This window comes from Trachurus japonicus, chromosome 12 (assembly GCF_045865225.1).
Source record: "Trachurus japonicus isolate A0001 chromosome 12, Traja_1.0".
NCBI lineage: Eukaryota > Metazoa > Chordata > Actinopteri > Carangiformes > Carangidae > Trachurus > Trachurus japonicus.
Window position 1 is genome coordinate 18,262,694 of NC_140918.1, and position 143,228 is coordinate 18,405,921.

The 143,228-nt window shown below is 41.7% G+C and overlaps 9 protein-coding genes across 10 annotated transcripts in view; 5 read left to right on the plus strand and 4 right to left on the minus strand.

Moving 5' to 3' along the window:
- The first annotated feature begins 3,738 nt into the window (after positions 1–3,738).
- slc5a1 (solute carrier family 5 member 1) lies at positions 3,739–10,418 on the plus strand. The gene is made up of 15 exons (XM_085793688.1): positions 3,739–3,937; positions 4,519–4,590; positions 4,898–5,002; positions 5,266–5,325; positions 5,531–5,635; positions 5,759–5,864; positions 6,362–6,442; positions 6,542–6,750; positions 7,745–7,880; positions 8,022–8,129; positions 8,238–8,388; positions 8,484–8,652; positions 9,392–9,607; positions 9,739–9,838; positions 9,942–10,418. The coding sequence occupies exons 1-15, from the start codon at positions 3,800–3,802 to the stop codon at positions 10,154–10,156; spliced, it is 1,971 nt and encodes a 656-aa protein (XP_085649814.1). The 5' UTR covers positions 3,739–3,799; the 3' UTR covers positions 10,157–10,418.
- A 5,235-nt stretch (positions 10,419–15,653) lies between these two features.
- Positions 15,654–23,772, plus strand: rnf208 (ring finger protein 208). Of its 2 annotated transcripts, none has more exons than XM_085793690.1 (2): positions 15,654–16,440; positions 21,525–23,772. In XM_085793690.1, the coding sequence occupies exon 2, from the start codon at positions 22,601–22,603 to the stop codon at positions 23,375–23,377; it is 777 nt and encodes a 258-aa protein (XP_085649816.1). In that variant the 5' UTR covers positions 15,654–16,440; positions 21,525–22,600; the 3' UTR covers positions 23,378–23,772. The 2 variants fall into 2 exon arrangements, with proteins under 2 accessions (XP_085649816.1, XP_085649817.1); XM_085793691.1 differs by having other exon boundaries at positions 15,737–16,424.
- Positions 23,773–24,040: 268 nt separating this feature from the next.
- LOC146977437 (uncharacterized) lies at positions 24,041–28,608 on the minus strand. The gene is made up of 6 exons (XM_085793689.1): positions 27,750–28,608; positions 25,698–25,859; positions 25,309–25,504; positions 25,081–25,166; positions 24,812–24,909; positions 24,041–24,510 (listed from the first exon to the last, which is right to left on the minus strand). Exons 1-6 carry the CDS (start codon positions 28,506–28,508, stop codon positions 24,423–24,425), a joined length of 1,389 nt encoding a protein of 462 aa, XP_085649815.1. The 5' UTR covers positions 28,509–28,608; the 3' UTR covers positions 24,041–24,422.
- A 1,435-nt stretch (positions 28,609–30,043) lies between these two features.
- On the plus strand, positions 30,044–33,135 carry cimip2b (ciliary microtubule inner protein 2B). The gene is made up of 6 exons (XM_085793694.1): positions 30,044–30,123; positions 30,566–30,780; positions 31,549–31,703; positions 32,048–32,174; positions 32,683–32,895; positions 33,003–33,135. The coding sequence occupies exons 1-6, from the start codon at positions 30,059–30,061 to the stop codon at positions 33,095–33,097; spliced, it is 870 nt and encodes a 289-aa protein (XP_085649820.1). The 5' UTR covers positions 30,044–30,058; the 3' UTR covers positions 33,098–33,135.
- A 136-nt stretch (positions 33,136–33,271) lies between these two features.
- Positions 33,272–45,555, minus strand: LOC146977439 (AP-4 complex accessory subunit RUSC2). The gene is made up of 10 exons (XM_085793692.1): positions 45,266–45,555; positions 40,627–42,022; positions 39,461–39,755; positions 38,285–39,316; positions 37,194–37,270; positions 36,848–37,022; positions 36,582–36,687; positions 36,435–36,481; positions 35,087–35,759; positions 33,272–34,927 (listed from the first exon to the last, which is right to left on the minus strand). Exons 2-10 carry the CDS (start codon positions 41,965–41,967, stop codon positions 34,816–34,818), a joined length of 3,858 nt encoding a protein of 1,285 aa, XP_085649818.1. The 5' UTR covers positions 41,968–42,022; positions 45,266–45,555; the 3' UTR covers positions 33,272–34,815.
- A 1,351-nt stretch (positions 45,556–46,906) lies between these two features.
- LOC146977440 (liver-expressed antimicrobial peptide 2-like) lies at positions 46,907–48,063 on the minus strand. The gene is made up of 3 exons (XM_085793693.1): positions 47,982–48,063; positions 47,747–47,886; positions 46,907–47,430 (listed from the first exon to the last, which is right to left on the minus strand). The coding sequence occupies exons 1-3, from the start codon at positions 48,045–48,047 to the stop codon at positions 47,397–47,399; spliced, it is 240 nt and encodes a 79-aa protein (XP_085649819.1). The 5' UTR covers positions 48,048–48,063; the 3' UTR covers positions 46,907–47,396.
- Positions 48,064–52,542: 4,479 nt separating this feature from the next.
- On the minus strand, positions 52,543–66,489 carry scarb2c (scavenger receptor class B, member 2c). The gene is made up of 12 exons (XM_085793695.1): positions 66,307–66,489; positions 65,202–65,359; positions 63,473–63,617; positions 62,668–62,859; positions 62,341–62,432; positions 61,403–61,522; positions 60,119–60,297; positions 59,844–59,962; positions 57,395–57,468; positions 56,804–56,855; positions 54,059–54,211; positions 52,543–53,889 (listed from the first exon to the last, which is right to left on the minus strand). The coding sequence occupies exons 1-12, from the start codon at positions 66,427–66,429 to the stop codon at positions 53,851–53,853; spliced, it is 1,446 nt and encodes a 481-aa protein (XP_085649821.1). The 5' UTR covers positions 66,430–66,489; the 3' UTR covers positions 52,543–53,850.
- Positions 66,490–69,695: 3,206 nt separating this feature from the next.
- On the plus strand, positions 69,696–107,215 carry rai14 (retinoic acid induced 14). The gene is made up of 21 exons (XM_085793696.1): positions 69,696–69,971; positions 71,360–71,441; positions 91,822–91,952; positions 93,716–93,804; positions 94,063–94,127; positions 95,102–95,159; positions 95,688–95,758; positions 98,717–98,823; positions 98,942–99,126; positions 99,586–99,611; positions 99,987–100,073; positions 100,545–100,634; positions 101,059–101,196; positions 101,713–101,814; positions 102,430–103,155; positions 103,310–103,800; positions 104,100–104,268; positions 104,367–104,534; positions 104,703–104,861; positions 104,984–105,049; positions 105,300–107,215. The coding sequence occupies exons 2-21, from the start codon at positions 71,406–71,408 to the stop codon at positions 105,384–105,386; spliced, it is 3,051 nt and encodes a 1,016-aa protein (XP_085649822.1). The 5' UTR covers positions 69,696–69,971; positions 71,360–71,405; the 3' UTR covers positions 105,387–107,215.
- Positions 107,216–137,548: 30,333 nt separating this feature from the next.
- Positions 137,549–143,228, plus strand: part of fgf10a (fibroblast growth factor 10a) — an 18,035-nt gene continuing 12,355 nt past the window's right edge. The window contains exon 1 of the mRNA XM_085793697.1: positions 137,549–139,014. Coding sequence (XP_085649823.1) covers positions 138,552–139,014 — 463 coding nt within the window. The 5' untranslated portion in view covers positions 137,549–138,551. The remainder of the gene's footprint in view (positions 139,015–143,228) is intronic.

The window sequence follows — 143,228 nt, forward strand, 5'->3', positions numbered from 1 at the left end:
GTATGGGGAAATTGACTTCTGCAAGATATCAATTTCTTGCACTAATCAGCAGTGTTTGTTTGTGGTCTTGCTGCCCTGGGATGTGATCGGCTTTGTGGCACTTTAACAGTCTCCTGCCAGGTTTATACTCAGATTTCAGTCTTGGAGATCACAGGAGTAAACTGGGCCACATAAAGTCAGACGTGTCTGAGAAAATGTTGGTTTGTCTGGAGCCGTTAGAGAAGGCCGAAGCCTCCTCTTGGGTTTAAAATCAGCACTGAAATCAGCGGGTGTGACCAAGCCTTAATCCCCACAGAGCACTGGCCTCATTCCAGTGATTGATTTTCATTCAAGTGAATATTGATTGTCCCCATTTAGAGATTTCAAGCAGCCATTTGTAACAGTACCAGTCTGATAACTCCCTCATCTCACTCTCTTACATGTCCTCCTCTCTGCACCATCCAGGCTGTTGTATTTCACTACAACACTGTGGTGGTAGAAGTTTCCTTTATTCACACATGGAATAATAAAACAACACAGACAAAAATGCTTTGACTGCTTTTTCATTCTCTGTCATTTGTGTTTTTAAATAAAAAGCAAAAGAGGTGTTTGCGCTCTTGCTCACTGTCCATGTCCTGTTTTTAAATAAATAAATAATAATTATACAATCAAGATGGCAGAGAAAACAGATTGCATACAGTGCAGACTCAGACTCTTTAATGCGTCATCTGGTCTGATGTTGACTGTCCTGGACCAGTTCTGGAGTGGTTACAAATCCTTTTCAGCAATTTCTAGACTCACTATGAAATGTAGACTTGCTTTGAAACATCATCAGCTACAATCTATACACGTATTATAAAGCTTTTTTCCCTTGTTGTTCAAGAAAGGTTCTGCAGAAGTGTTTTGTTAGTCCAATAATTCACGTACAGAATTCCTCATTGTGTTGTCTGAGGCTTTGGGTGGCATGCTTTGGTCATCAGGGTTCAGTTAGCCCAAATTTCAGCATGATAAAGCCAGACACCTGCGCAAGATGCCAGTAATGTCCATACAGTATTTCATGTAAAATATTAGTTTGGATTAATATTAGATATAGCCTACATCCAGCCACAAATTCAGAGAAATACATCCATGATTAGGATTTTAAAATTCAAAACTCAAGTTTGCATCTACCTCCTTTGTAAATCCAATCACAACCATGGAATTTCCTCATGTTTAATATGGCTTCACCTTCTACATCATTGTTCATATTACCACTAACCTTCTTCTCCAGTTTCTCATCTGTTTCATCTTATGCACTCTCTCAACAGCTTCAGCAGGGACGGAGCACAATAACCTTGGACGTGGATGTCAGCATTGTAATGACAGATAAAGATCCAAGCATAATTCACAGGGTCAAAGCTGTCTGGTAGCACTGTGGGGGCATAGGTGGGGAGAAATTATGTTTGGTGGATGGCTGCTCAAGGCCATTAAATAGCAAGACTCATTTGCACTAATTTTAATCCTTTAAATAAACAAAACTTAATCACTCTCTTAATTACAGTTTGTTATAATTAGGGTGTCTGAAGCATTGAGGCAATTTTTGCCTTGCTTGTGTATAATCAGCTACTGGAGGTGTGTAATCTTAAAGGACCCCAATCTGTAATCATGCATCCAGTAAAAGGAAATGTGGCCCCTCTTAGCAGACATTTGCTCTATCTATCATTATACATGCTTTAAAACCATGCACAAATAGACACTAAAATATCAATAGAGATAACTAAAAAACAGTTTGCTAAAAATAAGTGAAAATGTAAAGAGGGAGGCTGGATAGAAAATTTTCGCAATCAAAATTATTATTTTCTTTTCTCGCCAGTGCCAGGGGCCACACAAACTACTATGTTTCATTGGTGCTTATTTTGAAAAATGTTGTTAAAGTTCCTGCAAACCCACACAGGTGTCTTTACAGTCTCAGAATGATCAGACCGCTGGTCAGGTTAAAGCTGAGTTTGGGAATTTAGGGCCAACAGGAGAGTAAGAGAGCCGTTATATGAACACAGTCCTGAGAAGAGGCCTAATTATGCAACATTTATGAAAACACCACTGTGGCTGCACTGTGTAAAGCTTTTACCACTACTGGTTTGGTTTGTCTTTCAAAATAAGAGTGAAGAACATAACATATTCCCTCAAATGTCTGTGCCTCAAACTCGCCAGGCTCCGGGATTAGTTTCACTGTCCTATAGAGACCCCTACTGGCTGCCAATAGTACTTTCTTTACACTGACTAAACCATCATGTTCCTCTAGCCCCCAGGACAGGAATCACTAATGCCTTAGTGAAAGTAATATATATATATTTATATTATTCAGTCAGAGGGAAACCCTGTTACATTTATTTTTGGTATTGTCCAGTGCTTTATATGCATTCAACCTACCATCTTTCGCTTCAAGTTACTTTTGAATGCTTGGAAGGAAGTCTGTGGGATTAAAACCCAGAAAAAAGTTAAAACATACCATAACTTGAGATGGGAGAAATGAGGGCAATAAATAGAAACTAAATATGGATTTTTTGTTGTTGTTGTCGGTTAAAGCCTTTTGCTCAAACTTCAAACTGCCTTTTTAATTATTAACACACAAACACTCAAGTGTATGAAGGATGTTTAGTGTTCACTGAGGGTGGGGTGAAGTCAAAGATTTAGTGCTTTTTATTTGTCATAGACTTACAGTCAATGTGAAATTATTTCCTTGTTAGAAAGACTGCTTTAGTAGTCTGAGGCTCTGATTTGATGAAAAATCTTTTCTTTCTTTTTTTTTTACATGATTAATAATTGTATTTCACACCCCAATCATTTTGTGTCTGATCCCTGATTCCTCAATTTGTACACAAAAAATGGCCAAACCTCTTCTCTGACACTCAAAATATCATTGAGATTTCCTATCAACTATCGGTTATTCCTGTTTTACTGATTGACAGAGGTGTTGCAGTCAGTGTGAAGGGGCAGTGAGGGGTCAGATGAGGATTATTCAACAGTTTTTATGGGTTAACATACAGTCACCAGGTTGTATTTCTCTCAACTTTTAGTATGTTTTTATTTGAACTTGTATTATAAGTATTTCAAACTATTTATTGCACCCCACACTTTCTTTCTCTTTGTTACTGTTTTAGTGTATATGGTATGGACTGTGTATGTATGTATTGCATGTACAAGGCAACTGTTACGACGCCACTTGCCCAAGACAAATTTCCCCTTGTGGGACAAATAAAGCTCATTTGATTTGATTTTGATTTGGTTTTGGAACTCAGTTATGTTTTTAAAGTAGGATTTTAAAAAGTGTATCTCTTCTATCTTCTTTCTATCTTTTGAATGCACAGGTAACAGTTTGGGCCACATTACTTCTCTGTCCTAGTGTGTTTGAACTGACCTGAACCGAGGGAGTTTATGTGTAGGCTCTTTGTTTTAATGGAACGCACATTTCTTCATCTGAGGTATTTCCTTGTAGGTTGATGATTAACATTATTTGCTAAAAGTTACACAGTTTTATAATTTTAATTGTCATACCCACTGTCATGTAGCAGCAAGGTTAATTGAATCTTAATACACTGACAACCATACACAAGGTCAGGTGATTTATTAGGTAAACTATCTCTCTTTCCTTCACAAGCCCACCCTCCCCCCATACACACACACACACACACACACACACACACACACACACACACACACACACACACACACACACACACACACAGGTAGTACATAAGTGTCTGTGTGAGCAGGTGCGTCAGTCAAAGAGGAGTGACTCCAGCAGCTTGTGCTCCTGTTCTCTGGTCACTTTCAGAGCAAAATGTCTGGAACATACTTTAAATTCTCATCTATACCGAGCGATAGAAGAAACAACAATGCCACCGTGGCCCTCAATAATCCGGCAGATATCTCTGTCATTGTGATTTACTTTGTGGTCGTCCTGGCTGTTGGAGTATGGGTGAGTTGTCCAGTATTTCAGATGACCATTCTTTACATGGTTCTTGCCTGTGAATAGTTAACTTGTCACCAGCTTTATAGATGTGAGAGTTTAACTGTTATTTTAGTTAAGTCTATGAAATCAAAAGACTCCACAATAGGACATGTTCTACTATTTGTACATGTTGAAGAAATAAGACACATTTCACTTTACTGTAAGCTATAAAGTCCTTGTTTTTAACACCTCTACAGCAGCACATTATAAACTGGGAGTGGATTGATATTGTGCAATCACAGCATCTTACTCAGGAACTTTGTCTTACAATTGTTTTATAGCAGACCTGAGGAATTTTTACACTTTGTAATGCATGTGTTTTCTTACTGTAACTTTCATCCATTTTTGGCAGCAGTGCTGCTTTGATATTTTAAATTGTGTTCATACAGTAACTCTGTTCTTTCACTCTTTGCATTTTTGTTGCAGCAGTTGCATATCACATAAAATGTAGTCATTAACAAATATGATGAGTGTTGCCATAGTATGATACCATTTGGCAGTTTTTTCCACTGATGCATTCTCTAAAATGTTAATTTCTCCTGCTGCAGGCTATGGTTCGTACCAACCGATCCACTGTCGGTGGCTTCTTTCTGGCAGGGAGGAGTATGGTGTGGTGGCCGGTGGGTAGAGTCACTACCATAATTGTTGAGATTAAGTTCCTAATAATTCCAGTCTACAGTAATCATACAGCAGAGATACGTATGTGCTAATTATGTGACGCAATGTTATTATCAGGTTTTATTAGGGTAATTCAGTCTGTAAACATCACATTGCACACTGAATACATCATGTACCATTACGTACAGTCAGCTGGTATGTTTTTTCATCCATCTGGTGCTTTTCTTGTTATCAAATGCCTTCCAGAAAAAAAAAGAGAATATAGGAAATGATGCACACTTCTGACAGATTTAACTCTGCACTTCACAGATCGGAGCATCACTCTTTGCCAGCAACATTGGCAGTGGCCACTTTGTAGGAATCGCCGGGACGGCTGCAGCTTCAGGGATAGCCATCGGAGGATTTGAATGGAATGTGAGTTCACAGTGTCTGATGTGCCAATTAAACCATTATCGCTTCTTACACAAATGTATTTCTAACCTCTGACACAGATATTATCAGTTATTTCTGTCAGGTGATGTGATAAGTCTGTAGATTATGCAAGTTTAAACCTGCAAAGGACCGAAGGGGCCAGAATGACAACAGAAGTCGACTTTATCTTTATAGCACTTTGAATGGAAAGTGACATTGATTATTTATTGTCTGTGTCCTTGAATGTATGTGTGTGTGTCTTTCAGGCTCTTATCGTGGTTGTCATTCTGGGATGGCTGTTTGTGCCCATCTACATCAAAGCCGGGGTACACAAAACACATACACCACAAGTTGGATATAAACATAGTTTTCTTTACAAATTCATCTATTCTCACTGTTCAAATGTGCATCCATTACTATTGTGATCTTTTTTTCTTCACTTGATGATTTGAACATTGAGAAAAAAAAGTCTTGTGGGTGGTCACAACAACAGCAGCAGCATTTAAACTCTTGACTTGTGGATGTGTGCAGGTGGTCACCATGCCCGAGTACCTGAAGAAGAGGTTTGGGGGAAGTCGTATTCGCATCTATCTCTCTGTGCTGTCCCTATTCCTGTATGTTTTCACAAAGATCTCAGTAAGTCACTGTGACACCACCACGCATTGGCCCTCAGCCAGATAGTATTTCTATGTCAACACTCTGTCTGTATTGGATGTTATTGATTGAAATGGTGTGTTTTTTCCTCTCCTCTCCACTCAGGCAGACATGTTCTCTGGCGCCATTTTTATCAACCAGGCTCTGGGGCTGAATATCTATGTCGCTGTTGTCGCACTACTAATGATTACCGCGTTGTACACCGTCACAGGTTTGTCCACTCAGGATGCACTCACTTCTTTTACCACTGAACTAATAGATAGACATTTTTACTCAAGTAAAGCCGGAAGATGGAGAGTCTTATCTCCTTTATGAATGGGATTATGACCAAGGGTAAAGGTAATATGTAGCCATACTCAGAGAGGTGGACACACATGCACGCTCTCTCCCCTCAGCCACTTTATCTGCTGTGTGTTATTGTGGTTAATTACCCATGGACTGCGATAAGCGGGAACTTGCCTTCTGTTGCTGTTCTGTAATAATGCATCCACACCTGAACTTTATAGCTTCACGGGATGAGCATGAAGCAGCAACTTGCATAACACCACTTAACACTGACTATATTGGCGAGATGAATTGGATCATATACAAATATTTCTTGATTTTATTTTCTGCAATAACTTGAGTTATGTGGTCTACACATTAGTGGCAATAAAATGATTCTGAAGATGCTTTTATAGATTGACAACATCTCATATTATGTTCCAGGTGGACTGGCTGCAGTGATCTACACAGACACCTTACAGACCATTATCATGGTTGTTGGATCTTTCATCCTTATGGGCTTTTGTAAGGTGTTTTTTTATATAACTCTTTTATGACAGGGCATCCATGTTCTCTAGAGTAAAAATCACTGCTAGTTAATCTAACCTGTACACAACTCTTCAGCTTTCCATAGGGTGGGCGGCTGGGAACGCTTCCAGGAGCGCTACATGGTGGCCATCCCTTCCATCACGGGTAACATCAGCGCAAGCTGCTACGAGCCTCGGGCAGACTCCTTCCATATTTTCAGAAATGCAATCACAGGAGACCTGCCGTGGCCTGGCCTGGTGTTTGGACTCACCATTCAGGCCTTGTGGTACTGGTGCACTGATCAGGTCAGTATAAACAACAACTGACATAATGCATCCCCTGTCTGTTTACCCTTCACAAGTGAATATCTAACTCCAACCCTACCTATAACCTAAACCTAAATCTAACCCTAAACAACATTTAAAGAGGCTATTTGTATGGTTTCTTGCCAGTAGTGGCTGGTGGTGATTGTCACTTGACTGGCTTCAGCCATTATTGAGTTTATGGGACAATAGGTTTTAATGCCTCCTCTGAGCAGTGCTACATCTTCACATTAAATTGCAGACAAGAGAAAGTCACTATCAGAAAGTGACAAAACAGGCCAAGGGCTAGCTGGTAAGATGCTATAGAGAGAAGAGCTAGCATTGCTGTCCACCACTGGTTTTTAGACAAATTAACCCTGATGCTGAACTTGCAACGTTTCTTCTAGATTGGTAATTAAACAGTAATTAATGCCAACACTGGGTATGTAGCAATAGCAAAACCTGCAAACAAGCATTTTTTGATCCCTATGAAAACATCTGACCCCACAAGTATACTGTAGGCTCCCACTCTGCAGACCCCATGAAAACAAGCCCACACATACACATAGTACACACACAGAGACTCATTAAACTGTTTCCCGCGCATTTGTACACACATTAAGCACCTTTATCTCTCTTGTTTTTGCCTGACAGCACTCTAGTGGTCAGAGTTAGCCTGCTGTTAGTTAGACCTTAATGCACTTCCAGAGACTGAGATAAGATCAAGAGACAGACTGATGCTGGACCTCAATGAAGAGTTAATCTTAACATCCAGCACACACATAAAGACATTATAATCACCTTTATCCCTGCTCCGTTAACAGAATCATCATCATATCATTAAGCACGTCTGATAGCTGCCTCTCGTTTCAGTGTTATTTTTTACTCTGCAGATTTTTTTTGTGTTGAACTTGAAACAGAGACAATCCACTTCAACCAGTTTTTACATCCATTTACCAATGATTGTATCACAGCTCTTTTTTTTTTCCAACTATAGGTGATTGTCCAGCGCTGCCTCTCAGCCAAGAGTCTATCTCACGTTAAGGCAGGTTGTATCCTATGTGGCTACCTGAAGCTGCTGCCTATGTTCCTCATGGTTTTCCCCGGGATGATCAGCAGAATCCTTTATGCTGGTAAATTGTTGGTTGTTGTTTTTTTAAAGCTCATCATTGAGTTTATAGGCTGAAGGCCCTACTGCAGCTCATACATATCTTGCTGCATAGATCATTTGAATACTGCTGAATATCCCACTGATCTTATTCATGTTATTCTAGATGAGGTTGCCTGTGTGGACCCAGTTGAATGTAACATACACTGCGGGGCTAGTGTGGGCTGCACCAACATTGCTTATCCAAAGCTGGTAGTGGATCTAATGCCCAATGGTAGGTGGCTAACAACCTTTGTCTGATGTTATTAAAATGCTAAGTCTTGTCTTTTTCTTCAAGTTGTGGTCTTATTCGTTTTTTAATCTTTCATTCTGTGTATCTCAGGTCTACGAGGACTTATGCTGTCTGTGATGCTGGCCTCTCTGATGAGCTCACTTACGTCCATCTTCAACAGTGCCAGTACTCTCTTTACAATGGACATCTACACTAAGATTCGCCGCACTGCCAGTGAGAGGGAACTCATGATTGCTGGCAGGTAATAATACATTTGAGGTTGAGTTCAATTAAGTTTCAAATTGATGTTGAGATTCCTAACAGCTAACATTTCCACATGTGTTTGACTGTGTACAGAGTGTTTATCTTGGCCCTGATTGGTGTGAGCATTGCATGGATCCCTGTGGTGCAGTCAGCCCAGAGCGGTCAGCTCTTCGACTACATCCAGTCCATCACCAGCTACCTTGCACCACCCGTTGCAGCTGTCTTCATGCTCGCCATCTTCTGCAAACGTGTCAATGAGCCTGTAAGTTACCAATTCAATCATATCTAAGTGGTGCTTTGAGCCACTGATTATTAGTATGTTCACAACAGAGAGTCCTGCAGGAATGAGGCTTAAAAATCCAGAACTTCGTTGGCATTTTAGCATTGTCTTAAAGTCTTTGGTTTTTTGAGGGCCTTTAGTTTGATGCTGTGTGGATGAAAAAGGTCACACATTTTTGCCATTTTATTCTATGACATGAAATATGTCAAGTAAACCTCAAAAAAAGGTTGGTTGCTAATAATAAAAAAAAAGCTTACTGAGAGGTTGTCAAGTACATCTTCGTTATAAAAAACTGATCTACTTGCCAGTCTGTTTTGACAGACTCATGTCTGTGTTTGTAGTTTTGCAAACTCCTTCTGAATATGTACAAAGATAGGCTTTTATAAAAGAGGCAAGGACACATGTAAACTAAATCAAACTGCAAGTAGAAAGTTTAGTGGTTAGCGGAGTACTGGTTGGAAGAAAGATTGCCACTACACTGGTGGTGATGCTGAAGTCATGTGACCATGATTTTCTTCATTTATAGGCTTGCATTAGCTTTTCACTTCTGTATTGTATTATTATTGTATTCATACAAAAAAAAAATCATATAATAAGTGTCTATTTGTGAAAATTATCATGCTGAACAAAAATGTGAAAGTATCCTTTTTTTGTCATGGCTTTTTGTAGAGGTAATCACTTTAATGTGAATGTTTCTGTCTGGACTTCTTTCTTTCCTCAGGGTGCATTTTATGGCCTCATGATTGGCCTGTTAATCGGCCTGTCCAGGATGATAGCTGAATTTGCTTACGGGACAGGAAGCTGTGTCAGCCCCAGCAACTGTCCCACCATCATATGTGGAGTCCACTACCTCTACTTCGCCATCATCCTGTTTGTTGTCTCCTGTATCATCATCGTGTCTGTTTCTCTCATGACCAAACCCATCGCTGACAAGCATGTACGTGACTGTTGTGAGATAAGGCTGGATCAATCATTTATATTTCCCCAAACCATTCACTGGAAGAAACTGTACTACGACAAATGTAATAAATATGTAGTCATAACTCACGTGTTGTGTTGTTTGTCTAGTTGTATCGGCTTTGCTGGAGCCTGAGGGACAGGACGGAGGAGAGGGAGGACCTCGAGAAGGATGACTGGGTGGAGAACAACGATCAAATGGACATAGACGGTAATCAGCTGACTTTACACTGATGAATACATTTGAGTATGTACAGTACACTCACATGCACACAAGCAGATTCTCCTCATCATTTCTGTCTCTTCTATCACAGAACCAGAAGAGGAGCCCGGCCTGTGCAAGAAGGCAGTGATGTGCTTCTGTGGCCTGGAGCAGAAAAAAGGTCCCAAACTGAGTCCAGAGGAGGAGGAGGAGCTGAAGAAGAAGCTCACAGACACCAGCGAGGTGCCTCTTTGGAGGAACGTTGTCAACGCCAATGCGCTCATCCTGCTGTGTGTGGCTGTTTTCTGCCATGGCTATTTCGGTTGAAGAACTTTCGACTTGCTCCAGTTGCTCTTGGACACTAATTTATACTCAAATGACAGGATTTTACATGAATTTAATTTATAACCAAACAACCTGGACAGGAGTCACCTCCTGTTAAAATTTAAGATTTACAAAGACAGACTTACTGTCTGTCCTGTATGTATGTTGTGTATTGCTACTGAACTCCCCCAGAACATAAAATATATGTTCATGTTTATATATTTTTAAGTATGAGCCTGCCAAAAACTGAAAATATTATATAATTTTTGAAATAATCTATAACCGTTAACCCGTCCATGTAGCTACACAACTGTGAGTTTTCTTCCTTGTCTTCATGTGCAAGAGTACGGGAGAGGGCAAGGGTGGCTATGCAAAACAGTTCATTAGTGATGCTGCAGGATGACTCACGCTTGTCTTCACCTTCACCAGGCTGCACGTAGTCAGGGGAAGCTTGCTGCCTTTAATCATGAAAAAAAGAGAGATCATGTGATACATTAAATTATCTGTAAGATTTAAAAATTCCTGATGATTGCTATATTTTCTACCTCATTCTGCCTGAGCCTTGTTTTGTCATGATGTTTGCGTTCAAAGTCCACACAAGCTGTGACTTGCACCTCGTTGTATTTTGTTTTAGGTGTTAATGAATAAAAACATCTCAGGATAAAAAGGGCTCAGTCATTGTCTGATTCTTAACTTCCCTCTGGTGGCTCGCTGCTGTCCCTGGTTTGCTGTTTATTTTACAAAAAATCAGATTTCTGGTTAAAAAAAATCTGATTTTATTGAGGTAAACTCTCTCACTTCCTCATGGATGAAGTAACGCTGCCCTCAACTAAAGGGTAGGTTGCAAGTCTATGACAAGGACAACAACTTCACACACTCACATTCACACCTATGGAAACTTGAGAGTCATCAATTAACCTAATGTGAATGTTGTTGGGACTGTGGGAGGAAGCCGGAGAACCTGGAGAAACTCACACAGGCAAAGGTAAAACATGTAACCTCACTTGAAAGTGACTTCACATAAAAGCTGATGCCAAATGTAAATAAAAGTAAAACTATTTTATGTGCCGAGTAAATAAATGCTGAATGCAAAACACACATAGTCACTTTTAAATTTACCGTAGGACTCATGACGTCTTTCCCATAACGATACATTTATTGTCTCTTATCACTAACCCTGTGGTTAATGTGTGATTGAATAGCACCAATGTAGCCTTGAATACAAGCACAGCTGTTGAATGATTTATGATTTCTGCCTTGGACTTATACACGTTTTCTTCTTTGCAGTTTCAGTACTTTATATCCCTCATATGACCAGCAGTAGCTGAGCCATTCTGTGACTAAAGGGAAAGTACCACAGTCAGAGGTCGGCATACAGTCTTGTTCTCCACAGTCAGTTTTGGTTTTTCAGCTGTCATCTATCAGCAACCCTTCATCCTCTGTGATGAAAACAAAGACACAAGAGTTTGTGAAAGTCTAATCTGAAATATTCCAAACAACTATGTAAACATACGATTCTTTATTTAGAATATGCCTTTCCATCTGATGTTAGATTTTTTAAAATACATTTACATTTTGACATTTACAAACAATCCAACACGTATACGCCTGAAGATTCATCACAGTGTGTGTCTACTCTAAATTCAAATAATTATGATAATGATGATTGCATATAACATAGCAATGTGTTTTTTAGGCCATAATCAAATATTCTAAAGGATAAGTGCTCAAAACTCACATAAGTGTTGTGTTAGATTTTATGAAACCAGCACGGATATGCGGTATTGTGTGAACCCCTACAAGCAGTGAGAAACAGAGCATCATCTATCAAAATAAAAGCACTCTGACAACCATGATTACAAAACAAAAGCCCCACCTGAATCTTGAAAATCCTGTAAAAACACCGGGATGCAAAACAAGGTAAGATGGCCTCCTGTTGGCACAAGAGGGTCATTACAAAAGGACAAGTAGCAACATAGACATTAAATAGTTTACCACCTTTTTACTGTATTTGGTTGGTCTGTCTTTACCACACTGATTTCATAAGCAGAATATAAAGTGGCTGAAATTAATTCAATTCAATTCAATTCAATTAGCTTTATTGGCATGAACAGAAACCCATTGTTGCCAAAGCACTGCATCATGAAATTATTTCTCTCTTTATACACATTAATGAATCATGACTGTAATGGCTGTTACAGTGTCATGATGATAGCCTATAATAATCCAACAATATAATAAATTACAATAAACCAAGTCATTATGAGTACTTTACTTACTGTAGTGCTTAATGCTAATACCTGTGTACTTTTACTCAAATAGCATCTAAATATTTCAAGTACTTCAACACTGCAGCTGCAGTGGAAATGGGCCTTGTTGAAAGACGCGTGCCTCAAGGTATGTAGGGCTACAATTACTAGGTCTTCAGGTCCTCATAGCCACCTTTGGACTGCACTGCAGCTCCTCAGACAACTGGGGAAACAACCAGCACACTGCAAAGACCGTGACTTTCGCGTAAACCTTTTATGGCTATGGCCAGTGTCCTAAACACACATTTTTGTAATGTTTTGGTTCACTGGCATTTGAAAAAAAAATGTTCATAATTACAATGTGCAAGGTCTTGGGACTATTTTTAAACGAACAAACAGTTTTGTGCTGCTGCAATTGCTGTTCTCAACTCTTACAGTAGCTGCACATCACTATTTTACAGTAATACCTTTTTCAAAACTGTAAGATTAGGCCTAGTATAGACACAGACGGCAAGCAATGAAACGTCACTTCCGGTTAGGGCCGTGGGGGAAAACAAACCGTGTCCCCCATACACACTCATGCAAAAACGCGGCATTTTAAACCTTTGTCAAAGGCTTTTTCGCCGTCCTGTCTTAGTTTTAATCACATGTATATGCTGACAGAGAGCTATATTTTTAGAAACTCATCACGATCTGGGTCGATTGTTGTCCGTACATTTAAAAATATTAGGTATTTCACAGTCAGTCATATTTGTCTTCCCCCACGGATCTGACGCTCTCTTAGTCGCCGCCGGCCGGCTCTAGACACTCGTAGACACTGCCTGAGTTATTGTGTATTATTTTGCACCGCAAATAAATTCAAAAACCACAACCTGAACTTTTATATCGGAACTTCGCTCATCTTCTCCAAACGTGTAACGCTCTGACCGGAAGTGAAGGTTGCCGACCCTGCTGACTCGGTGTAGGCTATGGCTGTGAAAACTTTATATTTTAAGATGTACGGACAGCAATCGACCCAGATCGTGATGAGTTTTCTAATATATAGCTCTTTGTCAGCACATACATGTGATTAAAACTAAGACAGGACGGCGAACAAGCGTTTGACAAAGGTTTAAAATGCCGCCTTTTTGCATGAGTGTGTATGGGGAAAACGGTTTGTTTTCCCCCACAGGCCTAACCGGAAGTGACGTTTCCTTGCTTGCCGTCTGTGTCTCAATTGATTGATTTCACATTTTAAAAAGTAAGGACTTTTGTTGTATTTTATTTTTTTCATTTGTAATTTGGTTTTGCAGAACAAACAAAACAAAGTAGCCTAAAACAGAAAACTAAGCCAGTCAAACATTTAACCTTTACCCTTCAATAGGCTATAAATCATACAACCAGCCAGGGTTTTACACTTTTCTAATTAACAAACACAAAAGTAATCATTGACATCACTTGCAGCTGTGTTTAAACAACTCCATTTCCACGTTGCAGCTTAGTGTGTTACACATATGAAAACGAACGAGACGGTTTATCGAGACAAACTGGACCTAGACGTCCAGTCCTGACCCCTGACCCCCCAGGCACGAGGCCAGGTGAGTCATTAAACTTTGACCTTACCTTGAGGTCCATTTCTCCTCCAAACATCTTATAAAACGGAACTTGAGATAAACCTCCGCCAAACTCCAGGTGAGACTGTAAAGCTGAATATTTAAATCATTCATGCTGGGGTTAGCATCCGCAATGTAGCTGCGCAACGTTTAAGCTAACTGTGTAACACCTTTACATGAATATTGAATTAGATTTAGACCATACGTGAATGTAGTTGTACGCTGTAATGAAAGACGTTTAATTACTTTACGTAGCTTATTTACGTTTATTAGGGCGTTAAATGCAATTAGGCTACTGCAATCACATTCATGTTTGCTACTGCTTGTTAATGCTTAAGAGGGGACTAAATTAATTTTTGTTGCTGTAATTTCTTATTCATTTTTACTGAGAAAGCATACTGTAATACATTACTAAGAACAACAACGATGGTTATTAATATTTAATGATGTGGTACATGACATGAACATCCATTTACCTAGAAACAGGCTGCTGGGGGAAAAATACATGACAGCTAAAAGCCACAGTTTGAGGAACATGGGTTGCACCAGTGATGTACCAAGCACAACTTCTCCATCACAACTTCTGAGAAGAGTAAGTACTTGAAACTGAAATGTTCAGTATTAGCTACTGCTACAGCATCTTACTGTAAAGCTGCCAGGGCTCTATAACATACAATGTTTTCTGTCATAAACTGTGCAAACTTTGTCCAATTGGCTTTCATCACATAATGCATTAGATGTCCATATTATGTAAGCAAACCCTCCTAGACTAACTGGAAAAAAAACAAACCACATCATTTTTTTCCCACTTTGATGTGAGGATTATTTATCGGTCAGCATGGAGGCTCGAGCAGATACAAAATCTTATTAAAATCCTAGTTATGCAACATCACTGTATAGTGATGTGGTGGGAGCTTATGATGCTGCCCTCATGTCACTGGGTGGTTTTATAGAGTCAAGGAGGAATGAATGCTGCTGTATTTTGTTGACATTTTTTGCTTTGAGGCTGTGCTTGTAGGAATCCGTGTCTGCACTTGACAAACATGAATGAGATGTTTGCGGTCAGTGCTGAGGATGATGGGTCTGTTTGTGCAGAGTTTCCCGTCAGCGTCCTAATAGAGGATTAATTTGTGAGTGAATTTATGATTTATTTTCCCCTCTCAGATGTGCTGCACAGTGTAGATTAGAGCTGTTTGCTCCAGCTTCCTGTATTTCCTGTGTGTCTGGCTGTTGTACTTAACGGTGTGTGCGTGTGAGTTTGTGTGTTAATATTGTATAGTATAAGTGTGATTCATGGCTCTCCGTGCAAAGCTTTCAAATCTCCGTGGCCTGTTTGTATGTTTGTGTACAAATGTCTGAGTGGAGAGTGTGTGTGTGTGTGTGTGTGTGTGTCTGTGTGTATATGCATATGTGTGTTTTAGACAAGGGGGTGGGGTGGGTAGCATTGTTAACGTTCCTCATTGGCTGAAATATTTTCTCTGGCAACTAGAAAACGTGATCCTGCCTGCAGAGGCACTGCAGTGTGTGCTGCAACGAGAAAGAGTGGACGAGAGAGGGAGTGTGCGTATGTGAGAGAGAGAGAGAGAGAGAGAGAGAGAGAGGGAGGGAGGGAGGAGGGGATGGGCAGGCAAAACAAGCCTCATGCATAAGGAGGGTGCCAGAAGCACAGAGACAGAGAGGGAGAGTGTGTGCGTGGGCGTGTGCATGTATGTGTGAAAACAGTGCGCATGTGTGACTGTGAGGCGCACTGACTGAAGCAGACAGGAGGAGAAAGAGGAGTAATGAACGGCAGCTGAGTCGAGAGGTAACAGCAGAAGAGAGGGAACGAAGGAGAAGAGAGGTTTACCTGAAGAGACCAGTAGAAAGAGAGAGGGATAGGAGGGGAAAAAGGGAAGGAAGAGAAAGGGACGTGCACGCTGAGGAACACAGCAGCACAGACACTCAGGTCACTACACATAATAAGCTGAATAATTTGAGAGGCTTAGGAAGAGAGAGAGAGAGAGAGAGGAACAGAGGGATGGAGAAAGAGATACCAGAGGGAGACGCTCAGCCACAGCTCGTCAGAGAAGGAGCAAGGGTGGGAGAGTGAAGGACAAAGGTACCAGAGGGAAGAGGAGGAGAGGAAACGACGGATGCGGAGCACAACGAAAGCAGCCCGAGACATGACGCATCCACCTCGCAGCGGCTTCCTCCATCTTACATCTCCTCCATCTTTTTCCTCCCCTCCTCGCTGCCGCCGCTGCTTGTCGTTCATCCTGCCAGAGTCATATGGACAGGAGCGAGCATCCTCCCACTGCTGAGGCATCGCCTGAACAAAGAGACTGAGCGGCTTCGGTTCGTCTTCGCAAGAGCAACATCCACAACGTCAACATCGGCCAAAGCTGGTGGAGGGAACGAGGAGGACCTGGAGAAAGGACTGGAATGAGACAAGTGCGTAACCAGACAGGTGAGGAGGGTCGGTGTGTGATGGTGTCCTGTGTGTTTATCTTCATCTTCTGCACCTGTGCGATCTGTATGTTCCAGATGTGCGATGCTGGGCTCCTCTGTGTAGCTTCTCTTCTTTTCTTTTTTTAATCTCCTGTTGTAGAAGAACACAATAGACAGCAGTGGTCTTTGCCTTTTGCTTTGTTACACTGAGCTTGGATTTACATGGTTGTTGCATCATGGTCGTCCATTTTGCAAACGTACACACACACACACATGAATGGATGCATGAATGGAAACAAATGTGCACACACACCTACACACCTGCTTATCTGCACAGACCACAATGCTGTTTGAGTTTGGGTGGGAGATGGTTATCTTGTGGGTACGGTGTCTTCAGCGGATGTGACATTTGACAGACCTCTGCACAGAAAGACAGGCAGACTGTGGGTGCAGTGGGTGGAGGGGTGGGGGTTATAGGGGACAGGGCAAGAACGGCCTGTTCTGTAGTTGTCAGCAGCACTAAGGCATCTCTCTATATTGGCCATACATTGGCGCTGCAGTGAGAGTGCTGGGCACACCATGCTGCGATTGCATAACTGCTGCTCCTGAGCTGCACCCCTCCCACATGCGAGGCAGCGAGCTAGAGCCGCTCCATCTCACACGGCCCAAACATTTCGGCCACCTCACCTCTGTCTCATTGATGAATCCCATCTCTCTCGGGCTCGCACGACATCAACAGTGCAGTCCACCTTCAACCCTGTGCTGAGACAGTCTCCTTTAAAGAAAAATCAATCCTCTTAATCACTCAAACCACTGTTGTTATTGAAGAGCTGGGCATTTGCTGAAGCTTTCCCTCATAAATCTTGTATGAGGTCTGTGTCAGGCAGAGCGGTGCTGGTTATTGCTTTTATTTTTCTGCCTGTGTGCAGCTCTGCCATGTTGCTGTGGGAGCTACATAGACGAGAACAAAGAGCACTTGGCTGTAATGAATTGCGAAGCAAAATGGCCGATGTCTGCCATGAATGACAGCGGGAAGAATTATTAAAAACCTCCCCCACATACTCAGCGAGCACTTCATGCCCATGCAAAATTTACAAACATCAGACTGCAATTATACAGTAGCTCTCGTGCCAAGTGATAACAGTGTGATAGATGGATTGACTGTAAATGTGTAGTTATCCTGTAGAGCCAGACATCAGATGTGGACCTGAATTATTGGAAAACAACAAACCTCAAGATGTGTTACATCAGCCTGACACCAACCCACTGCATGTCTTGTGCACGAGATTCAAAAAATGATGGTGTACAAATCTCCATTGAGAAAAAATATGATGTAAAAAGAAAACATTGGCATTTTAATCTGTAAACATATGAACGCAACACATGAGAAACATAAAAACAACCGAGACACCTAGCTCTGTCGGTTATCTGCATGCATGCAACACCCCACCATTTTCAATTCAAAAAGAAAAAGTGCCACAGTAGCACATCATCCTCCTGCTTTTCAATTATTCACAATAATTCACTGAATCCCTGCGAGCACCATGTTTCGCAGAGAGGAGCGGCGGCCGGCAAGCATACACTAAATCTGGGGATTTGTCCCCAGATCAAGCAAAGGTCATAATATGTTATGCAATCAGAATACGATATAATATCCCGCACAGGTCTGAGTTAGACATGTGACGATGCCTTTTTTTTACCAGCTGAGGCATGAATGTGGATACACATCTCAACATAGCTGGCATACCTGACGTACTGCTGGTATGTGGTGTAGGGGCAAGAAGACCCCAGACTCTGTTTTCTGTCTGCCCATAACGATAGATAGATAGATAGATAGATAGATAGATAGATAGATAGATAGATAGATAGATAGATAGATAGATAGATAGATAGATAGATAGATAGATAGATAGATAGATAGATAGATAGATAGATAGATAGATAGATAGATAGATAGACGGATAGACAGACAGATTATCATTGAGGGAAAAGAGAGAGAGACCGGTAGTGAGACAGAGCCTATGTGCAGGGTCTGTATGACTCATTCAGAACATGGTGCCCTTCTCCTCCCCTGGTGTGTGTGTGTGTGTGTGTGTGTGTGTGTGTGTGTGTGTGTGTGTGTGTGTGTGTGTGTAAGCGATGGAGGAACATAGTGGGAGTGTGAGGGGATAGGAATGTTCTAGTCATGTCCTCCTCGGGTCAGGTGTGTGTTTCTATCGGTCCAATCAGTCAAGAAGTAAACCGCGTGTTCACATTTAAAGATACTCCTTTTTGTGGCGCCTATCTTTTTGTTATCTGTTTGTTTGTGCGTCCAGCGGAATGTAAAGGGTGGTGCCGCGTTCGAGATGGGGAGATCACTGAAGGCGAGAATGTTCTCAGATACGTGTGTGTGACTTTATACTGTGTGTTTAATGGTATGAGGAATGTGCTGCTGAGACAGACTCCTCTGACATCCCTGTGGTCAGCTCTCCTCTTCCTCCTTTTGCTTGTGATGACAAGGTCAAATGCCTGCCATAATTTCATTAGTGTGATAATTCCTCTGCAGGGAAAGCATCCAGAGATATGTACACACACAGACACACACTCACGTACTATGTCAAGACTGTGGGAGAGCTGCAGGAGTTTACACTGTGTTAATATGGTGGCTGGGCCAGAGATGAGCTCCTTACATAACCGGAGAGGGCTCTGTCGATTAGGAGGAGGCTGCGCCAAAGCGGGCCCATCAGCAGGCAGCCTGCATCAGTTATCAGCCCTTTTCATAGCACTGTCACCAAATTAGAGGGTAATTTTAGCTGCTTCATCTCCCCCAGGCTCGAAGGCTCCTCATGCAGTCTGGTTGCTTTATCAACTCGACCCCTGCCACTATCAGACAGAAGTGTTTTCACAAGCTGTTTGTGTCCACAAAATGCGTCTGGGCATTTAAGGTCTGGGAGAAGCAGAGCTGATAATTTCTATTTCCTAAAAGTTTGACCAATAGCAAACCTGGCTTTTTAAGGCCCATACCTACATCAGTGTTTGAGAGTTTGAAAATAAATCATAATTATGTATAGGCTGAAGTTGAACATATTTTTATGGTTTTTATGTATTAATAATAAGAAGTATTTTAGTTAATATCATAGTTGGGCCATTTCTGAATTAGCTCAATAGATCTTTTGCGTTTCTCCTTGCAATTTGTGTTATCAATTTGCGAGAATTTAAGGAGGTTAGAGTTTTAGGTGGAGATTACAAATAGGTGAAACATGATGTTTCATTTTTGTAGTTAACATCATGGCCTCATATTGTGAGTACAAGGGTATGAGAAAAAAAACACAGGCTATTTTGGGAGAAGTATTGCAGCACTGCAGAGATGGAGACACATTTGGCGAGATTGTGAGTAATTCTGGTGAACAGGTCTGTGGTGTTTCAGCGCGGCGCGTACAAATACGTCAACATATTCATCGAGAAAAAAAATACGGGGGAGAAACAAATGTCGGCCGGAGCACCTGCTGTGGCTCACTGCATCACGTGAAAGTAATGGGCTGAACCACTTCCGTCTGTTAGGTACATCTCTCTCATTCGGTGTGAATCTTCAGCAGAGGTCGGAGGCAGGAAACCACAGAGAGGTGCATAGATAAACAAACCATAAATAGAAACCAGGACCAGTGCTGCGTTCCCTCTCCTCTTTTCTCTCTCTCTCTTTCTTGCCATGTAGGTCACCTCCTCTTCTCTGTGTTTTTTTTTTCCTCTAATGAATCATCACTGTTGACAGCCGTGCAGAGAATGAAAAGATGTGTCATCCTCCCTCTTCTGTTATTTGGCTGCAAAAAAAAAAAGGGAAAAAAAGCCTCCATTCGTACACTTGTTCTTTTTCACAAACCCACACACAGAATGACACAAAGCTTTCGTGCAGATTGTAACCTGTTCCCACTCATGTCAGGGTCTGGTTGACGCAAACCACAAGACGACTGAGTGTTGACAAGAAGCAGGAACCATGACGAGCGGCAACGCAACATGTGTCACAATCACCTGCTCTGAAAAGACAGCGCGGCAGGCTGTAGCTTCCTATTGTTCATTAGTTATACTCACTCTTCCTTTGCAGTTTATAATCAATCTTGGCTGCAGCGCACTCATTTATATAACAAATTCATGTATATGTGTAGCCCAACACAGAACATGACTAATAACTGCCACAATACTGAACTGAACTGATCTGTGCGCTGATATTTGACATAAATTTGACTACTAATAATGATAATAATTGTAACATCAAAAAGATCTTATGAGATATTGCATTTACCCAGAGGCCATGTTGTTCGTCACACACATACTATCTACAGTAATGTCACCCAGTACAGTTCTGCCATAGCTTATCTTATGATGTTCAGCTTTTGATGACATTGTTGAAAAGGATTTTAAAAAGTTTATATATTTATGTTTATATTGCATTGGACTATAATGATTCTCAAAATAAGGTAAAGTAATAAAATAATAAGTGTCAAATAAATCTGAAGATTATAGACGGCAAGATGGCAGAGCTGCAACAATTCCTTCATTCACCGTTGCACAGAAAAGGGACAGCAATTTTTAATAGCCAAGAGAGAGGCCTGCTCTCTGTGCTCTCCCCCGAAAAGAGGCGACACGATAATTATCTCTCCGTTTAAGGAAATACACTCATGACCACAAGGCCAAGATGCAAAAGGAAGTGGGACAAATCTTTTTTTTCACTCAAGTGAACCATCCGAAAATCGTTTCTCATCAGATAAAGTGCAAAAGAAGCTGATCCCCATACAGATACATCTGAGTGAACACTGCTGGGGTTATTTTTTTATTTCCCCAAGATAAATTAGAAAAAATCAATGTGAAATCATTTTCTAAAGCGTGTCTGAGCTTTAATCGTCTTGTTACAGCAGCGTAATATCTCACAGCTTGTGTTATTTAGTGTGCGTGTGTTCAGCACAATGAAAACTGCTTCCTCCTGCATATCTTCATAAAGATAAAACCCTTCACATGTGTACGGCATATGAAATGCACGGCATTTAATAAATGTCACTAAACCTGAAAAACAGTTTTGTTTATCAGACGAGAAATTCATGCATACATATCCTTGTTTTGCTCTTTTCACAGGTTGACGGACCAAAGGGATCAAGTTGTGAGACTGTCTCACTGAAAAAAGGAGACCAGCACCGAGGCATCGTTCAGACAGTTATCTCCTCTGCTGCTGGGTGGACTGTTTGAAAGTCCAAAACACACCCTTCACTCCCACCTTTGAGGAATTGGAGCTTGAAGGAGTCATTCCAACAACAGCTATCTGAAGCAAGACACCTCCCAAAAAAAGACCTCCTCCTCCTCTTCCTTATCAACAAGCCACTGAGAGGGTCACACAGGGTCACCTGACCACACTGGGCCAACAGCAGAAAGAAAGAGGTTATTCTTTCTTTCTTTCTCACGCATTCAAGCCGAGGTGAAACACACCCGTAGCCAAAAACAGGAAGTTAAGCTGGCGTTTAAGCGAGACACACATGTGAGGGCCAGTTTGAGAAGGCAAGAGTTTCCCTTGGCAGGCCACAGGATACAGTTTAAGACAATACCTCTTGGACCTTTCTGAACTGCCTCTACTCACCCCACCCCCACTCACCCCTTGGGCTCCTCCACACTCTGTGAATGCAAAAAAACCCACTAACTGTACTGTATGTATATATGTGAGCATCTGTGTGCATATGAGATTATTTATTGGTTTTCACTGAGTGAGAACATATCTTTGTGCTAAAGTACTAACTGTCCTTGTGTGTGAATATACGTTTCTGTACACAGCCATCAGAGACAGCACAGGAACATCAGCCTAAGTGATTTAAAACAACAAAAAACTACCTTTAAGTAGTCAACACTGGTCACATACTGTAAGCTGGACTGTTAAATCATCTGCACATATCAGCTGTGACAGAACAAGAGCTACAGATTGTGGTGCTCTGGCTGAGCTCCTCTGTCTGTCTTCCCCTCATAAAGACTCAGGCTGACAGCAGTGCACACCAGGGGGGATCTCTGAGGGAAACATGGAGGCAACCATCCGTCCCCACGTCCCCTCGAATGGCTGACTTCAAAGCAGGAGCACAGTCTTTTCCCCCTTGCACAGAACCAAGCAGGGACTTCCAGCGCTGATCAGAGCCACAGCCCCTCTCTCTCCCGCCTCCACAAACGTGCGAATGTCCTGCCTCAGGCGTCAGCCCGTCACCATCCCCATGGACACCGTCAAGATCATCCAGTCGGAGAAGTTCCCCAGAGAGTGCCCAGTGCCCGTCACCCAGCCGCGCTATGCCCCGCCCCCCAGAGTGGCGTGGGACGGCGGAGGCGAAGGCGAGATTATTGTCAACCAGGCCTGCAGCGACCTGACCCTGGAAATAGCGGGGTCGCCCCGGGCGATGGTGTCCGCCCCGGCCCCCGTGACGCGCAGGGAGCAGAGCTTCCTGGCGCAGCGCAAAACCAGTGCCAACGAAATCTGCTACCACCAGTTCCACTACAAGATGGAAGACGTCATCGTCAACCAGTACGTGCTGCGCTCCTCCTCCACCTCGTCCTCCACCTCGTCCTCCTCCTCCTCGGGACCCGTCATGCCCTGCGAGCCCCTGGACTGCCCCACCTGCGGCCACACCTACAACTTCGCCGGCAAGCGCCCTCGCATCCTCTCCTGCCTGCACTCGGTGTGTGAGGAGTGCCTGCAGATCCTCTACGAGTCCTGTCCCAAGTACAAGTTCATCTCCTGCCCCACGTGCCGGCGCGAGACAGTGCTGTTCACTGACTATGGCCTGGCTGCTCTGGCCATCAACACCAGCATCCTGAGCCGCTTGCCCTCCGACCCCAACGGGCCCGTGCAGTGGGGCGGGGACGCCGACCGCAGCTGCTACCAGACTGTGCGCCAATACTGCCAGTCAGCCTGCACCTGCCAGATCGCCAACCCCTTGTCCTCCTGTGGCATCATGTAGACAAGGGGGGGCAGACTGCAGGCATGACTCGACGCTGCCCCCCACCCCGCCCCGCCCCGCCCCACCCCCATCGGCCCCCCCAACACCACCACTCTCTTCGTCTATAAGCTCTACCCTCTCTGCCAACTCCTTCTCACACACATACAGATAATAAATTTCTCCACAGATGTTATCTCTATATATTTAATAGCACAGATGGATGCTGTGTGGGACTTATGGATGCTGGTGGTTCAGTAAATAGTAAATAAATGTATTTTATGTATGGACTGGAATCCTATTCACCCTCTCTCGTTTGGTTGGACGTGTTTGTCATTGACATCTCTTTACATGGGAATGCCAGGGGAGGTCTATCCCCCCAACCTAGGTGAATAAAGATTAAATAATGATAAAAGTAACTCTGTGTGGCCTGTGCTTGTTATCTGTCAAGCTACAGAGCAATTACACCTGCAGAATACTGCTTTTTATTTTTTTATTTATTAGTAGTAGAAAACAGAATCCCTTAATTTTTTATATATGGTGGTAGTTAATGGTTTGGAGAATGAATGATTATTTATTGAGGTATTTTCTAATACATTGCACAGTTTAGATGGATTTAAATGGTTTTCATATATTATATGATTCTGGCTTTAATGCTTCACAAATTGATATTTTCAGACACAAAACTGGCAGTAGTTGTATTTTATTGACATTTATAGTGCAGTGTGCTGAAGAGTGCATACTAGTATTATTTTCCAATCTGCAATTTTGACAGGTGATAAAATATTTTTCTTATGAAGCTTTGTTCTCCGCTGAATTATGAATGACATGACACATAATGAAACTACATACTGTACTTACTTCCACATGGCAGTTTTTACAGAAAATTACCCCATTTATCAGTATAAATAATGAAGGCAAGTATATAAAAGGTAATAAATAAACATGGCTACATTGCTACAGCGCATTGGCCGAAAAGGAAGTAAGTTTGAAAGCAGCGACAGTGCTCGAACATTTAAAGAGAAGTCCAAGAAAATGTCCAAATATCATGACATACACTGGGGTCCGTTCATAAAGCCACAGTCTTCCTCCTCCTCCTGAACAGCTGGCTGAGCCGACGCCGGGCCGAGGTTTTCTCAGATGACTGCATCTCTTGGCTGTGCAGATAAAAAATTCATCAGACATAGCTAAGGCAAGACTGTGTGGGAAACTGGGGGCAGTGTGTTAGCAAAGTTTCATGAAAAAAGGACAAAATGTTCAAGGGGAACAGATGCACAGACTGAAAATGAACTCCCAGCAGTGCCTCTGCATCTATTGTGCATTAGCTGTGGAGCACTGCATCGCTGTGGCTGGCTGCCATGTTGGAGCAGCACACACATTTCCTCAGAGCATCATGCATCATATGAGATTAATAATGCTGTCCCCTTAAAGGTTACTGGTATAAATACAACATCTTACCAGTTTGTATCTCTCGGAAGAGTCGCGCCTCGTCTCAAAGACACGATTTTTAACTTCCAGTTCTTGAGAGATTTATTCCTCTCCCCCTGTTTTGTCTCCTGAAAACACATATTGAACTATTTGTGAACCAGAATGATGGAAGATTTTGAGAAAAGGTTTAATAAAAAAATCTTATAACAATATAAATGACAGTATTTGAATTCTTTAGGTGGTGTTTTGGTTGTGTTGTTTACCCAGATACTAATCATGTGTTGTGTAATCCGTTGTACCTCTTTTTCATGCTCTTCCTCTTCATCCTTCTCCAGAAGTTCATCTGTATTCAGAGGCTGCCCTCTATAGTCTAACTTCATATTTCCTGCACCAAACACAAAATATTATGAACACATGGTTTATTTTCTTCTCCTCTGTGGTGGTTCAATTCCTAGCATATCTTAATTATACAAAATACATCATTATAAAAAGTTAAAGTGAAAATGGATAGAAATCAAATGACTTACTTAAATGCAGCATTGCAAGATTTGTGTCTGAAGCTGATCTCCGCCTAAAATGTCTGTGAGTGTTCAGCCTATGTGTCTGTTGTTGTTGCTGTTGTTCACTGGAGCTTTGTTCTGCATTTTCTACATTTTCAAGTCTTTGACATGAGGCAAGGTCCTGCTCCGCCACTTCAGAGTCACCTGGACAGGTGTTCAGAGCCTGAAAGAGTCAAGTGACGAGACGGAAAATATTGTCATGGTTCGATTCACATTACAAACCCTCAGGTGGCAAGAAGACATCCTGTCATCGTCCGCTTGACAAGACCACGTCATGTTTGTAAACCCAGCACAGTGTGAAAACTGTGACAGCTTCTTAATTGCTTTACAAAGATGTGATACATGACTGTCTTCACCTGGCTCACTGGCGTGTCTTGATGTTCCCGCTGGGTATCCTCCTCTGTCTGTAACGCACGGTTGTGCATCTGTTGTCTGGCAATTTCCTCCAGCATTTGGCACACCTGCTCCAGGTAGTCCAACCCTGGGCTCAGGCCTGTCGTCTCCTCCTCACCAAACACCTGCACACACCATCAATAAAGTGTTACCTTTTATTTAAAAAAAATAAATATATATATATATCATATTAACAGACACAACACATCACCATCTACTGGATTCATTTTGAGCAAAGATTCATGGTCATCAGAGGATGTACGAATACTAGCAACTTAACAACTTTGGTGATCACCTGTGTTTCTTCTAATGCAACGATGAGGTTGACAGTTTTATTGAAATGTGCCAGCAACCATTAGAAATCTGGTACGCACACATGTAGGGCCAATACTCAGTGTGCTTTCAGTGTCTTACAGGCTACAGCACCATCACCAGGTCAAGTTTTCAATTCATTCAGTACTTTGGAATCTGATCAATTCCCATTAGCTTCAGTATTACTATGCTAATTAGTTGATATCATGCCAACCTGCTGAGCTAACATGGAGAATTTGCCAAACATCAACATGTTGACGTTGTCATTGTGAGCATATTAGCATGCTGAAGTTAGCAGCTCAAAGCACTGCCATATCTCAGTACAGTTTCAAAGAGCTGCTAGCATAGCTTCTTGTAGCTATGCAAATGATTTTCTTAGTGAGGCCTAATTTATCAATTTATTGTTTTGTTTTGTTTTGTTTTGTTTTTCTTTTTTTCCCTTTTATTTCATGTTAATTTTGTTTGTTTTGTTTCAGAGCAGGACTTGCTGTCCTCAAAATTCAAAAGTCCAACTTTCTACATAGCCACAACAAAGAAAAGTTTTAAATTAAACACATTTTAAAAGCTGAAAAGGGAAAACCAGTATTGATTAGTTTCTCTTACAAATCAGTTACAGTTACAACATTACTTGCATCAAATTATGCTGAGAATAGATCTTGCAGAGGAGAATTTCAGGACGAGGATTAGAATAGATTATGATATTAAGGACACAGCGCTCTATTGCATTTCTGAACCCTCTGAGTTATCCTTTTTCATGAACCTTGAAATCACAAATTGTTCAGTCAGAATATCTCAGCTTGTCTGGGTACTTATCTCTTATTACTTTTGATATATACAGAGCTGAAAGAAGGAAGTACCATTCAGGGATCACATGTGGGTTGGTATAGTATATAGTGTCAGCTACTTGACCTGTCAGTAATGCAGTCTTTTAACCCTGGCCTTGGCACATGAAGAATTAACTGCCTACACACCCACGGACTAAGAAACAAACAGTTGCAACACAATTGCAATTAATTCCGTGTCATCATTTTTGCATTGTCAGTAGGAACTGGTTTTCACACTGAGCTCACCCACTTATGATGGATATACAGAGGAATGTTTCCAGTGTTTCTTTACATATTTGCTTCTATCGGATTCAGACAAAAGATTGTCCGGTGTGTGGTTACCACCAATGTCTGTCACATTTATCTAGAAAACGCTACCGACTGCTCAACTACCCCCGCATGTCTCCATCCATTCCTCTCGTGCCTGCAGGCCGAAAGTCACCTGGGCAGACTGGTTTATGATCCTTTCGCACCACAAACGGACTCACACGGTAGTTTGCAAGCATCAAAGAAAGCATGAATGAGTAATGGCATGCCTGTCCTACTTAAAACTGGAAAGCAACTTAGCAACTGAATGTGTGTCGCAACCTTTTAACTATGGTAAAAGTAGAGGCATTGTCACACCTTTGGCACTTTTATCCATGTTTCTCAACTGTTACTTTGCAGGACCAGACACGTTAAAGTGAAACTCATTATGTAATTCTGAAACTGGTGGGAAACAAATGGGAAAATTTCCATAGTCTCATTGGGAACAGGATACAGACACTGTAGCTACAACATGTTTGTATCTCTGGCTCACAAAGAAACTGAATACTAAATTATTTGAGATTTGAACACAGCTTGTTACTTAGTTTGTTTTTTACATAAAGAGCATCTCACCTCCAATCTGTTCTTGTCATAATTCAGAGACATTGGCCGTCTGCACATTTTTGACATCTGCCTGATGGGTACTGAAGGGTAGGCTGTCCTTGGACTGAAACTCTGTGACCTTTGACCTCTTACTAAGTCCGTTGTGTGCCGTTGCCGCAGAAAAGATGCTTGAGGCTGTCGCCTGAGCCCATCCTCCACTGTAAGGGGCTCTGGGTCGTCCCTTTGAAGTTTAGAATAAGTCCTCTGTAGTGCTTGCTCCACTTTTAAGTGGACGGTGGTGGGCCTCCCCTGAGGTCTCCTGGGACAGAGTCGTGGGGACGAAGAGGAGGAAGAGGAAGGAACAGGAGAGGAGAGGACAGGAGACTGTGACGTTGAAGTTTGAGCGAGTCTGTCAACTTCTTCTCCTTCTGGTACAAATGCATCTATTTCTGCATTATCCGCCGAGACAGAGAAGGATGTGGCGTGGAAAGACGTATCAGAGCTGGCCGTCTCCACTCCAGAGTCCACCGACTCTGATCGCAGGTTTGTCTCCATGTCAGAGGAAGGTGTAGGTGAGTCTTCTTCATTATTTCCAAGCGAGTGTGAGTCAGAATACAGGCTTCCCTCAGTCATCCAAGCCTCCATTAGGTTCCCAAAACTCCTGTAGAGATTCATTTCCAGAGGTGTCTGTCCCCCACACCTGAGCGACTGAACTGCAGTGGTAACATGAAGACAGCGGTTGAGACAACCTACGCTGTCATTAGCTGAGGTGAGCTGGTGATGTAGCATTCAAAACATCCCCTGTGATCCGCCTCTGTTCCTTCACCCCGCCTCTCCCTCTCATCTGTCCTGTCACAGCACAGAGCTGCATGTTGATACCCGCTCCTTCCTGTAGTTAAATACTTGCGGGGGGGAAAAAGGCTGTGATTCATCTACAGCATTATTTGGACGTTTGATTTGTCCTCACACCTGTAAGAAACCTGAGACATAACAAGGACAAGTTGTGACATGGGTGCACAGATTTATTCAAGGATACTCTGCAGATACATTTCCCAGACACAGAGGTGCTGTAAAAAGGTAGCTGCTGGCTGACAAGAGCTGCAACACCACGTCGGTGGACTAAAACTCACTGCTATGAGCCGTGTGTGTGTGTGTCTGAGAGCGGTAACACAATATGTTAAAATTCTTCAGTGGATATAGAACATTAAGGTATGTGTGTGTGTGAGGAGGGGATCTACGAGAAGGGGTGGAAACAGTAAACGCTGTTTCGTCATTTCAACAAACCAAGATTAGAGATCTGAGACAGAAGGAATGTGTGTGCAGGAATGGATTCCTGTCTGCTTGATATGATCTACATTCCCCAGGTGGACAGTGACAGCACAGGTCGTCTGATCAAACACACAAGCCCCATTCTCAGTCCTGGAAACAAAAAACAATAGCATGTTCAACTGAGTCCGTGCACAGCTTGTTATTGTCTCCACCATGAACATGAATATTCACAGACGAGTGGAAAAATACTGTTCACCACACACTCATAGGCCTACACACACTTAAATCCATACAGTGTCCATCTCTTTCACGTCTTTGGGTTTATTTAAATTAAAAATGTCACTTGATATACTTGACTTTTGTCCTTTATACTGTACATATACAGGCCTAAATTAGTCCTTGTGTCCTCCTACTCATACAGTCTATGGTGTCATGACTTGCAACAACCTCAGAACGTCACTAGAGGTCGTTTTTGAGCATTTCTCAAGGATATCGATCTATCTACACCCATCTACTGTATACGAAACATGTTCCAATAATTATAATATTTAGAACAACAACAATAATACTTTTGTAAAAAAAAAAAAAAAAAAGAGGTGAATGATGATTTTGATATCTGCACTGTGACATTTACCCCCTGATTATAATTACAGTAATACAGTATTAGGCTATATAGGAGGAGGTGTGTTGGTACTGTGTAAAGGGCAGTTAATATGTTATGTAGCTGTGTAGCCGTATGTAACCTACCAATAGTGATAACAGCACTTACAAACAACAAGAACTAAATAACTACTGTTACGATAATAGAGACGATAATAATAAGACGTTTTTTTTATGTGTCAAATTGTCAAAATGGTCAAATATCGTGTAATTTCCACGCTCTCTCTAATTTAAAGTCTCACTGTTGTATTACTAAAAAAAAAAATTTAAAAACCAATTATTTTTGTCCTTGAACGTCAGTGTAGTGACAGCGCGTGAGTGTGTATCGCTATGTTTGTGTTTGATTCTCTGTAGCAACCGCAGCGAGCAGCGCGACGCGGCCACCTGCAGCAGTCCACAGCCGGAGCAGTATGGAGAAGTACGGCCCGAAACTGAGCAGAGCCCTGCTGACACCTGATCCTCACTATATACCGGGGTAAGGGTCCCATTATCTCACATGCACAGACATTAGAACAAAAACATACAGGCCTACACACACAACAACTAACTGACTCAACTAATTGTGCAGGGTGCGCTGTGTCTCCATGGATCACCTGCTGAGATAGGCTAACAAATCATAAGAGATGCAATATCAACAAGATGTAACATGGTGTTAAAGTGGCCTTAAAGTTTATTTTTTTTATTGTTTTCCTGTATTACTGCTGTAACTCATGGCTACAGTAAGGTGTTCCTGTTATTTTGTCCGTGCAGTTAAACAGTTACATCAGCCTACAGTTACTACAGCAAAGGGAAAGTAACACAAAACAAGTCTTAGCCTACTGTAGGTCATTGGAGAATACAATCTGAAATCTTTTGAAATGACATATAAACTAATCTCCCACCAAGACTGTACAACAGTGTAGATGCTTGTTTTTCAGGTATGCAGGGTACTGCCCTCAGCTGAAGTTTACAATGGGGAGGACCTATGGCCAACTCACATCTGAGCTGCTGAGTAGTCCTGACGTGAAATGCTCCAGCCGCCTGCCCCTCCAAATAGGTCACGTCCCCTTCACTGACACAGACAACACAGCTCTCCTGTCACTGAGAAGCACCCCCGACAGTAACGTGAAGAAGATGATACCAGGATACACAGGCAGGTATCACACACTAGCACGAGGGAGGTCAACAAAGTAACTGAACACCTCCTGAAATTTTATTTTAAATTAGGATAAAACTCCACTGCGAAAATTGGCAACATTTTAATTCACAAGGTGTTAATTAGTTCTGATGTGAAAGAACTAAATGCTAATTAGCAGCATGTGTCACTTCCAAATGAAGTCTGGCAATGAGCCTTTAAAATGGGAGTTTTCACAGCAACATGAAAACAAATCATCTGCATCCAACTGCTAAATTAATGACTATAAGCAAGCAGGTAAATGGGACAGAGTTGGAAATCAAGACAATATCCACAGAACAGCTGCATAAAAAGACTCTGATATACAATGATAACACTTAGGAGTAGCCAGTGGTGATTTCAAAGTGTAACATTGTAGATTTACTGTATTTGGTCTAAAAATGACACATGATGCAAACATATTTACTCTATTTACTTTGTGCCAAAGAAAATAGCCTGGTCAATTTCAAAATTGTTCACAGAAATATAGAGTAACAGGGACTGTCTTTATGGAAAGATGTTGTGGATAACTTTTTTTTAAAATGCCCCTTTTTTGGTGCTGTGAGAAACACACACAAACACACACAAAAAATCAAATTCAGTTCTGTTGCATTGGGGTAAAACATAAATCACAGAGACTAATTATATGAAAACCAGAGCAAATCCACATGAAACCATCTTTACGGCTCTAGACGCCACTATAGTTCAGATGAAACGTCCCTTTAATGTTGCTTCTTGTTGTTTTAGGGTTCATCCCAAGACGTAGAAACTACTTCTCCTGCAGCTACTCTGAAACATGTCGTAAAGCCCTGACTGAATTTTACCAGGAAGGGCGTGCGCAGACTCGACAGCAGTCTACAAACCTGCCAGTTATTGCCAACTACGCCTGTCAACAGCCTGAAGTAATCTCCCTATACACACCATACTGTACACACATACCACGGCTTTTGTGCGGTCTCTGTAGCTGACATGTCACCTCAGAGTAACTTCACTCTTGTTTAATTATCCATGGTGAGGTCCATTGTCAGTTCACTGTAATGTAATCCAATTTAAAACAAAGCCTGAAAGACAGGAACAGGACAGCTCCATACAACAACCAAACACAGATTCATCAGTAATATATAAACGCTTACATTATTCATTTAGATGAAATCTGTGTAATTGTGTGCTTATTTGTGTTGCTGCTTCCCTATAATTAGGATTAGTTTATCATCTCTGATCTGTACTCTGTCATCTTCTGGCCCAGAGACCAACCTCCTCCCTGAAAGCCATCACCAACAATGTGGTCACCTACGAACCATTGAAGCCCTTCATCCCACCTGGAAAACCATATTACATGGAAGATGATAACCCACAGAAGCACTTTATCTCAGGTATGAGGCAAAGACCCTAACCCTAACCCTTACAGCTGGTACCCACAGCATGCAGCTGTTTAACCACACAACATCAAATGTTTTAAATGTCGAAGCAAACTCGTTATAAAACAGACGGAACAACATTAGCTATAATTTACAGTCATGTTTCTGGCTACAACCTGACTCACATAAATCCACATTTGATTCCCTTTTAGCTCTTTTGTCTTGGTCATTAGGAAATATTTGGCTCTATAGCTGCTATAAGTGCAACAATGTCCACTGGTTACAAGTTTTGCTTTGTATTATTTAATGCCAGGTGGAAAAAGATGCAGTGGTTGTAATTTATCACAGGAAAACATGAGATTGTTGCCCAATTTAGCTGTGCAGGGTATAAAGCCAAAACAATGAGCTAAAGGAGGGTAAAAACAGTGGATTTCAGTTTTCTATATAATATATACTTTTGCATAGAGATGCTAAAGAGTTGACAATGTGCTCCCGTGAGTGAAAGAGTGATGTCTTTCTGCAGGATTTACAGGACATGTGCCAAAATCCCGTAACTTAATCGGTAAAGGTTATCCCATGACCACCAACCAGGCACTGATCCTGTTTGGAAAGCAGCAGAGGAGTGAGCCCGTTGTTCAAGAGGTCCCAGGGAGGAAGAACAGCACAACACCCTCTATGCCCTCTATCTACCCACCAGACAGGGGCATCATGCCGTCATTCACAGGACACATCCCAGGTCTGTGTCAGATCTTAGGAACACATCACACCCAAGAAAAGGATGATCATAAAAGTTACTTAACTGGACAAAACATAAAGCATTGCTAACTCTACACCACCCCACAGGATACCAGTTCATGTATGGACATACCCGCGGCCAACTTACCCAGAATGCACTGGAAAAGAGTGGCATCAAGAGGAGCCGTGGAGAAAAGTCATAAAACAGTCACACACATCAATAAAAGGATCATTATCGGCATGATGAGTCAAATCTAATAACTTATCAGGAAGTCCTCACATTACCATGACAACAATCAGTGCTGGACGTGAAGTAATATGTGTACATGTTTCGTATGTGTACATGTACACTGCTGGAGTACAGAGAGAAGACAGGAAAATATGTTACGTCTTTATTGACAGAGTTTGATTGTCACTGGGCATCAGAGGAAGCATTCAGAGGCTGGGGAGGAAATAATGCTGGATTATTATAATTTCACAGACTTCACATTATTGTAGTACATTAAAAATCCCTCCATTTGACACAATGAGAGAAAACATTTTCTATTCTTTCCTCCTGCTTATCAAACTACCAGTCTATCAAAATATACCGTACACACATTTAAATACCTGAAACGGCCACAAGATGGCTTATACTGTATTTGTGCAACTCAACAAACTTCACTGGAAGACATACTACTGAGTATACCAAACATTTCCACACGTTTAAACTCCCAGTACAGGAAAAACTTCCAGAAGCTTACAGTACCCCTATATCTATAAAAACACTGAAAGAAGGAAGAGATCTAATAAAGACTGGAGCACCTATAGCACTGTTATTAAGTAACTCATGCACCTACGGTAAATCCATGCTGGGAAGTTTCTCAAAAAAGGCAAGTTACTGGAAATAAAAACAGTATTGACAATGCACTACAAGAGGCTGGTGTGTGTGGCATATTTGGCACTAGTAACAGTGTATTGCTTAACTTTTTTTCACCTATCAATGAGATGAAGGATGGGGCAATAAAGAAACATGACAGTAACGTATGAGAAATTGATAATTTTGCACCACATGAATGTCCAACAGTCTACAGCAGGTCAATATTCACATTTTATGATTGATATTCGCCAACAAGAACTAGAAAGGAGAGTTAACAGAAGCCCCTACTTACTGTACAGTTATTCAAGAGTGCAAATGCAACAAAAGGGGCACTGGCCGTCATTCATCAAGCTTTTTTCCTGGATGAAGCTCATAATCTGCCATGGAAATAATTCAACTGGTAACACACAATAGCACAAATGAAGAAAAAAAGGACATTGGTAAAAGCAACTGAGAGACCGTTTAAGACCAGGAGCCAGCTGCACCAAAGTAAACAGAGTTTATAATGAAGGCTTAGTGTAAATGAAGGCGAGATTTACACATTGCTAAATTAAAATCGGTTGCACCACGCAGGTAATACAAGTTTGGTGGCCTGAAATTTGATCAAGTGTTTATTTAATAATTATGTGGTTAATGCTAAATAATCATTTCAAAATAATAAGATGTGCAGTATCAGATATTCTGAAAAAAGACCTTTGCAGTGTATTTAATTGGCAATATATCTGTTTCTTGCATTTGATTAAAGTTGTTTCTTAAATCAGATGATATTCTTGCTTTAATGGTGCAACATAGGCAGTGATCTAGTTTGAAACAAGGTAAGAACTTAAGGACGCTCAAACTCAGTAATGGGTTTATTAATAGCTATAGTGCAACACTAAGCTTGATGAATCCAGGCCACTGCCAAAACCCTTCACCTTGTTTTTTTTCTGTGCTTTTTGATCAGCCCTGCAGTGTGATCGAGCACTGTGTATTATCATGCAGGTAGTTTATTTTTTTTAAATAATCATTATTATTACAGTAAATGGGCTCCTCTCTGTCCTCCACCCACAGAGGGCGTAGTTTTCAGCAGTCTTTCTTTCTGTCAGTCTGTGCTCCTACAAGCTTCATTGACTTTATGGACTGAGCCAGGAGTCCAAGGTGCGACTTATCCAAATGAAGCCACTGTGATGGTCGGCTGAAACCAGTCACAAAGAGATATTGGTCATTAGTGCAGAGTTATGTTGCTCATATTTCATCAATTTACATCACGATTAGAAGATAAAGCAGCAAATTAAGGAGAAACTGAGTTTGTGTGTGTGTGTGTGTGTTTTCAGTGCATGTGACTGGTTCTTACCTTCTGGTTTGTGCTGCGGTGTGACTCTGAGAGACTGTCTCTGCTTTGGTGGAAGTATCGGCTGCTCCAAATAGTTTGGCCCAGCGTAGCCCACCCTGACCAGGACTATCCACCTGGACACAAGTAGGAGTACCATTGTCTTTATCTCTCCTCCTCTCTCCTTGTCTGCTGTCCATACTTACTGGAGACCAAGTGTCTGCAAAATTCTGGCTACAGTCCTCCCCTTCAACCACACCATCCATAAGGTCGGGATCTTGTGGCCACCACTCTGGAATAGGAGCTAACAATGGACTCCTGTTCACCTGCCTCCCTCCACTTGGCTGCTTGATGCATCTTGAATTCAGAGGACTGAGTGTCTCTTGGTAATGTAAACCTATCTGCTGTGAAATCTTAGTTTGTGGGCTGATGTGGCTGCTGTCCACCTTTCTGTCGGCTTGCAACAGAGGCCAGCTTGTCACCAGGAGGCCTGAGCACGGCGGAGGCGGAGAGACGCGCTGGTCCTCGGGACAAAGCTGCCTGTCTCGTAACAGTCGAGGCTCCAGGAGCAGGTTGAGGTCAAAGGGCAACACAGAGAGCGGCTGCAACAGAAGCAGCAGCTCCTGAAACAAGGGCTGACACCGACCCAGTGACATCGAAAGGAAGCCCCAGGAATGGTAGTATGTTGTTACCACATCTGTGAAGGCAGTAAAGGATATCAACACACAAAGGTCCAAATATAGTATGTAATAATTAGGTTTGATAAGAAAATTAAAAAGATTCTCATTTAGGAAGTATTCAAAAAGGTTTAAAGACATTACTACACTACTACAATGGGTACATGTGTTTATATGGTTCAGTATTTATGTTCAGACAACTGATAATATTGTTCCTTGTTGTTAGTTTGCTAGCAGCTATAAGTTAATATCAGCATGCTATGTGCTATATACAGCATATACACATATAGGATATCAAATAAACATGTTGATTTCATAATGTCATTTAGAATTAGCAGCATGCTAACGTTTAGCAGGTTTCCACTCAACACTAAGTGCATAAACCAGATTCCACCACAGTACTAACTTATTAATCGCCCATGCGCAGCTGCTATGTAACAGTGCTTAATTTCACATACTGTAACAACTCAGTAAAAATAATCCCCCAAAGTCCAAACATAAAAAATAAAATGATACCCCGATAATAATGAATAATATAGTATTGTTAATTATTATTTATATAACATTATTATTATTGCATACATTTTTTAAATCAGATTATTATGCGTATGTGTGTATATTTCAGTGTGGACCAGCACTACCTCACCAGAGCCCATTATTAGTGTGGTAAAAATAAATTAAACTTGTGTACTCACCTTTTTGGCTCTGAAGGTGACTGAGCCAGAACTCCAAAGCTCTTAAGCTGCAAAAGCAAATAATCATCAGCAGATTCAGGTTTTTGAGTGCATTAACAGCATTTAACACTGTTAGTATCATCAAGATAAGATGAGTGTGGTACATACTTAAGCAGGCCCATTAGGAAAGCTCTTAGTCTCATGCAGTGGCTGGTGAGCTGGGGACACTGTCTGATCTTTGTGACCAGGCTGTGGAGGACCCTGGTGGACGGGCCTGTGAGAGGACACACGGCAAAGAGAGTTCATCAAAAAGCTCATGACACACAGTATAATACAAACAACACTGTTTCAACACCCTTTAGTACTGGCTACTGCTAAAGTAAACTAAAGACAGCTGAATCACAGTCACTCATTCATCTTCTAGCTGCATGTACCGATCCTGGTGGAGACTTCCACCACTGTCCACGAGTGGTTGCGGCGCTGCCCGATGATGAGATCCAGTTTGTGGTCCCTCAGCCCGTCCTCTAAAATATTCTGGATCGTTGGACACAAATGTTCCAGGACCAGTCCGGCAATGGTGGGACTCCAAGAGCTGTTACCCAGACGCATCTGTGTGAAAGGAGGATAAATATAGACAATAAAGTATATTTCCTGCTGACACAGGTTATTTGACTCCAGGCCCAGAATGTAAGTAATATCAGTTTGGCACTTTTCCATTGTCACACACAAACACACACACACACACTGTAGCCCAAGGTGCTTCGCTTGGCCTGTTCGTACCTTTTCTTCAGGGTCTCTGCTGCTGCCAAAATGAGCCATGATCAGATCCACTGCTCTGCTGACAGACCGGAGCAAACCTACAGACAGTGGACAACAGTGGTTTGGACAAGATGAAGTTATAATGGTGCTTCGTGGAACTTTTATTTTCCAAGAAACTCTGCTAGAGTCTGCTGACCTGATTCCAGTCCAAATCAACTTGTTTCAAGAACCTCCTACACCAGTCAGTTTGTTGACTCAGGCGCAGCAAAATCATCCTTAGAATATTCTTAAAAACAAACTGATTTGTCTTGGAAAAGTGTTGAAATAATCTCATGTCTCCAGCTGAAGGACTCCATGATAAACAAAATTCACCTTTTTCAGATTTCCCTCGCTAACTAGGTCAATGCATACACATATGAGAGAGCGCCTTCAGGGCTCATCATACTGCAGGAATGCAAATGTGAACGGGAGCTGAAGATGAAAGAGTCAGTTTTCTATTTCAATGGTGACCCTCAATGAGTTGCTTCTCTCCCTGCCTTCCTCTTTTCCATCTCATCCTGGCTCGCCTCTGCAAATGTCACGGTAAATTCTTTATGCATGTTGACGCTGCCTGCAGTGCTGCACCACACTGACTCTTACTGCTGCTGCAAATACCTCCATCGATGATTAACCGCCACAAAAGGTTCACATTTATATAATTGCATTGGCACCAAGAGGCCCATATGGCAGCTTTAAAACAAAATGATTAGGCATGTTATAAATCATTAGCACTGTTACTACTGCATCACTCTCGCTCTCTTGCAGTCGCGCTCACATAGGCTACAGAGCAGAAGGCTCAGCCAATCCTGTGCCGGGAGAGTTAAAAATAGGTCATGTTTGAAAGGAAGCCCCTTCAGGGTATTGAAGGCACTGCTGCAGCACAGAGAGATTTTATTGCCACTCTCAGCGGCTCATCACTGAATAGACAATCCAATCAAGGAGGAATCCTTAAGCCATTACTGCTACTGAGTCACTTTTCACTCCATTCACATTCCCCTGTGTGTCATATACTGTGTTTCACACCATATTTCATACAGAAGGATCTAGTGTATCACTCATTAGTTGACCCTCACCTCTCCTCTGAAGATGGCTGATAGACAGGGACTCGTAAGATGTATCGGGGGAGAGGCAGAACTCTGTGGGCGGCCTGTCACTCAGGATCAGAGATTCACTGTGCTGACTCTGACTCTGCTTCCCACTGAGCCCAGCAGAGTCCTGCGTTTGCTGTGGATGCAGTCCAGACGCAGCCATGGACAGCAGGGAGCTCAGAGAGGAGAGAGGAGCCACCGAGGAGAGGGCGGCTGCAAAACTACCGTGAAAAAAGCCGGAGTCGGCAGCAGGTGTAGCTCTGTGTTGTGGCAATTTCTTTTCTGGTTGTGCGAACACGGGAGGGGATGAGGAGACCTGCAGGTTTGGGTGGTGTTTGTCAGCGGTTAGAGGTAAAGTGGGTGGTGTATGAGTGAATATTGAATGGTAGGAGGTGTGGCTCTGGGACGGATGGGTGGTTTCAGGTTCAGGGCTGCTGTGGCTCTGCACAGGGGTGAGGTTGATCAGGTCCTGGTAGGTGGGGATTTTAACAAGGTTCGATTGATTTGTGGCCGGAATTAGATTTAAAAAACTGTTCGTCTTGGTTATGCCTGAGTAGGGGCTTGTCTTATCCTGCAGCTGGACCAGTTTGGGCTTTGGGCTGCTGTGAGCTGGATCCAGGCTGTTTTTGGATGTACATGGACTCAGACTCAGTCCTTGGCCTCTGACCGACTGGCTCCATGTGTGTCTGCGGCTGAAGCACTCGGGGCTCGGCGTGCAGGTGGAGCAGGTATCAGAGCTTGAAGGACCTTCCAAGAAGATGGGGCACTGGACGCTCATGGGTGATGGCTGAAGATTAGGAAAGCACTGGCGGCTTTTGCCCTTGCCCTTGAATCCAGGCCGTACGCTAGTGGACTTGCTGCTCTTGTGATTTATGTACTGCTCCAGCAGACAGCCCAGGTGCTGGGCCTGGGACTGAGGTTTGTCAGCAGGCATCAGGACAAAGGGCTGAATGGGCAGTGAGGTCGGCCTCTGGGCCTTACTGTAGCGCACCACTGCACTTTCCAATGAACAGGCACCTGCAAGGCAAGAAGAGACAGAACAGATGTTAGATTACTTAACAAAACCTGTATCGTTTTTTCTGATGTTGTATCTTTGCATATTTTTTTCTCCTACTCATAAAATCTCACAGTAAAGAAAAGACCTCTTCGCTGTCGCCTTACCCTCCTCAGTAGCAGCAGTATTACAGTGCTCTTGGTCCAGAAGCACAGATGGCTGTGTGCACACAGCGCTTGTGTTTTGGCATTGGCTGCTATGTGGGCTATACTGGCTGGGGCACCGTGAACAAGGAGTGTGGGAGAGGTTCTGGATGCTGTCTGCATGTTTCTTCCTGCAGAGGGCTTTGTCAGTGGAGGTGGTGGCAACCTGGTAATCATAGGTCTGAAACTGGGGGCTGTCAAAACCGGCGCTGCAGAGTGCTGAGGAGAACCTCTTCTCCTTTTGTTGATCCTCCGTCTCCTGACAGAGACAGAAAACATGAAGAAGTGCTTAATTTACACATCCACTTTCAAACACAAATCCCTTTGGATTTTTACTTTAAGTTACTGTTGAATGAATGAATGAATGCTTGATAGATGTATTATAAACCAGGTCGCCAATCATGATTTATCACTGTTCTAAAGTAATACAAATATTAAAAAAGAAACAACTAATTATGGTATAAACAGTACTTACTATGAAGACAAAACATGACTCATGCTGAATGAGGAAAAACACCTGATAAAGGAAGTTGCTTTAATAAATCAATTTAAAATGATCTATATTACCTAATTTATCAACTACTAATAACACGTTTAATTTATCAGAAAGTGGTGCTGAGATGAGTGGTGGTACTCAGGTCAGAATACAACACATGCCTTTCTAAATGTGTGTTGTTCAATTATGCCATGTTATACACTGCTGCCCATTAAGTTGGAATCATTTTGTTTTCAGACACATTCCTCGTTTTATTCCTATTCTAAAGGTTAGCTGTGGTTTAATTTTCACAGTGATATGTTTGGAAGAGATTGAGCAATAAAGTTTATAGAAGGTATACACTTTATCTATCACAATCATTTAATGAGAAGAGGTAAAAAATATATATTTTATTCCAATTTTATGGGCACCTGACCTGTGCATTTGGAATCAGTCATTGACCTGTACAAACCATGTACTGTATCTACATTTCTCAGATTATCCAATTGAGATTCAAATGGTTTATTTACATTAAAAAGTGAGGGAATTTGCCCAGTCCAAAGTTGAAACCTGATTCTACTTCACCCCTTGAATGATGTTTTTGCTTTCAAAGTTGATGTTTAGCAGACTGCGCTGTGTTTTATTAAATAATTACCTTCTTGACTTCTTTGTGTCCTTCTTTCTTCTGATGGTTGAAGAGCTCAGAGGGAGGGAAGGGGCTGATCCTGCTTGGACCCTCGGGGCAGCTGGTGAGACTGGACCAGGCCGGGCTCGGTGACTGAGAGGAGAGGTCACACGTCACCAGCTTGTAGTACTTCTGGTTGGTCCCGATGGCCAGCGTGGCCTGGCTCTGGAGGCAGGCGGCCAGGTCAGAGACCTCCAGAGAAGACAGACCCGGGGGCAGCGGCTCCAGGGAGTAAAGGTTACAGTTGGAGTCGAGGCCCTGAGGAGACCAGACGGGAGCAGAGGGCTTCACTCCAACCTCCTCTTTCGGGGGTGAATTAACCGTCATGTTGTCTTGCTGGAGGCCCTGGGTCGGAGTCTGGGGAACCGGCTGGAGGTTCAGGAACACGGATCCCTCACCGGACTGAGGCGGGTGGACCGCGGGGCTGCTGAGGTCGTGCGGCGTGGCGGGGTTGTTGCTCCTGTTATACATGGTGCAGAAGTTAACCAGGATGCCGTCGGAGCTGTTACAGGAGGAGTCGCTGACATACTCTGTGTGATTGTTGGACAGCAGCTCTGGGGAACATTTGTGCTGGCCGTGGATGCAGCGGGACATGTTATCCTTCAGTCTGTCTGAGTCCTGCTCTCCACAAGCCACCACCGTGATGCCAGATTTCACATGGAAGCACTTGCATTCAGTCTGCAGTGAGTCGAGCAGCTTGGGCTGGTTAGAGAGCCACTCTTGGTCGCTCTTAGCACCCAGCACCGTCCCTTCGTTGCCCCACTCGCTGTCCCTGTCTCCATTGGGCCTTGTGTAATTTCTAGCATCATTATTTAGAGGCCAATTAGAATTTCCGTGCAACACAAAAGATGAGTCCTCGTGGTATCTGTGCAGATTATCTCCCTCGCTGTCTTCATCTTCCTCCTCCTCATCTAGCTCTGTATTGGGAAGGAATGAGTTGCGTGAGCGCAGAACGCCTGCTCTCGCCCCAGAGTTGTCCTTCTTCGGATGGGAACTCGTCTCCTCTGGCGACGAGGTGGAGTCGTATCTCCCGCTGCTGTCGCTGTTCCCCTCCTCCTCCGTTCGGTCCTCATTGAGGCTGCTGTAGCTGCTGGAAAAATGTCTCCGTCCGCCGGTGAAGCAGTGCTCCCGGCTGAGCGACTTCTGCTCGGGGAGGGAGACAGCTCGGGTCAAGCCCACCGAGCACAGACGGCCGGGCCTCTTGGCCGAGCCGCACAGGGCCTGGACAGGAAGTTGCCATGTGGGTAGCTGCACCACAGGGAAGTGGCATGCTATCAGGGTGTCCCCTGAGAGACTGGACGCTCCGATCATACTCCTGGGTGAGGTGGGACCATGAAAGCTATCTCCATCTTCCTAAAATGAAATCCTGGAAGAACAGAATAGGAGAGAACCACTTTTAAGTGTCATTTGAAACCTGCTTTGAATGAAGTATCAGTGGTGCACAAACATGTTCACAACTAGGCCAGGGCATGCACACAGGGGTAGAATAGTAGATTATACTTGTAGAAAATAGAGAACACAGAACATTCAGTCTCTACTACCGCTGTGTATTCAAGTTTGGTTGTTGAAGGTGATGAAAAATGTATTGAGTTTGTTCCATGATAACATACTAATGAGAATTTAAAATGCAACGGGAAAGTTTTGTGGATCTTCAACAAACCTCCTGAGGCTCATCACACAGCATCAGCAGTGTAAAACTGTTCATTTTAGTTAGTAGGAAGAATTAGGCAACAGTAAAGGTATAAAGATGAGGATTTGAGAGGGGAGGTGGCTAATGTGAGTCAAAACATTGTGATTTTTGTGCAGATCACTGAAACATATTTTTTAATGCTGCGTGAAAATGTTTGTCTGTTTGTCTTGTGGTGTCTGAATATCAAGTGTTCATGTTGTTCTCCCTGTGAGTCTGCTCCTGGGTTTTTCTATTTTCCTTGTGTAGGTGTCAAAATGATCCGGTTGTTTCTGTAGCTGTAGAGCTAAAGCAGGCTCTTTTCCTCAGGGAACCAATTACAGACTTTTCTTGTTAGTGAAAAAAAAAGCATCTTTAGTTCTGGTGTAAGAGCATCCCAATAGAACAGAGGGAGATAGCACAACTGAGGGCTACTGCTGTCAGAGTCTGCTCCCTCACTTTAAACCACCGGTCCTCCAGTCTGAGTCCTACTGCGCTGTCTGCATCTGGCCCTCAGCACAGCCAACACTCCATAATTCAGTCAACCATTAAAAAACTACCCCCCCCCCCTCCTTTTCACTCTGCCTAGTCCAACCACGGTCTCACACAGTTACTCAGCTGCTCTGTAACTAGGGCAGCTGCACTGCAGAGAAGCTCCGCTGGCACTGCTCAGAGTAAATACATTTTCACATCAGTTTAGTTAAGTCAAAAGTCTTACTAAACTCATACGTATGGCTCCTGGTTCTTCACAAAATAATATATATATATATATATTTTTTTTAATACACACACGTAGCAGAATAATAATTATCACCATCCCTTCATGAATTATAAATATAAAGACTATTACCAAGTGAGACAGAAATTAGAAAGAATCTGGAAACTGCACATGAAATATTCAACCACTGGAGAGTTATGATGACATTCAGTCATAAGATGAAATCAACTATTCAAGTTACCCAGAATAATAAATGTTGCAATGATACGACCACCACCATTTACTGACATTTGCCTTCAACAGAAATGTGAACGTGTTGTGAATTTAAAAGTTGTCTGAAAATTATCTTCAAGAACTTTGTGGCCTTAAGTGTCACACTGATATCAGATAAACAGCAGTCAGTGGTGGTGTGTTAGTGTCTGGCCATAATGTGGTAAACAACCTACACAACATCTGCTGCAGATGAGCATGAAGCTGTAATCCTCTTTGTCATCACCATGCTACAATAACACCATCCATGGCACTGTAACAAATGGTAAACACATCAGTAACACATTCACAGCCAGTAAAATCATAAACATCATCCTTAAGAAACTGGGTTAATGACTATGGGACAGTGTCAACACAAAAACATTACAAATAAGAGGAAAATTAGTTTCAAAATGCAGCCAAATTAATTATTTAGACCAAAAAGAGGATCTCAAAAGCAGAATGTGCTATTTAAAGTGAGGAGAATACTCTCTTCTCTACACCCTCTTTTATCATTCAGGTTGCTGAGGTAACTATTTCATCTCCCTTAGCACAGTAGGGGTGATTATTAATTTCTTAGTTGCCAAAAAAAAATAGATTAAAAAAAAGTAGAGGACAATTTCAGCCAAAGTCAGAACAGCTATTGTTGATGTGATCAGTGTAAAAATAAAAGGATGTGGCCTGACATGAATAGATGAACCTTTTTTAGAGCCTGATTTCAAACCACAAAATGTATTTTAGCAGACTTTTTAAGCCTAAAATTAGCATTTTAGCAGACGGTCTGTTTATTTTTAGTCCTTCAGATGTTCAGCAGCAGAAGAACAGAATCCCACTCAGCTCCCATGTGAAGGTGTGATGGAGGATATTGGAAAATAAAGAAGAAAAAAGCTAATTCAAAGTGTATAGGTTTACCTATTATTGTGATTAAAGTCTAGTAATGTAATATGATACATGGGGTGCACTGAACCTAAATTCTTTGTGTCATTGCTTGTATTCAAGAGCTCACCAGTTAAATATCAAAGGGAAACTATAGGCCTGTCTGACTGACTCGTTGTCTGCAGAGGACTAACAATGTCACTGGAAGGCGGATACGACTGCTGGATGTCTCCTCAACTTGCAGCCCAAACATCTCTGGTCAACAGGTTTGTCCTCTGGATAGTGGAGCACACTGAGGCGACGGTGGTGGTGGTGGTGGTGGTTAACTGGACTGTTTGACTGTCAGGTCAAAGTCAGCCATCTCACATGAAGGATGAGACTGTGGCTCTGTGAACGAGAAGAGTCTGAGGCCTCACTGTTGTTGTTACTGTTGTCGTCGTTGGAGACAGACTCAGGTCATGATGCTGCTTGTTATCGGCCGTGTCTCTACAACGACACGGCACCGTTACAGCGAATACTGATGAGAGGAAAAGTTTCAGTAAGAACTCGGCGATGGCTTAATGTGATCAGATGTGACGTTTGACCTAAATCTAACTTTATGTGTGTGTGTGTGTGTGTGTGTGTGTGTGTGTGTGTGTGTGTGTCTGTATTATGATTGTTTAAAGGGTTGAGACTTGATTTGAGGGTTGATGTAAGGTTTAGGTGAAGGTTAGGGTTAGGGTTAGGCAGTTAGTTATGATGGTTAAGGTTATAGAGGCTTGGGAATGTCAACTAGCCTAGTCAACAAACGTGTGTGTTAGTTTTCATCATAAAATCAAATATTCAAAGACTCTAAAGTAGGACAACATGTTAGGCAACAAAAGATTTCATGCACATTTGGCAAAAGAGCCATCCATGTCAAAGCAGCATCTTTACACACACACACACACACACACACACACACACACACACACACACACACACACACACACACACACACACACACACACACACATAACATAGACAGGGAGAGACAGGGATATCGCTGACTTCGAGGCAAAGTAGCTTGTGCACATTCATTTAAAAGCACACGCGCCCATGCAGCCTGGGTAAACACCTACTTGGAAACAGTCCTCAGCCAAAGGTGATATCCATCCGCTTCTTCTTCATCATCCAGGTGACTTTGATTTGCAGGTGTGGTTCGGTCCAAAAAAATTCTGCCGACGACAAAACATTAAAAAACAAACAAAAAAACAGGCTACATGCGCGTGCTCGATGCACATTTGACGTCAAACGTGCATCACAGAGCGAATATTTTTCCGTCTCTATATCTGACAGTTAAAAGCGCTGTGTTTTTGACTGTACCACAGGGTAATGTGAAGCCGGTCCGACATGAAGGTCCCGGACGGAGGCAGTGGTCCCCCACGCCGCTGCTTCAGCACCGCTCAGGATGGGGGGGAGATATTACGTCAGAACGGCTTCAGCCAATCAAGAGAGAGAAGTCCCTGCCAATCAAAGCATCCAGGCACCTGGTAGGAAAAGAGTTAAAGCCTTGTGAACACATATTCTTTTTTTAAAGACTGATAAAAATAAACATCAGGAGCAGACATATAACTTGCGGTCTCGAGATCCTGAAATGATGACTTTGCATTATATAATGATGAGTCACAGAGATATGATAATGTATACCATATCACAAGTTATTATAGGCTACTAAAGCAGAAAACATAACCATATCATTCCTGTCATAATATTTTTCATGATCTGATATTTATTTTTCTAATTTCTAAATATCTAACTTCATCATCATAATAATGAAATCAATATATTGATATGATTGTGATAATATATGATTAGTTGAAAAAAAAAAAAAACAGACAGCACAATGCAACCCACAGTGTTTGTCATGGTCACATCACAAACATGCTGGAGCCACATTCAGTCCAGTAAACCTGGCTCAGCTTGCCCTCCAGTGGTGACAAGGAGCAGTCAGACACTGATGCCTTCATTTTCTTGGACAGTTGCACACGTCAAGATGTAGGCTAACGTGTGAATATTCACATTTTAGCTACATTTTGATTTCACGTTTAAAGCCATTATATTGACTTGGAGGTCATGTTGCTCTCTGGAGCCCCCACTGACCAATGAACAGGCTTTGTCTCCTTTGGTCTCTTGAGGTCCACCATAGGGATGCCTCATATAAACATTAGCCTCCAAAAGAAGAAGCACTTGTGTCTTGTGGATTACTCAGGATTACCCAGTGCTACCTACTTCCCTTCATTCCAGCTGTTCAACAGCTGTGGGCTTAAAGGCCTGTTGGACGTGAACAAGGAGGGTCTGAGAGGAGCACCGCCCAAACCACTAACTCAAACTACTATAAAATATAATCCAGAGCATCAAACTTATTGTATATAGTAAATATATATAATACATATTGTATATATAATATGAAAATTTGATGATAACATTGTCAGAAACCGCCATCACTTCTCATCTTAGACAGTACGTGACCCTTGACAAAGTAATTATGGTCAGTTTCCCGGATGTGCAATTTGTCTGTATATTTTTTTGTTTTATATAATTTATTACAAAATATGTGCAGTCCCATTTTTGTTTTCATATTCTTTTTCCATCAACAAGCAGAAATTTTTTTTCCCCAAGTTATTTCATTACATTCAAAAGTAGAAGGAACTATGTGGAATATTTTAATTTGTTTTCGGTTTGTTTCACAATTAAAGACAAACAAAAATGTAAGCAAAAACAACCTTTCAAAAATGTATATTTGAATATTTACATTACTTACAAAATGTACAAATAAATATATAAAAATAAAATGAACCAATAAACTCAGCACCTCACAAACTTTGCATGAATATTTGTATTTTCTTGTTAAGACCATGCTCAGATGTACACAAGCTGTCTGATGTTCTGCTAGATTTGTAAAGAAACAAATACTAAAACCAACAACTCCATATAACTGCAGATGCAGCTATTTGACAGTTCCTGTGACTTTGGCTTTTACAACTTTGTTTTTCTGCAAGTGCAGTGCCAGATCAAATTCCTTTAGCTGATAAACACACAACATGTCTTTGATACTCCAGTCAGAATATCAGAGCAATAATTTGGGGTAAAAAAAAAAATAATAATAATACAATTTTAGAGGCAGGCTGCTCGGTTCCATCAGGCAGATGTTTGTTTTGTCAGTAGTCACCCCCATAGAGTCTTGTTTTGTTTTTTTGCTCCATCTTTTCTTTAGGCGGAGATCCAGAAGGAACATATATTTTTCCTGGAAAGATAAGAAGCAGATTTATTGCAGTGTCATTTATTTCTGACTTTGTCCATGCCATTCAAAATGCACGTGGACACACAATACACAAATATACTGTAGGATAGAAATATCAATGGACATATGAAAACCAAGGAAAGGAGTGTCATGTGTAATTTAATATTACATGTCATGTCTGCAGTCATACAGAAATGGAAAATCATTTAAAAGATGCAGATTTATTCATGGTGTCAAGTATTAAAGCAGTAGTAAATAAACTAAATGGAGACACTGGAGATTATTAGGGCTTAAAAATTTCCACCCAACTGTGCCGTACCTGCAGTATTTGGTGCCACACTCTAAGTGATCTCTGCAGCTGGCACCCACAGGCTTCATGCTGTTCCAACGCCACAGCAGTGATCGTTTGGTCCGATGGATCAATCCACTCCAGTCGTCAGGCAGAGGCAATGAGTTGACCTGTGAGAGCCAAAATAAAAGATGCTGTATGAGCTCACGATTGCACAGAAGAGATCAAGCAAATCTTCCTGTGGCACAAGGTGTCATGAACTCACCTGAACTGCACAGATCAAAGACAGAAAAACTGACAGAAGGATGATTTTTTCCTGAAGGGTCCTCATGGTGGTTACTGTTCTGCAGCAGGGCTGGTGTGTTGTCCCATACCACTTGTATAAAAGGCTGTAATTGGGTTGGGGAGGAGTCATCTTCTGATAGATATCAAAGATTAGTGATGGGAATTCCGGCTCTTTTTGGAGAGCCAGTTCTTTCGGCTCGGCTCACTAAAAAGAGCCGGCTCTTTCGGCTCCCAAGTGGCTCTTCAGATTTTATGTTGCTTATCACCAAAATAATGCAAAACTATGTGTAAAATTAATTACTAATGTAAAAAAACAAACATTATATCAAATATTTTCATTTATGCCTTTATTTACTGAACACACTCAACCTTGAATAGAGTGTTACAAAAATAAATGATAAAGTAGGCCTATAAAAAACAAAGTCCAGGGCTCCAGACTAACTTTTCTTTTGCACTTATGGATGAAAATCAAAATCAAAATAATCAATCAAAATTGTCAATGCTGTACATCCTGCATACATATGTGCCTGTGCATGTGTGTGTGGAGCCTGCTCCATATGAGATTTTCACCTTGCACAATCTACACTCTGCCTTTGAACTGCTTACTGCTTATTTAAATGCCCAAATGCCCCCCCTCCTCCGTCGGACGGTCAGACTGTCAGATGGGGGGAGGATAGCAATTTGAACGCATTAGCGCGATTTAGCGCATTTGTTTATTACTGTCACTACCCTACCTGTCCATGTGCCTGCGTGACCGCGGTAAAGTGAGCCACTGTTTGCGAGATAGTGGTAAAGTGAGCCTCTGCAGCATCGCGTGGCAGTCGGGGACAGTGCCTCTGGACTGGCAGACTGGGGTGGTGGTCCCTCTCTTCAAAAAGGGGGACCGGAGGGTGTGTTCCAACTACCGGGGGATCACACTCCTCAGCCTCCCGGGGAAAGTCTATTCCAGGGTGCTGGAGAGGAGAATTCGGCCGATAGTCGAACCTCGGATTCAGGAGGAACAATGCGGTTTTCGTCCTGGCCGTGGAACGCTGGACCAGCTCTACACCCTCCGCAGGGTGCTCGAGGGCGCATGGGAGTTTGCCCAACCAGTCCACATGTGTTTTGTGGACTTGGAGAAGGCTTTCGACCGTGTCCCACGTGGCATCCTGTGGGAGGTGCTCCGAGAGTATGGGGTCGGAGGCCCTCTGCTGAGGGCTGTACGGTCCCTGTATGACCGGAGCAGGAGCTTGGTTCGCATTGCCGGCAGTAAGTCAGACCTGTTCCTGGTGCGTGTTGGACTCCGGCAGGGCTGCCCTTTGTCACCGGTTCTGTTCATTATTTTTATGGATAGAATTTCTAGGCGCAGCCAAGTGCCGGAGGGGGTACGGTTCGGGAGCCACTTGATTTCATCTCTGCTTTTTGCGGATGATGTGGTCTTGTTGGCCCCCTCGAGCCAGGACCTTCAGCATGCACTGGGGCGGTTTGCAGCCGAGTGTGAAGCAGCTGGGATGAGAATCAGCACCTCTAAGTCCGAGGCCATGGTTCTCGACCGGAAAAAGGTGGCTTGCACCCTCCAGGTCGGGGGAGAGTTCCTGCCTCAGGTGGAGGAGTTTAAGTATCTCGGGGTCTTGTTCACGAGTGAGGGGAGAACGGAGCGCGAGATCGACAGGCGGATCTGTGCGGCGGCCGCAGTAATGCGGTCATTGTATCGGTCCGTCGTGGTGAAGAAGGAGCTGAGCCGAAAGGCAAAGCTCTCGATTTACCGGTCGATCTACGTTCCCACCCTCACCTATGGTCATGAACTCTGGGTCATGACCGAAAGAACGGGATCCCGGATACAAGCGGCCGAAATGAGTTTCCTCCGCAGGGTGGCGGGGCGCTCCCTTAGAGATAGGGTGAGGAGCTCTGTCACCCAGGAGGAGCTCGGAGTAGAGCCACTGCTCCTCCATATCGCGAGGAGCCAGCTGAGGTGGCTCGGGCATCTGTATTGGATGCCCCCTGGACGCCTCCCTCGTGAGGTGTTCCGGGCATGTCCCACCGGGAGGAGGCCCCGAGGAAGACCCAGGACACGCTGGAGTGACTACGTCACTCGGCTGGCCTGGGAACGCCTTGGGGTCCCCCCGGAAGAGCTGGAGGAAGTGTCCGGGGAGAGGGAAGTCTGGGGATCCCTGCTCCGACTACTGCCCCCGCGACCCGACTCCGGATAAGCGGATGAAGATGGATGGATGGATGGATGGTAAAGTGAGCCGCTGTTTGATTTTCGTTGGGCGCGTGCTACAGTAAATACGGTAGGCACGGTTCTCGAGCAAAGTGAAGGTCCTGAAAGATACATAAAGCCTATGTGCTTTTACTGGAGAAATGTGGAGGAAAATCACTTACAAGATTAATCAACTTTTTAGTTACCGGTATATTTCACTGCCGTAAAGGGGAGAAAAATCACCTTTCATCGACATTCTACTGTACAAATGTGGAGAAAAATTAATTTAAAACGACCCCTATAATAAAACCCAGTTACAGTATGCTGACCTTTGACCTTACCTCACACCAATTCCTTCATAGGTGTCTTCCTCATCTCTTTTGCATACTGTTCCTGGGGTCTTATTCTACTTCTGATATCATTTTGGTGGCATTCTACTGTAGAAATGTGGAGAAAAATAACCTTAAAGTCACCCCTATAATAAAACCCAGTTACAGTATGCTGACCTTTGACCTTACGTCAGATCAATTCCTTCATATGTGTGTTCCTCATTTCTTTTGAATATTGTTCCTGACATCTCACTCTACTTCTGGTATCATTTTGGTGGCATTCTACTGTAGAAATGTGGAGAAAAATCATTTTAAAAATCCCACCCATAATGATTTATTATTATAGGGGTGACTTTAAGGTTATTTTTCTCCACATTTCTACAGTAGAATGCCACCAAAATGATATCAGAAGTAGAATAAGACCCCAGGAACAGTATGCAAAAGAGATGAGGAAGACACCTATGAAGGAATTGGTGTGAGGTAAGGTCAAAGGTCAGCATACTGTAAATGGGTTTTATTATAGGGGTGACTTCAAGGTTATTTTTCTCCACATTTCTACAGTAGAATGCCACCAAAATGATATCAGAAGTAGAATAAGACCCCAGGAACAGTATGCAAAAGAAATGAGGAAGACACCTATGAAGGAATTGGTGTGAGGTAAGGTCAAAGGTCAGCATACAGTAAATGGCTTTTATTATAGGGGTCGTTTTAAATTAATTTTTCTCCACATTTCTACAGTAAAATGTCGATGAAAGGTGATTTTTCTCCCCTTTACGGCAGTGAAATATAACTAAAAAGTTGATTAATCTTGTAAGTGATTTTCCTCCACATTTCTCCAGTAAAAGCACATAGGCTTTATGTATCTTTCAGGACCTTCACTTTGCTCGAGAACCGTGTTTACCGTATTTACTGTATTTATTTTAGCGCGCGCCCAACGAAAATCAAACAGCGGCTCACTTTACCACTATCTCGCAAACAGCGGCTCACTTTACCGCGGTCCTGCGTGAGTGCCCGCACCAGCTAGAGAGAGAGAGAGGGGGAGAGAGAGAGAGAGAGAGAGGTGCTGCCACAGGCTCGTGCTGGATGCGCTGGTTGATTAGTTTCGTTTTTACCCCCTTCCCCCGTCGATCTGTGGCTTTCACTACAACAAGCAGAGGAGAAAAAAAAACTAAAACGGCTCCCAATGAGGAGCCGGCTCCCGTCGTTCACTTCAAAGAGCCGGCTCTTAGAGCCGGATCGTTCGCGACCGACACATCACTAGGCTGAGTAAATAACTGACCGCGATGTAAACCTCCCCGCGCAGTTCAACTTATCAGGTTTCTAATAAAAGCCAAAGTTTATCTGCAAGGAGCCAAAGTACACTTTAACCTGGTAAATGAGGACAACTCCACGTCGGAGGTGTCAAACTGAAACATTTACCTGTGCCAAGGGCTGTAGAGGCGTACCCATCCACACTTTTACCTCACACCTGGAGTGTTCAGTGCATCTGAGCTGCTGGGTGTGACACCATCAGAGAAAACTGAAGGAAACCAAAATAAACACAGTGAAAACATGTGAACATGAGAAAATAAAACAAGCAAAAATGACCTCTGGTTACCCCGCCCCCAGGCTACAGATAAAATCCACTCACATCCAGTGATTGTAAACACAGTCTATGATTGTAAAGCATGATTATCAGTTTGAATGTGACACTGTAAAACGCATACACCAACATTTATTTCCTCTCTAACATGTAAAGCAAGGGTGTCAGATAATTATCTGTCTTACATCTTTAACGTATCCGGTACATTATACAGCCATTGGTATGACTAGATAATGATTCATCTGTTGACATCAATGGTGGTGTGTTCAGACTGAGGCAAGTCATCAGGCAACTCATACTTTATCACCTTCATTAAAAAAAAAAAGAAAGGAAAAAGCCAGGTGAGGTGACATGACATTTTGCAAATTGAAAAATGGCATGTTAATGTGCTGTTATCATTGCAAATCATTGCAAATTGCAATGTGTGATGGAGAATGAACACACCGGAACATGAAGCACACCAAAGTTTATTGAAGTTGTAGCAACGGACAAGACAACGTGAAAATAGTTTGAGATGTGACCTATTATGACAGTAAACAGTGATTATATATGATTCTATTGCGTAGGAGTAGTAGTGTACTTGGTATATTATTATCTTTTACATATAAAATAAAGTCCACAACAAAATTTAACGGTACGCAGCTTGTAAGTGATGTGTTTAAAACAGTGGTTAATCCTGAATATATATCTGAGTGAGTGAGCTCGACAAAAGACACAGGATCTCTCCGCAAACCTTAAATAAAGTCAGAATAATCCGATAACATTCAGTTTAGTGCAGAATTAAACGGTAAAAATCACAGCAATTAAAAAGAAAAACAATTTATACTTGGCAAAAATAGTTCAGTAGTACCTGCTTTTACACTGATTTTAATATAATATTCGTAGAAATCACATCACACATTCATGCCAACATATTGGAATTAGGGGAACAAACCCATTGCATCTTGAGACAAAACATCCACATCTGATAAAAAAAGAAACTTTCCCTTTATGCTGAAACTGTTGACGTCAAATACTATTTGGTTTTTATTCCACATTATATGATATAGTGTATGTGCTGTGCATCACTGTGTTTTCCACTGAAAGCTACAAGAGGGTAAGTGGCTTGAGCTTCAGATGCTTCAGGAGACTGAAACATAACAATGACATCACTGAAAATGTCTCCTCCACTGTGGAAATGACATGAAAGCAGCAGATTTGAGGCGTCAGAAATGATACTCATCACATTACGGATAAAACACTCTGCCAGCAATTTTGCAGAGTTTGACTTTGTTCATGTCCAGAAATAAGAATAATGTGACAGAGGAACAAGAGGACATTTTCTCCTGTTAGTGCCACCTCAACAGTCTTACTAGACCACTCTAAATCCTGATCACTGGCTGGCTCTCAAGACAGTCCAACAGCCTAGATCAGACTGTGAAAGAGTTAAATTATTCTGCAAAAGCCTTGTATTAAAAACTTAAAATAAAAATAAAATCAATTTAATTAAAACGATGAATTTAAGCATCATTACAACTGTCTTGAGAGGAAAATATTAGTCCCACCCCTGTAACAAAGAACATAAAAACTTCACTTCTTTCCTTCTCTTCACTCGCTTAAACCAATTGTTTAAAACACAGATTAAAAGGAGTAATTCTTGTCAACAATGAGGAACTTTTACTTTGGGGGTCAAAGTGTTACTGCAAATCCACTGAACCCTTGAGATGTTGAGTTATACTGCAAACGTGACAGTGGTCTTCTTTTCACGTCCTGTTTGGTGCTATGAGGAGAGCAGGGGCTCTCGTTCAGCAGCAGTGCTCTGAAAAAGTCAAACCAGAAATGAAACACGTTAAAGTGTTAAATGTGATCCTTTTATCAGCCGTGTTTCATTCACCTTGGCCGGATAATGTTGCAGCTCCTCACTACCACCATCCCAGTGGAAATTAGCGAGAGTGAATGAGAAAAATGATCAGTGTTCACACACTCACCTCAGGGTTCTTCTGTCGACACATCATGAACATGAAGATTCCTCCCAAAATGATGCCCAGACCAATGATCATGAATGGGATGTTGACAACTATTTTCTCCTCCACACTGATCACCTCTAGCTTCAAGACCGACTTGTCGTCAATGACAACGCTCTGAGGAAACGGTGAGAGAAAAGATAAATACATCAAATACTGACCCCCAAAATTTTTTGATTATCTATTAGAGAAAACTATGTTAGTGTCTCATTTCATGTTTGTAGCAAAGAAAGACATTACAATGTGACTTTAATTAATAACTGAGCAGCTCATCATGAAATCTGACCACAACTGAGAAACTGAATACTAAAACATCCATCTTTTTATGTATCATAAATGTATTTTAGGGTTTACGGCATTTGATTCCGTCCATCCATCCATTCCTTTCCGCTTCATCTGGGTCTGGGCAGTCGGAGCTAGGATCCCCAGACTTCCCTCTCCCCGGACACTTCCTCCAGCTCTTCCGGGGGGACCCCAAGGCGTTCCCAGGCCAGCCGAGTGACAAAGTCACTCCACGGTGTCCTGGGTCTTCCTCGGGGCCTCCTCCCGGTGGGACATGCCCGAGGGAGGCGTCCAGGGGGCATCCTATACAGATGCCCGAGCCACCTCAGCTGGCTCCTCGCGATATGGAGGAGCAGTGGCTCTACTCCGAGCTCCTCCTGGGTGACAGACCTCCACACCCTATCTCTAAGGGAGCGCCCTGCCACCCTGCGGAGGAAACTCATTTCAGTCGCTTGTATCCGGGATCCTGTTCTTTCGGTCATGACCCAGAGTTCATGACCATAGGTGAGGATGGGAACGTAGATTGACCGGTAAATTGAGAGCTTCGCCTTTTGGCTCAGCTCCTTCTTCACCACGACGGACCGATACAATGACTGCATTACTGCGGCCGCTGCACCGATCCGCCTGTCAATCTCGCGCTCCATCCTTCCCTCACTCGTGAACAAGACCCCGAGATACTTAAACCCCTCCGGCCCTTGGCTACGCCTAGAAATTCTGTCCATGAAAATAATGACAAAGGGCAGCCCTGCCGGAGTCCAACACGCACCAGGAACAGGTCTGACTTACTGCCGGCAATGCGAACCAAGCTCCTGCTCCGGTCGTACAGGGACCGTACAGCCCTCAGCAGAGGGCCTCCGACCCCACACCCCCACGAGCACCTCCCACAGGATGCCACATGGGACACGGTCGAAAGCCTTCGCCAAGTCCACAAAACACATGTGGACTGGTTGGGAAAACTCCCATGCGCCCTCGAGCACCCTGCGGAGGGTGTAGAGCTAGTCCAGCGTTCCACGGCCAGGACGAAAACCGCATTGTTCCTCCTGAATCCGAGGTTCGACTATCGGCCGAATTCTCCTCTCCAGAACCCTGGAATAGACTTTCCCCGGGAGGCTGAGGAGTGTAATCCCCCGATAGTTGGAACACACCCTCCGGTCCCCCTTTTTGAAGAGAGGGACCACCACCCCGGTCTGCCAGTCCAGAGGCACTGTCCCCGACTGCCACGCGATGCTGCAGAGGCGTGTCAGCCACGACAGCCCCGCAACATCCAGAGACTTGAGGTACTCAGGGCGGATCTCAACCCCCCCCGTTGCCTTGCCACTGAGGAGCTTCCGGACTACCTCAGTGACTTCAGCTTGAGTGATGAATGAATCAACCTCTGAATCCTCAGCCTCTGCTTCCTCGACGGAAGACGTGTCAGGGGGATTGAGGAGATCCTCGAAGTATTCCTTCCACCGCCCGACGATATCCCCAGTCGAGGTCAACAGCTCCCCTCCTCCACTGACCCGAGTTTTTGCTTCCGTGACCGCCCGAGCTGCCGTCCGCTTGGCCTGCTGGTACCGGTCGGCTGCCTCGGGAGTCCCCCGAACTAGCCAGGCTCGGTAGGACTCCTTCTTCAGCTTGACGGCATCCCTTACTTCCGGTGTCCACCATCGGGTTCCGGGATTGCCGCCGCGACCGCAGGCCTGGTTCCAGGGTGGGGCCCCAGTGACGCCGATCCGGGCGACCTGAGCTTCCTTGGTATTTCTCTCTTCATAGGGGCTTTGGAATCGCACTTAGTCTGACCCGTCACCTAGGACCTGTTTGCCTTGGGAGACCCTACCAGGGGCATTAAGCCCCCGACAACATAGCTCCTAGGATCATTCGGGTGCTCAAACCCCTCCACCACGGTAAGGTGGCGGTTCAAGGAAGGCATTTGATTCCAAAAAAATAATTCAAACCTAGAAATGATATAATAAATGATTCCCAGGCCAGATTTAACAGACATTTTCATTTAAAAAACAAAAAACAAAAAAACATTGAAGGGATATACTGAAAATATATCAAAGATACATTGAACTACAATTACATAGATGATACCAGCTTTTCAAACTAATATCTGAACCAATCAGTGACACCAAGCACCACAGTGCTGACAACAGAAATACAAACATCTTAATCTGAGCCTACTATTACTGTATAAGATGTTTCACTTTTGTGATTTTCTGTCTGCAATAATTGACACATGTGACAGATTATAATATATATGTGGCAGACAGATGGATGTGCCAAGTGTGGCAGAGGTCAATGTCACTGCCTTTGAACATGGCATAAATCTGGATTGGACTTGGACTGGTGCAGGGTGGGTGATTCTCTGCATGACCACCAGTGTTCAGTGCATGACTGAGATAACTCTGACAGGATGGTGTGTGTGTGTTTGTGTATTTGTACCTCATTTAGGTAAACCACAGGGAAGACCACTGTCCTCACGTTTCCTGTTTGACTGACAAAAAAAAAAAAATCACATTATTTCACCTGCCATCCTGTATATTAAGGTCTATTAACCTATTACTTATTTATTATTTTATTTTGAGTACTTTTTTCAGTACTTCAGTTTGTTTTGAGTATCTGACAAAGAAATTGAAAAAATAACATGAAGAGAACAAATGATTTCCTCAAACAACAATATCTTTCTCAGCATGCTGGTCGGGCATTTCGTTTTTCTTCATAAAATATGATAACGTGTACATCCGTTAAGTCTGGACTCAAGATTATCTCACTGTTTGTTCTATCAAATGCCAAGTAGCGGCATAACAAGTGAGCTAGCACTGTCCAAAAGTCCATTCTTAATGATGATGGTGGCAAAATTGCTTTTCCATTATCTTACTGGCAACCATACCCATACGAAGGTAGTCATACAGTCATTACAACTTTATTTAGAGCCAATATGTCGACATGGGGTTTCAGGAGAAAAAAAAATTACGTAAGTATGTAAATTGCTTGTTAGTGACTAGACGCTGATGAAGTCCATGAGGTAATTACCTGAAGTTGGGAATTTGCTCTACCAACACGTTGACCTGGAGCCGCTTCGCTGCTTGCAGAATGATTCCTGTTAGCTGCAAAAAACAATTAGACAATTGGTGTAAGAGGAGCTCAGCGGTGCAGTGCACCATGCTACACACTGGTATGCTCAGACCTGTTGCTCCTTGTGCATGAACGCATGTGTCTCATTATAGCAATTTCAGGACTAATACCAAGACATTACAGATTAAATTGTAGGCTTTTTTTTAGTTAATTTTGTAAAAGTATATTTTTGGGCTTTTTGCCTTTGATTGATCATAGTATAGTTGAGGGAGACAGGAAAGCTGTTTTTTTGTTTTTTTGTTTTTTGGTTATGCCCATGAGGATGTTCAGGGCATCACAACCCAGTGTTTATGACTCAGTATTAAGGACTTTGATCAGTGTCTATGATCTCATGTGATGGCACAGTGGGGATTACAGTATATGAAGGAGGAACAACAGACAAAACAGTAGCTTGTTTACCGGGTTCAAAGACTCCTTTTGAACTTATATTGCTACCACCTCACCCACAGGAGAAGAAGAAGTGAATGTGAATTTATGTGCACAGTTGCACGCTGGGTTAGGCATTTTTAATAATTTACAATAAATCCTTCCTGAAATATTTATTTAAGCTTTGATATTCCTGCAACAAAATCCATTTTACATTTTGCTTCGCTCCCAAAATTAAAGTTATGTTTACTAAAAAATACATTCCTAATTGTATTGCTGCAGATCTCTACATACTATATTGTGCCATACGAAAAAATAATCTAAATATAACCATCATAGTGGACTGCCAAAGAAAGACAATACTGTGAAGAAAGATAAACATAAGTTTGTCTTATAAATAGACTTACACTTTTTATTATTGCATAAACATTTATGTCTTTGTAGTCATTATAGTCAGTACTCAAAGTGGTGTCATATCCAGGAGTGGAGTGAATAAACTGTAACATGGGTGATGCATTATGAGCAATTTATTAGCTCTCATTTTTACAACTATTAGGAAACATCCCTTGATAGGTGAACTATTACCTATTACAGAATAATTTACAATTAATCTATTCTTGATTTCATCAGTATATCTGTCAAATATAGTTATGGATTGATTTTTCTATGTTGCCACTGACATTTATGCCACAAGGTACTTTATTTTGCAGAGTTGTAACCTCTTTTTTGGGCAGTCCGAGAATCACAATTCTTTTAATGCCATACCAGTGATAGGATATACAGCTATGGGCAGTTGACAAATATATGCTAAAAATGCTTCTTTATTCTAAAAACTACATTTTAAGATATTTTAGATTAAAACAAACAAACAAACAAACATACATACCATAGGATATTATGCCAGACTAAAGGACACAATCTTCAGTCATATCCCTCAATTCCTTGTCTCAAGGAAAGAGGCAAGTCTCACATTTTATACTTATTTTAAAAAAAAAGCTAACAAAGAAGCATTTCAGGTAATGAAATAAGGTTTAAAGAGACCTTGTAGTCTTGTGTGACATCTTTGTCCTCCAGTGTGACGGTACAGGTGTCACACCAATGGACCTTGCTATTCCCTACTAACCTGTCATTAGCACTTAGCAAGATACATTTGCATAAATTTACATAATTATGGAGTTAAACATTCACATGGGACCTCAGTAACATGACCTTGAATGGGGTCCTTCGACTAATTAAAGTTGTCAGAGGAATTGCCCAATTTAAAATATGGTGTCATACGTGAGGACATGGTTTCCAGTGAATAATGTATCACATTCCTACGCTTTAGCCAATATATGGATGAAAAAATGATTGCTATTTACTATAACTACTACTACTATTACTAAAATATACACAACATTGTGCTTTGGATATTCATTCAATACTTTTTTTTTATAAAAAAAAAACTTAAAACTTAAAAAAGTGTTATAAATGAACCATGCTTAAAACAGTCATACAAAAGGCCAGATTTGAGATATGGCAAAAAGATCTAATAGCTAAACCACTTTGGTCACAACGGGTTCATGTAAAACACAGGAATCTTTCACATTCTAAAAATAGTAATTATATTAATTTTTATCTTGTATGACAGTGAAAATGTCATGTCATGTCAACAACCCCATTTTCAGTCTGATTTTCTTTATCACAAATTTACCACAGGCAGTTACTATTATACATGATAAGAGCTGTTAGAGCTTATCTTTGGTGACAGCTCCGTACCAAGACGCCTGTTTTAATTTTTAACCACTGTTTAAAGAAGTGGATAACCACTGGCTTGCAGTTATAAAACTGAGATAGGTCACCATCTAGTGGTTAAAATTGATGTTACTGTCACTGAGCCAGTGTTTTGGAGAACATATTCATACAGTAACATGAAAAGAAAGGCTTAGAATAACATATACACAAATGATTTATTCAAGAATGTAACTGTAATAATTCCTACCGGATTGATATCAATGGTAGTCTCATGGTGTTCCTTCTTTGGCCTCATGCCAAAAACATCGTCAACAAATTTCTCATCTGCCTGGTAGAAGTGTGGTGAGGACATGATGATGGGAGCTCCTGGACACACAAACCATTCAAGTGTTAAAAGCTGAGCAGAAAAACAATCCTAAAAAAAATCAAAAACTACATTCACTCATGATGAAACGGTTTCTGCACAATATTTATGTGAAACATGTTTGGTCATTACTTTCAGATGCTTAATGCACTCCTCACCTTGTTTACAACCGCTCACACTCAACACACCGGAGCCCAGGCAGTTTCCAGCAGGGACACAGAAGCCTGCGTTTGCTGGATTCACGGTCATGTTGGCAAACACCTCACTGGGGGGAACAAAGCGATACCCTGGGATCCCTTTCACCGTCACATCCTCCTGGTACAGGGCGTAAAGAGACCTTGGAAACAGAATCAGACGCTGGTTAACCTTTGCAGGCACAAATTAATTCAGTGAAGCTGAAGTCCAACAAAAGAGGGAGGGTTTGCATTCATTTTGTGCATGAAATCTGTGATAAGATGATTTACTTAACACCTGCTTGGCACAAACAGGTTCGAGATGACATTTCACTGCCTCATAAAGCATAAACTGGTCTTTTCACAACCTCATAAAGAGTTCGTTGACATGCAAACGCTGCGCTCACAGTTATGCTGTGTGACCAGTTAAACAGAGCAGGTATTAGCTGCTTAAAGCAACACTAAACAGGCATTAAACAATCACAGTGACCTCATTCAAGACGCTAACACTGACCAGCCATGTAACCAGCCAGGCTAAATTGGTAGCTCTAATCCAATATCCAGACCTGAATAATGCGGGGGCGGGCGGCATTCTTAGCATGATTGAAGAGAAACCATTTTCTTCTTTGCCAAGTCAGGCCAGGTGTGTATTTCTCTCACATCTCACTGAACAATCAAAACAATTAATTTTCCAAAAATAATACATCCACACAATGCTTAGGGGGTTGTAGAATCAAAGCATTCATTTTACTGAAAAAACGTTCATAGTATAGAAATAATTGTTTTATAAATTTTGACGGGTCCAAAATATATAAATATTTACATCTGGTTATGTTGGCAACGTCGACATGAAATGATCTCTGCGCCAACAGCGTTAGTACGTTGATGTTACGTGGGTCGGAGCTCAGGGGGAGCCAGATCGTGATAGCTCTGTGGAGAAATGTCATTGTGCTTAATGCTAATGCTAACTAACGGTCAGCCGGTACTGTAACGTTTCCGGTGCAGGCGAGATGCTGCGGGTTTGTCGGGTTAGTGTGAAATGATTCAGATGTGTTTTCAGTCCACTGTCAACACTGGAGCTGCTGCTTGTTAAATACGGTTAGCATTAGCTTAGCTTTAGCTACTAGCCGCTCCCTATAGGCATACCTGGCAACCAGTACAATTGAAGGTTGGAGCGAGAGCGGGCGAGTGCGAGTGTGACACTTTCTGGCCAGAAGGAATTAAACTTGTAGCTAACCCCTTTAACTTAGAGTATTTAGATACACTCACCTGCATAGATCAGAGGAGAACATGTAGAGCTTCTCAGTTTTGGTGACGATGGGATGAAAAGACGCTCCATTGGTTCCATTGATCATGTTGCACTCATCAGTGGTCCACCAATTCAGTGTGCTGTATGGGTGCACAAAATTCTGCTGTTAATGTTTTTGTTTGCATCAGTGTTTCAGGTTTTTTTTTTTTTAATGACCCAGCATTCAAGCAGTTCATCATTTTTCCTTTGTAAACTTGACTAAAGGATGTTAAACCATTTTCTGAGACAACAAATATGTCTTAAATAGTGTTGGTTTGCTCTAGATCAAGACTGAGAACATTTTAGGTCAAGAGAGGCTCGGCTAAAGCCGCTGCTGATTTTCCTGAACAGTAGCCCTTTGTATGTTAAAGGAATGGTGGGGTCACTGTGCTCTGCTAAGCAAAGCTAAATTAAGCTAACCTTCTGTTGGCGGTAGATTCATATTTAACACATTACTCCATGACAGTGACACTGAACTTGGCTAGCGCTGTCAGTTAGCTAGCAAGTCATGTAGGGAAGACCGTCATTCCACCCTCCTGACAGAGATAACAGCAGAGTCTGAAACCCAGACAGTCTGAGCAAAAAAAAGAGGATCAACACTGGTGTGAGTGAGTGTGAGTGGTATTGGCTGTTTTCTGTTGCAAAGATAACAACGTGATTGAATTACTAAAACTAATGAGCCGGAATAATCCTTTCATTGATTATTAGAAGACAGTCCAAGACACAGTGTTACATCAGCTGTGATATGACTGATTTGATCTTATCATAAAATGACAAACAAAGCCCAACACAATGACTTGTTATCCATCCATTTAAATTCTATGCAATCAAAAGTTTGCACTGATTGGATTAACAGGGTGGTTTTGTGTGATTGGATTAACAGGGTGGTTTTGTGTTGCAGGTGAGTGGAGACACTGACCTTTTACCATTCCATGTATCTACTCTGGCAAAGTCCTTGTAGTTTTGCTGGCCAGTGTAGAAAACATATTCACCATCATTGGAAGCATTGGTCTGTAAGACAAAAATACATATTATATTTCAATAAAAAGCACTCATAGCCAGTCTCGTGAGGGTCTATATACAATTAAACAGAACTTCACTTTAAATTAAACTTCTTTAATTTGTGTGGTTGTAAAAAAAAAAAACAAAAAAAAAAACTGTGCAACTATGAACTAATTTATTTGTAAGCATGAATTATCCAGCCTGAATCAAGGATAAAATATCTAATTGAATTGTTAAATGAAACCTTATAGAAGAGTCCGAACACATCATCCAGGTCAGGTTTTAAAGTATGGAGGGCTTTGAGCAGAGCATCTTCATATCCCCACAGCAGCTCCCCCACTGTGCGGGTGGTGAACAGGCCTTCGTTATAGCTCTTCATGTAGGAGGAGATCAGACTGTCCAGTAAAGGCTCATCCTTGAATCTCTCCATCACCGTCTATGAGTAAAGGGGAAGGGGGAAGACAAGGGTGGGTTGTTAAAGACAAACTGTTGTGTAAAGCGCAATATTGTATAAGCTCCATACAAAATGCCAGGTAATCATTCAACGTGAGTAACATTTTACATATTCCATAGGGCAGTTCACATTATTACATCACATTACAGCAGAACATACTGTACTACAGTATCAGTCTGTGCTGCAACAGATTCTCTGCTGCTATATTTGTATCCGCTCAGACTAGGATAATTAGATCAAGTAAAATAAATAGAAAACATACTGTAGACTAAACTGCTTCATCTCTGTGTCAATTTACTTTCACTGTTCAGACCATACTGTTGCTGGCTTTGGTGGATGTCAAAATGACCATGGAACCTTTTAAGAAGGCAAAACACTAATGGCCTCCTAGTACCAGCCTACCAGTACTTGTTATTTGCTTCGAAGTGCCTCTTACAGTCACATGCAGGGCATAATAACCCGCAATGAACTCATAAATTTCCTCATTGGTTTGTTGCTACCAGGAAACAGAACCAACACCCCAGGATAAAACTGCACTGACTCATGACATGACATATGACCAGACTATACTGTGACTCATGATTTTTGGGCTCACCACAGCAGGGATGTTGACTGTCCTGATGAGGTCACTTTCTGGACCTCGAGACATGTTACGCTGGAATATGTAGGTTTTGGTGTTGACAGCTGTGATTTTGGTGCCATTATCCTGGAACTGCACTTGCTCCATAGGCCGGTACTCTCTGTGTGCAAAGATATAACAGTCAACTAGACATGACAACAATTCCTAAAAAGCCAAATACCTTTAAAGTAAAATGATCATAAAATTCTACATTCAAAATGATCCACCTTAAATTTGACATGATGCAAAGGAGAACAAGTGCGTGCAAATTTAATTTGGTACAGTTTTTTTCTATTTATTCTATTTTTGTATTTTATTTCATAACAAAGAGCTCTGTAACTTTATATGGATGTATTTAGTGTATATTTTATCTTACTTTTCTTATCTCTGTTTTATTTTTCTCTACTATGCCCTTATGTCTGACTGCGCTACTGGATACTTGAATTTCCTTTTGGATCAATAAAGTATGTCTAAGTCTAAGTTTCCTTTAAGTTCAGTCCCTTCTGTCTTGTCTGAAACCCACATCTATTTAATCAGGAAAGTGAGTACAGTGTAACACAGCATTCTATCATTAAATCTTTGATCTTTCCAGTCTGACTAAGTCAGTCAACATAAATCAGTTTAAAAAAAAACAAAAAAAAAACCCTTTATGTTAAATGTCTACCAAAACTGGGTTAAAGGGATTAACTTCTGCACGAATGAACTGGGTGAGTAAATGGGTCACAGAAGGCCATTGTAAGTCACATTAATGCTGAATTGACAGGATGACAGACAGAAATGAGGAAGGATAAATATAAATATCTCAGTGATGCAATCCTGACTTCTAACACAGCTACTGTCTTTCATTGGTGAGGCAAACAAGGTTTCAATCTAGCCAGAGACAGCGTCACACTACTATCTCTCTGTATCTCCCTCTGCAAACTGTCACTGTTACAAAAGGACAGTAAGTAAATAAGTAATGGCAAAATAAAAAACATGTGGTTTTGAAAGCACATCTTCGAATTACTCTATTTTATCAACTATTAACAGTGGCGAACTAAAAATCCAATAAATGCTTGAAAAAGAAAGCTTGGACAAAAGCATTCCAAACATTTTTTGGATGGCTATGAAGTCTTTGTGTGGTAGCTTTGATGCACTGTTGATGCACTGTGATCACACTGTTCATGTAAACCTGAATTTACTATGGTAAAGTTTGTTGCAGTATATTCTCTCAACTGGTGACATAAGGGAAGAATACCACTCAAAGACATCCAAATCTATGACTTACAGTCTTTGTAGATTAGAATTTTGTCTTGTACTTTATAATGTACTGTTTGTGCTCCACTGCACTGAGTATATTTGGGTAGTTTCTTTAGTTAATCTAATCATCTGTGTTTTGGCAACACCACCTTGAGGGATGACTTTGTTTTCCTGAAATGTCTGACTGCAAAATGTTTGCCCACAACACGGAACACAAAACCTTTGAGCTCACAACAAAAGCAGTAATTGACTGGATGTGTGTGACTTTTCTTTCTTGCTTTTTTAATAATGTGACAATTTGGCTTCTTGTGTTAACTGTCAGTTCGTATTTAGGAGAAAGGACTTTGGGGACAACAGTTTTCGTTTCTCATTCCCTTCTCTAGGAATGACTGGCTTGTCTTCTTATTGTGATGTCTCCTCTGGAATAGAAAATGAAAATGAAAGCTTTTGTCCTACTCTATATTACCTGTATGTGTACGGCCCGATCTCCACCACAGCAGGCCGTTCTCCATCCAGCACCTCTTCAGGATTGGTCAGATTAAAGAAGTAAAACTGCATGTAGATAGGCGCTGGTGGATTCTCCCAGGCCTCAAATGAATCTGTGCCATTCTTCAGAACTACCTCCTGTGGGGGACAAAGATCAGTGGGTTGTCTGTCTCGTAACGTAGACAAAAATGTGACTTCAGACAATTTATCTTCTGCTGACTAAGGTGTCCTAACATTATGACATTCACCACTGCTGTATGCATCTGCAGCTACTGTAGTGGTGAGTTCTGTCACATGATACACGTTAATGTCACATATTGTGTTGTACACCACATAAGGTGAGGTTACCACAATGTGGGAAGTGAAATTAAAATAACAGGAAAAAACTGCAGTAAACATCCAGTTGCTGCTGCTTTGAATATAAGAACAAAGACATGTGATTTTTTTTTTTTAACAATATTAAGTCCCTCTTTCCTGTATTTATAAGCATTACATAAGCATTAATGTAACTTTAACTTTCTTCTATGTCCTCCATAGGTTGAAAGTGGTAACTTACAAAGGCAGTGAATGAAAATAAAATGAAACAAAAATAAACTGCAATTGTTGTAAAAAACATTTAAAATGTCCTCATGACTGCTGCATCAAACTATATTCGTGTTAGAAACAGTATATTCGCTAACGTTGGCAATGTTTGCATATGCTTGTACATGCTAAAAAGGCGGTTATGGTTAATATACCAAACAATAACCCTGTGACAGCAGAATACATACTGTAACAGTTAGCGCATTGACCAGACTAACAGGTTGTCTATGGCAGTATTGACATCAGCTGCCACCCTATAAGTACATTCTAAATGTGAGTCACCTGTAAAACATTCAAAGTCTGAGGTAAGGAGCTAAAATAAAATAAAAATAAATATAAAGAAAGAAGGGTGAACCCCCAGAGGCGAAGTGAAAACACAGCTTCGGGGGCAAATCAAGCTAAGCTAACATTAGCAGTAACCAAAACGTCCAAAGTTACGTAGCTGGCTGTCGGACTGTCGGCCGTTAACGCATTTAAACGTTAGCTGGGATAAAGATGCTTACCTTTTTAACTAGTGACTCCAGTAAATGTGGAAACACGCCAGACAAGACCATAGAAATGCCTGTAATCAAAAACAGCAAAGAAAAAACTCCTACGCTGTAAATGCAACAATATTTCGGAGGCATGATGAGACAGCAGGATGGTCGTCGCTAACAGCTACGGATCCACCTCCTGGTCACGCTTTCACTGACATTAGCAACAGACAGTGACACAGTGTGATGATGTGTGCTGTGTTTATTTTGATTTCCCAGGAACTTGCTCGACAGTGGCAAAGATGCTCTACATCCGGAATGAAACACTACTACAAACCCACTTCCGGTTTCGTCTAGGTCGTAGGCTCTTTAGAGCATGAAGCCGTGACGATTACACCCCAACAATGTCTTTACAATACCACACGTAGGTTATTTATAATCCTCAAAGGTGACAGTTACTTAAACACCATTTTCTGACGCACAAAATTATTATTTTCGTCATCATCACGATCAGGTTGTTAAAGTCAATATGCGGGGCAGTAACTATCTTGCATATAAACACTCTTCGTTTTCAATCACATGATAGAACGTCTCTGATTAATCAACCCCAGTCAGAAGGTTTTTGTGCACCATTTCATACATACCGTAAACTAAAACTATTAACATAGACAACAATACTGTAGTAGACTCAGACAACCAGCTTTAAATCTATTTGTTGATATGAGTGAACTTTTAAAACCAAAAAATGGCACGAGAGAGAGAGAGAGAGAGAAGAAATACAACCCGGTTTTGAGAGAAAAATGTAAGTTTTGATATTGCTGTAGAATGGATGGGTTGTGGTCAATCTATCTGAATGAAACACCTTAATATGAAAAACATTAAGATGTTTAAAAAAAAAAAAAAAAACTAAAACAAATAAACAACAATTAAATTTACATTAGAACATTGAGTATAGGCCCCAGTCATCAAAACACATCAAAACTCACTTATAGGCTACTTTTACATAATATGGTTATCAAAGAGACAAAAAAAAGAGAAGAAGCAGATAATGCTGCTATTTCATTTTGGCTTGGGGTCAAGGGTCCGACCAGGACCTGACCAGCAAAGTGTGATCAGAGGGCCACCAAAGGTCCAATGTACATTTTGTCACAGCTGCTTTGACTAACTGCAAATTTTTATTTTTATTTTTTTTTACATGCAACCCTTTATAAGAACATTTAGACACAGTTCCAGGTGGATCCTGCATTATTACCTGTTGTGTATGTCATGTACAAGCCCCAACAACGGTGTTTAACTAAATTACTACTTGGTTCAGGGTGTCATCTGTAAGTCCAGAGCTCAGTTTTGTGCCTGTCCTTTCATTGCTCACCTGAGTAAATGCAGTTATGCACACACATGTAGGCCACAGGTTCATTCCTTCTTTACATTTACAGTGTTGAGTAGGCTACCACTGAACACAGCACTGCATTACCCATGCTTTAGCCTGACAAACCAACTTATTTCTACCAATCATTCATGTAACTTCAGTGTGCATGCAGATATGATCTACAAGAATATGTAGAACTTCCACATATTTTGTTCAGTAACCACTGATATAATAAGTGTTTCCGCATAACTAAATCTATGGATAAAAAGAACAAGTTTTACATTATGTTCTTAGTCATTTTTCATTCAGTGCAGTAAATAACCGACATTCACCAGTAGATGTCACTCTCTAAATATTTTCTGAGACTCCATACCACTGCCCACATTCTTTGCCACTCTATAAACTGGAGTCACAGTACTTGTTGAGTCATAATTTCATATAAAAGGAGCCACGCCTTATCTAACCTGACCCTCCTATGAGCAGTCATCTATGTAGCTGTGTCACACTGTCTCCCTTTCTCTCTCGTTTTCCTTTCTTTTACAGAAATCCCCAAATTGCTGAATATAGCTAAGCTCTTACTCATCAAGTAGATAGATATTATAAGATCTGCTTAACCACAATGAACTTTACATGAATGATGTATGATGATCAGAGCGAAAAGAGGTCAATTTGTTCAAGACACAGGTTGTATACGTATATATACAGAAAAAAAAATCTGCTTTGAATGAATAGTTTTGATTTATGACACACAGATACTGAGGGAGGCTTGGTTACATTATCTCATCTTACCCAAATGGCATCAGCATGACAATCTTACAGCTCAGACACGTTCTTACATGCATTGATAGATTTCATTGTGGTGCTCTTGCAACACAACACAAGCCCATAGTGTCAACATGACTCGTTTGACTAGCAGAACCTCTCACCTTCAGTGGTGAGTAACACACTGATTTTTTTTTTTTTTTTTTTTTTTTTTACATATTAACGCGGGGTATCAAAAGCCCATGAAAACATAAAATGATACTGTGGAACTTAGGGAGCTTTGTAAAGTGTGAGATGCATTATGGGAAATGTAGGAACCAGGAGCTTGGTCCATTTTAGGGAATAAAAATGTGGCTATCCCAACCTCTATATTTCCCACTCAGCTTTATGGGAATGCAATACTAAATTCCTGCCCCCCTTTAAGCAATAAAACATTCCCTAGCTACTTTATTATACATACAATGTAATTTGATCCATCATAAGACTTTAACCACCAACTCTACCATGACAAAGCTGTTAATGGCTTTCTTGATTCAAAACGAATGCACAACACACCTTCTTTCTTAACCTTAAACTTCTTTATTTCTGTGTCAGGGTAGACACTAGCAAAGTAACCAACATTAAATCGTGCATAGGCTAACGTAATATAGATGTTCTTGGAAAGATTACTGAATGTTCCCATGAGGTCTTGAGGCCAAGGGGCTCAAATGCTAAAAAAGTAGCCTATTAGAGGGGAAGGTGAAAACGCCTTGTTGGAAAGTGAATTAAAACATCTCAAAGAGCCTGCAAACATTGACAAGGAGACAGAAAATGATACAGAACAACTACAAAGAGGCTTAAATGTCTATAAAGAGACACAAAACGACAACTAAGACTCAAAACCACATCAAAGAGACACAAAACAACTACAAAGTGAAGTAGGTCAACCACACTTGGCATAAGAAAGTACAAAGAGACTCAAAAGAGATTGTGCCCATTGTCTCATAGCAATGGGCTATATGACATTTAGTTGCATGAAAACCTACAACCAGTTAGCCTTTCATAATTTAGATTCTGGTCAAAACACACACGCTGTGGTGAAGTAACGTAAAGTTATGCCTGTAAAGGAGTGCGAATGTTTGCGACTATACTAATTTGTACTTTTCTAGCTGTGTGTTAGTGTGGTTTTGTGGGAAACACCCCTTTAAACCAGAACATGAATGGACCACAATGGAGAACACAAGAGGGCTCGCTCGCCGCGGTCACGAGAGCACTGGGACAGTGACGTCACTTTCCTAAACCGGGCTGCAGCAGTTGAGTTGAGTCCCGGAGCGAGAGACAGGCGAGAGTCCGTGAGCAGCTCAACTTTTAATGTATGCGAGCCGAGCCGAGCCGGGTCAGTGTGGAGCTGTGCGGACGCACCGTTTTCTTCTCCTTCATGCATCCTCCTGCTCGACTTTAGTCCGACGACGGTTGGCTGTTTTCTCACCGGTTCGGTTGCTAAGCTGCTTTTGCCACTAAAAAAAGCGGTTTGAGTGTCCGTTTCTTTTATGTGTCCAGCCTTCCTGCGACTCCAACACATAACAGGGTAAGTGAGTCCAGTTATTTCATATCATGTAAGATGTCGCTGCTCGAAATAATTGCTGTTCATATTTCTAACAGAAGCTTTATAACTTGAGCTGTGTTAACTCCCGCTGGTAAATTAGACAAGTAGCTAGCCTACTGTGCAGATACGAGGCTCAATCTGATATTCAAGTGTTTTGTGTACAACGGTGCACGTCTCGCGCCTTTGATACTTTTTTGTGCTGAACGAGTTGTAGCTTCTCCCGTGGTGTATTCACGTACCCGTGCACCACTTCCATTGTTGGGGGAGCTGTAAGAAATGAAAATATGCACAGGTAACTACTTGAGGAACTCTAGGCTTCTGTTTCCCATTATGAGTCCATTACCAGACTCACTTCGTGCTTCAGTAGAAATCTTGACAGCGGATTCAGGAGTAAAGTGTCCTGCTTTACAGCCGCACGTCAGACTGCACATTCCTATGATACTTCTCTACTATGATGTATCCAAATGAGATGCTCATGTATTGATTGGGGTTTTGAATTTGCATACTTTGTCAGTGATGGACTGCTGTTATAGTTTACAGTAAATCTGAATGAATGTGGTAGGTAAATGTGTATGGTTTTGAATGTTGGCAAAGGAGCCCAGACATGGTTGTCCTTGGTGCACTCACTCACTGCACAAAAACAGCTCCTCAACAGAAGTGACAGGATCTGGCCACAAAAACTCAATGTGCCCTTTATGAATGCAAACATTTAAAAAACAAAAAGATTTCTTCAGGACCTTACTATTAAAAAAAAAGTCAGTCTCTAACACAAGCTGACACAGTGGACCCTGGACATAACAATAATGGAGTAAGTAGCCCAGTTTGGGCTGGAACACTCCAGGATATTTTGGGGTGCTAGTCATCAACAAGGTAATTGAAAAACTGGAAATACGCTTGAGGCGAACAAAAACAGTCGCCAGACATCCACAAGGATTTTGCAGTGATTTGAAACATCCCAGTGGGAAACAATACAAAACAGATACCACTTCTAGCAACAGGTTTGAATTAGAATTGCATGTGGTAATGCCAAGTCAGTTACACAAACTATGTAGTTTTTAAACTTTATTTTAAGAGTAGTAGGTGCCCAACAGTCATATTTGTTACAGTGTTGTGATCAAACCCCCTATGAAACTAGTTTTTAAGTCAGGGCAATGTTGACAGTACAGTACTACCTCCAACAATCCCCTGCTTCACACTGCACATTTACACCTCATCTTAACTGTAGCTGGTGTGGGTACAGTGTCACAAAATACTTCCTAAGTCAGGTAGTTGAGCCTTTTCAGACAGACTAAATCACATTTGTAAAGGCAGCAAACATCACTGAGGCTGAGTTTAAACATCTGTGTTGCCTTTTTTCCCCCCATCCACAGCCTTGACTGAGTGACTGAGTGAGTGACTGCATGGACCGGACTGAACATGAAGAGCCTCAAAGCCAAGTTTAGAAAAACTGATGTAAGTATTGTAACATGTGCTCATGTAAAGTGTGTGCACATGCAACCATGTGTGCTTGGTGTATGTCAGCATGACTGAGTCAGTGTCTGTGCATGTATGGTTTGAGCAGTTGCAGATGATTTATGGTTGAGTTTCTCAACCTTGAGGTCACCAGCACGGCGGCACCCAGTGGCTCGTTGATGTTTTGTTATTTGTTTAAGAAAAAATAAATAGTTTAGAAAAATAAAATAAATAGATTTCGATGATAAGGTCTGTGTAATCAATTCAGAGCTCCCTCTATGCTCTTGTAAACAGAAAGAAAAGCATGGCATGTTCAGTTTCACATGACAACTTTTCAGCTCTAATTGTGGGTGTCATGAGAATTTGAGGACCCTGAAAGCGGGGTCACGATGTTAAAAAATCATGATTTGTGGTGTTGGCGATATGACACAGACTTTTATACAGAAATGCAGCACAGAAACCGCACGATTCTCATGTTGAGCCACTTTGGAAGGTTTTTTTTTTCTCTATTACTCCAACAAAGACCACAAGTACATTCAGATACTTCGACTCTGCACTGTTCCAGATGAGGATTTGATCCTGCTGACTGTGAATCACTCTTTAGGGAGGAATTTCTCCATATTGGTTCAGTCATTTATTCAGTCACAGTCTAAGATCCTTTACACTCACAGGAAGTGAGGCGTCTCCACAGCATCTGACTCATCTGTTGTCACGGTGACCGTAATGACACAGAGTCAAATGCCAGACAGGAAAAGTCTGGAGGGCTGCTGGATGAATGGGATCGGTTTTAGTGGATAGAGGGAGTGTCACAAATAGTTAAGTTGGGCTATGGAGTGAGGAAATTAGACACTAGGTTTATGTAGGCAGTTTCCATAAGATTAGGAGTGTGTGGCAGGGCAGGATGATGAGCTCGGGTTAAATGGCATGCTTTGTTGAAAGAGACTGTCCCGCACAGGAAGAATTAGGTGGAGCACATCCATGACTTTACTCAATTATAGTCACAACGTACTGCAGGGTATGGGTTATTGTGCACAGAGCAGGACTCAAGTGAGAGCAGAGCAAATCAAAGACTTGAAGAACATTTATAGATCTTCGAAGCATAAATATCTGTCTATTTATGGAAAACCTGTAAAACTGGCATTTTTCCTGTTGCCTAATTTAACCGCCTGCAATTTTGCATGGCCTATGCCCTGATATTAGTAAATGATTGCAAATTCAGTCAGCTATGTGGGGGAGCACAATAGTGTCCATTGTTCTGGAAAATATTGGGTCCAGGATTGAGCTGCAAGGTCACAGTTAGTTCCCCCCTCAGAGAGTAAAATGGACGGTGGCGGTCTCACCTTTTGCCATGTGCTTTCCAGTCAAAACCTGTGTCGTTACAGTACGAGTTGAAAATAGTTGGATGCTTTGGAAGTGAAATGCTAGTCCTCACTAAAATAGCGAGTTGTAGGCGGTTTGAGAGAGAAGAAAGAGAAGATCAGTGGATGTGAATGTTGCTTAGAAACACGACCGAGGCCATTTGCAGTCATCCATGCCTTTGCAGACCTCACACCCACATGCATTGTCGCAGTTTGAGCACTTGAATATCTCATACCATATCTTTTAATTGTAATGAATCTGTTTTTACATCAATATGGTACTGTACATTGTGCTGCAAACTGTACATGTATTTCACATTTCATGCCAAGCCCTGCCCCATCACCCGAGTCAATACTACACCCTCTGTGCATGTATGTCAAGCCTGACATATTGATTCTGTGCTATAATGAGAAAACAATGTCCTTCTGTCCTGCTGCTTTCTGGAAAACTGCATCTGGCCAACTATATTTTGAGGTTACAGATAAAAATCATTTTCCTCTGAGCTGTTTTGTGAAATACAGAGTTACAGACCAGTATCCCTTCTTTCATGTGCACATTCATTTCGTATGTGGGTAAAACAGTGCCACTTTTATACTGCACACTTAGTGATTATAATTAATGGTCGTGATTAAGGTATGCAAAGAAAAAAAAAAGTCTCACACACAAGCCAGGATGTTTGTCCTTTGAGCCAATAGTCATTCCATGGCTTTTTATAGAAACCCTGAACAACCGTAATAGAAAGAAAATATCTCTTTGGTTCTATTTTGGGCTGTGTGTGTCAGTGACAGATTACACAGGAATGTTCCCCCCAAAACCAGCCCTACACTTTATAACAAAATAACAGAAACTTAATGCCCTCGTAAAGAGTTTTTTTTTTTTATGAAGTCAAGACATTTCAAGATAATGTGTAATGGAATATGTGTTATAGTGTCAAATCTTTACTTAACACCTCACTTTGAGGTTTGTCCCGCAGCGCAGTGCAGCCAGAGCTTTACTTAAACATGTCCAACAACAATGAAGCCTTAATAAAGTGGACATATAAAAATGTGACTGAAGGAGAGAACAGGATGTGTTTTTTTCTGTAAAATGATATACTGCTTCTTGCTCCAACACGTAAAAATCTCTGTAATTACCTCAAACGATCCCATCAATTTAACCTTAAACCTCAATTATATCATTCAGACATTTTACATAACATGCAAACACATCATTACACTGATTCATTTTACCTGTTTAATGCTGCCTGGCCCATGCAGGGGTCAGTGTAACAAGCTTTGTTTTAAATTCCATTTCACATCATGAATTTTCCAAACATGAGAAATATTTCATGCTGAACAGCAGGGGTTGCATAACGATTTATGCACAAGACATCTTCCGTTTGATGTAGTGCTGCAGACATAAGTTATATCTTGGGGTTTGAATATTAAACTGAGGGAGGAAGAGGGATGAAAACAGTCTCAACCTCAGATACACACGAGTCCATGCACTTTACTTATGAGTGAGTCTTTTCTTACCATACTGTGGCATTATGTTGCCCTGTTTGGAGAAATATTTTATCTCAAAGAATTAGGGCCAGAGTCCATTTGAAGTTTTTCTGTCATGGTCAAGGTGCCAGAATTATTGATTAGGCTGCTGTGCCTGATAGTGCCAGCCACAGAACTAGAACTAATACCTGATACTGATAGATGTGAAGGTCAGGTTGTGTGTTGGTTATAAATGTGATTATCTAAGACCACACGTCCAAACGGGAAAAGATATTAATTGCACAACAACATGTATACGTAATGGTTCATGTAATGCTTGTGCTTTAATGGATGATGTAGGCAAGTCTTCAATCAATACGCTCTGAAATAAAGCTAAAGTCTGTTAATGCTGGCGCTTAAAGCTGTGCTTGAATCGCCCAACAGGTCTGACCCTTCATTAAGTCAACATCGAACTACAATTGCCTAATTCGAATTTGATGTCATCCACTCAGTAACACACCCTTATTTCAACATTGGATTCAGAGAATGGTTACAATGTTTTGAAAATGACCTAGCGGCATATTTGTTGGAAAATATGTTGGGCCATAGAAATACTGTAGCATGAAAACTATGTAAAACTGTACAGCCGTGCAGGCTCTGCAGGATGTGTCACCAGGTTAAGTAGCTTGGCTTTCTCAAATGCTGCCCTGTGAATACACTGTAAGGCTAAGTAGTGTAGAAACGCCGCCTACACTGAGGGTGCCTGCGCGTTTCCAACCTCAGTATGAAACAGCGTTAATGCTGCACAAAAGATGGACTGAGAAACGCAGCAGAATGTGTGATTTTTCTCACAGATTACACAGCGGCGATAATAACAGTATTTTTTTTCTGCACTAGGATCATAATGGCCGTGTTGTGAGCTGACATTTTCCACAATAAATTTCCACCTGAATTCTGCTCTCTGCAGTGCTTAAGAGGGAGAAACGCCGGTTTGCTTTTTCCAAAACTCACAAAGCAGGTGTGTAGATATGCAAGGTCAAAGTGAACCGGAGGAATTTTTCTAAGTGTGTGCGTGTGTGTCCACCACTTATGTGAGTGTTCTGACATATTTGCAAGTCTGTCTGCTAGACTCTGTGTCTGTGTTTGAATGCTGCCTCTGCCTGAATATGTCTTTGCAGTGCATCACTGGCATTTTTGGGATTCGTTTGTGGATCATTTCAGCTAAGCCCATTTGGCCAAACAGTTGGTATAATGAGGGAGTTTCTATGTGTGTTTGTGTGTGTGTGAGAGCCGTGTTGAAGACAAGCAGACGGTGTAATCTGGTTTCTGGGAATGGGTTTGGCAAAAAGCCACAGAGAGACTTACAGGCATTTTGCTTCAGCCATGTCTGAACAGTCAGCTGTCAGAAATGAGTTCACTGTGACCTGCGCTAGCGATATTGATGAACAGTGTTGCAGTTGTGCATGTTTGATTATTGCATCTTAATTCACAGCTTAACATTTATCTGTAGGAATTGAAAATGAAAGATTCACATCAAACAGCAGTGCACCACTGTTGTGTGAATAATATAGTGGAAATATTGGTGAGAATGGTTTTCTTTTTTTTTCTCCATTTTTGCCAATCCGACTTTTTGGACACAAACAACTGAGGTGGATACAAAGGCATTGTCAAATAAGGTAGAATGGAAATGATAATGTATTTTGTCTGTCAGTTGATCAATAAGTGGTTCTGGGTGTTATGGAGTTGGGAGCTTGATTGTAGAGATTGTTATTGAAATACAGTATGTGGGCCCAACAGCACTATCTGTATCCATTTATGTCAGACTTAGTTGATATTAGGCTTATTAAACTTAGTTCAGTGTTACTATGGCTTGGTATTGTTAGACAGTAGCATGTTTCCTACTGATACCAAAATGATACTTTTCTCGACACTGTATGTTTTCCTGCTAATCCTTGTTTTCATGCTTTAGACCTCAAATATGAACTACTGTGCACACACAAGCATCTGTGCTACAGCTTTGCCTTAAAATACAAAACACTGCCGTTTTTATTGTGGGTTTCTTGAAATAAACGTAATGTTTGAACCCTTGTGTAATTAGAGAAATTTTAATTAACTGCTGTAGAGCGCGGCGACCCTCTGAGACTACATTAACAAGTGAGTCCCTGCTGTTTGAACGGAGCTGCTCTAAATTAGTTAATTTGCTTAGACTATTATCTTACTCTCAGCCCTTTACTACCATCCCCCAAGCACATTACTGCGCTGTTGTACACACACATGCACTGTGTACACACATACTTACACATACCCAGTCTGTCTTTGTTATTGTCAGTGTATTCTATTGTTGACAGTGGGTCTAGTATTAAACCCTCTCTCAGCCCAACTACTGGAACACTACTTAGACCTGCTCCCCCAGCTGCTAGACTAAGCGGGATTACTCAAGGCTTTCACATACACACTCACAGTTTCACATCCATGTCAGTATCTAGCATATGAGCAGACACACACACACCCACTCCCCTTATCATCCACTCTCTGTGTCTAATTGATGTGTGGATTATGCCGTCTGCTCTCACTACACAGCTGTTTCATGGCTTCAGTTCATCCAGGCTACGTGACACTGGAGAATAAACTGTACATTTACTATATTTTTTGACACCTATAGAACCTGAATGTAGCTGTGTACTATGGGAAGAATGGGGCTCTGCTTGTCAGGAGATATTAAATGTATTTGCTGCAGCAGCACTGTACAGAAAATCACATGCTGATCATCTGAAAACATTTCTAAAAATGCTTTGTGCACAGTTTGGTTGACATGGCTTCTTAGTACATCAAGGAATATACTGTATAGCCATTAGAGGAAAATGTTACACCCACTGTTTCCATAAAAGTTGAAAAATAGTACAGCCACAACATAAAAAATCATTATGTAGTAACCTAATAATGTAGCAGTCCTTCAGTTATAGGTTTCTTTTAAACTGAACCACAGCCTGAAGTATCTCCACTTGGCTCTGTTTGATTTGGCCCAGATTGACTTGGTTTGGCGTGGAATGGTTTGTTCTGGCTGGGTGTAGTGAAAGGGTATTAGTACTGGGAGCGACAGTAAAACCTCAGGGACAGCCTGGCATTAATCTGGTAGAAAGGAGGTGGAGGAAGGGTGTATGCCCGACCCATCTACTATATGTATGTGTTGTCTCTTGTCAGCAGGAGACAGATCAGGAGTTCATGGGACAAGACTATCACCCTGTTCACACTTACTCCACACAGCAAATTGAGATTGTATCTGGGCCCAGCTGAGAGAAAACACAGTCCAGAATCAATATTGATATAAAATCACATATGGCAAATCAGAGAAATAAAAATAAAGGTGATTAACACTGCTCATCAGTTTGATTCAATCATGATTGTCAGGAGGACAAGCTATCCTACAGTACAACCAATCATCAAGTCAAGCTTGGGTTGATCACCCAACGGGATGAACAGAGTTAAGAGCTGACACAGTTAGATGATTAACTGATCAGTTGTTTGATAGAAAAAAAAAGATCTAAAGCTTTTTGGCAAAAGGTTGATTTTCACCTGTCATACTAGAAAAAAAAGAAGTGTTGTAACAATCTGTTACTGATTTCATTTTGTTAGGTTGGGTGTAACACAAACTGATGTGATGTAATGAGGTGAATTCAGTGTTTAGTCTCAGTAGCCTTGGGGCATTACATGACTCTCTGGTTGATGCTCCTTGATGCTGCTTCGTGAATACTTTCAAAGGTATTAAAGCAGTCCTCGTCATACTTGTTTCAGTCTTTACTAAGCCCTATCAGTTAAAGCAGAAATAAGTGATATATTTGTGTTAATATAAGTCTTAAATAGTTATATCTTCCGACAGCAATCACTTACATAGAGTGTTTGGACTGAAACACGGGTCTGTCAGTCACTCTGCTCTGCTCTGAGCCCAGGAGAAAACATTTATCGTATCCTACAGTTTTTATCCAATGAGGAGAGAGAACGGCATGCAGGGCTGTGTGTGCAGCCAAGGAACGCCGTGAATGTGGTGACGTAGCGACGAGGACTGTTATGGTGCGTTCAAGGAAACTCGTATTTTTCCGACCGTGAAGTGGTACCAGTTCGATCTGGTACGAGTTCACCGGTCGGAAGTTACGAGTGGCCGTTATAGTGACTTTCACCGGTAAAACAGGTCGGAAAAACACGAGTGGGTTGCCTGAAACGCTACAAAGTTGTAAGTTGTGACTTGAAGCTGTAATTTACGATTTCAAAAGCCTGCCTGGAACGCAGCATTAGCGAAAACGACCGGACCACTTACTTCTGCTTTAAAGGTGTACAGAAACGGCTGTTTGTCCCGTTTGTCGCGCCGAGTTGTCCCGAGCTGCAACACGAGTTTACCCGAGTAAGGAAAATGAATTTGATTGGTCGTTATCGAGCGGGCGGGATATTCAAAGTTTGGGGCGAGCCCGAGCTCCGTGTGTGTGTGCGTGTCTCAGACGTTTGAATGACGGATGACGGATCCAATATCAGTGGCTAGTGAATCGTGTGCAGGCTGACGTATAATCCGTGCGCCTGCATTATCCAATACGAAAAAAAAAAACTACACTAAAATACACACTTTCATCACGGATTTACTCAAAAATAGAATTTTGCACAAAGTTTGGGCTACATCGTCTGATAGATGAGTTATTACACTAATTTTATGACCCAGAGTGGGCTCAAATTCAATTTTCTTTTCTGTACACCTTTAAGCAAATTAGAGTAAATGCCATTCAGCTAAATGTTATTTTATGTCTCCTTTGAGAAACTGTCTAATAACCTTATGAAGAGTACCTTTTCTGTACTGGTCTTCTTGCTTAAAGTACTGTAGGTTATGCAAATGTCCAGTCCGCCTATGCTGCTGAATTAGTGTCCATAGTTAGTTAGCTGTTGATTATATCACTGTATTTACGATCCCTAAGTTTCAACCTTGATTACACCACATGGCCTCCTCCAAGAATGTTAAAAATTACAGACTTCAAATACTTTGAATTAATCCAAGTCAAGGCAAGAGGAAAATGCCTTAAGGCCTGTTTAAACATGGATCCAATTAAAGCAGGAACTGCCCATGGGATCTCTTTATTCCTTATCGCCTGTGTACATGAACTACAGACATAGAGCCAGGAAACCTGCTTGTCAGCAAATACATGAAGCACTGAGCATGGTAAAGGGAGGCGGGTGTGACCTTTGTGTCTGTACATGTGTTTGCATGCTCATTTATGCATGGGTGCGTGTTTGTCAGAGGCTTACATGCTGTCTGCTGTGGGTGTGAGGACGCTGATGATGATGCAAGGTACTTATCTGCTGCTCTGTGTGTATGGTTACGCATATGTTCATGAGAATTTGTTTTTGTGGAGGCACGACTCACTCCACTGACACGTCTTTTGACACGGTTCATGTGTAGATGAAGTCATGGTGTTAGATGCAACTAATCACTGATAATGATGGCGGCACCAGAAAGATAGACAGGAGCAGATATGGTGGATGAGGGGAGTTCAGCTGAGAGCTTAAAGAAAGGGGGGAGGAGTTGTGAAGAATGATGAAAGACGAGAGACACAGATGAAGAAGTAATAAGGAACAAGAAGTGGATAAAGGAAGACATGATTAAAAGACTAAGATAAAGGAGGAGAGATTGGGGACGATGGAGAAGAAAGAGAGCCAGAGAGAAACCCTACTTGAGAAAGAAGGGCAGTCAGGCTCCCCACCCCCCCGGTCCGACTCAGAGGGTTTGTTTAGTTTGGCTTGCTCCGAACAACTGGAACAATATTCATGCTAGGAGATGGATAGAGGAAGGGTTAGACTCAGTTCACCTGAAAAAACTATGAGAACTTAACTTCATGAGAGACTTCTGGCATTGCACGTTGATTTGCTGCTTACTTCCGAGAACTGTTTTCACTCGCAAACGTTTGCGAGGTGTGTTTTTAGTTCCATCTAATGATTTAAGTGATGGAAGAGACAGTTTAATGATTCAAGTCTAAGCTGAATGGCCAGATGAACTGTTTCCCTTTTCAGGTTTTGTTGCACAAAATTGTATCCATTGTGTTCAGCACAACGGTGAAAGAGTCTGTGTTACCTACGGTTTTACTCTGTCCTGACTCTTTGCACACTAATTGATGTCTGTACTCAAATGTGTGTGTGTGTGTGTGTGTGTGTGTGTGTGTGTGTGTGTGTGTGTGTGAGCATGTTTGAACTGCCTGCACTATCCCATCTGAAGTGAGCGATACAGTATATTTTGCCCTACTCCACTGACTTTATGAGCAGCCCTTCAGCGTAATGAGGCTGGTTGCTTTCCAAGTCCAACAGTGTTTATTTATAGGGCAGGAAAGGCTATTTGTGTCAGGAGGAAGTGTTGCATGAGGGCTGGTTTTTACTGGTGGTCCTCTTTCACCCATAAATGTCCCACGTTGGACTTCTGCACCAGTTGTCTGTTTTTGAATCAGAAAATAAGAACTTTTCAATGTAATTAGGTTTGGGAGTTTCATCAGTCGTTCTAAAAACAACCTCTGAATTCACTAATATTTCACAAATTTCAAATCTAGTTTCTTCTTGTGACTGAGCTATGAGAGTCATAGTGACCTCGTAGTATTCCTGTAACTACACACATTGTTTGTGAGAGGAGCACAAGAAAAACACTAAAAGAAGAGGCAATTAGAGGGGTCAAAGGGATATGTTTTGAGTTTTTCAAGGGTCGACTCTGAAGTCAAGTGAAGCGAAGGGAGGCTGATGGATGACGTGATGACAACTTGGTGTTTTTCTCAAGTTTTAGTGTTGATGCCTTTTCAACAGTGGAAGGGTTGAGTTACCTTTAAAACAATATTAAGATCATATCATATCTTTAATATATCACCTAAGAAAAAGAAATACTCTCATTACGTTCCATAATTTACCTCTGTTTAAAAGCTTTTAGGACAGAACAGTCCACTGCAATCCCAAGAAAATTGAAAGGAAATACTAAATGACTGTCAGTAATAAACACAAATAGAGGAAGGCCAAAAATCATGTGAAAATAAGGTCTTCAAGGCGCCACGTCATCATGAACAGATGATGATGATGCATGTCTCATCTTAGTTATATTTACATGCTGACTGAAACTTGGTTCCTTTGAGGATTTCTCAGCAGTGCATCCAGGGCACAAATATTCTGTTTGGCAGTCTGGGACGTTGGCAAAGTTGGTGCAAAGAAGCTCCCTTGGCAGACATTTGTTGTTAGTAGTGGTGCCATTCAGCATTGTTCTCATTAGCGTCTGTGAAGCAACTCCACTGATTTTACACATCAGAGTATGTTTACAGGTCTCAGGCTCAGGGAGTACTGGTGCTGCAGATGTGAAAGAATTTGCATATAAACTCTTTTGTCGCTCCACAGAGAGAGAGTGACAGATGGTCTGATAAACTGCCACAAGTGATGTGTGTGAGGAAAAAATGAAAAAAGAAAGTGAGCAGTTTAGGAGGATAGGAGGAGTGAGTGCAGCGTTAGACTGGTGGAGCACCCTGAGGTCCACATTAAGACTAATCCGTTTTTTCTTTGTGAAAGTTTCACTTAATGAAACACAGACTCAGCTAATTATATGTCACTTTACACTGTAATAGATGACAATAGACCATAAAACAAGAAAAACTAGCACCAACTCGTTGTTTTTTCCTTTATTTTGAGAAAAACACTGCACACCATATATGACAGAAAACCGCAACAGTGTTGCACACATTCGTTTGGATTGTTGTAGAAGTGATTTGAAGTTTCTATCTTTATCCGATCATGATTTATGCTTGTTCTTTGGAGCAGGATTAATGGGTGTTTTTATTTTCTTCTTTTTGAAAAATCCGCTCTGAAGCTTCTGCAGCACTAAATATCTGACTGGTCTCATCCTTTGCTTACAGTCACTATAAACTTAGAGCAACTTCTCCTCTCTCTCTAAGCTCAGAATAATGTGATATTTCTCCCATTTGGTTTGGGTATAATGCAATGACCAAGTGTCTGAATCAGACATTGATTGGCTGTGACAGCACCGACTAGAGATAATAGGAATATCCAATACAGTGACATGACTCTAAACATCACTGGCAAAAACGTAGATGGATAAACTAACAGAGAGAAAGCAGCAGCGTGCCAGGCGGCTCCTCCAAATATTTTCCAACTTTCCATGTTAGTTTATCGATCAAAGTCAGTGATACACACGAAGCGGGGCTCGTTAGGAAGCACTGATTCTCTAGTTTCAAGTGAAATAGACGATACGTCTCTGGACCAAACTATTGCAGAGTTATGGTGTTCTAAAGACAGCGTGATATATGAAACCTGTACAGGTTTGGCTCATGTATACAGATAATAAATTGATGGTTCCAGTGTTCACCAGTTTTTTTTCTTCTCACAAACAAAATTAATTTATTGGGGAGGTTGTGGTATTAATAAAAGTGTGGTTAATCTAAAACAAAGTTGTCAAATTAAAAATATGATGTAAATTTGTTACATTATCTAAACCTGTGGTCCAGACTTTATTGTGAAAAACGTAGCTGCATCAGTGTGAGAGCAACCATCTGGTCTTTGTTTAGCAGTTCTGTCTACCAACTCTCTTATTCTGGGTTTTAGTTTCAGAGTCTAGTAAACTATTGTGGTGTGTGTGTGTGTGTGTGTGTGTGTGTGTGTGTGTGTGTGTGTGTGTGTGTGTGTGTGTGTGTGCGCCTGTGTATTTGTGCTACAGAGGGCAGTAAGCAGTTTCAGCTGTGGCCCCAGAGAAAGGATGTATTGTTTGAGGACATCTGAGCATCTGCTTTGTTGCAGATAAGGGGGTTTGAAGTTAAGAGCCACTGCTGATCAAAGGGCATTGATATTGTAGATGTGTCAAACTTTGTCTTTCTTTCACTGTCTCTTTTCCTTTTTGTCCTGTACATTGTTCACCCTTCCATCCTCTCCTCTACTTCCTGTACTGCCCTACTGTGTCTCTGAATCGCTCTCCCAAACAAAGAATATTCTCCTAACCTGTACTGTATGGAGGTTTTCTCCCTCTGGAGGTAAATCTGTCATGTTAACTTCCGTCTGACCTTCTTTTCTTTATCCAATTATTTAGTTTTATCTGTCATCTCCGCATGTAATCCCATAGACAATACAATTCTTGTTTACACAGAAAATCTGCTTTAGTGAGTGAACTGAAACAGTGTTTTTTGTGCTCATGTTATGTTTGATCAGTTCCTCAGTCTAAGAACCTGCGATGAAGGAAAGACTTAATAAGAGTTTCTTTGTTTTTTCATTTTAGTAATCTTGTGCTACTTTTGTTTTTTTTCCTTTTCTACTTGACATAACCTGACTGGAGTTGTTGTGTTTCCTTTCCATGTTTTAGGCTTTTTTGGTCTGTCAGTTTCTCCCAGTACGTTATCTTTAGACATGGTACTTCCTCACTCAGTCTACTCTGTCTTTTCCCATCTACTTCCCTTTTGTTCTCTCTTTGTGGCAAAGTGTTTTGTTTTTCTTGCCCAGCAGACAGCAGGGCCTTGTTGGTTGGTCTGTCTGTCCAGCACTTGAATCCAGAGCAAGATTTCCTCACAATTACTGGAACGATCACCATGAAATTCGTCAAGGATATTTTTCATTCCCAGATTATGATTAATGGTGATTTTTGGTGCCATGGTCAGGTCAAACCTCGCTTAAATAAGACTTTAATCCATGACAAGTCATCTGGAAAGGTAGTTCTCAGATTTCCGTGAAATTTGCAATGGATATGCGTTATGATTTCTAATCTTTAGACTTCCTGGGAAAGGATTTTCTTAACACGTGTTTTGTTTTATTAGTCTCAACTGAGTTCACAAGAGATGTGCAGGCTTCTGGGTCTCTTTGCTTAACGTAAGCCTTCACTAATCTATATGTAGAACCAAAACATTAACATTGTAATTGACACTAGACTGCCCTCCCTCATCTTTCAGTAGTGATTGAGAACACGGTGAAGGCAAACAGGATCACCCACAAAATCAAAGAAGAACAAACACAAAAATGTTATTTTGTCTTCATTGGAGGCAAATACTAAAGGTTTTCTAAAGTAAATGTTTTTCTCTTTAACTCTGTGTGCTCCTAGCTGCTGAACTCTACAAACATACAGAATGTAATGTAAGAATTACCGTTTCCCAATCTTGGTTTGTTTTTCCTTCAGAAAGCTGAGACAGTTCAGAGGAACAGAAAAAACACTCAGCAGAGCAGAAATGTTTATGCAAAAACCATTACATTAACAGTCACACATACTTGATGCACATCTGTTTTCTTTACAGTTTAGTCTAAAACTTTAGTAATGACTTGATGTTTAAAAGTTGTGACTCCATAGTTTCTTTCTTAATAACTTTAAAATACTACACAGGACACAAGTAGTCAAAATGATTATACATACCAGTCCAAATATTTCTTTGTCTCTCAGCATGTCTCATTGCTCCTTGCTCTCTTGTCCTTGTCCTTGCATCCAGCCTCAGGCCTGGACAAACAGGAAACACTTAGTGTTATCAGTGAGCTTTTTGTGTGTCTTAATGAGTGTCAGGGTAAAGACAGAGGGGGAGCAAACACTACCGTCCACACCCTGATCCCACTGTAAACACACTTATCGCAACATAAGAAACATAAAAGAGACGGAGAACCTGAGGGAGAGGCAGACAGGCAGATCAAGACGGAGAGAACGGGGACAGTTGAGGAAACAGCACTGAAAGCCAGAGAGAAAGTGAGCTCTATTTAACTTCCTGACATAACAAACATATTATGGACATTCATCTTTATTGGTTTATAATCTCAGGCTCAGGGATCCTATGACTTACAGTTGCTGCATACCAATGTGGGCCAAAGCTACAATATTCAGCACAAGCAGATATTGTCCAACATAATTATGAGATTATGTGTTGCGTGCTGATATAATTGATTTGAATGTGAAGTGTTTGTACAGTATTTGTCACGCTCTCTGCTCCATTGTGTCCATCACAAAGAGGAACACTGCAAGTAATGAGTATTTTCATTAACATTTTACCCAAATATATTCATGTTGCTACGACAAAGCACAAAAAAGCAGCATATCCTGCTTACAGCTTAGAAGCTGGAACTAGGTCATGTTTGGCTTTTTGCTTGAAAAATTGCATAAATGATTAATAGATTATTAAAATAGTCACTGATTAATTTTCTGTTGATTAAACGTTAATCTTTAATGAGGAGTTTGGCATAGTTCTGATGACAGCAGTAAGGACTGGCCCAATATAATTGATGTTTTGGCATTTTTTTTGGCTCCGATGTATTAAAAACGAATCCAAAGAATGTCCAGAATGTAACTCTGTTATTCTCCGCATGGAAATAGTTCCTGAAATTAACCCTGTTAGCCTGTTGTCCTCAAATCACTACTCCCATCCAATGTAGCCACAGATTTTTAAATTATATTTTGAGACAAAAAAAGAATCTAATCTTAAAATGTTGATGTCCATTGTTGTTATTTACTTTAAAGATATTTTTCTTATTCATGTGGGTTATGGTGCCTCTCTGTCGCTCTCAGTACAGGCAATATTTGATCCTGCCTTTTATAGTGTAGAAAACTCAAACACACTTAGTTTGCTCCATCACTTTTTGAGTCGAGGCCCTCGCGCTGATTTTGCACCGTCTCTCCCTGCACATGATTATTTCATCAGCCTCCTTGCGATGACACTAGATGTGTGCGCGGCCGAAACTGGAGCAGTGCATTCCGCTCCACTTAAAGCTGTCCATTACAATGTAGTCGAATGCTATCGCTGTCATGCTGCTCTGTGGTGACGGCACGTCTTTTTTTTTTGGGGTTTGGTCTATTAAAATCACAGAGACCATTAAGCAGGATCATGTTATACAGTGTTTCCCTTGTAATTTTTTCTATTAGTGCTGGTGGGGGTCCAAAGTCCATTTCAGTGTTTCTCCCTCATGCAGGTCTTGTTAATGAGACCATTGTAGGAGCAGCCGCTGCAAATGTCAGCTGTAACCTTGTCAGCTTTTGAATTGAGACATTACAATGTTGTTTACCAAACAAAACCATTCACCTGCCTCAATGCTAATCACAACATGGATACTTTAATTGAATTAATTAGATATTGTTCTTATTTTGATTAATACTGCAGTCCAGGGTGATCAGTGTGATGCTGCAGAGAACAAAAAGGAAGTCCTGCTCAGTAAAATTAGTCATGAATTCTGGAGGATGTGCACTTCTGAGACAGATGTGTGGATGATGTAAGGCTGGTTTGTGTGTCATACAAACCTCTTTGTGTGATAATAAATTTCCCTGGTAATAAACAGTGACATTACATATTTCTGCCTGATAGTGAAAGGGAGTGTTGACGCTCCTCTGTAGACACAGTGGAAGTTCAGACAAGGTAAAAGCTTTTGCAGAGTTGACGTATTTTTTAGAGTGAAACTTTTGCCAGCAGGGAAGCTGGAGGGAGACACAGAGTAGTGCGCCTTCTTATCCTTCTCTTTGCCCTAAATGTTGTGTTGTTCTTTGATAAAAAAGCAACTGACAGCGAGCAAGAGCATGAACAAATCTTTACTGAAGCGAATATCAGTGTAGCAAACTGGAAGCTTGGTGTTGCTGGTAGTGCGGTTCATGAGAGTGCAACGCTTTGAACCATGAAAATATACATTACCCACATCCCTGGACCTCAGTCTTGAAGTGCTGCGTGAGCCTGTACCGTTTTTGTGGCTCCCTTCACTTAAAAACCACACTCTAACTTTCTAATTGCCAGGTTACTTCTCTTACTGCTCTGTTAAGTCAAACAGGTTTGTGTGGTTGACCACTTTTACAGAAACTCTGTCCTGCCTCCTCTGTTAGGTCCATAAGCGTGTACGTTTTAAAGATAAACTTTGGTAGTAGTTTTGTTGCGTGATGCATTTAAAAGCCTGTATCCTCCCTTTGTGAGACATCTACCTAACATATGTCTGTAGCTAGTCTGAGTGCAGTCGCAGCAGAACTTTTGCCTTTCTGACATCAGTCTGTGATATGCTGCTCCAGATGAACAACTCTCAAAATCCCCTTCATAGCAGGAGTTTAAAATGTGTTGCTTGAGTGGAAAACAAGAACCAAGACAACCAGACTCACAAGGGAGCATCTTATTCTTCTCCTGCTGCGTGCGAGTGTGCGGAAAACTTAGCAAAGCTTATTTAGTACTGACAGCAGAGGTAAAAGAGGAAGAGAAACATACATCATTTGGATTTTCGATGTCGAACTGGCGTGGACGGAGGACTTAATTTTGCATAAAGGATGCAGAATCAATGGTTTGATCAGAGCAACCTCAGGGAAGCTGGAGCCAATCCCAGAATGAACAAGTGGTTAGTCAATCACACGGCCTCACATTCACAGGCAATGTAGAACTTACCTTCAGTGGTAAGATACTAGACATGAGGAGATTCAGATGCATTTATTACAATAAGAAATCATGTACACAGAAAAAACAAATAACAGGAGTGTCTATGGTGTGTTGTTCGTTACAGATGTGACATCAAAGTAATTTGTTTTCTAGCTTGAACTATTCATAGTGAACGCTACATGAGTTTGGCTTGAATTCAACTTGAGTAATCTGGTTGAAGTTAAAGAAAGTTTCACTCCACCACCTGCACGATGTGACTCCTGCTGTTATACTGTCTGTCATGTATGGCGGGTTTGTTTTACTGCTGTTTCCGGATCACAAAGGCACTCAATTACAGCAGAGAGTCCCGCCCTTCCTGATGTCTACATAACAAGATAAGAAGAACTGAGTGCAGCTAAACAAGCACAGCATCTGTTTCAATCAAATGCACTGAATACTGGAAACATAAGTTGGTTTAAAATGATTGTTAATGATTACAGTATTTAAAACTATCTGTTCTCCTTTTCTTCCACCACCTCATAACCGTGTCTATTTTTAGTATTTGATCGCCTCAGTTCCCTTCACGCCGTTGAACAACACATGACTGTCCGTATGAAAATCATGAGACTTTTCATACCATCACACTGGGAGGCAAATCCAGCCCACCTCTGTGAAAACAAGGACTCCCATCCACCACACCATATGGGATGTGTCCTCTATAGCTTCAGCTCTCTCCTGCTGTGTCATGTTTCACTGCACACTAATCATAGTGACAGACAGATGCACGTTCTCTGTTCCACTTTCACTCAGGCTCCGACCCCACAGCACCTTGGAGAATGTTTTGCTCCACACCGGCAGATCTAACCCTGGCAAATGTTTAACAGAGGCCACTCAGGTCCTAGGACATATTCTCTTATTATTCTCTGTCGTTATACAAACAGTAGTCACACATGCTAAAAATATGGCAGTTGCTGAGTAAAGTAGCCCGGCTCATCTGCTTGCCCTGAAGGTCAAGTTTTATTTCGTATTACATAAGTGTCGCCAAGGATGGTCAGCATCTCAAGCAAGGTGCTGCACCTCCTCAAAAAGATGTAAAACAGCCTCCTTTCGTCGAAATCAGGACTAAATTACCCATTTAATGAACCTGACTGATGTATGTTCACATGTCTGCTGTCATCAGCGGCACAATTCACTGCTCTGTAATGTCAGAAAACACAAGCAAACTGATAAAACAAGTGAATGAGGATCTGTCCTCAATGTCCTGCCAATGTATATGTACCATGTAGAAACACACTGCTACAGAACACACATGCAAATTGAGAGACGTGTCCTCAAATACGTAAACACATGCAGCATTCAGAGACGATCTGCTCATGCAGAGTCCTGCCAAGTGCGCACTATACTTTGAAAAGTCTCTAGTGCACACTAATAAACATGCTGGTAAAAAGGGGAATGCTAAAGCTCATATAAACTCACATTGTTGGCTAAATTTTCCACCATCACTGATAAATATTTGACTTAGGCAATTCTCATTCACTCTGAACTGATGTTGGGTACTTTTGGACACTATCATAGACACGGCAGGCCACCTGGTAGATTCATATCTTTTTCACATGCTTCAATCAGTGCTCAGCGCTGAGTGTCTTGGTACCCAGTTGGTTATTTCCAATCTGTGAGAGATCCTTCTCATCTTACACCATCTCCTGGATAGCGTCTCACCTCTCACTTTAATGCTTTGAAGCCTGGACCATGTGGCGTCTTGGATGTCGCGTGTGCGTGGGCATTTGTTTACAGCTGGATAACAGTCAATTCTCTAGAACTCATTGCACAAAACACAATAATATTTTTTTCCCCCAATCTCAATGTTTACTTTGCAAAATACAAACAATTTAGTATTTGGAATTGCCTTCTGGTCCACAATCATTTCTCTGTAGCTTAGGCTGCAGAGCTCAGTGTGGTCATCCTAGCTGTTACAGTGGCAGAGGGGATTTTTATAGCACTGCGTTTTTCCACCAGCTGTGCAAAATGTATTGCAGTGATTGCATTTGGGTGTTTGCCACAGAGGTTATTTACACCGTGTACAGCTATGTTGTCTTATTACTTTCCTGAAATAGGGTACAGTTTGCCACCGCAGGTATTTATGCAGTCACAGGGCTCAGCTTCTTATCACGTGTAGGTCAGTAGGCCATCAGGTCAAATCTAATACTGTACGGCATCCTAATATGCACAGGTGTTTGCAGACAGAGCTGACTAATGAACTTGAGCTGCCAGCAGGTTTGGGGTCCATGGGTTTACTTTTCCCCCAATACTCGTTGAGGAAAACAAATTTTCTTTAAAACAATATTTACTGCTGCTCCTTTAACAACAACTCCTCCAGACACTCTCTGATCTGTCCTAACAGGCTGGATACTACACCTGTCTCTTACTTCCAGGGTCAATTCATTTTCATTTGATTCTTGACAGTTTGGTTCCAGTACAAAAATACCAAAGTTGCTTAAATCATTCACAAAATTGTACCTTGGGGTCTTAAATTTCTGCCACATTCAGCAAGTGAATTATGTTGTTTCCTTGGAAACATAATTGTGTTTAGTGCTTTTTCCCCGGTCGTAAAACTGTCGTCCAAGGACTGATTTCTATGGTATTTTTAGGTCCATGTGCAAAACAGTTGAGAATAGAAAACATGCACTAGTGACAAGGATGTCATGGTTATGCAAATTATTTTAAAACTAAATGTTATCTCATAGAGATACACGTGGACTGTAATTAGTCTTGCATGTCCACTGTAGTGGCTGTTTTCAGCACAGAGCAGAAACTGCACATTTGTTCACTAATTCAGTTTGTGTTGACAAAACATCAGTGTTATCTTCCTAGTAGAGACAGACTGACTCAACTAAAAGCCACACACTATTCTGTCGATTTGCATGGCTTCACGACTCGAAGCCAAAGATAAGAGTCTCGTAAAAAAAACAACACACAAACCAAAAGCTCAGATCAGTGTGCAGTCTGTCCCTCTTGTAGAATTGATCTATTGACCAGAGTCTGTAAACCATCCAGAAATATGACAGTCCACCAGTAAACTGCAGCAGGTTCACTTATAAGTAATTATTTGTGTTTACAGAACACCCTATTATCTAAGTTTTTACTTTTTAACTTAAATGACCTTTTTGTGAAGGTTACAATAACTTGTTTTGTGCAAAGTAGAAATTTCAAAATACTACTTGAAACATTCGGTGCACATGTTTCCTAACAGTAGGTGCAATAGTGATCTTCAGAATTGATTATGGAACATTTGAATAAAAATTGTGACTAAGTGGAAAATCTGAAGCCCTTACAGCCCTAGTAAGTAATGAGTTCTTCTTCAGGTGGCCAGCTATGCTACATGTTTATGGTAATGCTGCCACTTTGCTGTTTTGGTATTCCCGAGTTTGGTTTGATGTAGTCTGAGACCACAGTCCTCAGTATTAGTTTTATTGCAAATGTGTTTTCCTGTCTTTGTAGAGCTGTGTATTCAGCCGGAGGTAAATACGGTGGTAGGCGGCTATAAAGCTCCCTGTGCTGTATCTTGTGCCATCAGGCTGCTGTGTTGCAAGATAGTCTCTGTATGAGATCATTCTCGAAGCTTTCCAATAGCTGACTTCTCTCCATCTGAACGGCCCGTCAGCGATACAAATGTGGGGCCATTTGGTTTGTGTATATCAGTGTGTATGTGTCCACATTGGATGACGCCAATGTATATTTGTGTGTGTGGGTGTGTGTGCACATATGGAGACAAATGTTTGTGTGGGTCATATAAAAAGCCAAGAAAACATTCTCTCCCTCTGAGAAAAGATTACTCAGATTTGGGGCATCTCAACCATTTCAGCTGCAAATTTGCTAATGTGTTTGTTAATGTCTGACAACGAACAGTGCTTCATTTTTTGGAATGTTTATATTATTATTAAGCTGTAAAATGCAATTTAGAGAAATTATGTACAGTATACAAATGTCACAGTGATCAAATAAATACCCTAAAATCTGAAAAATGCCTTTGTTTACAGCCTGGGGAGTTTTACTGTTGATGATGCAAAGGATTATGATGATTTTGTTTAGTTATATGTGACTTCAAATACATAATTCAATAATAATCCCTTTGATTCAATTGAATATCATCTTTTTGTCCCCTCCCTCACCTCCTGTATTTTCTTTTTTCCCCACCTCTCTCCATCTTTCTGACTTCAGGCCAATGAGTGGAATAAAAATGACGAGCGCCTGCTTGCTGCGGTGGAGCATGGCGAGCTGGAGAAGGTGGCGTCGCTTCTCGCCAAGAAAGGTGTCAGCGCCGTGAAGCTGGATAGCGAGGGCAAATCAGCGTGAGTGTTTTTATTATTCTGTGGAAAAAAATAAATGGAAAATGGCTCTTGTGCAGATTTAGATATAAAGGACTTAACACACTCACTGCAAAACAAAAACTATTCAGCTGAGTAATTAATTGACAGAGACGAGACTGAACAGACTGCATCTGTTTCTTTTGATTGACGATGAGATGGAGGAGGCAGCTCTAAACAAAAAGAAAGATTAAGATTGAAGTCTGCCACGGCACAGATCTTTAGTTTGCTAGTTTCACGAGTGCAGCTATTGAGGCTCGAGCTGAGACTTTGTTCTGCCTTCAGCAACAAAAACCCAACAACAAATGTTGTGACTGTAAAGATTTTGTTGTTTTCCTTTGCGCACAGATTCTTGGGCTGATGAAGCTACTTTCACACGCCGCCACACTATGTTAAAAAATAAATGACCGGTCTAAAAATACAGCTGTTTCTCTTAGTTCCTGAAAGTTTGACATTTTGCAGGTCTTCGCTCAGCCTCCCTGACATTCAGTGGTCTGACGGGCCAGTTCATTCGGACAGAGGCAGTGCAGCTCGTTGCCTCACCGGCTGAGGTTGCTGATAACACAGAGGCTCAGTGTTAATATTTGACCTCTCTCTATTTTACTGAAACATAACACCAGCTGACCTCAATGTGTTGAGCAGCTCACGCAGAGCCAGGAAGATCAAAACACAGGAACAAACACTAAGCGGGGAGCAAATGTGCAGATTTTCACATGCTGAAACAAACAGCTTTTTTTCTATTATTCCACCAGTAGTTCACATCCTTGACCTTTTCTCAGTGTGCGACTAGAGCACAGACTCACACATACAGATGCATACCCACAGCCTTTGTAAATCGAGATGAATGTGGTAGTTTGGGATCGCAATGCTCCAATCTTTTCAGAACGCAACAAAGGAGGAGTCTACAGTATCTCTATGGTGATAAAACCTGATTGAAAGGCATGTGGGCATGGCCGTGCGCGCGTGTGAATCCTACGCACACACCAAGGGAAAGCTGGGCATGTGGAGTGTGTGTTTTTTTTCGTTCTGCTCTCTGAGCTGGAAAAGGGGTTGTATTGATTGCTCACTGCACACATACACACAAAGAGGCACGCACAATTCAGAGGGTGTTTTTTTCCCTTTTTCTTTTGCATAAAGGGTGATATCGACTTATGACATTCCTGGACATGCACCAGTATTTTCCCTCCTATACTCTGGGCTATCAAAAATAACTGATCAATGGACAAGTTTATACCGAAAGTGTAGCTGCATCTTAGAAATGCCAGGGAACTGTTTTGATTTGGTCAAAGTCCATGTGTTATCATCACTTTCTTAAAGAAATAGTTTCATGGATTGGGAAAGACACTTTTTGGGAAAGACAAGAGTTTTCCTGTAGGGTAAGATGAGATGATTGATGGTACACTCACGTCTGTTCACTAAATGTTAAGCTATAGCCACCAGCTGTAGCACCTACACCTAATTAATTAACATGTTTTATCATATTATGCCGCTTATAAAATGCATGCAAGAAATAGTCCACATATTGTAAACTCCTATGAAATCAAATACTTGGTTTTTGCTGTTTGTTTTGGGTAAACACACACTAAAGAGAGGAGATGTAACAGTGTGATGATATGCAGACAACATTGTAACTTCGTTTTAAATGGACAGGCCCACTGACACAACAGGACGTCACAACTGCATCTTTGTTGTTGGGATTTAATAACCTCTGTTTTATAACCTCTCTTCTTATTTTTTGATCGCTGCAGTCTTCATGTGGCCGCGGCACGTGGTCAGACAGACTGTCTCTCTGTCATCCTGGCCCATGGAGCAGACCTGTCAATCACTGATGCTGCTGGTATGTAACTCGACTGTTCGTAAAGACGGCGGCGCCAGATGTATAAATATGGTCATTCTTTCTCTTTAGATGGAAAAACACCTAATTGATTGTGTCTCTTGTGTTATTGTTTTGTAATGTTGGTTTTAGAACTTGACAGATTATTAATTTAGGTCAAATTTAGGATCATGTAGTCTCTAGTAAGATTTCCTCTTCTTGTCACTAAAATCTGTGGCCTGATGAAGATTTTATGTAACATCTTTATTTCTTTATGTTCAGGCTCCAGTCCGTTACACCTGGCTGCCAAAAACAATCACATCGAGTGCTGCAAAAAGCTCATTCAGGTAAAGAAGATAAAGGTTTTTCAAAAGTAACAAATTGTTATACATGAGTCTGAAATCTTTTATCTTATCTTTAAATGTTATTATCAGCCATACTCCTTTTACTGTGGTGACCTATAATACAACAACTAACAGCAAACTGCCAAGCCATGTATTTATAATCAGTGCCAGCAGCAAACAATATGGTCCCAGAGTGGTGATAAAATACCCACAGTTTTTTTTATTTAATATACTTGTTGTACAGTCCTTCAGGTATATTGAAATACTTTGAAGGTGTGTTTTCTAACAAAAAGGTGAGGATTATAGAACAAAGAATGTTTTCATGGCACAGCATCCAGTCACCCAGCAGGACTTCTTCTTGGACACATTACTTGGTGCAGCAAATGAGGAATGTGTGAAAGCAGGAGCATGAACCGTGTGAAATCTACAGTCTGACGAGCCTCAGCACTCTGCTAAGACGTCTGAAACCAGACAGTTTCACTGCTTCATTACTCCAGTCTGCTGATTCTGTGTCCGTGTTTGTGCGTGTGCCCCCCTGTTAAGATCTGCACACACACACACACACACACACAGCTCTGATCTGCTGACCTAACTATCTCATGACAGTCTGCAGTGTCTCAGCAAGACACACATGTCTCGCCAAACATCAATGCAAGTCTTAATATCATGTCATGTCATAATATTGCACCAAATTATATTAAAAAAATGTTGTTAGTTCCAAATTATTAGCTGCTTGTTCACTAGAAACAAATAATACCATCTCTAAAATTTTGTAGCAAATCATCACTACTTGTTATTAGGAGAAAAAAAAACACGTAGAAAGGTAGTAACAAAGACTCATCACAAAAAAGAACAGAAGTGAACTGCATGGCTCTAAAACAAAAATACTGTAAAAGCATTTAACTTCACTTTCACAATCTTCCATAATCCATATGTAACTTTGATTTGCATGTGTAAAATTGTCTATTTACCCACAGTGTAAATGTCCTATGGACGCTGTAGATGGCACAGGAAAGACGGCCCTGCATCACGCTGGTGAGTGTGTCAATATCCTGAGAGTTAACCAAACAAAGGTGCTTTTATTGAAGGTTAGTCTGCTTAGAGAACTACGTGGGAAAATATCTGGCGAGATTTAAGTTTAAGCTCTAATTTTATTTGGATGAACTCATCGACCATAGTTGGATTTAAGTGATTAAATGTGATCTCAGCCGAGTAATTTCTTTTTTTTTTCTTCACGAGTCTTCCTCTTACTTTGTCTTACAGTGCTGGTGTTTGTTGACAGGACTGTTGCACTTTTTAAACTGGAAGCAAAGGTTTACCATTGTGGCGTGTTACTTCAGTCACCATAACCATGTCTGTGCTTTTTAATGAAAATTAAATTTGACAGTCCAGCTGTGTTCCACTCATTTTTAATTAATTTGGTCTTTTGTAAATCAGGGAGGGAGACAAAGGAGAGAAAATTCTTGCTAAATTCAGTCCTGGACCAAATGGGACCAAGCTGCGATCTCTGGACACCTGTGTGCTTTAGTTCATTGTCTGACTCTTGTTTTGTTTTATGCTCAGCTGCCAGCGGGAACATCCAGACCGTCCAACTGCTGTGTGAACTCAAATGTCCCGTCAACCTGAAAGATGCAGTACGTACTTTCATTATTACTTCCACTCTTTCTTCCCCAGACTTATTTTTCCTGGCACGATAGTAGCGGGCTCAGAAGCAGAATAAAGACCACAGAAATGCTCCATTCAGTCTCATTCATATCCCTCTCCACTGAGGAATTTATTCAACGAAGGTAAATCACTCGTTGTATGCTCTAGATTTTCATTAGGATTTATCTGTGTGTATTTATCTGCTGTCAGATATCTTATTTCCCAAGTTACATTTTTGAAGTTTATAAGAAGTAAAGTGCTGTTTGAAAACCAGTTATCTGCAGCTGTGTGTCACAGCTGGAGGTCAACAGTATTAAGGATCCTCAGGCCCTGACACTTCCTCTTGTTGTCTTTCTCCATTTTAAGATTGATTAATATTGTTCAGTTTGTGTGTACACATGTGTGTGAGGTAGAGGGTCAGCGTACTGTGGGAACTTGGTTCTCAAGCCGCAGACATGTGGTCTCCATTGCAATGATGCTCCATGCCTGTGGTTTTTACCCAACTGGGGTGTGTTAGCGTGATATTTTGTGCGTGTGTGTGCGTAAGAAAAAAAAAGCGCAATTGAGAGAAACGAAATGGAGAAGAAGAATGTGTTGCCCATTTATTCCCCTTTTTATTATCACGCCACAGCTGGTCTGTTACAGATCAACACTAACCCTAACACACACACAGACACACACTGACTCACACAGGTCTCTCAGCCTGCATGTAAAGATGTTGTTCTTTTTATTAAAATGCACTGCAGCCTTGTTGCTTGTTCAAATGTGTGACAAGTTATACAGTATGTTGTGGCTTTTGAAACTGACTGATGCTACCACTTAACCAATGACTGCAAGGATTTTAAGGGGTAAAGTGTTAAAGGGCTAAAGGGTTTCTGAAATCCTGGTCATAACTGGAGCGGGTCTCACAAGATGTGTTTTTGGTTTTTTCCCCCCTTTAAAAATTCTTCCTAATCAATCCAACAATTGTTTAACAAAAAGGTTTTTGTCTGAGGGCTTTCAGAACTTGTGAGCTGCATGGGCTGTTGACACATTTTACTCAAAACATGTCGACAAAAGTGTTCAGTTCACAAACCATATTGTTGTATCAGACAGAGAGTGCTTTAACACAGTTCAGCTCTGTCCTGTTGACATAAAGCATGCAATATCACTTTCATACAAGACCATTCACTTCTCCAGGCAGGCATAATCATCTGCAAGTGTGTGTCTGTGTGTGTGTGAGAGAGTGTGTGAGTTTGATTTGAGCTGCTGTGTCTGTTCTTAGTGGACATGTAGACTGAAAACCACAAAGTTGTCTGGAACATATTGGAGTCAGTGCTGAGCAGAACATGCCAGCTTGTTAGCCTCAAGCATAGATCATTGCTAAAGCATACAGTATGTCTATACCTGATCTATATTTGACTGCAACATACACATGGTGAGATATTGAGAGAAAACGAGGAACATTTGCCAGGCCTAACATATGTCAGACAAAGAATGTTTATACAGAATCAAGTAAATGTAAACTTAATTCTGCTCAGAGACGCTGGAAACATGTAGTATAAAAGCTTCCTTATGTTTTCTGTTGAGGAGAAATATACAGTTACTTAAGAAAAGCTCGGCCTTGATATAAATCACAGATGCGGCCTGGTTATTCTTTGACAGCCTTTGTCTGACTCTGTTGAAAACACTAAGAGGATGGCCAGTGGTGGAGTGTAACTAAGTACATTTAATCCAGTAGCAGTAAATGAGTGTTTTCCTTTTAATGTCACACTATGATTTTATTCAGCTACACTTGTGAGTGAAATATACATTCTACTTTTATTTAGGACCTCCACTTACTAGTTAGTGTACATAGCAGTTCTTCTAGAACAATTGGCATGACAGCAGCTATCAATAAACACAACTCAATTTACATATGTGAATAATAAAGTGTTAATACACCTGTGCAGCTACACACAACCACGCAGGCACTGAATCTATTACCCGGAGAAATGGTTTCTGTCATTGAGACAGAGTTCAGTAGAAGCACAGACACAGGGCTGTTAAAGTCTTTAGCAGAGCTCAGAGGAACCCACAACATAGTTTCTCTCTCTGTGGTGTATGGAAGCAGAAGCCTTGTAATAGAAAACACAAAACTATGCTGACACACTTTACATTCTTTTACTTTTTCCAGTTTGAGAGAACTAAGGTTTTAAAAAAAAACAAAAAAACTTCTTGTTTCACTCATAACAATATAAATGACATGTGAAAATATCTGTTCATACAGTTTAATACTGCTTTCTTTTGTGAGCTGTATTGACCGTCTGAGTTGAAAAACTGTGCATTCATAGCTCAGGGTTGAGTCACAATTCACTGAGATAGGTATTATTTTCTAACTTCATCTTGGCTAAGTAAACGTTCCTGCCCTGAACTGAACCTTGAGGCAGCAGCCCCTCCCAGACCGGACACCACCCTCAACAATCCCAGCCAATCCACTCTGTAGGTTGAACTGAGGTAATAGAGGGTTTAGGTTAGGTTAAGGGTCGTGCTTGGATGCGTCAGTCCTGGTGAGAAATGTGGGATGACTACGTTGCATGAAATACTGCCCCAGTTGTCCAGCTCGGGGCAATAAACTCCTCCGTACCCAATCATTTCAAACTGTAAATATGTAATTTGGGGATTTTCCCTTGCTCGTATTTCTCTCATCCTAAAACAAATGCCACTCTGCAAAGTGGTACGAAGTTGGCTTTTCTTATGAGCTGGGAAATTCATTTACAGTTGGAGATATTCACTGCTTTCTCACATGGATCTGAGACTTCTCTCACCACACAGATAACTTAACCATACTCCGTGTCTAGGCTCACGTCCTGATGTCACATAAGATAAGTTATGAGTGTGTGCGCATATAAATCTGGGGTGTGCGGCCCCTCCATAGGATGATCTCAGTCACAGATAATGTTTATAATGTCTGTCTGTCTGTCTCCAAGGATGGACTCACCTCCTTGCTGTTGTCAGCCAAACACGGTCATGCTGAAGTGTGCTGCACGTTACTGGACTGTGGTGCCGAAATCAATGCTCCTGACAACAGTGGCAGGTACAAGACACCTGGGAAGACACAGAAAATACATGAATGACATGTAATTGCAGTGATATCTGAGTTAAGACACTTGGATGTTGGGTAGTAATCAACATTTTGTACTTTCGTGTCGTAGGACAGCCTTGATGCTGGCCAGCGAGTCCAGTGCGGTGTCTGTTGTCGAGATCTTGGTTCATCGAGGAGCAGATCTGTCAGCTGTAGATTCACAGGGCCAAGATGTTGGTTACTACGCTAAACTGTCGGGCCACTCAGACGTCAAAACTGCCCTCACTGCCGCTCTGAACAGACAACAGATTTCAGGTGAGAGTCCTGAAAACACAGTGTATACTGTACATAATAATTCAGCGGTTTTTATGTATTTATTTGTATTTTCCATTGTGTATTATTGCACAACACTTCGGTCAACCCTGGTCATTGTTAAATGTGCTTTATAAGTAAACTTTAATTGATTTATTTACTTGCATTTATTCCCTGGACACTTAATCTAAACCATGGTAATGTAAAAATAAAATAAAATGAAAATCTGTTTGAACAGGTCTTTGCCCCTCATGATATACAGTAAATACATACAGTACAGTATACACACATAACTCCAAGTTGTCTGTATGTTCAGATTCACACTGCTCTGCTTTCAAAGCAGTCAGCACTGCCACCTGGAGGGCATTGCATGTCATTATGACATATTTTTTTCCAAAAATTAACGAGGCTAAAAAATTTTGTTTTTCTTTTTTTGCATGTTCTACCTTTCTCCTTCGACAGACACAAAGTCTCCCAGAAGTCCACTGGTAAGACATTTTTAATCTTCACAAACAGGCACAAATCCAAATTAACTAGAAAAGCAATCAATTATCAATACTAATATAAGAGTTTCAATATAGTTGTGTGATTGATGAGAAAGAGCTAAAAATTAAAGCCAAACTTTGTCTGTTATTTCTGTTGTCTAGCTACAACACCTAGACAGTAGTTTAGTACCAGCTTCTGTAATGTATCAATATGAAATTTCTCTACTTGTTTTAGTTGCTGTATTTGGGAAGACAACCCTGGAGTCTTAACTATAGCACTCATTGATTGCCGATCCTTTTACTAACCAGCACTGAATCCCACCTTTCTTTCTCCCTCTCTTCGTTGCCTCTCCTCTGTCTCCTTCGCTGGCTCTTCAGCATGATCAAGTAGCTAAGCTAAGTGATGAACGGATCACAACTCCCAAAAAACGAAAAGCACCTCCACCTCCTATTAGCCCACTGCAGGTAAACGCATGTCTCTCTGTGTATCTGTCTGCTTGTATCAGTTTGCCACTCTTCATATTAATGCATGTCTGCAGTGGTTTCATGAAATGAGCAGTGCGACCTGTGTTGTGTCTCAACAGTAATTTATAGTTAGTATATCAGAGCATTTCATTTCCTGTAGTATATATACTAATCAGTCTTTTTCCCACAGAGATACTGAATTAAATGTACAGTACTTACTGTAATACAATATCACTTTAAAAATGATTGTCCTTCTGATAAGACTGTGTTTCTTTACCAGAATTAATTTATTCTTTTTGTTTAACCCTGACCATTTTGTTTTAAAAGAAAAAGGGGCTCATGAACAAATACAGTATGTAGTTTATTTTAAGTTATTTTTATTTGACCAGAATAGATTAAGTGTTTATGAGGAAAACTAATTTAAAAAAGACTATAATCAAACTAAAACTAATCAACTTCATCCTCCTTCAGAGTTCTGGACCCTCGTCTCCTTCAGTCATTATCTCCTCTGGGACCCCTGCATCTAGCAAAAGTGACACTCCCAAGAGATTCAACTACAAGGTAAACAGCTGATAAAATGAAAAACAAGCCTATGAAAATATGACAGATATGCATAAGAGCAATGTTAATGTAATAACCTGTTGTTTTCAGAGAGTTTGTTTTCCAGATGTGTAAATTTATCAAAGCAAAATAAACAATACACAGTTGTTTAATATTTAGAGAAAAAAAAATCCAGTAACCCCAAAAGGAAATGATGTAGTTACTGGAACGTATCTTTGACTAATGTTTAATACACAATTACTGTAAGTGTTGCACATTCATACAGTAAATAGGTCAATGTACAGAGCCACTTTCTCCCCCTCCTCCTCTCACCTTAACTTTCTCTTCCTTCTCCTTGTCCATCTCATGTTCTTCTCCCCTCCCCTTCCTCTTTCCTGCCTCTCTTCACCCCTGTCCTCTCCCCTCCCCTTTCTCATTTGAAAAGGAGGATGAAGTGAGAGGAACGGTGCTGAGAGCGGAGGTGGAGAAGCTCCATGAGGAGAGAAACATGCTGCTGGAAACAATTGAAGACCTGAAGCAGACGGTGGAGCAGACGGTGGCTGGTCCTGAGCTAGATACGAAGGTGATTCATGACTAAAACATGCTACGGTGATGGGCTTAGGTTACATAGGAGCAGATTTGAAAACAGATGTGATGATAACAACGGCAGACTTGGAGGTAAATAAACAGCAGACTTTAAGTTTGAAAAGTAGAGCATTAAAACAATGTGGAGTCCTGGACATATGGACTATATTTAATCTACACAATACTAAGACCTTTTTCCCAGCCGGATGAAAAGTTGGATTGAGTTGGATATGACTAGACAAGTCACTCAGTGGCTATTTGAACTTTTCATTCACTTTTCTGTCGATTAGTCTGGTTGTTGAAATCTTCAACTCTGCTTCTAGTTTAATACTTTAGTCTGACAGAGACTGCTGAACTTCTTCACCCCTGCATTCTTGGAGGAGGTCTAACCTCAGCTTTCGACGTGTCACAGCTCGTTTTGTTTTTCACGAGGTAGCTAGTGGTCTTTACCGTTGCTTTGATGCCTCTCTGTGTGCCTCTGGTTGTAATGTATGTGTATTGTATGTGTTGACAGGTCGAACACAGTGGTACGGCATCTGCAGCTCTGGTTTCTGCTCTGCAAGCCAAGATTACTTCTCTCACATTGGAGAACCAGCAGCTTGCAAGTAAAGTCAGGGTATGGAAGTCATTCATTCATATTTCAGTGAAATCATTAACTAATGAATGAACGTATTCACGGTAAAGGTAAAACAGCAAGCAAATGAACAGACAGAGCCACAACATCCATTCAAATACTGTTTGCCTTGTCCTCTCTGCACATAAAATGAGTACTGGACACTGTATTGTGTATACTTTGGAATAGTATATTCACAGAAGATCTAAAAGTTTTAAGGTTGACCTGAAGAAATGTGAATCTGACCTATTAAGTGTGTAACCACTAATCGTTTTAATATTACAAAACATGCATGGTAAATAATGGCTTTCATTGTGTAGTGATGTTATAATGAAAGAAACGGAAATAATTAATAATAATTAATTGCTTTGCCATGACTTAACTATCACAATTGGTCCTGATTAACTTTCTGTTGGTCATTAATTGGATCTCTAAGAAACGAGGTATCAGTTAATAACTGATATAATCTATCCAATCATCTATTGAGGGTTTCCTCCCATCTCTTCTATTCCTGTTGTACAAGCATTATTCCGTAGAAAGTTGGTTCGATGTTGATGTTTTATATTTCAAACCAGAATTGTTTATTTTAACTTTGTTCTGACTCTTCTTACGTCACAGAAACATCCATCTCTCCAAGGAAACGAGGACCTGAAGGAGACCAGTCGTCCAAACAGCATGGCCTCCAACTCCTCCTTCCACTCCACCAAGGATGAGTTTGAATCACTATCACCAGTTCCCTGCACCGCCCAGGGAGAGAGGGAGGACAGTTCAGTCGGTGTTTCTGTCAGACAGGAAGAGGAGGAGAGCGACGGAGGCAGAGAGGAGATGAGACTGTTGAGACAAGCGCTGGAGAGCGTTCAGGTGAAACTGCTGGAAACCAGGAAGGAGAACCGCTCACTTCAGGCTCAGCTGAAACCTGAGAGAGCCAGAGAAAGAGAGGAGGATGAAGGAGGAGTGAGGGAGAAGGGAAGAGAGGAGGAGCTGATGGAGAGTTTAGCCGAGCTGCAGGCGAAGCTGACAGACACTCAGGAGCGATACCACCAAGCTGTGGAGGAGGTGGACGAGCTGAGAGCGCAGATGGGAAGGGAAGGCAACGAGCTGGGGGAGAAAGAGGAGGCCCAGAGACGAGCGTCGTCCACGCTGGAACACGAAGTGAAACAGCTGAAGGCCCAGCTCCTCCTGTCGGGATCGGAGCTGGAGAAAGCGGCTCAGCAAATCAGACAGCTGGAGGAGGCGCTCAGGAGGACGGAGGAGGAAAGACGGAGCACGAAGGAGAGAGAACAGAGGACGGCTCAGATAGAGGAGCGGTACAAGGAGGCAACGGAGGAGATCAGGATGCTCCAGGTAGATACGGGCCTCCAACTGAAATAGCTTTACCATTGTTTTTTATTCATTCATTCAACATTTTGACTGGTCATTTAATCATTCTTCAACTTTTTCACTTATTTTTCATCTTTATTTTTATTTAATCAGTTGATATTTCTGCTGTGTTGTTCAGGAGGCTCTGAGGGGAACAGTACCTGTTGAGGCTGCAGCCAAAGACTTTGAAGAAATGAAAGCTGAGCTGAACGAGGTCATTGCTGGGCTGCAGCGCCGCTTGCTGGAGCTTTCACACTCCTACAGCGACACCAAGAGTCAGCTGGGTGCGACTCAGAAACAGCTGGCCGAGGCCAAATCTGAGAGCAGCTTGCCGTCGTCCCCCTCTCCCGAGCATCAGCAGCAGCAGCAGGTCCAGGTGCTGAGCAGCAGGGTGGAGGAGCTGCAGACTTTGCTGGCCGAGGTAGAGAAGAAGTTCTCAGCCGCTCAGCAGGAGATTTTAGCGCTGAGGCAGGAGGCCGAAGCTCAGGCACAGAGCTCTGTGGCCCTCGCCGACCACACGCAGGTGATGTCCTCTCTGGGAAATGCCATCAAAGAGCTGGAGAGCCAATCAGAAGCCCTGAAAGAACAGCTACACCAGAAGAGCCTGCAGGTGGAGGCTCTTCAGAACAGGTGAGATGAGAAAACTGAGGAGATTTCTCGGGTGTGTTTGACCAAATGCATCAATTTCAATGCAACTTGGATATTACCAGTTTCCATACTTCCACTATATTTGAACTGGCAGTCGCCGTTTGTAGCATATTCATATATAGCATATATAGCGACGATAATTAGCTCTGCCTTGACGAGCTAAAACAATGAAATTTTACTTTAATTAGTCTAAATAATAATACTGTACATAAATAAAAAAAGCACCAAGTACTAGTTATTTTTGTGTCACCGTGTAATTCTTGTGCTTATTTTACCAAAAGACTGGCGGCAGAAAAAGATGTCGCCCCAGATGACTCAGTCTCCCATCTGGACCATGAGACCATGCGAGAGCAGCTGGAGGGCGAGGTGAGCCACCTGACGCAGCTCCTCCAGGGGGCCCTCAGGAAGCAGGATGAGATGGCTCTGGAGGCAGCTGACGCATGGCAGAAGGTGAGGAGAAAGAGGAGCCAAGGGGGAAATCTACATTTTGAATATTGATAATAACCCTGAACACTTAACCTTAAAAAACTCTTTTATCCGTTCGTCAGGCGCGGGAGAACCGTGCGGAGCGGGAAGCCCTGCAGGAGCTGGTGATGTCCAGGGAGAAGGAGAACCAGACGCTGTCCTCCAGGCTGGCTGAGTCCCAGGACGCTGTGTGTCAGCTCAAACAGCTGGTGGAGAACCACGTCGCCTCCGAGAGAGAAAAGAACAAGAGGGTCAGTGGTGACCTCATACTATCTGACAGAGCACTTGTTGTACGACCTCAAGTTGAGACATAAATACATTCAGTCTCCTCATAGTGTTTTTCTAAAATGGTATACTGATTGACAGAGTTGAATGGCCTTAAATTTCACTGGCCACACGTTTCCTGTTTGCCCCCTCAGATAGACGACCTTTCGCGGGAGGTGGGGAAGCTAAAGGACGCCTTGAACAGCCTGTCACAGCTCTCCTACACCGCTGGCTCGCCCTCCAAGAGACAGCAGCAGACCCAGCAGCTGGAGACCCTGCAGCAACAGATCAAACAGCTGCAGTACCAGCTAGCTGTATGCCCTCCAAAACCTACTTACAAAAATCATTTTCATTTTGTGTCCTTTGACAATTCAAGTGAAATTTCTGAATTCTACCTTCAGTCTAATAAAATATTTAACTTGTGTTTTCTCTGTAGGAGTCAAAGAAGCAGCACAATGAGATAGTGTCAGTCTATAGGATGCACCTGCTCTACGCTGTCCAGGTAATTTCATCCATTAGTTTGCCTCAAGGCTGCAAGGTTTACATTTTTGAATTTTAAAGGAATGGTTCACGCAAATACTCACTGAAATATCCATATCTTCTAATTAATTTTGAAGTTTGAACTGAGGGCTGTTGCGTTTGAGGGATCTGGCCCATTAAATCACATCAGATTGAGTTTCACAAAGTGTAACGTGAAATAACTGCACGTGCATTTTACTCACAGTTGGTGAACTGAACCTTTGTGTCTTCAGGGTCAGATGGACGAGGACGTGCAGAAAGCCTTAAAGCAGATCCTGATGATGTGCAAGATGCCAAGCCAAGCCAAGGAGGCGTGCTGAGACAGACAGGGCCCGGTTTCCCAAAAGCATGTTCAGATCGAACCTCCAGTGAACTGCTGCTGTCACCACACATCCTCCCGTCCCACTCCAAGCGTTGCCTGTGTCGATTGCAAGCAAGGCCAACACATGGTGCCTCTGGAGAAACCTTGAGTTTTTGTAAATGAGGAAACAGGTTTACAGTCATATGGTCATTGCCTTTGCTTTCTGTCATTATGAGCCCATTGAAATCAACGGCTCATCACTGTTCTGATGGAATATGTTTTTGGGAAACCCCTGCCCAGCGGACAGGATACTGTCCCATCGCCTACCTGACTGTGTACCAGCCAAACATATAATAAACATTACATTCAAAATGTGCAGTAACCTTAAATCACAAGCAGTTGCACAAGCGCGATAAAGCAAACATGTGTGTGCACTCAGACATAAACACACATGTACGTGCACACTAAGCAGTCTGAGTTTGTGGTTTGTCTGTCTGTTACAACGTTTGCTTAGAGAGAGAGAGAGAAAAGCCTGAGTTGGCGCTGCTGTTACTAGTATCTATTTTATGATACAACAGTGTTAGTTTTATTTTACATGTCTAAATGTTTCATGGTTGTCCACAACTTCCTGACAACATCTAAATTATTTGTGCCCTGATAACAATGCATCTGGCTTCGCTCCAGCACCAGCCCAAATCATATAGAAATGTCTTTTGGCCACACTACTATGAAGAACAGCATGATACTGTTTGTATTGCTATTTTCCTATTAGCACAAAAACATTTTTTTTTATATATAAAAATGTATTTTACTGGGTTGTACTGCTTTGTCATGTTCTCTAAATTACTGTACTTAAATGAAGAGGTTTGATAGCTGTATTTTTGATGGCCTTGTGTTGTCTGTGTTTTGTGTGAATGAGAAGATTTTTTCCTTCAGTGTAACAACGCACTAAGTGATCTAGAAACATCTAAATTAGTTTATTTTCCTGGCAGTATTTTACATAGATGTGAAAAGGTTAGCTGTAATTGTTCAAGGTAATCGAAACAAAACAGTTGTAACAAACATCCAACAGAGTGGGCTCAATATTTTTGTCTTTGTGAGTCAGAGGACAGTCAGGAGGCAAGATTTTTTTTAGATCTTGTCAATGCTTTCTTTTTGCTCTACACTCTTTCGGTCTTTTCTTACTTGAAGATCTTCTGAAAGCAAAATGTTTAGTTTTGGATAAAAACGTATTGTGTCTTGTGTCATGTGCCTGCACTTAATAATCAGACTGTATTTTTGTGTCTTCTCTGCTGTCAAAAATCAATAACTCCAGCGCTGATTTGACCAGGCTTCCTCTGATTCTACTAAATGTGTCTGTTTCCCTGTAGGTACGGATCCACACTGTTCAGTGTTTGGCCATATGTTTTAAATGCATTTCTGTGAGCATGTCCTCTAGCGGCTGTTTCCACGTCACACTCCTCTGCCTTAGTACTGTACTTAGAGCCATACGTCAACTGTTTAAAATACAGAAGACACCAACGCTGTTTAACTGGAGTGAGATGAAATGGATTTGGATCTGAAGCTCCCTCCTTTCTCACTCAGCAACCTTTTTTTTTTTTTACTGAACATGATTTACACCTGACAGATTTGTTAGCAGAGTCTTTGCATGTCTTTATTTCATAGCTTCTAAGATATTATATAACTTCCTCTCTCTTGGCCTTGACTGAAGTGTTTTGTAACAAAGAAAGGGAAAAGAAAGAAGCAGCTTTTCTGTCGGTTGTTTCTTCACGGTTTTGTAGTGACGTTAAAAAAAATGCTTTTTGCCAACTGCTTTTTTTGGTCCACATTAATAAATTTTCAAGATACACCGTTGTGTTTCTGTGTTTTATATTTTCCATCTCTTACGTAACAAGCTGTGTGACGATTTCCAGATTAATTTTAAGAAAGGTTATTTTGCTTAATTTGAACAGTACTTCACATAAAATGGAAAGTCTTTATTATGAGGTCATGCAAACAACTACGCTATTCTCAGCCAAACCACCGCAGATGAATAGAAACCAGACTCATGATGCCAGATATATGCTTTTTTAAACAACACAGCATCGCTGGCATCTTTCCCAGGATTCTGACAATATGTTGGCAAACTTAAACATCCAAACCAAACAACACAACACTCACACCTCAGTGGTTCAGACTTTTGACACTTCAGTGGAGAAGAAAATGACACACACACACACACACACACAACTCACATGCTCCGTTTTCAACCTGATTATTTAGACTGATCTTTGACAGGGGTGGGATTTTTGGGGCCTATACTGATATAAGGGAGGAAAATATACCATTAGATAATACGGACTGATATTCCTCACGTATACATAAACACACAAAATATGATGTGACCAATACCTTCACAAGTATGTGTGGGGCAAATCTATATAAAAGAAAACAAAAAACTGAATAAGCATAAAAAATATTTTTAAAGTGGGCAACCAGTGCAAGGATATGATTTCTAAATTACACCTAGTTAGCGAGATACCTGTTAAGTTTGGGGGCCAAAAAAAAGTGTTTACATCAGTTCTTATCAGACAACACATACATCAATACTGATATGTCTAAAAAAAAAAGAGGCTCAAACCAGCTGATTGATGAATCAGGCCTTACTGATAAGCCTCTGAAATGTTCAGTACAATTAAACCTCTCAGTCTCTGTCTATAATGTATATGTCTACTAATCAACAGGTTAAATCAGCAACAAACCACTTTTTTCTGTTCTGAGTTTTACTTTTGGGAAGTGTTTGGTAAAGTCCAAGAGGATAATGAATTGAACTGGCAATAAACAGCCAGTAGATGGTGATGTCTAACAAACCTGGACCTCATCTCTCCGTCTCTCCTATCGGGTGTCTTCAGTCTCTAATGAATAGATAAGTGACGGATTAACAGACAGGACTTAGATAATGATTAAAGAATCATATTAAACTAAATCATGGGATGATAAAATTGATTAGATGTTGATCAAAATCATTTACTGTTGCCTGCATCTTCACCAGACCAAACCTATAGGTGACACTGGACTGTACAGCCATCATCAACACTAAATGAAGAGTATCTACTATCTTCAGGGAGGAAGGTGTTCATTCTGTAGACTTGCGATCGTGAATGTATGTGTGCAGAGACAGATTCATGCACAGATACATCTCCCAGAAATATACATGTCAGAGTTTGAAATAGTGGGCTAATTAAAAATTTCATATGCATTGCTTATTTTCCTGTTGGATTAGGCACACCTTGCTCTGTGTCAACACCCCGTCCTCCCTCAGTGTCCACTCAGCTTCGGCTCTCAGAAGTCCTGCCAGCCCGACTCTGGGTAATTTATCTGCCGTTCGGTTTCCTCTAACCGGTGGCACAAGCACTTCGTTTCCTGGCCTGGCCCTGTGTTCTACCCGCTGGGCAAACACACACATTACCCAGATGCACGCAAGAGAACACACACACACACACACATACACACACTCTGCCTTTACACGACAACTTCCTGTCAATCTTGCTTTCCCACACGTTCTGCCCTCGAGCCTGGAGAGAGGAGAGAGATAGTGCTGTGATCCTAATCCAGCCCATATTCGTCCAGCATCCCGGGCTGCAGTTAACTCTCAGTCCGGACTCTGAGTGGCAGGGCGGACTCTGACCGGCTCCACTCGGATGGTCAGTTTGAAATGATGTTATGTTGTATGTTAACACATTAAAAATGGTTTTAATAGTAGTTCTGTTTGCTTACTTGACTGTGATCAACATGGTCTAACCAAAACATTACCTACTCCTTTTACTGGTTTTAAAGCAACATAAATCTGTTTGTCCACACAACGACACTATTATGTTCTGAAGCTGCTTGGTACAAAGGCTCCAAGTAGAACTGAAACAGTTAGTGCACAGAAAATAAATTGTGAACGCTGTTGACAATCAAATAACGGTTTCAATAATTTTTTAAGATCAAGTACAAGTACTTAAGTGTGAAGATTTCAGACTGTCAGACAAAACAATTTCAAGATGTTAATTTTGGCCCTAACAAACTGTTGTGGACACTAAACAGATGAAATCTATCGATTGGAGAAAAAATATTACTTGCAGCCCTAATTTGAAGAAATTCTAAATACTGTGCATTTAATGTGACATTTCTCGGTCATCTGGCACAGTATTTGTTTTGTTTACACAATTACTGTTCTGGACCAGAATTTATGCCACTAGACAAATGCAGCTGAATGAAGAGGAGACCCAGAGCTGAACCCTGAGCAACCCCCAGGGCACAGATGAGGTAAAGGGAGGGAGACAGACACAAGAAAAACGTTTGACAATATACAAAATACAAAATCACAAACTGGTAAGTGACCTTCTCTTATGAATCATAAAACTATCAAAGGAAAACCGGTGGTGGATAATGACTGTGTGTGGAGAAAAAGATCAGAAATGAGAGAGTTTAGACGATGCGAAGGAGTCACAACAGAAGGTCAGAACCCAGGAGAGGAAGACTGCGGCTGAAGGAGCCCATTCGTGGAGGAAATGAGAGGAGGTTGTGGCCAAAAGAAAAAACATGGGAGCAGCAAGAGTAGCCGATCAGGAGAGTGGGACAAGTGGACATGTTAAATCACTGGGAGGATGACTAATCTGCCACTAAAGGACTCTTCTGAAGTAGCGTACAAACGCGGATCAGCTGCCAGAAGTACGAGGGGCTGAGGACGGAAAGAAGGGGGAGGAGAGGAAGCTGCTGATGAAGAGGTCACTTCTCTGGTTAGTTTTCTTGACTACCATAGCTCACTCCTGATTAAGCGTGGCAGCAATAAAGTAGTGCAGTTCCAGCTGTCAGCTCACCACTTTCAGGACATTTATTACATTTTCTAATCTGTCTTTGCTATTTGTTTATACTGTGTATTTCCTACTAATCAAGGTTTGTGTGCTCAGTAAATATTATGGAAAGGCCTCTCACTAATGTGCGTCATAGGCTGTATGTTTGCTCTCAGTGTTGTGTTGCTGTGTTATCTGCTTAAGTATAGGTACTTGTATCTGCCACTAATATGTCGGTTATGTGTTGCTGAGATATTTCTGAATATTTTTAGCTCGTAGAATCAAACACATCTGGACTGGGACTGGTTTTAGCGAACCGTGGCACTTCTACAGAAATACCCGACCGAGAGCTGAGACCTTCAAAGCCGCCTGGTGACAACCTTGAGCGTATCTGCGCTGCAGCTGAACTCTGCCCTGCAACCGATCAAACTGTGGTTCCCTGTGCCCACAACAACATGTAGTATCAAAAAGGGACTGTTAAGGAACATCACCACCCTGCGGTTTGCATTTTCCACCCATCAAGGGAAACACACAGATTGTCATCTGTACAGGAAAACGTGTGCACACAGCAACACATGTGTCACGTGAGATGTCTGTGATTTGACAGACCTTTAACTTGTTTTCCTCAATGGGATGGTAGTATACAGTAGATTAGATTAGGTATAGATTCATCTCATTAAGTGTAAATTTAATCATAAGATGCTAAATAAATTCCAGAAAATTTGCATGTTCTTGTATTTAATCTTCCACTGTGTAGCTAAAAGTGTGTGGACGCCCCCTTTCCTCATTTCGTGTCCTTCCAATCTGCACTGTAAATTATTGACTGAACACCTGGGTGGGGCTAGATGGAGCTAGAACCCCACCAAAACTGTAAGTCATTTCACATCCTGTCTGATTTCCTTGTTTTGGCTGCACCTTCACCCGTTCCAGGTGGTCCAGTCCAATTGTGCCTTCTAGTGCCACAATATTTCTCTGTGCACTGGGATCACCTGAGGGCCGACACGCAGGCTGTATTTACTGCAGTGAACTGTTCGTTTAGTGAGCTGGGGAATGCTTGGGTAACGTGACATTAATGTATTGTTTTTTCATCAAACAACTTCCTGAAGAGCGGCCAGACACTCCTGGAAATGAGCGCGTGGAGACAGGCTGTTAGTCCATCGAACGGCCCACGGCGGCGCACACACTGTGACAAAGTCACCGCGACCAGCAGAGGAACTTTGTCCACAGCTGGAATACTCAGTCACTAAAAGATGCAACTTGTTGTTGGCATTTCCTGCGCTCCCTGTCTGTGTTGCTTGTTTGTCAAGATGTGAGCGGTGGAGTTTCTCAGAGCCGACTCTTGTTTATTGCTGCATCTGCCTGCCCTCTGTGAGAACCTGGGTCCTGTCTCCCCGTCATCATAGTGTTGATTACTATTCAAATAATGAAAGTCTTTAAAGAGACACAGGACAGATCTGACTTCACTATTGCTCTTGGGGGTAAAACACAAGTAAATCTCTGCAGATGGGGTCCGAAGTGTTGTGGAAAGCCTTTCTAGAAAAGTGGTGGCTGTTAAAGGAACTTATAAATGACCAGTCACACACACACACAAGTGTAACGTTCAAGTGTCCATATACTAAGCATACAATTAATGCAAATACTAGGCTTGACTCAGACCAAACCTACATTTAGCAAGGTAAAATATGAAATGAGTAATATTTGAGTCTCTTAAATGTAATTAAATACAGTCAAATACTGTGAGTCTGTGATGATTGAATCTATTCTACCTTTCCTCTGACAAGACATCTACAGCTGATTTATTTGTTTATCAGTTATTGTTTGACCTACAGTTGATAATAATGATATTATGACATGCAGCTATGCTAAGTGGCACTCAGAAAATAATGGGGCCAATTGGGGTTTGGCATATAATAAACAGGGGATGGTTTTGGTGCGACCCTATCTACTTCCATGGTTTCAATCATGTTGTCATCGGGGAAGAAAAAGGAAGAAAAAGAGTGATTCTCACTCTCTCCTTGGCAGAACACTGAGACCACATGGGTGTTTACATATGTATTTTAAAGGGAGATGGAGGTCTGATGGTCATGGACGCTGTGGAGAAATAAAATAAAATATGTTTGACACTCTTCCAAATTAAAGTCTTATTTTCTGGTCCTCATTTCTCAGCAACTGTCATCACATTACATCTTTCACCTCATCTCTCACTTCACCTCTCTTACTCTCTCCATCCCCCTCCCCCCCACTCCTCTGCCTTCGCTCCAACTCCTCCTCTCCATCCATTCCCTCTGTTACGCATCGCTATGGTTTGTCAACATTGTTAACATGTTCCGTCTAATACAACCGCATTTTATTGTCAAGTAACTAACTGATGTGTGCAACATGTTGTTGCTGCGTTCGCCCCTTCAGCCCCCGCCACCAGGCCGTCAAATGTTCTCAGTTTGTCTAACGCAGGCCGGCCTTGAAACAAGACCCTGCAGTAGACGAATGGAGGGGCGTAAGAGACGCATGCAGCTTAATTGCTGCAAGATGTAACCTCGCCTGCAGCCTACTGTGGCCCACAAACACACTCGCACACATTCATGCACATGAAAGCATGTGTATACACACTTAAAAAAAAATAAAAAAACGCACGCAAAGACACAATCAAACGTGTAGCATAAGCAGTAAGGAGAATACAAACCGCTCTAAGTGTGTTACTAAATTACACCGTGGCTGGGGTTTTTGTTCTGTATCACGGCACCAGCCCAAACCTCATAGACACATTTTTTTTATTTTTTTTATTTTATTTTGGTGAAAAACAAGGTTTTAATTCTACTACAAGGCTGCTCTTTGATGGAGAACATTCAAAAGTTCTTTTCTCTGATGCAGACCAAATCGAAACGATTCAAAATATATGGGTTGTGTTTCCTCGAGGCGTGCGACGATGTTCTGTGAACCAAAGTCTAATGGATAAAAGGTGATATTAATGCAAATATGCTTTTGAGTAATCTACGTTTGGCTCCTAGTGGAGGTCCATGACTGAGAATGATAGAGGAGAGAAAGGAGGCTGGGGACTGATTCGATTTTAAATACGAGCATGGTTTCCTGTAGCCGTGGAACCCCTCTGCGTTACACCATTACAGTATAAAGTTCCTATGACATTGTTGACTCTACACACTGTTTGCAACCAGTTAACGCTGTCCATCATAATCGGAAACCGTAAAGAGTCTGTGACCAGCACACAGGTCCATAGACAATCAATTTTGGAAGTTGGAAAAGGTGACTGTAACAGTACGCCGGAACATTTCCTCCAGGAAAACACACATTTTATGACTCAAATCTAACATCACCGAAACATCACTGAGATAATTTCACAAAATTCGGTTTCATTTTGACTGTCACTCTGGGCGGCGCACCAGGATGACATCACGGATTACAGCCTGGGCTCTCCGGTTTCTCGCTTTGGGGATAAGAGATACTCGGATCCCCAGAAAAGAGATTTGACGGCGCTACGCCATGATGCTAGCAGATGTGATTTCTTTAAATTGTGGGGGTATTCCCCTACAACCGCTGCTACACCATCTCTGGGCACGCTGATGCATTCCCTGACATCATAGCATCGACTGCGGCGGTAACCTGGGTCACTCAGATACTGTTACACTCACGACTCTGGCAGACCACAGGGAGGTTCAGCAGCACAGAGACACTGCAAGTGGGTGCATTGATGATAGATGAAGCCATAGCCATGGTGATATACAGTACATACACACCGTTGGATGGATTATGTCTGATTTAGAATGATGATCCAGTGCATCTTCAGCTTTAGAGAATATTGTATTGATCATATTCAACCTGTTATCAATAACACATCATCATGGCATGCCAGGAGTGCTGCCTTCCTCTGTATAGATGTAGGATAGCTGGCTCAGGTCCCATCCCTCTCAGAGTGTTTTGGCTGCAGATTCAAACCCCAGAGATGTTTATTTCTGCATCTGATTTAACACAGAATGATTGCAGCAATACTGTCTGGAGGTGGAGTAATAGCAGTGGGCAGAACCGGGCCTTTGATCAGCCTATTTTCTTGTTTGTGTTTTACATTATGACATAGTACAAATATGTTAACAGTGATGTCAACTTACTCGTGTCCCAGGGCTCCTACACTCTACTTTGTAAACCAATCACATAAGACAATATAATTATATGATGGCTTGTATATCATGAAAGCTACGTGCATGTAAGCATTTGGCCACGAGCCATGAAACAAGAGTCTGAGAGGGGAAAAAAAAAATGTTTTGTACAGTGTGTGAATTTTAAATCACGTGAAACAGGTCAGAAAAACAACGTTATTTGGCTATTTATTGCGCAAGCCGGAGAATCAGTTTTTCTCTCTATCTTTCCCATGAGGCCTCCTCATTCCACGCAGACTTTTTCATATATCACTCCGGTCCGGTGTATACCTGAAATAGTGGAGAGACCCTGTGATTTAATTACCTTGCCCTGTCCCGCCGTTCCCACTCTAGGGCCAGGCTTCCCAGTCCCAGTCCCTCGCATTCACTCCGGCCTCCCCACATCAGGTTCTGATGAGCCTAAACTGGAAACACGTGGTCCACGCTGGCTCCCCCGACAGATGGGACAATATCATATTATTAATGACAGAAAGAGAGAGACGGAGGGTGGGGGAGAGAGAAGTGGGGAAGGAAAATCCTCCGTCCTCAAAGGATTGCTGGTCTTAAATAGCTCAACAATGAGCTGCCGTCGCTTCTGAGGAAGTTATTGTAGGAAGGCAGCACGTCTGTGTTTGCATAATATCCCCTCAATCTAAGTCAATACTCAGCAGGCTTAGCCCCATGTCACTCCTCTGGACCCTGTGGCACACTGACTGATGAGAAGAGGTCTACTGCAGGCCCAAAGGTAAACGGACACCAATATTTTGGGAACTCTTGCTCTGTGGATGTTATTCAGGTCAGTTTTCTAATTCAAGAAAAACTTACCCCACACCTTCTACAGATATTTAAGTGGATAGTGTCCTTCCAGGCGCGGTTTGGAGAAAGCTACTTCCTGTTTCAACAATAACAATATTCAAATTTATTATAATGCTGATGTTTTATTTCCAGACATCTGCAGTATTTTCAGTCTTGGTGGAATGTGAGCAAAGGTTTGACTTCAGATCAAATCAACTTTATGACTTGACTGCAATTCAGGGCCTTTGTCACAGTGACGCCGGTCACTAAATGATGGGAAACAAATAAGGACGAAAAAAAGGAGTCGAGACCACATTTTCAAGGTCTTGGTCTTGTCTTGGTTGAGCTGGACTCTGGATTTTTTTCTCAAGACCAGTCAAGACCACAGCTGCAGTGACATCAACGCAAACATCTCTCTGTGGTTTATGTCATGTTATTCAATAACTTTAAGATAATTTAATAATAAAATTTAATAACAAATGAGTATGCTTCTGTTCTGTTTAATCCAAACTTTGTTTCAATAAAATATGGTATAGATTCTATATAAATTCATCTTTTCTTTTTCATTTTAAAATATCAAGCCACAAAGTTATTATGAGTACTATAGTAATGGTCTTGAAAATGGTCTCGCATGGTTTGGTCTTGGTCTTGGACTCACCACCCCCCTTTGTCTTGGTCTTGACTCGTTCTCAGGTTAGGTGGTCTTGACTACACTACTACCAAGTAAGAATTGAAGTTGCCATTTAAATCCCATTTTTTTCCAGTATTGTGCAGCTGTATTAGAAGAACTAGTCCCAGTTCTATAATTACTCATTTAACTTGACCTGGACCCTGTTCAGCTGCAGAAGTACAGACGAATCACCATCTAAAGCAGTTTTATCACCTCCTCTCGGGCAAATTGGAGACACAGGAACACAGACAGAAACAAGCAATTTGATTATTGTTTCATTATGTCTGCTGCTTTCAGGTGATGCTCATCAGAGCTCTGGTTCCTGGATTACGGAGAAAACATCCTTGTTCTTACAGACTGAGTCACAAAGGCCAGATTCACCTGTACCACATTACTCGAGGTGCCCGAGGCCACGTATCGCGCCAGCGCAGGAGACATTGAGCATGTGTGTATCGTGGCAGTATGGGGGCTAATGGCCGTGACCTCCTTCCTTTCAAGTCACCATCTCATAGCAGCACGTCAATAACTATGGTTTTAGAATAAGGTTTACTTTTATTTCTGTTGCAACAACCCAAAATAATTGATTTTGAGCTGAATAACATGGACATTGTACACACGGAGGATCACATGCCGAGTGACAATTAGCGGGTCTGCTGCCTGAATGGCTTTTTTCACCCCCAGTCACCACTGATTCACTTTGTATCAAAGCACCGGATGCTACATTAACTACTGAGTCAAACATCCAGAACCCACCTCTGTCTCTTTCATTTGCCCTCTCATTCACACACTCACTCGCTCTCTCTCACACACACACGTACAGTACCACAGCATATACACAGGAAGGGGTCTCTGAGTTTGCAGCCAAGTGACAAAGAATTTACAGGCGTGTTGTAAGGACCTGTAGATCTAAGTGAGTGTGTAAGTGTGTGTCAGTGTGTGTGTGTGTGAGAGAGAGAGAGAGGGGGGAGAGAAAGAAAGAGAAAAAAGGCCTGACACTTGTCTATGAGTGCCTTATTAAAAAGGTGAGAAGTGAGTGCAGTGTCTGGAGGAGGGGGTTAATTGTGCTCTTAAAAGAGGACTTCAAAGGGAGGCTGGTGTCAGGGCTGAGGGGCATGGGAGTGAGAGAGGATGAAGAGGAGGAGGAGGAGGAGGAGGAGGAAGAGGAGACTGTACAGTAACTGATGTTGGGGGTTCAGGGAAATAGCTGGGAAAGGGGAGAACTAATGGAAGGTGGTGTTGAGGTTATTCCAATCAATTTTGAGATACGATGAAAGGAGAGAAGTGAGCAGGTTTTCATCCTGGAGCCAAGAACAATGAGAAGGAAAACTAGCTGTGAAGTGAGAGATGGTTTAGTTTTTAAAGCAGCAGAAATGTGGTGAAACTAAAGAGGTTGTGAATGAGTGAAAAAGTAAAACATGGGTCTTAACTTTGTCTCGCTTTTTGTTTCAGGTTTTTTTTTTAAACTGCTACCGAGGAAATTGATCATTACTCTGAATACAGACTAGCAGTGCAGTTTACATCTTCTGTTTATAGCCACACTGGTGGTATGTCTCTAGGGTTAGGGTTAGGTTCGTCTGTCAGTCTGCCACTTTGGTCCAGACTGAAATATATCAGTATCTACCAGTACTACATGGATTACAAGGAATCATAAAAGACATACCAGAAACTAGACTGACTGTTATCACAAAATCTTTCCTGTTCATTCATATGTGAAAGTTTGTCACTCCAGCATGGTCTCACAGGTCTGTTATTTGGGTGAAAATGGAAACAAATATTTATGTTAAGTAAAAATGAATGAATATTGTTTAATAGTTGACAACTTAAGTTATCAAGTACACTCACTGTCCACTAACAAACTAATTCTGGACTGACTTACTTCACACACAACCGTCACACATTAGCAAACTGAATAACACATTTTCCTGTCATCAGTTAAATATCTATTAGCACTGCTCTTATTCTACTCCGTTGGTTATAATAAGTTAACATTAGTTTACTGGACTGTTTTAAACCCATACTTCTTTGACAGTAACAGCTCCTCTCATGAGCTGAGCCCTCGTGCTCCTTGACCTCCTGATTGGTTGTGTTAGATGTTAGCTTAATGTAGCATAGATGATTGGACATTATCATTGTTCTAATTAGACCCTCTAACAGGCAGCTGTAAAGCAGATGGCGGAGCTGAGCTCTCAGACTAAACACTCTCGAGCCAGAGGAGACGGATTCACATCCTCTGATATATCGCCGCTGTCGGGCGAAAACCTCACATCTCCAAACAGACGTCCTTCCAGCTACTAAGACAAAAAGGCATGTTTGGCTTTTCAACTTAACGGGTTTTGCAAGTATCACAAATCTTTCTCCACCCATCAAATTCGGCATCAATTTCAGGAACATATCAAAGTCATAAACAGATACAGGGGTTCATAGTGTTTACTGTTGATAATGCTTTAAAGGCACTCACTTCAGCCTGATGAATCACTACAGTACATTGTATTAGACACTACTTTGTTCTTTGCAATTTGCATCTGTTAACTTTTTAATAGTCAAAAAAGGAAAAAGCAGAGGCATTAAAGGAAAAACCCTCACGGAGAAGACTTCCTCCAATCCTTTCAAGCTATATTAGCAAATATATTTTACTAGATATTTTATTTTTAATAGATATTTTACCCAAATGATAAGCAAAGTAAAAGTGAGTATACTAATGTTTAGGTATTTGTAATTTTCCTTCATTTTATCTGACTTCATACTTATAGAGAGTTGACATTTCCCATGATGACTGATGGCAGAAAAGGGTCTACATCTCCACTTCCGAGCCTTCACCCTTTGCACCAGCACGGCAACCACGAAAACACCTCTTCATCTCAGCTGGAAAAAGGTGGCATCTTTCGGACTTGCTCCGTTTTCAATGAAATAAGCTCTAAACTCCTCTCTCCACAGAAATATCCATCAGTAGGTGATAAAACACACCAAAGATAACCCTGAGGTTGAATTAAAACTGGAGCTACATGTACCAGACTTTGCTGCTTCCAGTTGAAGCACATGTTCTAGTAGTAGTAGTAGTATAAGTATCAAAGATGAAATATATTTCTAGCCATTTTGGTAAATGAGTAGTTTTTATCATAGATCATAAAAACATGAAGGCTAATTTTTCTGGCCAATTGGGGGCAGCAACAACAAGATGTAAACACAACGCTGGGATTTTATGACCTTATAAAGAAGTTATGGTGAACTTGTTAGCCAACAGTGTCCTATTCAAACATCCTGCAGACACGGATCAACATTAACATTTACTTGTAGTTGTGTTACCAGTAGATGCTCTCATTTAACCTCTACCTTCAGCCTCTACAAGCTCTGGGAAATACTGCGCTCTTTGGCTAAATGCTCCAACATGTTCACCAGCTCGTTGCTAATTCTGTCTGCATGCTATTCAGTCTGTTATGGGCCATAAAACCAAAACAATGAGCTTTATAGACACTTTTTCGCCACTGTTATTTATTTGGAAAAATAGAAGAATGTAAGAGGAAAAGGCATGGGTACTCATCCTACCCTGTTTGTGAATCTTACCAGTAAGAATTAACATATAACATGAGACACTGAATTAGCATCTCGCCTTCATCCAATGAGGCACTGACCAGTAAAATCACCTGTTGTTGTTGTTGTTTGCCTCTGTGACACACTGTGTACTGAAGGATTACAGTCATTACGCGGCATTTTGATGACACTGTCGGGACAAAAGCCTCGCTCTGCATTTACATGGTTTAAATCACAACCACCTGAACCACACAAGCAGTGCGTATAAATAAAAAGCTTACACTGTGCAGTTATGAATTCACGGTTAAAAATAACTGTTGTAATTTATGTCCATGGAGAAGATGTGGAACATTTTCAGGCTTATGCGAACCACCTTGGGCTCACCATAAATTGAAATTCCCGGAAGGACGAAAACATTGGCTCATGTGACTCCAGGTGTTAGACCTTTAAACTGACGTGCTCTAAAAATATCTCCCACAGTATCAGAAACCGAGGGACATCGGCGAACGCACCAGCAAACATCCTGAAGAACAAAACACTCTCTAAACTTCAAAGATCTGTCCAAAGCATTGCTTAAGATTTCCAATACAGATTTTTAATTGACATTAGAAGTTTTTCCATTGATTCATGGTACATCCATGTTATTTCACCTGACACTGATTACTCTCTCCTCTCGGACAGATGGTTTCGCAGTGGTGGCGTTGAGGGATTTTCACCCAACCGCAGCACCAAAAAATGAAAATATCATTTGTAGCTGAACCAACTTGGCCTGCAGCACTTATGTGTCTTTTTTTTTCTCCATTTCTGGAGAAAGGAAGGGAAAAGGATTTCAGCACTGTTTAAACCATTTGTCTCGTGTAATCTGTTCACAGGTATGCCATCAAATATCTGGAGACTTTCTTGGAGCGCGGATCCTATTTTGAGGAAAATTACTGCTCAGATGAGTCGGCAAAATATTCTGCATCTGCAGTCAGCCACTCAACTTCAGTGATGCCCGAGCTTACATGACACTGTAATGATGGCCTGAGGTATTCCCTCCCTGCACCCGTCTGACAATAATTACAATGATTCATTTAGCTTCATTATAGAACAGACATCTCTCTTTGTGTGTGTCTTGGCCTGGGGAGCCTCAAGTGTCTCTAAGTGACGGGTCTTTAATTACGAGCACAAACAAACGACACCATGTACATATGTTCTGGTTTACTGTAATGAGGGAGACACCATCTTGAAAATAATGTTCTCATCACAGAACGGATTACTGAGAGTGAGATATCAGATTCTCTTTTTTTATCTTCCCATGCCTCTTTCACTCTGTCTCGCTGTTAAAAGCAATCATCATTACTGTAAGTTCAGTAATCCAATCTGCTAATATTGCTTTGATCCATTGATGTTGCTGAGGCAATGAATCTACATGTACTTAGAGTAATGAATTAGACCTGGTGTATCTGGCCCATAGATTCAGTTCTCATCAGGGCCTTACAGCAGTTTAGCCATGTGTTTCTGTTCAGTTAAATTAATCACTGTTTATCTGGCTGAGGTTAATTTCTCACTGGGAGGGAAAAAAAAAAACACACACACCTAAAATCAGGTTTTCGCCCACGTCTCGCTCTCCGTCTCTGTCACCTGGCTTGTCAAATGTTTGGAGGAGAGAGGAGTTGAATTACAAACCAAACTTGGTCTTTGAGCTACAGTCAGGTAACAGGCCAAAGGAGCCTGAGAGCGGTATGCACACACTGTAGAGCTGCACTGGTGTTTTTTGTGTGTGTGTGTGTGTGTATGAGTGTGTGACTAGAAACACCAGGCGGTGTGAGTAATGCCTTAGCCTTTGGATGTCTCTCATATGAAGCGACGTCAGAGCCTGTTAGTAAATGATTAATCAACAACGTTATTTGGGCTAATGCTGTCTGATAGCATTTTTCCTGGAAGCTCTGGAATTTGTCTTCACAGCTGGACTTTTACAAGTTCTCTACTCTGGAGAGGAGTGACAAAAGAAGAACTGGAAAAACTCTGCACTGTTACAACAGTCGAGTTCTTGGTCTGTACAAATAAGCGGAAACTTAATTCATCAAAAAACTAAAGACGTCGTTGTTTAAACTTTTTTCGGGGATCAGTATCATTAAAGATAATAATTAAAGACGTCATGTTGATGGCTATGATAAGAGCAACCAACTAACAGTTTACTAAGTTTATATGAGACACTGTAAGCAACAAAGTCTTTGTGTCTCAACTGACATAAAACAAGTGCAAACACTGACTTGAGGTTATCTTATTATGGATCTCTGAGGTGATGTATTTGCTGCATTTAACCTCTCTCTCCATCTTTCTTAGATAACTTCAGCACTTGTCTTTATCTCTCAGACAAATTGTTCTCATGACATCATTCCTTGTTACATATATCACAGCCCACCCACTCTTCTCAACACTCCCCCCTCCTAGCACACACACACACTGCCCTGAAAGATCAAATCTCTAAAACAGCTTCATTTGTCACCGGCCAGTAGCCGCTAGAAAAGTCAGTTTTTCCAGAAAAAAATCAACTGAACTGTTTCAAAATGTGTGTGAGGTTTGATCACTTGATTAAGGGTGACTTAGGAGATAAGGAGAGTGGGTGTTTTGTGGAGTAGCATCTTCCTGTTTGTGGGTTTCAAACTACTGTTTAGACAAAAACAAACAACAATCCCCCCCCCCCCCCATTCTCAGGCAATATTTTTCTTCCCAACATCAAGAAGACTCCTCTTGATTTCACGCTTTGGCTGGATCTGCTAGATGAGTGGGGCAGACATATATAACGTCAGACATACTGACAGATTTACCACCGTGAGGATCACTGCATCTGCTGGGTGAGCAGTGGAACAGATGGGCATGCTGGGAACTGGAGTTTTGGATTGATTTAGGTTTATATATTTGGACTGCACCAAACAATGTTGGTTGGATAAAGATGGGTTTTATCAGGAACATGAAAAAATAAACCATGAGATTGCCTGGTTGAGTGTATGTAAAGACAGTCTAAGATGTACTGTAGGCAAATACAGAGAGGCCAAACACAGGCAGGCAATGAGAAAGACAGACAGACAGAATGTGGGCCACCCTTTCCTACTGAGGTAACTGAGCTGGCATGACCTACTGCTGGAGGTCCCAACATGCTGAACTGAGAATGGACTCTTAGATGGTTTTAATGGACTCCACCGAAGCCAAGCAAAAGTGTTATATTATGATTAGTCCAAATAAAAAATGAATGAAACCGATTTTCCATTGGATATGACACATTGCATTTCTTAAAAACTAATAGCACATTTTAGCATTAAAAATATATGGGAAGCAGCTGCATAACATGGCATTCACACTCAAAATGTGCTCCTAATGTATCTTTCATCAGAGCCGTCTACTCTTCATTACATTCTCGTTTTTCTTTTGACATTTAATGGCGAGGAGGAAATTTAATTTTCCGTTTCCCACAAAAACCAACAGAGAAGATAAACAAAGTGTTACAAGAGAAATTGGACATGGATACTGTGATATTACCTAACTCTAGGCCTAAACTACAGGGTCGGAATGAGTATCCTTTACCAGGATTTGGAGCAGCTGTGATCTGGTAGTGCTCGTTGACCTGTTTGGGTTTGATTTTTGAACCTATTTTGTCCAATTGTGTCATAAGATTTCTGATCCTGATGACTCAGGAGCCTTAGTGGTCTTACTGCAATCAGCATCAAATCGTAAAGTGGCTCTCGTGAAGAGCAGGAAAAAAGTTGGAGTGTGACGGAGAGTACTAAAAGGATGGTCTATTATTACCTCAGAGTGAAGGGTAGTGTGGGGCAACAAGACAGCCAGGACCACCACTGTGATTTACTTTCCACAACCAGATTTCCCAGTGACTGACACCAATGATTGACAGCTACTGCAGCTGTTAAAATGTGAAAAAGGTAGATGCCTCCCTTCATGAGACTTCAGTCAAACCACAATGACATTCAACCGTTATTGAAATAACATGCCGTTCTAGGCAGCATCTCTACACAGAACGAGAAAAAGCCTACATTCCTTTTTATATCCAACAAAGCGCCAAAAAGTCCAGTGTTTGCCATTGCCTTGTTTGGTTAGGTTTAGTCACATTTGCATAGTTAAAGTTTGGGAAAGATCCTGGTAGGTGCTTGGTTGAGGTAGGGGACTTTTAACATTGTGGTTACAATACATTACCACATGGTTGAAGTTGGGGAATGACTGCTAACTGCTAAATGACTGTGAACAGCTGACTCCTTGGTCCAAGCCAAAAATCTTGTTTGATCCATCCACCCCGACCCCCATCACCTGACTTCATCCTTTGTTCCTCACACACAAGAGCCGTAATTTCTACAACCACTAGTAGGCTTCGTCACTTGAATGTAAATAAATGTTGGTTTAATTTGGGGCAGTTTCTGAAATGACTAATGCTGTTGTTTTTCTTAGAGGGAAAGTCTCACAATGTTCGATGACAGGAAGGGCCCAGACCTGTTTTCAGTTCTTACAAGTCCCAGCGGTGAATCATTCACAGATATCATGACTTGTTTTCTGCGAATGAGTATATGTACACTATATGTGTAATATCCTGTGTGTAAAAGCATCCTTTGCGTAATCCTCTCTCATGGGCAGGAATGAACTGTACAGTAGCACACCTCAACAACCCCACGTCAAAAACCACAAAAATTTTCCCTTTTGATGAAACCTTGTAAAAGGTCCTAAAATATTTCTCTCTGTTATTCTTCTTTAACCTCCCTCCATGAATGCCTCATTTACCAATGTTACACTTGGGTTCACTGCGAACCCTCCGGACATCCATCTTTGGGCTTAGTTTGTTAACACTTATATCTGGTATATCTAAATGTGATAAAACATGATCATGATATTAAAGGGCTTCACATCTCATCAAATATGCCATGCTAATTAAAATAATCAGTATCATGGCTGTCTATCATCTAGACAGGTGAAAGACGTCTGAATTTGGGAAAGTGCTTCTAGATGAAGCTTTTCGGTGAGCCAAGATCCAGGTCCCTCCTGTTGAGTCGGCGGATGTCTTGTCTCGGTCCACTGGACCAGTCAATGTCAGGTTCAGGATTAAATCCACGATCAGACGTGATATAATGAGGTTTCAAACCAGCAACCCACTGGGACAAAACACTGTAATCCCCACCAGTGAAAGGTTGAGTAGTCATCAAATCACGTGTGTTTGTTTTACACTCAGCGGGAAATGGCTGAAGGTTCCAATAATGTTATGTCTCAGATTAGATTATTGTCTCTCAGCAAGTAACTATTACCCTTCAAGGCTCATTATTAGGCTGTCAGAGACCTAAAACCCTTGCAGTTTATAACATTAGTCGATATGGTAGCCACTAGCCACATCTTAAACATTCAAATCTTTAGAAGTTTTTTGCTGTGCTCAGAAAACATGTGGCTTTATTTTTTTCTACAGGTGTGTATTTTTGCCAGTACCAGCTACAAGGAACCATCTGGGCCTATGATGGACGACATCCAAGACACCATTTCCATTTGATTAAGTTGTTTTGTGCTAGGGCTCAGTGATGACAAAACTGTCTTCTTTTAGTCAATCATTCCTTATTTCATCTAGTAGCACTGCAGGGCAAAGCCCAGCTATCATCAGTGTTTTCTTTTCAGTTTTTCTCTCCTCTGCCAACCACAATAACATCCAAAACAGTCCACAGTGACAGAAAAGTATCCAGGAAAACATCTGAACATCACCACAGCCTGGGAAGCAGAATTCCACGGGTAATTTTACCTAAACTACATAAAAACACACAAAAAAAAGCATATTTAGACAAGTATGACAGTAAAAATGTTCAGTTTTCATCTCCTTTCTACTCTTAGTAAGTGGTTGTTTCCACCGCTTGCTGGCACATTTGCAGGGAGTAGCCTACTGCCTTCACTAGGCCTGCTATAGATATACAGCGTAAAGGAGTGAAAACAATCTGTGCAGAGTTTGTTGGTGAAGAAAAGACCTGTCCACAGCAGCAGCAGGTGGTTAATGTGTCTCTGGGATGACATAGTTTGAATTTTGTAGCCAGCTCAGCTGTCTCAGCCTGTCAGTCTACAAAGGCTAAAAAAGATGCTAAGCTAAAACTGGCCTTTTCCTCTACCCCACAATGTGCCTTCCTTACACCAGATGCTCCCCAGATCACATCAAAGATGCAACGCTGACTGGGTCTAATATCTGTAGCTTTACTGTTTCCCTGCCACATCTTAACAAAACATGTTGAGCTCACTGGGGCAACAGGAGGTGACACCATTTCTGCATTATCTATGTAGGAGGCGGCTTTTTGTGAGGTCCAGGTATTTTGTGCAATGTACTGTACTAGTAATGGTAGTGCAGGTCTAACACTCCTGTGACACAATTAGGATGTAACTTCTCACAAACATGTCAACTGAACTGGGCTAAATAAAGAAAGTCAGTTGGACATATTTTTCCTGCATAGTTATTGACATTACACAGTTACAACTAAACTGGGTTATGACACTGCATCGCAACAAAGCATGTTTCAAACACTTTGCCAGACAGCTCATGTTTTAACTGTCCCACCGGCTCTATTCAAATGAAAGAAAGGGCTGCATTTTATTATGCAGTCAGTCTGAACACAGTCTGACATGATCAAGAAAAAAAAAGTGATCAAGAGTTGAGCGACAGCAAATAAAACACTGGATGTGACATCTTGTGTTCAAAAATGTACAAAATAACTGCAGCGCTGTTTATTTGTCTGTGGTGCAGTTTGGGAATAAAGAAAGAAGAGAACGGGGAAAACAACCTGGATAAATCACAAACAAGTTTACTCAGGATATAAGTGGAGAGTTACATAATAATTAATAGAGCCCATTAGTCCTAACAAAGATTTCGATGAAATTTTGTTGCTTCAAAATCTGAAACATGTGGACTGTGTACAGTGCAGGCCACTGCCCCTTGCAAAGAGCCCAGCGGTGATGCAAGTTGCCTCATCACTCATCAACATCTCAGACGAGACAAACAATCAAAACCACTATACAAACAAATCTGACACAACATGTTTGTTGTGTATAAAGTTCGTGACCTGCAATGCGGCAATTTTCATTAATCCCTTTCTGTTCTATTAGCCATTAATCATCTCCTTGGGAAACATGTGGACTCAGTTGGGTCTGCATCCAAAACATCAAAGATCTTTGTGTGTTGCTGCCTCCATATGAGGGAGTTGGCCTCAGCAGATCCTCTGTCAGACGCTGCAGAAGGGCCTTGCAGACTCTTTGTGAGTGTATGTGCGTGTCACACTCAAACCCAGAGAGAAGATATTGCCATTATGTTTTGTTGCATCCATATGAGAGACTTGGCCAAAGCTGACACACGACAATGATGACAGAGGAGTCAACATGCCAGTTGCACTGGCCACCATATGAAAAAACCCTTTGAACATCACACAGATTCGCCACAGCTCCAAATACGCTACATAGATGTCATTTTTGTAACAAAGCATGCCGATCTCCAAACAGCCTACTATCTTTGTGCTGGTGCGATCATCCGACATATTAATAAGGCTATAAAACGCATTCACTTTTTATTCGCTGTGATTCTGGACTTGTCAATAAATCACATCAAAAGACAAGAATATTGAGAATTCATATATTTTAAACAGTTTGGTAATTTCCCACAACTTCTGTGTGCTACAACCTTTAGCTAGTGTTATTCAGATAGCCGTAAACATTGCGTTTGCAGTTGTTGTGGGATTTTTTAAACACTTTTTAGAAATAAATATACTGTAGATGATGACTTAACCTACTAACTTATGAAATTATTCTTTTAGAGAAATGCGCCATTTAGGGCGATGATGGATATTCAAGTCTGAAGAATGAAACAAACATTCTATTACATCTGTTTCTGCTAACTTTTTAATGGTCCTGGCCCAAACTCCAAGCTGAGATCCACTGTGGTGGAGCGAAGCAGGATTTGTCTTCAGTCAGGACATGTGAGGGACGACCGCTGAGGGGAAGCCCTGATGCACTGTCCTCACTGTGGGCAACAGAGTGTTGTGATGATGAAGCAATGATGACTCCTTTTATGTGAGACAGAGTCTCATGTCTAATGGGCCTATCATTACTGGAGAGTGTAAACAAGAGAAAACACTACATACAGACATGGGATTAGTCCTGGAGCAAGTGTTTGTTGTGGTTTAGTAAACCGCAGGGTCATGTGTGTGTTTTATGTGTGTCTGTGCCATCACTGGTAGCAGTGCCTCTTCTAACGCTATAAATGCAGGGTTTTTTTTCCTGTTGCGAGCTCCAGCGTGGAATCAAAGTGAATCAGAGCACATGATCGCAGGTGTTCATGCAAGCGTTGTAAAGACTTGTAACACGGTTATTAGAGACAAATGACAGACTGTACCATCAATCAACCATCACTAACAAATTTAGACTGAGGGGAGACTGGCGTAGGGGTGTTTACATGAATGTCATAAATATTTAACAAATAGTAAATGCAATGAAGAAAATCTAATTCTTGCCACTTGCAGAGATACGGCTCTTACGGCTTTGAGGGGGGGGGTGCAGACTGGGGGGCGATTACTTGCTTCAAGGGTGCAGGTTTTTTTTTGTTACACTTAAAAAAAAATGTTTTCAAAGTACACAAGAAGCTTTGAGTCTATACTTTGGATCTTAGTACAAAAAAAGAATAAGTGCCTTCAAACAGCACCTGAAAAACAATCTCTGCAGATTGATCTTTAGACTGCAGCAGCCCTCACTGAGACAAGTGCTTAACAGGTTAATTCAAGTGCATTTCAAGTGCTTCAAAGTACTTTCAAAGCAGTTTCAGCTCAACATTGTTATTGCTCTCGTCTCACCAACTGACAAATGTCTTCATCTTGTGTGTATGGCTTCTTTTTTGCTTTGGTTTGTTCGCGTGTCTAGACAGAAAACATTCTGCAGGACTTTGAGCTGATCGTCTATTGTCTACCTGTGTACCTGCGCAGGGCTGGATGGCTTCACCACATCACAAGGCTTTGTCTGCCTTAGTCTGTTGTCTCGTCATCAGAGACCAGACGTAATTGCCTTTCAACTCCCTTTGCCCTCTCTTCTCCTCACTGAGGTGCAGTGTGCGTGGGTGGTTTACATTTCCTTTACCTGCCGTGTATACATACAGTGTACTGTATAGAACAGGTATACTGGTCACCTGCTGAGCGTGTAGAGAGGATAGAAAAAAGAGGGAAGGGGGGTTAGTGACCCACTTAAACCTGATACCTGAAACCCAACCTCAGCACATGGAACAGGACAGGTGTCTGGTTCCAACTACGGCCAAAGTAATGGACAGGAGGGGCACGGGGGGTTAGTCTGTATGTGTGTGTGTGTGTGGTATAGGAGGTAACATTTGGAGGGAGATGACAGAACTTCCCTCGTCTCACTCTTTCCTCTGACCTCTCACCTTCATTTGACCTTCATGCAAATGTGTGCGTACATGACTGTGTGTTTGTGTTTATGCGTTGCTAAGTGTGTGTGAGCTTGGAGGTTCAGGTTCATTGTGTCAGGAGAGAGAAATGAGGGCTGTCTTTAAAACGATCCCAACTTCCTCTCTGCGTTTGAACTGGGATCTTCTTCGAACAAGTCTGGGAGCATTTTGGCCAAATAACCCTCGAGCACACACAGACGCACACACACACACACGCACACCTGGCCTCCATTTTACCTCCTGCCTGACGCAATCATCCACGTCACAGCAAGTCGCTCCACTGACGGATCTCTTATAGAGGATTTTCTCAAGTGAATATTTGATAACTCAGTGTAATGGTTGGGTGTTTATGAAGCCAATGAGTGTAGATTGAGTCTTAAAGGGATAGTTCACCCAAAATTGAAACTCATTATCTACTCACCCTCATGTCGACTAAGGGCTGGGAGATGTTTCAGAGTTATCCGTGGCTTCTCTGAGTTACAGGGGGTCTCGGCGAAGCAGTGCATGTCCGTACAATTTTGCATTTCGGGGCTTCAATACAAGACGGACATTACATACGAGCAGCATGGAGGTATTTGGATGTTTTTTGGTGTGTCTTTTTGTTACGAAGACAGTTGGTATCCATTTGCAACCGTTATATGGACATGCAGTGCTGCACGGAGCCCCGCTGTAACTCAGAGAAGTCACAGATATCTCCCAGCCCTTAGTCGACATGAGGGTGAGTCGTTAATGAGAATGTGAAATTTCAATTTTGGGTGAACTATCCCTTTAACACTTCTACTGTATTGTTGATAATGTGAACAGTGGGATGTCTGCAATCAGCTTGCATTGACAAAACAAAAACACATTTGTAGCAATTGTGACATTTGACAGCAAACCATCCAGAAGTCATTGAGATATTTTATCACGAACACCCACGGCGACATTTTGCTGCTATGGCCAAAGTTAATAAAGTAACATGTCAAGATGAGAAGGAGAGTTTTACGGCCTAAAACATCTCTCATCTGTTTGCCTGCCTTCAGACAGCATGGCTGCCTCGCTCTCGTCTTGCCTCCTAATGAACTAGCGTTTGATTGGTTCTGGCACTCATCCCGCCTTTTAATGATGACCACTGATTGGTCACAGGCCTACTCTGCTTTCAACTTCCTGCCTAGTGAAATAAACAAGAAAGTCACGAGAATCATCAATCATCAAAGACAATTTCCTTTTCTCCCAGCCCCCCGCCCCCCTCTTGTATACCTTTTTCTTTTCGTGTCTCTTAAAATACATGCGCGTCTGGACTGTGACAGATGTGCCAGTTTATGTTGGATGTCAAACTTCATTATGATTACAAGAAAGGTGCTTAGTCAAGTCTGTTAAATGTAATGTAGCAAATTACAGCTGGGCCTTTAAGGCAACGGACCACAACAGATTTAAAATAAGACACCTACGTTGTATTTAGGTCTTCAATATAACTTGTCTTTGGTACTTTGCATGCAGGCCTTAAAGTTCAGCAGCTATATCAAATAACACTGTAAGGCCCAACAACAGAATACTGTGAATGTGTCATCAGCACAAAACCTCAAAACTACAGTACAGCTACTTTCTGAAGAGTTTCTGTGGAAATAAAAGGTATGGGTTTGATTTATTGTGCAGTTTTTGCAAGAAGTGAGTACAGATTTTTGTGATCAGTGTGTTCCCCTCCTCTCTTTTCCTTTTTTCTTGGCTTTAATTCTCTCAGAAAGCTGGATGGAAGCGGCTATAATCATTAATTCATCCATCCGCTCGCTTTCTCTGAAACCAGAACTAATCCACCTGTTGCATTATTCACCCGGAACCAACACTCCCAGTGCCAACATCAATATTTCAGTGAAGAGCGCTCACCTCCACCGCGCTTTGCTCAAACACTGATATTAGAGGTTATCACAGGTGGAAGGTGGGAAATCTTATGATGAACAAAGTGTGGCTGAGGGAATTCTGATGTCCAATTTTGTTGCCTTTATTTTTTGTAAAATATTGGTATAGGCTAACAATTTAGTTGTTGTTGTTTAACAATTACAATACAAATATTTAATAATTTGATAATTTTTTAGTATTGACGTAATAGAGGAGCAGTTATAGTTGCTGTTATGCATCTTAATATTGATGTTTATTAGGGGAGCCTAATTGATGAGCAGCTGATCATATTTGGAGGATGGAGGAAGTATTTTTCAGTAAATCTATGTGACAGATTGAAATAAATGCTTCCTGTCATGGATCACCTTAAAACTGATCACTTGTGGTCAATACTGTGCTGTGTTGTCTAATATTATCTCCTGCAACAGGCCATGGATTTATGCATACAATAAATTATCAGAATTGGAAGATTTAACTCATGGACGATCAGTATCAGCATCAGCAGCAAGAAAGATGTGATTTAGGTGAGTGTGAGAAAAGAGTTGTTGCTAAACAACTGTAAACTAGAGATAACATGAGGTCTACTGTAGCTCGCCTTTTTAGGCTGCAGAGAGCGGACACTGGGGAGACTACAAAATGGGCATCATTCATAGATGTGAAAGGAGCTCTCTGGGCCACAGAGTCCATTTCAGCGACACCGAGGAGGCTGCCAATAAGATAACAGCCAGTCAAGTCATGGAAATGAGCATCACTTTGGTGTGTAAGTGTAACTGGTTACCAATGGCGAATGTATCATGAGAAGTGGCAGTTGTGTTTAACATTCCTGCTTCTCAGCGTCGTGCAGGGGCCGCACAGTAATTACTTCCATGTAGTTAATATTATTAAAATATGGAAGCTATCTCAGCGTGCACTCAGCACTATTAGATGAAGCTGTCAGTGGTGTATTAGTTGAGCTTTCAAAACTTTGGGTTTACATTTCAAAATGTAAACTAAATGGGAGAACCGGCACCGTCTGATGTGGTGTAACGCTTTGGAGTTTAAAGCAGTAGTTGACAAATTAAGTATGAAACTGGCTGCAGACCGATATGATGAGGTTCTGCGAAGATAGACGCAAAGTTGAGCCACTTCCAAAGTAGAGGACACTCTTTATAGCTTAACAATACAGTAACTGCTGCTTCTTTTTACTATAAAAGCTTTTCTGTAATAATCAAGGGCCAGTGTCATCTATTTAAATTAGTCTGCCTTGTTGGCGCTGTGTTTCCACTGACAGTAATTCTTTATCCTAACCCACATCAAGAGTTAATGGCAAAGTTAGTTTATACTGACCTAACTGAGCCAACACACAAGAGCAGGAGAAAAAAAAAAGACTTCCGATGGTGGAGGTCCACAGCCATTAATAAAATCAACACCTGCTGCACCCACATCCTATGCTCTCTGTGAAGTTCATGTTTCTGAGTGTTGTTTGTTTGACTGTATGGCTCATTATGGCATCAGCGCTCTCGGTGTATGGATATATCTGTAAGGCAGATGTCAGCGGGTCATGTCTGCTTCACAGATGCGAGGTTCGGTGTCTAAAATCCCAAAATATGGCAGCACTTTCACGCAAATGTATAATTAGGTCCGTTATGACTTCATATTGAGTCATAATTTTCTGCACAGCCCTAAGAAATAAACTATTCCCTCTCACTGTCGATTTGTGGATGAGGAAGAACAGCAGCCCTGCATTGGACTGCTCTCTGTGTTGTTGTTGACTGGTTAATGGCCCTGTAGTGCATTTATTAAGAACGATTCAATGTAATATATTCAAACCTTCATGGCAAAGATACTCACCCCACAAGAAAATACTGGTGAGTGTCTCATATGACGTTACATAATAATGTAATTTCTAAACAATAAAAAATTCCCCTGAAAGATAGAAACCAGATCATCAGGACTTTCTAATAATATTGTGTATGTGACAATAATGACATTGACTGAAAGAAATAGTTACTTGAGGACAGTCATGTCTTTATGTGTTGTCTTGTAACTTTAGGAGAGACTTGTTTGTACTGTAATTATAAACCTGACTTTTAAAAAAAACATTTGCATGAGTAGAGTATTGGAAATACTGCCGCGAGAGTGAATCATAAAATTCCCTTTAACCGAAGCACTAGTCTTATTGTTCCATGGTAAAGTCTCGGAACATCTTTGTTTATGCGATGTGAAGGTCGTGTCTCTTTACTCAGGAGTCTGGCGTAACCTCTGAGGCTGCCTGAGAGAGAGGTGTTTACTCATGTTTCTCTTATTGCTGCAGTTAACACGCTGATCCCTGTTTGTTTCCATTGGGAGTTCCTGTAGTAGATTCCAACTGAATGACAGAAATAATGCTCTCAGTGGGAAGGGGAAGAAAACAGAGCTTTAAAAAGGAACTCTGTGCTGCTTTATTTGAAGATGTGACTTTTCTTTTCATTCTTGGAATTACAAAAAGGGATTGTAATCAAACAGCTGGTTTGTCACTCATGGTTTGTACTCAATGAGAATTATCTATCAGGCAGCTTGACCTTAAGTGAAGTGTATCGCTAAGTTAGCTTATCGTAAAGCCTCCTTGTTGTCCACAAGTGCTTTAATGTGTCTGTAATTAAAGTTAACTGCCAGGGCCATTTCTTCAGAGCTGTTTTGAAGACCATAATGTGTTCAAAGCCACCAGCTCAACCGCAATGAAACAATTAGAATCACTGAGCCAAACTGCTGGTCCCTAATGGCGTTCTCTTCCCCAGACATGAGCAATCAAGACTTATCCAAGGCATGACCAGCGGAGCCAGAGGGGGGGACCTGTGTCCGCTCATCTAGCCTGGAATCCGTAAACTGGAATCTGCGCACATTTGGTGGGGGAAAGGAAAAAAAAAAAATCTGTGTAGCTCGTAGCCATTTGTTTTGGGTGCTGATCCTGGATCGGCACTTCAACTCTGCGGGACTTTGAAGTTTGGACTCAGATTGCATCGGCAGTTTAAGCCAAAACCACGAGACAATGAGACTGAGTCATTTCTTTCCTAGTGAGGCGGGGGAGTTGAGAAAAATGGTCAGATCAAAAAAAAACAACAACAACAAACAAACAAACATAAAAAACAAAAATCGTATGTTCATCATTAGAGAGGCACAACTTTTGCATCATGACTCCAATAATATAACACACATCGACTGTAACAACACATTTATAGTGTAATTAAAGCAAATGACTGTTCTTTTTAAATCGAGCCATGTCATCCAACGTGTACAAATCTCCAAAATACTTGTTCAGTTGCTATAAAATTGACTGTTGTGAATCGTAAACAAATTTTTGAAATCAGGTGTTATATAACATAAAGCAAACGCCATCTGAGTGACAATCCTCTCCAGAGAGGGAAGCCCCTACAGCCTTCCTAAGTAGTTCAAAGACAGAAAAAAAAACCCAATATGTGGTGCTTCACTGCATCCAACAAATTGTTTTCTGGTGTGACGAAACATTTTTCCCTCTTGGACGACTGACTTCCAACATCTGAGTCTTGTTAGGACCGTTACCCAGAACAACAAGACCGCGGGGCGAGGCAATGAAGAGATCAGTCAGTAATTGATCAGTAACTGATAATTACTTCAATGGTGATTCGTGCTTAGTAGTACAACACAGCCGTGATTACACAGTTCTGGAAAGAAATTTCAGTGCAATATAAGGAGGGTCAGATTAATGCTATATGTATTTGTTTGTGTGTTGATGCATGTGTGTGGGTGTGTGTTGTCATTCTACACCCCAAATTCAAGCCACAGAGCCACTGACCAGATGTTTTTTCTCTCTTTCTCCTTCTCACTCTATCTCTTGGCATTTTTCTGCCTCTTCTTCTCACTCCTTTGTTCTTTCCCCCAGACTTTCCCTTTTTATTGCTTTGCAAGTTCCCAGTTATTCACATATTTATCCAGAGTTCTGCCTTTGTAAATGCACATAACAAAGCACAGTCATACGTATGAGCCTCACAATGGCTTCAACACAAAACTTCAAGGCTAATTTTCTCTCGATTAAAATTGATGTATATAAAATGCCATAAAACTTGATGTATTCATATCTCTTATTTTTTGTGTCAATCAATAAAGTTTCTATTTCTGTCTTCAAGAATAATGATGAACTAAGGAATGTGTTTAGTTTTATTGCAGTAGAGAGTTATATCATCTGGCACACACTGCAAATGAATACAATCTGAATCACACCTAAAACTCCACATGGGGTTTGTGCTACCTTAATGAATTCATGTGTCATGATGTATCAACACCACTGGTTTCCTCTCCAGAGGGGATCATGTCTGTACATGTCTGCCTCAGAGATTCTCCTCACACTTTAACACAGCATAAAACAGGTTGAGGATCTCGACATGTTACAAAGGAATATTTATGACCTCCGAGGCGAGGATCTTCAGTTACATGCGGCATGTTGAAGAACCACATCGTAAAGTGCTGTCCGTGGTGCTGAATTTTATCAGCAGGTGTTGACATGTAAATGTTCCTCTGCTACCTGTATGAACTTAGTGTGTGTGGGCTATAGTGCTCAGCTATTTTGATCATCAAAAACAAAGTTTTAAGTCATTCAGCTGCACAATATGCCAAATGTGAACTGAAAACAACGAAATGATATTATCCTGAGCTTTAGGAAATAGTTACTGACATTTTCTGAAATTTTATAGTGAAAGGTTTCATTGAGTCCTCGGGTCCAGGAGCTACTGAGACCAGAGAAAAAAAATATAAGCGCTCAGACTATTTTTACCTTTTGTGTCATTACATTAAGAGCAGGAATTATGCATTGATCATCATTTCATCATGGCATCCTGCACAGTGGTTGGTCTTTCACCAATACTCCCCATCAAATCAATCTTTGCCATCTGCAAAACCAGGGCTGGAGCAGGAAACAGATGGCTGTAAAGCTGATGTGAATGACAGATTGTTGGCAGCATCCAACATCTGTAAAATCTCACTGCGTTAACCACCTCAGAGGGAAATAGAAGCCGACTGGAGGTGAGCAGGTCTCTCTCTTTTTATATGGTTATATTTCTGTGCAAGTTGATGAATGTCCAAAAGGAATAGTTTGAAAATCCAAAGTTACTAATGCGTGATGGATTCACAGCAAGGAGCTAAACGCTGAAAGAAACCCAGCAGAACATCATAACTCAGCTCTGTCTGCAGAATAACTTGGACAGGATTCAGTAGTTCCAGTAATAACTGAAGAACTAATGAGAGGAGAAGGAAGAGAAGAGAAGAGAGAAGGAAGAGAAGAGAGCAGAAGAGAGGAGAAGAGAAGAGAAGGCAGAGCGAGAGGCAGCGGCGGAGATATGGCTGTTGTCTGACAATGTGAAAAGGAAATTAAACAATGCTGAAACCAGACAGTAGACCCAGATTCTTGAAGGTTGAAACGCAGCAAAACACGTAAGGTACAACTTCTTTCATCCAAACACAGAAAGATGTTTATCTTGACATTAAGCTCTAACGATCCAGGTAAAGAAATGGCAAGCTAATATCTGTCAAAACAGCTGCAGGGAACTTGCCTCAGCTCAAAACTGCTGTGCATCCTCAAATAAAAAGGAACTCTTGGAGCAGGAGAAGATGGCAGAGAGTCAGTAGTTTTTTATACTCCTTAACATGAACACGTCCTCAGAGACAGCGGCCGACACTAATCAGGGAAATTATAGTTGATTTAGTGTTTAGTTATCACAACCTATTCCCTTAAAAAAAAGACAGGAATGGTGTTTATTCAACTATAATTCAGCCAGAGACACTTCCAAAAAATTAACAGACAGTTTATAGTGAATGGTTTTACAGTTAAGATCTAGACGGAAAAGACTCGACCGAGGGACTGAATCCTCCTTAGCACCTACATGAAGATGAAATATTAGTTGGATAAACAGTGCCAGACGGTCAGAACGGTTGCCGTGGCGGTGGGGGCGCAGACGTCAGATGTGTTGGTTTAAAAAGGCCAGGCTGTAACGGTGTAACACCTGCAGGAATGTCACTGGCTGTTACTGGTCAGCTGGTCGCCGCATAGCTGAGTCAATGTAGAAAGTAGCAGCTGATGCACCGAATCAACTAATATGTGATGTTGTTTGTCCAAGTTCTGGCCCAAGTAACTCACATGTACTGAGATAGTAGTAGAGACTAGGATATGCATCCAACATTGAACAGGACTGGTTTTAATACTATTGTGTTACATGTCGAGTATCAAGATGTTCCTAAACAGATGCTCACAGTCAATTCTTTTGACAATATTTAACTTATCCCAACAATTTTGCAATTTCCTTTGTATATTTTTAACATGCTGTTTTGCCTAAAAGTATTATTTTGGAACCAGAAAGTACAAAAATCAAGTATCAGCACTAGTACTGAAACATCTGAGACAATACCTGGCCCTAATCAAGAGGACAAAACATGAGAAAGATGGTCCAAATGCAGCAGGGGAGAGGTATGAAGGAAAGACTTTCTCTCCTTCTTTTGGACCTGCACTGCTCAACTGGTGGGGTGAGGAAAGGGGAGGAGACATAGAAACGACAGAGAGGGAGGGAAACAGAAAATGGGGTGGGACAGACCCCCCCACCCCTGCGCGCACACACACACGCACGCATTTAAACACGCATGTACGTGTGCAGACAACCAAGCACGCACACATAAACGCACACAGCTCTTCAAAGCCAAGTGGTTTTTACAGACATCCAATTACACTAAGAGATGACATCTGGCGAACTGCAGCAGATAAATAAGGTGAAAGGAAAGACAAGATTCAAGTCACCTCAGAGAAACTAACCAGATAACCAGAGGGAGCACCGCCGATAGAGATAGGAGAGAGGGAGAGGCAAAGGAAAGAGGGAGGGGGCCAAAGGAGAGGGAGCCACACACAGAAGGAAAGAAGAGAGGCAACGCACTGCTCCAGCGCTCAGACTCCGAGAGGCAAGGACAGAGGAGAGATAGGGAGCTGAGCTCACTGACAGACGCACAACAAGAGAGGGCAGAAAGACGAGAGCTCCCTGGCTCAGTTACACACTCAAGTGACTTCAAACCAGCTCCGAGAAAACAAGAGAAACAAAAGAGAAAGAGAGAAAAGAAGAGGAGAAAGTCTGGATTTTGACTCTTTTTTTGTGGCCCTCTTTGCGTGGATTTCTCTTGACATTTTATGAGAAGCAGCATTATTCCTTTTTTTCTTTTGACTTCCTGTTTTTATTTATCCATTTTGTACTCAACACTTTAGCATCTTTTATCCAGACCTCCTCCGCCCTCCTGTTATCCACCTCCCAGGACTGGAGGAGATACAGGGTTAGGACGTGCGTGTGGAGTAGATTTTAGTTCCATATATGAATGAACTGATATTTTGTGTATCTTTGGAGGTGAGAGTGTGTGTAGATTAAGTCTTTTTTTATATTTTAAAAAGGGATTTTTTTATATAGTGTGCGTGTGTGTGAGCCAGGAGCAAGAAGCGGCCGTCTTGGGAGGAGAGTGAGTGAGGAGGAGGAGGCGAGGGGTCTTTGAGGCGAGTCCCGCTTGTTCGCGTTGCGAGGTGATCTGAGTTATGGATGTTGACGCATTCCTGGTTGGCTTGTGAGGAATAACCACAGCAGAGCCGCCGGCCACAACACTTGCGGGCTTCCCCCACCACCAGCACCAGCATCCATCACCGTTAACGTTAGTGACAACTCTGCATCTGCTTCCAAGAATCTCTGATCACATCCGCCACGGTCTTGTCAGTCTCCGAGCCAGCCGTTCTACAGGTTTTCCTAAAGCCACAGTCCCGGTGAGGTTGTGGGTCCCCCGCACAGAGGAGGTGCACTTGGTCGGTCGGGGGAGTTTCTCCCACTCTCATTCCCTCTCCCTGCACCCAGCTCAGCATGCCCCAGCCCCTGAGCACCTCCACAGCTCTCCCAGCTCCACTACCATGTGTAGATGGACAGTGACACAAGGTGCACCGGTCGCCTGGTTCTCCTCCTGCCCCTGCCGCAGACCTCCTTCACTCCTTCTCTCCCTCACCTTCCTCGCCCTGCTTCTCCTGCTCGGACCGTCCTCGTCCTCGTCCCTGCCCCTGTCCGCTTCGTCGCCGCTGTCAGACTCTGAAAAGAACCACGATGCACCGGGAGGGACGCCTCCGCCCCGCTTCTCCATCCCGCGCCCGTCACCTTCCTCGTCGCCCGCACCTCTGCACGCATCGTCTGCGAGGTTGCCACGGGCGACCAACGGGTCGTCATCCTCGGCGACGGTCGTCGGGCGCCACGTGCGGAGCAGCTACAACCATCTACAGGGAGATGTGCGCCAGAGGAAACTGTTCTCCTACCAGAAATTCTTCCTACGCATCGACAAGAGGGGAACGGTTAATGGCACCAAGAGTGAGGACGATCCATACAGTAAGTTTATGAATGGGTTTCATTTGTTCCACACATTCAAACAGTTCAACAATGTATCAAAATGAGAGAAGAGGTCGTTACTGAGCCTTTTTGTTTCCTCTTAAACTTTAGTTGCACTAGAAATTAAAAGGAGAGCAGTCAGACGCAAAATAAGTCCACTTTACTGGGTTTGCTATTAAATAACTTTATATTTATATCTATAAAGGAGAAAAATGCACTAGTTCATCTGTGGAAAGTGGAGCCTCTGTTCTGTTTTCTCTACCTCAGTGAATGTGCACATGAAGACAGGTGACTGGGCAAAAGAACAAATAACAGAGCTGCGTGCTTTTCAGCCTTTTCACCATGTGTAGAGGCAGGCACATTTGCCAGACTACAGAGTTTGGGAAGAGGCAGCATGACAGTGGGAGAGGAGAGGAGAAAGGAGAAAACAAAATGAGTAAGCCAGGCAGATAAAATAAAAAAGAGATGATCCACTGGAACCAATTAGAAATTGCCTAGAGAAGGTTCTTCCTCTTTGAGGAAATATCTAAAACACAGCTATTACCAAACCCCTGGGGAGAATGACAAGTAGACTTACTCCTTGCTGCTATTGTGCTGCAGCTATAATAGCAGTGGGCATATGCTAAGTGTGAGGTTGTACGGACTCAGATGTAAAGTAATAAGCATGCGATTCCTGCTCCTTTCTCTGGTTGTGCATTTTGCGGGCTGTGAAATATGATTTTAACCTTTATTTATCCTGAGAGAGGTCACTTAGTACACATGCTCTTTTGTCAGCACCACTCAGCCTCACATTCACACAGTTACAGTCTTTCACACTGGGTAGATTCCCGGCTTAGTCTTCCACCATTGATTACGAACAAACTCCACCGGTGCCTTTAAGACACCTGGAGCTACCTGAACTGTAGTTTTTTAAGGCAGGGGAAGAAAACGACTGCTTGCGTGAATGTAACAAGGACACATTTTGTGAAAGCTTTGAGGCACGTCCACTTAAAAGAAAAGATAAAAGAAAAAGCATCAATAGAAATGTGCAGTGCATGCAGCAAGAGAGCATGCAACCCTCATAATAGAGTCCAATCTGCAAACATAAATAGGTTTCAGGGCTTGTAAGGGTCATCATAATCATTTATGACTGATCCAGTGCAGAAAATCAGCTGTTATCATTCTGTAGCCCACATCTTTATCTTGGAGTTAAACACATCTGGAAGTTCTCCAGGTCTGCCACAGTCCTCTGGCCTCAGAGCAGCTCAGAATAGCTGCATGGCCTAAGGGCACATTGACAGTAGTTGTTGATGGAGAACAGAACATTACTCCCACATTTACCTGCCCAGAGTTTCCTGGTCCACAGGATGAAATGGGTGACGTCCAAAACTCGGGCTAATTTCTTAAAGATTATACAACAGACTCCTGCTGCACTGAGTCTGCTGCATGTGTTTGAATCTGCACGAGCTGGAGGGACCGGTGATGTATAAATGTTATCGTATATGAATCTTTATCACTTACACACCTTCATACACATGTCGCAGGGGTTTGTATGCATCTGTCTGTGGGTCTGTGGTGCTGTACAAGCCTCTCCTGCTGAGAGCATGCACACACACACATGCACACACACGCTTGAGCACAGAGAGGCCAGTCTTGCACATGGCCTCCATATGGCAAAGCCCACTTTTATTAGGGCCAGGGCCAGTGTGAATGTGTGTGTGTGTGTGTGTGTGTGCGTCTGTCTGTGTGTGTGTGTGTGTGTGTGTGTGTGTGTGTGTGTGTGTGTGTGTGTGTGTGTGTGTGTGTGTGTGTGTGTGTGTGTGCGCGTCTGTGTGTGTGTGTGTGCCACTCAGACACCAAGGCTCTGCCAGACATGGCTGAAGGAATTTCAATTAGCGTCTCTTCCTCCCTCCCCTTGCCTGCAGTCCTCTCTGACACACACACATGTGCACACACACTTTAACACACATGCACATAAAGAGTTCAACCATTAGGGTGCAACGTGTCACTAACTATAATAGCATCAGGTCATGACATTAGAGGCACAATCCATCAATTTCAACAGCTCTGGCCACTTGATCGTTGTGGTAAAATTGGTAAGAACTTTATAGAGGAAAGAAAAAAAGTCTGAGATATGAGGACTCGGCCTTGGAAGCCAAACATTTCAGGGCAGAGCTGAACCTGGCAGCCTGTTTAGCAGGCATTTCATCAACCTGCATCCAGCTGACAGTAGGTGCAGATATAAAACATGTGTTCGATTAATAGATGGGTGGGAATCTGGTGATACAGTGGGGAGACTTGGCTCCGCACACCATCACACTACACTCCGGTATCTGTGCACACGCTTGCATGTGCAGCAGTTTGTATGCATAGACTAATGCACCAGCTCTTGCTATTTTGCATGAGCTTGAAAAACAGCAGAGAACAAATTGGACCCTTCAAACTAAACCAACCAGAACATAATGAAATTCTCCTTTCCTAACCGAGAGCACTGATGTGGGATTTGCCATCATGGTTTTCTTTCCGAAAGGCCATTTCTGCTTACAGTAGGTGCCTGTGCACATTATTCTACTACACACTTCAACCACTAGTCAGTTTTTACTGTATAGGATTAAAAAGTGCTACAACTAAAACAACTACACACAGATAATTGGGTAAATTCAAAGCTTATTCGCAATTACATATACTACTGTATATCATACAATATACCTTTGTACTGCAGGTTGCTAACATTGCTGCGTATCTATAAATCGATTCAACATGTAATTATCAGAAATGTTTTAGGATAGCAAAAATTAAAAGGTGAGGGAGCAGTTATTAGTGTGGTTGTCGTGGTCTTGTAGTCTGGTAATGTTCAGGGGGTCAGATTGCTAATGAGTGTCATTAGATGGTGTCAGAGGTGATGAAGAAGTTTTCAGCCCGGCTCCGAGGTCGGGATTCTCCTCACAGCCGAGCCAGTCCAATCATCCTGTCAGGGCTGCAGGCGGCGCGTCACTCTGGGGTTTTTCGAGGAGTGCGTCGTGATTCTGTGCTCGCTAGTGCGTGTCAGTGTTTGTCCATTTGTGTTCAGCGCCCGTTCGTCCGTCTCACCTCATAAGTTCTTCAAGATGAGGCGCTCTCGAGTCTAAATATGGAAAATCCTGCCCGGCTATCACGTGATTAGCATTGATCCTGCCACTGACCATGAGCAACAAAACTGTCCTTGTTTTCTTTCCTCGTTTCCCACAGACTGTCACATTGTGTTTACAAACAGATGAATAAAGCCATGAAACAAAATAGACATGTGTTTGCAGTTGGACCGCAAACCTGTGGTCGGTACGAGGTTCAATTAGTAACGAGCAGTGCCAACTTGACAAAAGTTGGAGCTTTGACTCTCACTGCTGCCACTGGGACTGTAAAAGTTGCACATACTAATTGTTACCATTAATCACAGTAGACATGAATGAATCGAACGGCCACAAATTATGGAGAGTCTAATATATGGGATGTTATTCTGATTTAGTGCAGGTTTTCCATGTCCAGGCTAATTACACAGGTCTGCCCCCTCTGCTTTGACCTCTACCTATTGACCCGAGTCAGGAAGCTTTGTCGATGGAAAGGTCAGCACAACACGTAGTGCATCACTTCTGGCTGTTGTGTTACTCTGCCACTGCTCACTATGGGATGTATTGAGGGCATACATGTACAAGTTTGACATTAAGTTGTCATTCCTGATTACTAGTTTTAGTGATTTGATTCCAATATTACAAATGTACTCTGCTGGGGGAAACATATTTTCTGTCTATTATGAGTCTTGGGGGTTTTTTCCTTTCTTTAAACAAGAATAATAAATGTCAGTTAAGTAGGATTGTTTGAGCCTCTTCCAGTAGAAATCAGTTTGTTGTGTGCCAAAATCTTGTAACAAAACAAAAGGAAGAAGATCACGGACAAATTGCCCAGGGTTGTTTGATATTGGAAATGTTGAAATTATGTCACTCCACTGGGAGATTTTTGTACTTTTTTTGAGAGAACTTAACTGTGAGGGCAAAAAAAGTAAATCAACTTAGAGTTATGCTACACTGCAAATAACAAAACAAGCGAAAAGAAATGTCAGTGTCAGTCGTTTTGTCTTCTAATAATACATGTATTGGTCTTTCTGAAACATCTGAATTATGTTTCCAGAACCAGAATCGTTCAGCTCTGCCATCACAAACCTCCAGTGACTCAGCAAGATTAACTCAAAACAAAAATACAGC

What these genes read in the sequence shown, in the direction of transcription:
- slc5a1 (XM_085793688.1), top strand. Translation starts at nt 3,800, where the DNA reads ATGTCTGGAACATACTTTAAATTCTCATCTATACCGAGCGATAGAAGA. An exon ending in GGTACTGGTGCACTGATCAG is followed by an intron (nt 6,751 to 7,744) that starts GTCAGTATAAAC and finishes TTCCAACTATAG; the next exon opens with GTGATTGTCCAGCGCTGCCT. An exon ending in AGTGGATCTAATGCCCAATG is followed by an intron (nt 8,130 to 8,237) that starts GTAGGTGGCTAA and finishes TGTGTATCTCAG; the next exon opens with GTCTACGAGGACTTATGCTG.
- rnf208 (XM_085793690.1), top strand. Translation starts at nt 22,601, where the DNA reads ATGTCCTGCCTCAGGCGTCAGCCCGTCACCATCCCCATGGACACCGTC.
- LOC146977437 (XM_085793689.1), bottom strand. Translation starts at nt 28,508, where the DNA reads ATGCTACATCACCAGCTCACCTCAGCTAATGACAGCGTAGGTTGTCTC. An exon ending in ATGACAAGAACAGATTGGAG is followed by an intron (nt 25,860 to 27,749) that starts GTGAGATGCTCT and finishes TGGTGTGTGCAG; the next exon opens with GTGTTTGGTGAGGAGGAGAC. An exon ending in AAGACACGCCAGTGAGCCAG is followed by an intron (nt 25,505 to 25,697) that starts GTGAAGACAGTC and finishes TGACTCTTTCAG; the next exon opens with GCTCTGAACACCTGTCCAGG.
- cimip2b (XM_085793694.1), top strand. Translation starts at nt 30,059, where the DNA reads ATGGAGAAGTACGGCCCGAAACTGAGCAGAGCCCTGCTGACACCTGAT. An exon ending in GATCCTCACTATATACCGGG is followed by an intron (nt 30,124 to 30,565) that starts GTAAGGGTCCCA and finishes CTTGTTTTTCAG; the next exon opens with GTATGCAGGGTACTGCCCTC. An exon ending in ACGCCTGTCAACAGCCTGAA is followed by an intron (nt 31,704 to 32,047) that starts GTAATCTCCCTA and finishes CTTCTGGCCCAG; the next exon opens with AGACCAACCTCCTCCCTGAA.
- LOC146977439 (XM_085793692.1), bottom strand. Translation starts at nt 41,967, where the DNA reads ATGATCGGAGCGTCCAGTCTCTCAGGGGACACCCTGATAGCATGCCAC. An exon ending in GCAGAGACCCTGAAGAAAAG is followed by an intron (nt 37,023 to 37,193) that starts GTACGAACAGGC and finishes CCTTTCACACAG; the next exon opens with ATGCGTCTGGGTAACAGCTC. An exon ending in TTCCTAATGGGCCTGCTTAA is followed by an intron (nt 36,482 to 36,581) that starts GTATGTACCACA and finishes TTGCTTTTGCAG; the next exon opens with CTTAAGAGCTTTGGAGTTCT.
- LOC146977440 (XM_085793693.1), bottom strand. Translation starts at nt 48,047, where the DNA reads ATGAGGACCCTTCAGGAAAAAATCATCCTTCTGTCAGTTTTTCTGTCT. An exon ending in CTTTGATCTGTGCAGTTCAG is followed by an intron (nt 47,887 to 47,981) that starts GTGAGTTCATGA and finishes TGGCTCTCACAG; the next exon opens with GTCAACTCATTGCCTCTGCC. An exon ending in TGTGGCACCAAATACTGCAG is followed by an intron (nt 47,431 to 47,746) that starts GTACGGCACAGT and finishes TTATCTTTCCAG; the next exon opens with GAAAAATATATGTTCCTTCT.
- scarb2c (XM_085793695.1), bottom strand. Translation starts at nt 66,429, where the DNA reads ATGCCTCCGAAATATTGTTGCATTTACAGCGTAGGAGTTTTTTCTTTG. An exon ending in ATCGGGCCGTACACATACAG is followed by an intron (nt 63,618 to 65,201) that starts GTAATATAGAGT and finishes CTTTGCACACAG; the next exon opens with AGAGTACCGGCCTATGGAGC. An exon ending in GATACATGGAATGGTAAAAG is followed by an intron (nt 61,523 to 62,340) that starts GTCAGTGTCTCC and finishes GCACCCATACAG; the next exon opens with CACACTGAATTGGTGGACCA.
- rai14 (XM_085793696.1), top strand. Translation starts at nt 71,406, where the DNA reads ATGAAGAGCCTCAAAGCCAAGTTTAGAAAAACTGAT. An exon ending in GTCCTGAGCTAGATACGAAG is followed by an intron (nt 101,197 to 101,712) that starts GTGATTCATGAC and finishes ATGTGTTGACAG; the next exon opens with GTCGAACACAGTGGTACGGC. An exon ending in AGCTGCAGTACCAGCTAGCT is followed by an intron (nt 104,862 to 104,983) that starts GTATGCCCTCCA and finishes TTTTCTCTGTAG; the next exon opens with GAGTCAAAGAAGCAGCACAA.